The 105,927-nt window shown below is 61.0% G+C and overlaps 3 protein-coding genes across 7 annotated transcripts; all 3 read left to right on the top strand.

The window, feature by feature from the left end:
• The first annotated feature begins 18,106 nt into the window (after nucleotides 1-18,106).
• Nucleotides 18,107-30,649, top strand: TMEM9 (transmembrane protein 9). 3 transcript variants are annotated; one of them, XM_061383749.1, is made up of 6 exons: nucleotides 18,107-18,460; nucleotides 18,970-19,073; nucleotides 20,076-20,167; nucleotides 23,805-23,913; nucleotides 24,794-24,925; nucleotides 29,856-30,649. In XM_061383749.1, exons 1-6 carry the CDS (start codon nucleotides 18,388-18,390, stop codon nucleotides 30,000-30,002), a joined length of 657 nt encoding a protein of 218 aa, XP_061239733.1. In that variant the 5' UTR covers nucleotides 18,107-18,387; the 3' UTR covers nucleotides 30,003-30,649. The 3 variants fall into 3 exon arrangements, with proteins under 3 accessions (XP_061239733.1, XP_061239735.1, XP_061239736.1); XM_061383751.1 differs by lacking the exon at nucleotides 18,107-18,460 and adding an exon at nucleotides 18,484-18,546; XM_061383752.1 differs by lacking the exon at nucleotides 18,107-18,460 and adding an exon at nucleotides 18,525-18,542.
• A 15,334-nt stretch (nucleotides 30,650-45,983) lies between these two features.
• Nucleotides 45,984-46,866, top strand: ASCL5 (achaete-scute family bHLH transcription factor 5). Its single transcript, XM_061383748.1, has one exon. The coding sequence runs from the start codon at nucleotides 46,197-46,199 to the stop codon at nucleotides 46,737-46,739; it is 543 nt and encodes a 180-aa protein (XP_061239732.1). The 5' UTR covers nucleotides 45,984-46,196; the 3' UTR covers nucleotides 46,740-46,866.
• A 1,149-nt stretch (nucleotides 46,867-48,015) lies between these two features.
• Nucleotides 48,016-104,196, top strand: CACNA1S (calcium voltage-gated channel subunit alpha1 S). 3 transcript variants are annotated; one of them, XM_061383745.1, is made up of 44 exons: nucleotides 48,016-48,261; nucleotides 49,669-49,774; nucleotides 62,743-62,882; nucleotides 64,984-65,126; nucleotides 65,261-65,413; nucleotides 65,794-65,999; nucleotides 67,157-67,260; nucleotides 69,308-69,453; nucleotides 69,871-69,952; nucleotides 71,682-71,842; nucleotides 73,578-73,803; nucleotides 74,482-74,689; nucleotides 74,862-74,982; nucleotides 75,290-75,404; nucleotides 75,773-75,866; nucleotides 76,437-76,506; nucleotides 77,035-77,167; nucleotides 77,744-77,873; nucleotides 78,420-78,479; nucleotides 79,925-80,031; nucleotides 80,402-80,489; nucleotides 80,737-80,844; nucleotides 82,676-82,728; nucleotides 82,910-83,056; nucleotides 83,451-83,652; nucleotides 83,977-84,135; nucleotides 85,499-85,609; nucleotides 86,112-86,195; nucleotides 91,209-91,265; nucleotides 92,077-92,205; nucleotides 92,637-92,702; nucleotides 93,325-93,416; nucleotides 93,968-94,127; nucleotides 95,384-95,511; nucleotides 96,475-96,571; nucleotides 97,280-97,382; nucleotides 98,163-98,264; nucleotides 98,447-98,571; nucleotides 100,230-100,358; nucleotides 100,965-101,215; nucleotides 102,394-102,479; nucleotides 103,167-103,258; nucleotides 103,432-103,572; nucleotides 103,677-104,196. In XM_061383745.1, the coding sequence occupies exons 1-44, from the start codon at nucleotides 48,110-48,112 to the stop codon at nucleotides 103,926-103,928; spliced, it is 5,619 nt and encodes a 1,872-aa protein (XP_061239729.1). In that variant the 5' UTR covers nucleotides 48,016-48,109; the 3' UTR covers nucleotides 103,929-104,196. The 3 variants fall into 3 exon arrangements, with proteins under 3 accessions (XP_061239729.1, XP_061239730.1, XP_061239731.1); XM_061383746.1 differs by lacking the exon at nucleotides 91,209-91,265; XM_061383747.1 differs by lacking the exons at nucleotides 102,394-102,479; nucleotides 103,167-103,258; nucleotides 103,432-103,572; nucleotides 103,677-104,196 and adding an exon at nucleotides 101,576-101,855.
• The last annotated feature ends 1,731 nt before the right edge of the window (nucleotides 104,197-105,927 follow it).

The following is a 105,927-nucleotide window of genomic DNA, read 5'->3' as shown; positions in this document are numbered from 1 at the left end:
GGGTTACATCAGGGGTCGGTTCCCCTGGACCGAGCTCCCCGGCAGAAGCGTAAGCCTCTACCATCCATCGATGGAGCCCAGCTCAGCCACACTTGGTGAAGGATGGTGAGCCACGGCTGCACCGCGTGTCCCTGACCCCATGCCCTCCTGCCCACCCAGCCACCCCGCCCCAGAGGACTGACGGTGGGGCGGGACTGCAGCCGCAGCCCAAGGGCCTGGAGGGGCCGTGCTGAGGCCAGGGGCAGGGAGGGTGGGAGCAGGAAGCCTGTGGAACGGCGAGGGAAGGGCCCGCGAGGAGGGATAAACAGGCCTCTGCAGATAACTGGCGAGGACTTTCCCGGCGGTTCAGAGGTTAGGAATCTGCGCTTCCACTACAGGAGTCACAGGTTCCATCCCTGGTCGGGGACTAAGATCCCACGTGCCGTGTGGTGCAGTGCAGCCAAAAAGAAAAAGAAGGAAAGCAACAAGATGAGTATGGCTGACCGGACGTTGGCTCTAGGGCAGCCCACCAGCCACGTGGCTCAGGGGACAGGGAGGGGGCTGCCTGCACCCCTAATGGAGGAGCCGGCCGTGCGCCCCGCTGGGCCCCGAGGACACGCGCGCCAGGAGACTCGGCCTTCTGACGGAGGGCCCTGTCTGGGCCCGATCTGCAGAGAAGAGTCTCACACTGGCCGGCAAACCCACCCGAAGACCCCGGCGGCCTTGAGCCCTGTTTGGATGTCACTTAATCCTCCCTGAGGGGGGTCACTTTCTTTCTGTCAAGTACCATTCTTCAAAGCCCGCTAAGGCCCTCCTCTGCCAGAATCCTTCCCCGGTTCGTTCCTCTTCACCCACACTGCCCCCCATCCTCCCGTCCCAGCTGGTGCCATTCCCACACCAGGCCGCCCTCCTGCGAGCAGTCCCCTCTGTCCTCTGAGCCCCCCGAGGAGAGGTGGCGCCAGCGTCTCCCTCTGGCCGTGCCCACCGCCCCATCCTGGGTGCCGCCCGGGAGTTACTCAGCCTTGGGAGCTGCGCCAGGAGATGGGAGCCTTCAGGCAGAAACCTGAGCGGATGCAGCCGATCACCTGTTCGCAAATGACCGTGAGGAGAGGGGAGGGTCGGGCCTGGCGGGCGGGATGGTGGCCGTGGCCGGCCCGGCGTCCTTCCCACGTGACCTACGGGCGGTGCCCGTGACGGCCGGAGGTTTAATGGGTCTCAGCGCTGGTGTTTAATGAGCCAGCCAGGCTGTTAATTGCTTTGTCAGCTTTTCTGCCAGGGCCACTCTCTGGCGAGGACAGGAGGTGAGAGGCTGCAGAGCGGCCTGGAGTCGTGAGGGCAGGTGTCTGTGCGGCCAGGGAGGCCCCGAGGGCAGTCAGGCTCCTGCCTCCAGGGTCCCCGAGGCGAGGAGCAGAGCAGAGGCCAGGAGTAGGAAGAGCTGATGTCTTTGTCTGAGATCTATTTTTGCCATTTTGCTCATCACCAAGGCCTGGCTGAGTTGGCAGGCAGGCTCATCCCAGTTGCGGTGCCCCCCCCCCCCCGCCACCCAAAGGTCATCCCATCAAAGACACAGAACCCTGAAATCAAAAGAGGCAGCCACTCCCCAGTCGCAGGCCAGTTTAGTGGGGCTGTGACCCCGGGGGCCCTGGGGCTGTGACAGTGGCCGTGCTCTCTGGCCCCAATGAAGAGCTGACAGACGCCATCAGACAGACTCACTTAGAGGTGAGGAGAGGTGGGCATGAAGGAGAGAAGCCTTGAGAACAGGGGGACCCTCCCCATCTGCCCCTCCCCCCACCACGTGGAGCCATGCAGCCTCTCTGGTCCTCAGCCCTGGCGGGTGGTCCTGGGCCAGCATGGAGCAGCGCCACCCCTGCAGGGACCATGACAGGGGAGGGGGCCAGGGACACAGCAGGAGCTGGACAGGGGGCGGGGAGGGTGGACTGTGACTTCAATTCAAATCCCCATGGGTTTTTGACCTGATTTTCTTTAACTTGCCTCCCAGGCTACCCAACTCTACAACACCCGTGTCGGCCCCTCCTGTCCACTGGGGACATGGGTTAGCCTGAGGCTGATTCTTGGGAGACAGCTACTGTGCCCAGTGGGGTACTTCAGTGCCCCTGGACTATAAGCCTGGCCTCTGTGCCCCAGCCGAGAGGTGGGGGCTGAGGGTAAGCAGCAGCAATGCAAAATCCTGACCCAGATACAACCAGAGCTGCTAACAACCAGGTGAGCTTAGAAACCCCTCTTTAACAAGAAGACCCCTCCAACCACTCAGAGGTAATGTTCACTCTCTGGATGGTTCCTTCACAGACACAGATGCCAAGTGTGACTCCATGCTGGATCTGTCTCTGTGACTTTCATTTCAGTCAGTCAGTCGTGTCCAACTCTTTGCAACCCCGTGGACTGCAGCACGCCAGGCTTCCCTGTCCATCACCAACTCCTGGAGCTTGCTCAGACTCATGTCCATCGAGTCAGTGATGCCATGCAGCCATCTCATCCTCTGTCGTCCCCTTCTCCTCCCACCTTCAGTCTTTCCCAGCATCAGGGTCTTTTCCAATGAGTCAGCTCTTCACATCAGGTGACCAAAGTACTGGAGCTTCAGCTTCAGCATCAGTCCTTCCAGTGAACGCTCAGGACCGGTCTCCTTCAGGATGGACTGGGTGGCTCTCCTTGCAGTCCAAGGGACTCTCAAGAGTCTTCTCCAACACTGCTTTCTTTATGGTCCAACCCTCACATCCATACATGACTACTGGAAAAACCATAGCTTTGACTAGATGGACCTTTGTTGGCAAAGTGATGTCTCTGCTTTTTAAGATGCTGTCTAGGTTGGTCATAGCTTTTCTTCCAAGGAGCAAGCATCTTTTAATTTCACGGCTGCAGTCACCATCTGCAGTGATTTTGGAGCCCAAGAAAATAGTCTGTCACTGTTTCCATTGTTTCCCCATTTGCCATGTTTCTATTTGCCATGAAGTGGTGGGACAGGAGGCCATGATCTTCATTTTTTGAATGTTGAGCTTTAAGCCAGCTTTTTCACTCTCCTCTTTCATCAAGAGGCTCTTTAGTTCCTCTTCACTTTCTGCCATAAGGGTGGTGTCACGTGCGTAAATTTATCCCAGCAATCTTGACTCCAGCTTGTGCTTCATCCAGCCTGGCGTTCTGCATGATGTCCTCTGCCTAGAAGTTAAATAAGCACATAAGTTAAAATCTGTGACTTTAACCTTTGTGTTTCATTGCTTTTGTTATTATAATAATACATAATGACCTGCCTGGGGAGCCCTGGCCCTCTGTTGAGGAGATTAACACACCCCCTTTCTGATGTTGGCCATTCCTGGAGATATTTGAAAGATAATGGCCTTTCTTTCCTCACCTCCTCCCCGTCTCTGTTCTATAAAAGAAACTGGCATCCAAACCCCAACAAGATGGTTAATCTGAGACATTATTTGGCCATCTTCTCAGTCAGATCACTTTCTGACTAAAGTCATATTCCTTGCCTCAACACCTCATCTCTGTTAACTGGCCTGTCATGGCACAAGCAGCTGGAGCTTGGACTCGGTAACACTACCGCAAGCACACTCAACACCCCACAGATGCACACCATGAACACACTAACCACACACACCACAAACACCCCACAAGCATGTGTCACAAACACACCACACACACACACCACGAACACAGCGACTTCCTGCTTGTGATGGTGTCAGCTACAATGGGCACTTGCCAAGAGCACTCGCCGGTGACTGAACAGCAGCAGCATTTGCCATCTGCCTCTGTGGAGGCTGAACACGCATTGCCGAAGCTGCTGACCTCAAGAGCCCCTGAGGGAGTTCAGGGTAGGGTGAGGCACTCTGTGCTCCAGGGAATCCAGTGGGACAGGTCTCTACATAGTTAGATGTTTTCAGGAACTGGTTTCCTGATCCTAATCCTTGTATGTCCTCATATCTAGAAAATCACTAAGTCCTTTCATGGTGACATCAGCTCCACGTGGCTAGCATAAATCCTTTTGTGAATTAAGAGCTTGATTGCACTGAGCACCCGCTTCACCACAATCGTGTCTGCTGGCCTTCCCCTGCCTCTCCAGAGCAGCCTCTCAGCGTGTCTGAGGTGCTGCCTCCCTGGCTCAGTCCTCATTTTGCCACAGATGAAGCTCACAACTCCCAAGTTGTGCATCTCTTCTAGTTGACAAAGGGAGACTGAGCGACGGGCAGTGAGAGGCACGAGCGAGACCAGACGTCTCGTTTCAGGGAAGGTGAGGACAGCATCGCCCCAGCCCCTGCTCCCCCTCCCCCCCACCCCGCCCCAGCGAAGGCCACTGACGGAAGGCACTGGCCTCTGTCCAGACAGCCCGGGCGTGTGTTCAGGTGTCAGCCCATGGAATCGAGCCGAAATGGAAAGACTGTCTCTATCACCACAGAAAGGACTGTGAACAGAGAAGGTGGGTGTCCCTGGAGAGAGAACTGAGCGGAGCCTTCTTGACAGAAGAGAAGCCATTTTTGTCCTGAGCCACTTTGCGACCTGAGCCTGGACACAATGTTTGTCCTTGAACAGATCTTAGAAACCAACAGTCTCAAGGAACAAATGAACAGCTGTTACCGGGCAGGAGCTGTGGGAACAGCAATGATAATACATCTGCTGTGAAGACTCCCGGTTCTGGGTCAATGGTGACGATCCGCTTGAAGCTTGGCCACCGGATAGACAGGGACACACGGGAGGAGGACATTGGCCTTTTCTGACCCTATGACTTCAATCAGCTAAAGGCTGGACTCTGTGGACCTCTGCCCCAATCGTATGCTGACTTCTCCCCTGCTCAAGCCCCTTCATGAACATACCTGTGCCCTTAGCTTAAACCCCCCGGAGTCCTGCTGCTGAGGAGACACCACTTTGGGAAAGATTCCAGTTTTCTCCTTGTTACAGAAGAAATAATAATAATAACCCTGCCTTCTGATCTTTGGCTTGGTTGCATCTTCTGGCTCAGCACTCATCAAGATGCAAACCCAGTTTTGGGGGTAACTGTTTACCCCAGATTGGAACTCGAGCCCATGTGCTGGGACTCAAACCCAGCCAAATGCCTGTTTGGGACTTAAACCCACATGGCTGGGACTCAAACCCAGCCAAACCCATGGTACCTGGTTTCAGGACCTAATGAAACTCAGGTTCTTGATGTCTCATTGCAGAAAGAATTCAATGAGAGACAAAGTGATAGGTAAGAAGCAGATTTATTCCAATTCAAAGAGCACACTCCACAGACAGAGTGTGGGCCGTGGCAGAGGGTGAATGCAGACCGGAAATTAGGCGAGGTTAGTTTTTATGGGCCGGGTAATTTCATATGCTAATGGGTGGGAGGATTATTCCAACTATTTTGGGAAGGGGTGGAGATTTCCAGGATCTGGGCCACCGCCCACTCCCTGGTCTTTGAACAGGCCTTGGAGCTGTCCTGGTGCCTCTGGGCATGTCATTTCACGTGCTGATTGAGGATCAAGGCCTAGCCTTGGCTGCCACCTTGGTCTCGTTTGGTTCTAACTGGTTCATGTCGTGTCCTTCTTTCAGAAGCTGTGCCCGGCCCCTGTCCCTCCTGTTACAGCAGGACCTCTCCCCCCTCCAGCTTCCTGGGCAGTTTAAAGAGGGTGTGGCACACACATTTATTCCCACAGTGAAAGAAAGTGAAACTGAAGTCGCTCAGTCGTGTCCGACTCTTTGCAACCCCTGGACTGTAGCCCACCAGGCTCCTCTGTCCATGGGATTCTCCAGGCAAGAATACTGGAGTGGGTTGCCACTTCCTTCTCCAGGGGATCTTCCCGACCCAGGGATGGAACCCAGGTCTCCTGCATTGCAGGCAGACGCTTTTAACTTCTGAGCCACCAGGGAAGCCCACAGTAGCTACGGGAAATCTCTGCCCGTGATGCGGGTGAGATCCATGCATTCATTGCATCAGTATTAGTCCAGCAGCTGCTGTGTGCTGGGAGAGAGCTGGGGTCCTGCCTCCAGCGTTTTCAGTCTGACTCACATTCTAACGGGAGATCCAGGAAAGCGTGTGATTATGAAGCAGGAGGGAAGGGGGCAGGGCTTAACTTCTGCAGTACAGAAACAGCCCGAGGACGCGATGTAAACGGATTCGACCCCGTGGGTCCAAGATGGCAGACAAGCCCACTTCCACTGGCCCTGGAGCCTCAGTGTCCACTCACTGTGACACAAGCCAAGTGACACACCCGGGTCAGCAGGTCTGTTCCGAGACTGACCGCCAAATACCGGAAAGGGAAAGTATGTTTGTGCTCAGTCACTTGTGTCCGACTCTTTGCAACCCCCTGAACTGGAGCCCGCCAGGATCCTCTCTCCATGGGATTCTCCAAGCAAGAATACTGGAGTGAGTGGGTGGTGGTCCAATTCCTGGAAATCCCACCCCTTCTGCAAAATATCTGGAATAATCCTCCCACTCATTAGTTTATGATATTACTCAGCCCATAAAAACTAACCACACCAGATTTCGGAGCCTCTCTCACCTTCTCAGACGCCCCACACCCTGTCTGTACAGTGAACTTCTCTCTAAATGAATCCACTTCTGACCTATCACTTTGTCTCTCATTGAATTCTTTCTGCCATGAGACAGCAAGAATCTGAGCTTCATGAAGTTCTGAGATCAGGTGTGTGATCTCCGTTAAAAGATCACAGGGTGAAGTCCCAATGTGAGGTTCACTTCAGTTTAGTCACTCAGTCGTGTCTGACTCTCTGCAGCCCCACGGACTGCAGCACTCCCTGTCCATCACCCACGCCCGGAGCTTACCCAAACTCATGTCCACTGAGTCGGTGATGCCATCCAACCATCTCATCTTCTGTCGTCCCCTTCTTCTCCTGCCTTCAGTCTTTCCCAGCATCAGGGTCTTTTCCAGTGAGTCAGTTCTTCGCATCAGGTGGCCAAAGTATGAGCTTCAGCATCAGCATCTGTCATTCCAATGGATATTCAGAATTGATTTCCTTTAGGATGAACTGGTTAGATCTCCTTACAGTCCAAGGGACTCTCAAGAGTCTTCTCCAACACCACAGTTCAAATGCATCAATTCTTTGGCACTCAGCTTTCTTTATGGTCCAACTCTTACATCCATACATGACTACTGGAAAAACCATAGCTTTGACTAGATGGACCTTTGTTGGCAAAGTAATGTCTCTGCTTTTTAATATGCTGTCTATGTTGGTCATAGCTTTTCTTCCAAGGAGTAAGCATCTTTTAATTTCATGGCTACAGTCACCATCTGCCGTGATTTTGGAGCCCAAGAAAGTAAAGTCTGTCACTGTTTCCATTGTTTCCCCATCTATTTGCCATTAAGTAATGGGACCAGATGCCATGATCTTAGTTTTCTGAATGTTGAGTTTTAAGCCAACTTTTTCACTCTCCTCTTTCACTTTTATCAACAGGCTCTTTAGTTCCTTTTCACTTTCTCCCATAAGAGTGATGTAATCTGCGTATCTGAGGTTATTGACATTTCTCTCAGCTATCTTGATTTCAGTTTGCACTTCATCCAGCCTGGCATTTTGCATGATGTACTCTTCATATAAGTTAAATAAGCAGGGTGACAGTATACAGCCTTGACACACTCCTTTCCCAATTTGGAACCAGTCTGTTGTTCCATGTCCAGTTCTAACTGTTGCTTCTTGACCTGCATACAGGTTTCTCAGGATACAGGTCAGGTGGTCCGGCATTCCCATCTCTTGGAGAGTTTTGCACAGTTTGTTGTGATCTACACAGTGAAAAGCTTTGGTGTAGTCAATAAAGCAGAAGTAGATGCTTTTCTGGAATTCTCTTGCTTTTTCAATGATCCAGTGGATGTTGGCAACTTGATTTTTGGTTCCTCTACCTTTTCTAAAACCAGCTTGAACATCTGGAAGTTCACGGTTCATGTACTGTTGAAGCCTGGCTTGGAGAATTTTGAGCATTATTTTGCTAGCGTGTGAAATGAGTGCAATTGTGCAGTAGTTTGAGCATTCTTTGGCATTGCCCTTCTTTGGGGTTGGAATGAAAACTGACCTTTTCCAGTCCTGTGGCCACTGCTGAGTTTTCCAAATTTGCTGGCGTATTGAGTGGAGCACTTTCACAGCATCAATTTTTAGGATTTGAAATAGCTCAACTGGAATTCCATCACCTCAACTAGCTTTGTTCGTAGTGATGCTTCCTAAGGCCCACTTGACTTCACATTCCAGGATGTCTGGCTCTAGGTCAGTGATCACACTATCGTGGTTATCTGGGTCATGAAGATCTTTTTTGTACAGTTTTTCTGTGTATTCTTGCCACCTCTTCTTAATATCTTCTGCTTCCGTTAGGTCCATACCATTTCTGTCCTTTATCGAGCCCATCTTTGCATGAAATGTTCCCTTGGTATCTCTAATTTTCTTGAAGAGATCTCTAGTCTTTCCCGTTCTATTGTTTTCCTCTATTTCTTTGCACTGATCACTGAGGAAGGCTTTCTTATCTCTCCTTGCTATTCTTTGGAACTCTGCATTCAAATGGGTATGTCTTTCCTTTTCTCCTTTGCCTTTTGCTTTCTTCTTTTCTCAGCTATTTGTAAGGCCTCCTCAGACAACCATTTTGCCTTTTTGCAGTTCTTTTTCTTGGGGATTGTCTTGATCACTGCCTCCTGTACAATGTCACGAACCTCTGTCCATAGTTCATCAGGCACTCTGTCTATCAGATCTAGCCCCTTAAATCTATTTCTCACTTCCACTGTATAATCATAAGGGATTTGATTTAGGTCACATCTGAATGGTCTAGTGATTTTCCCCACTTTCTTCAACTTAAGTCTGAATTTGGCAATAAGGAGTTCATGATCTGAGCCACAGTCAGCTCCCAGTCTTGTTTTGCTTCTCCATCTTTGGCTGCAAAGAATATAACCAGTCTGATTTCAGTATTGACCATCTGGTGATGTCCATTTGTAGAGTCTTCTCTTTTTTGTTGGAAGAAAGTGTTTGCTATGACCAGTATGTTCTCCTGGAAAAACTCTGTTAGCCTTTGACCTGCTTCATTTTGTACTCCAAGGCCAAATTTGCCTGTTACTCCAAGTATCTCTTGACTTCCTACTTTTGCATTCCAGTCCCCTATGAACATCTGTTTGGAGTGTTAGTTCTAGAAGGTCTTGTAGGTCTTCATAAAACTATTCAACTTTAGCTTCTTTAGAATTACTGGTTGGGGAGTAGACTTGGATTACTGTGATATTGAATGGTTTGCCTTGAAAACAAACCGAGATCATTCTGTCATTTTTGAGACTGCACCCAAGTACTGCATTTTGGACTCTTTTGTTGACTATGAGGGCTACTCCATTTCTTCTGAGGGATTCCTGCCCACAGTAGTAGATGCGATGGTCATCTGCGTTGCCTTCGCCCATTCCAGTATGAGAGGCAATGCAGGGGACATAGTTGCAAGTACAGTGAGGTTAGGGGACTTTTATTGACGATGCCAAGGCCTTTGACTGTGTGGGTCACAACAAACTGAGGAAAATTCTTCAAGAGATGGGAACACCAGACCACCTGACCTGCCTCTTGAGAAATCTGTATGCAGGTCAGGAAGCAACAGTTAGAACTGGACATGGAATAACAGACTGGTTCCAAATAGGAAAAGGAGTACGTCAAGGCTGTATATTGTCACCCTGTTTATTTAACTTCTATGCAGAGTACATCATGAGAAACGCTGGACTGCAGGAAGCACAAGCTGGAATCAAGATTGCCGGGAGAAATATCAATAACCTCAGATATGCAGATGACACCACCCTTATGGCAGAAAGTGAAGAAGAACTAAAGAGCCTCTCGATGAAAGTGAAAGAGGAGAGTGAAAAAGTGAGCTTAAAGCTCAACATTCAGAAAACAAAGATCACGGCATCTGGTCGCATCACTTCATGGCAAATAGATGGAGAAACTGTGGTAACAGTGGCTGACTTTATTTTTCGGTGCTCCAAAATCACTGCAGATGGTGACTGCACCCATGAAATTAAAAAACACTTCCTCCTTGGAAGAAAAATAATGACCAGCCTAGACAGCATATTGAAAGGCAGAGACATTACTTGGTCAACAAAGGTCCATCTAGTCAAGCCTATGGTTTTTCCAGCAGTCATGTATGGATGTGAGAGTTGGACTATAAAGAAAGCTAAGCGCTGAAGAATCGATGCATTTGAACTGTGGTGTTGGAGAAGACTCTTGAGAGTTTCTTGGACTGCAAGGAGATCCAATCAGTCCATCCTAAAGGAGGTCAGTCCTGAATGTTTATTGGAAGGACTGATATTGAAGCTGAAGCTCCAATACTTTGGCCACCTGATGCAAAGAGCTGACTCATTTGAAAAGACCCTGATGCTGGGAAAGATTGAAAGCAGGAGAAGAAGGGGACAACAGAGGATGAGATGGTTCAACGGCATCACCGACTTGATGGACATGAGTTTGAGTAAACTCCTGGAGTTGGTGATGGACATGGAGGCCTGGCGTGCTGCAGTCCATGGGGTTGTAAAGAATCAGACACGACTTGGTGACTGAACTGAACTGAACTGAAGGGGACTCTCAGTGTTCAGACGGAGCATGTGGGGTGACCCCAGCCCAGACTTTGGGTCAAGACAATCTGAGGAGCCTTCGTGGAGGAAGTGACAGGAGAAGCAGGGATTGGTGGGGGTTTAGTGGGCTGTAGCTTGCCAGGCTCCCGTGTCAATGGAGTTTCCCGAACAAGAGCACTGGGGTGGGTTGCCGTGTCCTTCTCCAGGAAATCTTCCCAACCCGGGGTTTGAACCCCGGTCTCCTGCACTGCAGGTGGATCCTTTACCAATTGAGCCACAAGGAAGAAGGTGGAGAAGAGTGCTCCAGGAGAGGGAACAGCATCGCAAGGGCCTCCGGGTAGAAAAGACAGAGATGCCCCAGAGGAAAAGAAGTAATTCTGGGAGGATTCCTCCAGCCCCTCCCGTCAAGGACAGGAAAGTCCTCACCAGCCACAGCCTCAGGAGCCCTGGCTTTGGGTTTTCTCCCAAGCCCAGCAGCAGCTGAGGGTGTCAGCCCATGATCAGGCAGGGGCCTCCTCCCTTAGGGCAAAGGTCATCTATGCAGGTCACGAGGGCTCCCCCCAGGGGTCAGAACCTTGGGGCCCCATTGCCGGCTGTTTCCAGGAGCAGCCCCAGTTCTGCTCGGTGCTCCCCAGAGGCCTCTGTCCCCTCAGGACCTCTGCTGGGGTGGGGGAGGCAGGCGCCTTGGGAGCTCAGGGTGTGCCTCTGTGCCCCGCCTGGGGCGGTGTGGGTAACCCTGGCCCCAGGCCGAATGTGGTGCAGTCTGTGTGTGTCCATAAGGTTTTACTGGAAACAGCCTCGCCCTTTCACTGACATGTCATCTACAGTTGATTCTCTGTTACAACAGAAGAGAGTGGCTTCCAGGGAGCTTGTATGGCCTGAAAAAGTAGCCTGCAGACCTCTGGACTCGGTGCACAGAATACTTCAAAGCCTCTAAGGACCCTCAGTAAATTCTTGGAGACCTGCCGCTCCCCACCCCTTCCCTGAAATCCCATCTCAGCAAAGCACTGGTCTCATGGCTTTGTCATGGCTGAGGCCTGCTGACCAGTTTCCTGAGGAATCTCCTACCAGGGAGATTTTCAAGAATAGCTCTTGGTGGACAGGGAGGAGGAGATGGGGACTTCTTAGTCCTTGGAGCGAGCTGAGACCAGATGGCCAAGGGGAACCGGGAGGGTCTCACGAAAACAGCAGCTGTGCGGGGCAGAGCGGCTGGAAACGAGAAGGGCCGGGTCACAGGGAGGCCAGGGCGGGAGCGGGCAGCAGGCTCGAGGCTCGGCCCCGGGACAGTGAAATGGAGACGCCTGTCAAGTGATCCTGCTCCCTGGCGGCCACCTTGTCCGTCAGCACCCCTAATCCCGCGGAGTTTGCACAGCCCTCTGCCGGCCCACGACGACAGCTGATGGCCTTCATCGCAAGGCCGGACCAGCCTGGGGACAGGGCGGAAAGGAAAGCCAGCGAGGCCGGGGAGCTAGGGCCTCTCTCGGGAGGGTGTGAGGCCGGCTGGATGGCCGTACCCGCGGCTGCAGGGCGGCCTCTAGGAGAGGACTGAGTCTGACCACCACCAGCGGGAGCCTCGCCCCAGGCCCATCCTCTCTGAGTGGCTGAAGCACAGTCCCTGGAGCCAGACAGCTGGGCGGGAAACCCAGCTCTGCCACTTCCTGCTCTGGGACTTTGATCAGATAATCTAACCTCTCTCCAGCTCCGTTTCCACACTTGCAAAATGAGGATGAAATAACACCTGCCTTGCAGGGTTATCGGGAATGGTAAGTGAGATGACATTTGAATAATATGTAGCAACGAGGCTGACGTGGGTACGGGGGTCCCGTCCAGTCAGTCAGCCCTTTCTCCTAATTTACACTCACTTGCTGTTCTAGCTCAAGCATCACAAGTAGCTGGCAAAAGAAGTGGCAGATACTTCCTCTGATTTAGACCTTAAGGGGCCCCGATGGCTCAGTGTTTGCTCTGGGGCACAGCCTAACTGTGATAGAACATTCTAGAACAGGACAGCTGGCCTTCCTACCCTCTCTGCTCTGAGCAATCCAGGACTCTGTGGGAAGGCTCGGCCCACTCCACCTGAACCCTGGAGGCACTTCCGACTTCCAGGATCCAGAGCCTTCTGACTCCGAGGCTGTGGAAAGAGAAGCAAGCTCTGACTGTGATACATCGTGAGCGCACTGACCCAGCTGGGGCCCCACCCCGCTGCCCCTGGCAGGGCAGAATCTGCCCCATGCTAAGGGGCTGCTTCTCTGCCCTCAGGGCTCTAACAGCTGCAGGGATCTCCCATCCAGCCAGCAGCTGAAGCCCCCAGAACCTCTCCCTCCCTCTCTCTTAGGTTTGGGGGCAAAACCTCTCAAATACGGACTCCCTTCTAAAGCAATCAGTAAGCACCTACTGCGTGCCAGCCACCATGTCAGGCGCTCTACTCAGGCCGGGGCATCCAGGGGGCTCATGCCGAGAGGGACACCCCAGTCGAAAAGTCACCACGTCTGGAGCACGTGTTCCCGCCGGCTTCCTGGGAAGGGTTTTCGGTTCGGGGTAACTGAAAGAGAAGGAGGCCCCTGTCTGAGCCAGCTGCCCTTGGCCGTGATTGATGGCCTCTATTAACAGCATGCTGTAAACTGATCGAGCGCGGGGGGGTCAAGAGCTCCCCCCTCGCTGAACCCCGACCAGGGAACACTCTTCACCCCCCCAGACTGCTGGCCCCAGCGTGAGGACAGCGTCAGAGAATGCTCCACCGTGCTGAACCGCTCCTGAAGCCGAAGCCAGTCCACTAGCCCCTGGGGAGAAAGGCTCAAACCCTGGAAGCCGACTTCTTGTGAGGGGCGGGGGGCAGGCTGGTCAGGGAGGACATTCCAGAGCGACCCTGGAATGTCCCTTGGGCAGGTCACATGCCCTGTCTGGCCTCGGCATCCTGGTGTGTCACAGGAGCCTCCTCCTCACTGGGACCTTTACAGCGTCTCCCTCCCTCAGCATCCCTGAGATAAGGCCTTCGAATCAGAAGCCCTGACCCAGGATGGCACCCCCACCTCCTCCCCTCCCCTGAAGAAGCAGGTAGCTGGGTGTCCTTCGAGTCAATACAGGCTTTGCAAAGGGAAGACAGCCGGCAAGCCAGAGGGGTGTGCGGGTCCCCCGCAGAGGACGCCTCTCTACTCCGGACAGACGGGCTTTAACTTTCCAGACTCAGTGGGGTCTCTCATCCTTACAAGGCAGTGAGATGCAACGGGCTTGCTTTCACCCATTGAACAGGTGGGAAAACTGAGTCCAGAGAGAGGCTGCAGTCTGGAGCGGGAGCAGCCTCCACCCCGAGGCTCAGTCCCATGGTGGCCCTCGTGCTGAACCGACCCCACCCCTGCCCCATCCCTCCAGCTATGAGAGGTACATAGGGTGGAGCGATGACGGTTAAAAGCGGTGGATGAGTGTCTCCGCGGACCCGCTGGAGCGGTGACCTCAGGGCTCAGAAAGTCAGGCTGGCGCCAGAGCCCTCAGCCAGCGCCCCTGCAGTGCCCTGCTGCTTCCTGCCCCACGTCTCTGCTTCCAGCTGCCCTCCTGGGTGGGCCGGGAGCTGGTGCTGGAGCCGGGACCCCCACTGAACCACGCCGGCCACCCCATGGCTCTAGGAAAGGGAGGAGACCTCCCCTCCCCCCCGTTTTCTCCCCCTCGTCTGCCAGACCCAGGCCTGGGGCCCAGCCAGGAAGGCCCAGGGCTGGGCAGCAGCTACAGGGCAGGCCCAGGGACCTGTCACATTTTTTGGGGGTTAATTACCACTGCTTGGAATCTGAGCTGCGCCGGTCTGGGCACAACAAGCCTTGTGGCCGGGTAGGGGCCCTCGGTCTTTCTCGGGTGACAGCTGCTGGCCCGGGACAGAACTGTCCTCATTCTGGGGGCACCACCTCCCCGGGGGACCCCAGCTGTCTGGTCGTGAGCAGGGCCTTGCAGGTGGAGGGTGGAGATCGAATCGTCGAGGTGTGAAGTGGCCCACGGGTGGCGCGGGGGCCACGCGAGGGTAGCGGGGGCCCAGGCCAGAAGGGCGTCCTGCGGGGCCGGCCAGCCCGTCCGGCCCCGGGCGCGGCACTTGCCCTTTGCGTCTGAAGGGGCAAGCATGTAACCTTTCCATTTTTGCACCGGCTTAGAGTCTCGGTGCCTAGCGCAGTGCTGGACGCTCGGCAGGCACCCGACACCTCTGTGGATGGCACGTCCACCCACCCACCTGTCCCCCAGGGGAGTCGTGTGCCCGGCGCTTCGGCACCCCCAGCCCCCGCCCCCCGGGGGTGAGGGCGTGTCACATGTGCTCCTGGTGGGAACCCAAGCGTCCAGGGGGTGCGTTTTCACTTCTAAAGATAAGCTAGAGCCGGCTGGGGAGATTCCTGAGGAGATGTGTCACATACTCGTTCTCTCAGCACCGAGGTGTCACCCTGAGACGAGAGAGGAGGGTGGCGTGGGCGGGGGCCCTGGCTGTCGCTTCCCCTCCCCGGGAGAGGCGGCCCATCCCCACTTGTCTGCGATTCCCCGTGCGCTGATTACTTCAGCCCAGGTTCGCTGTTCTGTCTCTGGAGGCCCACCCGCCCTGACGCTGTTGGTTGAGGAGTTTATCTTTCCTTCACTGCTTTTACACTTTTCTCAAAAATTGGTCACATATATTTGCATGGACCTATTCCTGGGTCTTCTGTTCTGTTTCATTGATCTATGCATCCATTCCTCCACCAACAGCACACAGTCTTGATTATTGGGTCTTTTAAAAAGGTTCCTGGTGTGTAGCAGATGCTTGAGAAATGGTCATTATCATTCATTGATTCATCAGGTATATATATATGTATAATCAGATATATATATATATATATATATAAACATCACTACGAATAGAATTGCTGATATTCTTTCTATTTCATTGGCAGGAAAATGTAGCTTATCCAGAGGCCAAAATTTTAGGAACCCGAGGTTCTCTGAGTCCTAGAAATGACTATCAAAAATGTCTCTGCATTTAAAGAACCAAAAAGTGTGCATGTAGAATTTAATTTACAGAAAAATGGATTCCAAATGGTAGAGTCCGACCTGCTGATACTCAGGAAAAGCACCCAGGAGTTACTGGAGCAGCATTTCCCAAAGTTATGTTCCTTGGTACATGAGTCTTTAAAGATGCTTCTCAAAAAAAAAAAAAAATTTATTGCCAAAATGTTGGGGAAATATTATACACAATTGTATGTATTTTTAAAGGGATTCATAATGTGTGTTATCACACTGAAGCATTCTAAAAAACCCTGCAGGAAAATCCATTTGTGCAATTTGCTTTAAACTAAGGTTTCCCAAGGAGCTTCCCAAGCCCCCTTGCCAATGCAGGAGACGTAAGAGACTCAGAAGATGTAAGAGACTCAGGTTCAATCCCTGGGTCGAGAAGATCCCCTGGAGGAGAAAATGGCCACCCACTCCAGTATTCTTGCTGGGAAAATCCAGGGACAGAGGAGTCGGGCGGGTTACAGTCCATAGGGTTGTGGAGTTGGAGACGACTGAAGTGACTGAGCACGCAAGTTTTCCCAAACTAATTTATTCATAGAAACCACGTTTCTCCACCCCCCACAGTGACATCTCATGATATTATTCCTGGGAACATATTTTGAAAAACACTGTCATAGGGGATTGCCAGAACGTCCACAGCACGTTAGGAGTCTGGGGCTTGGGTATGAGCAGTGTTCACAGTGCGATCTGAGGGCCCAGGGCATTCCTAAGGCTCTTCTGGGGAGATCAAACTGTTTTCCTAGCAATTCTAAGAGGGGATTTGCCTTGCTAACCCTCATTGCGCTGCAAGCGCACCGCGCTCTTTCCCAGAGGGCGGGTGACATGTGACCTCACAAGGGGCTGAGAGCAGCAGCACGTGTGTGAACCCAGCCGTCTCCCACTGAACCAGACGCGGAGAAGGTTTACCAAAAAGGGTCAAACAATGCCACTCTTCTCACTTGACTTTTTTCCTTTTGGAAAATGTAAGTTTTTAGAAAGCTGTTTATTGATTTTATTACTTTTGGCTGCGCTGGATCTCCGTTGCCGCGTGCAGGCTTTCTCCAGCTGCAGCCGGGGCTGCGCTCTGGACGTGCACGGGCTCTAGGTGCACAGGCTTCAGAGGCTGCAGCTCATGGCCTCAGCAGCTGCGGCGTAGGTTCAGCAGGTGTGGTGTGCAGGCTCCAGAGCTCAGGCTCAGTAGCTGCGGTGCATGGGCTGAGCTGCTCCACAGTATGTGGAATCTTCCTGGACCAGGGACCAGGAACCTGTGTCTCCTGGATTGGCAGGCGGATTCACAGCCACTGGACCACCAGAGAAGTCCTATTACTGTCACTTTAAAACAAATACTTGTGAAATTTGTTGTAATTTTAATGCTATAAATATTGATAGATATGACCATATACACAAAGGTTTTTGGGGTCCTCAATAATTTTGAAGAGTGTAAAGGGGATGTGAAAATGGGGAACACACTCCTGTATCCCTTACTGTACTTAGGCGTTTAAATCAACACTTCTGTTACCAGATGTGTGGGTTTCCACAAAGCAAGCAATTCCTCAATGCCCACTGGGTGTCTGATGCTAACTGGGATTAGTGCAGACTCACAGGCTCAGGACTCAGGCCCACAAGGTGGACTCATCTCCCCCAACTTCAAAGCCAGTAACGAGTCTTGGTGGTCCTTGTGCTTGAGTCATGGGTGTAGACAAGGTGTTTTTCCAGGGCCTAAACTGTCCCTCCTGCCCCCATATGACAGGCATTCTCTCTCTGCCCCAGCCTCCTCCCCAAAGCAGCCACTCTGACCTCCAGAATGAGCTGAGGTCTCCATTGAGAGAGCCCCCACTGTTCCAAGTGCTTTTCACAGGTAGACTCATTATACTGTGAAAGTAGGTCACTTTATGCACATTTAATGGATGTGGACACAGAGGCTCCCTAAAGGATAAGCCAAACACCCCAATTCCCGTAACTAGGAAGGGAAGAACTAGGATCGGGTGCCTCCCCAGGTCCTCCTGCTGGGAGGACTTAAAATTCTACCCAATCCCGGACACAGGGACCCTGCAGGTGCTGAGGATACAGGGAGGGACACCGATCAGCAGGAGGAACCAACACAAGCCCAACGACCCCCACAGGAAGCGCCCACCCTGTCCACAGTGCCCGCAGCAGGCTGGGGCGGACCACCTCAGGCCGCCTGGACCCAGCTGGCCCCATGCAGGCCACATAAGCACCCCCGCCCCTCAACCCCGGAATCCCAATACAGGGCCTGAAAGGGTCTTTGCATCCAAACAAAGCATTTCACAGACAAGGAAGCTGAGGCGGGGAGTGTCTTCCAGGTTCACACCACCACTTAGTGGCAGAGCAGGGCCAAAGCCCAGGCGTCTACACCGGGGGCGGCGTCCCAGACTGGGAGAAGTCCTCTCTTTCCTTTGCTGCTGGACCGAGCTCAACCCTGCCCCTCAGCGGCCCAGAAGTCCACCTCCCACCCTCGCCTCCCGCACACCCTGCCCCCGCCTGCGGGGTCCAGAACCCGCACAGGGCAGGGGACAAGGCTGGGAGCTGCGGGGGCGCACCCTTCACGGGTCCAGCCCCGCCTTGCCGCCCTGGTCCCTCCTCCTATGGGAGAAGGAAGGGGTGGGCCGCCTCTGCAGCAAAGATGCGACTCAAATACCATTTCCGGATTGTCATTGCGGAGACAGCCCTTGAATCTGCTTTTATTGTTGTCGTTGTTTATCAAGTCCTTTGTCTATAAATCGGCAAGACTGGACAGCCCAGGTCCTCTCCAGAACCCCGGCTTTTAAATACTGCAAGGGGGCGACCTCGGCGGTGGAATTCTGCTGCTGCAAGGAGGCCAGTCCCCTCCCGCTGCTCGTTCGCTTGGCCGACGCTCCCTTTTCCTGTTTGGTCAGGTTGAGAAATGCTTCCCTCTCCCTTGCGCGGAGCCTCGGCGCTCCGGCGGAGGCGGGCCTTGTTGCCTTGGAGACAGCCAGGTAGCGTTGAGCGGTCGCCCCGGCAGCCAATAGAAGAGTGGGGGCGGGGCCAGCCGGGTCTTGTGCCGCCGCGGCGGGGCTTGCAGGTTAGCAGGGGCGCGTTGGGGGAGGGGGCGCGGGGGTCCTGGGGTCCCGGATCCGCGGCCGGGTCGTGGGATCGGGGCTCGGAGACTCAGCGCCCCAGGGTCTCCTCCGCCCTGGGGGAGGAGCCGCGGGCGGCGATCGGGGAAGGCGGGGAGACGCGAGGCAGGGGTCGCCCGCCGGCCTCGTCCCGGAGACCCGAGGCCCTCCCTCCCTCCCAGGAGGCCCCGCCGCTGAGCCCGCCCAGTGGGCAGTGGGAGACCGAGGCCCGGGCGAGAGGGAAGCGCCTGAGCGGCCGGGCTTGGCAGGCCTAGGACCCCGGGCCCAGCCCCCGCCCTCTTCCCGTGCCGGAGCAGGCCGGTTTACTCCGGGGCCGAGGGTGCCGTGTGTTCATCCGCCCCTTCCCCGCCTGCGTATTTCTTTTCCAGGTGGGGGATCTTGCCGGCCCCGTGAAGGCCCGAGAAGCATGAAGCTCCTGTGTGTGGTGGCCGTGGTCGGAAGTCTGCTGGTTCCCCCAGCCCAAGCCAACAAGGTGCGGCGCCCATGCACAGCCAATCTTGCCCGCGCCCAGGCGTCTCGGAGGAGGGCGGAGGGGCTACTGCCCCAGCCCGGCCCCTCGGTGCCCTGCGGGCCGTGACGGGGCGGGGGCGTGCTCTCTCGGGCCTAGGCCGCAGGCCCCTGGGGCGGGGTGGTCTGCGAGGCCCACGTCTGGATCTGAAACGCGCAAGGTGGAGTTCCAGCCAGGGTCCTGTGCTTGGGCCAGCCGTCTAGGGGCTCCGTACCTTCCTTTGCTCTTGGACGCCTTTGGGCTGGTGCCATTAGCACCGCTGTACGGGGAGCTTCCAGTCGCCTAAGCAGCGGGTGTAACGTAAGCAGTGTGAGGTTTGTGCAGAGGCAGGTTTCTGGGTGGAGAGGCCCCACCTCTGAGCAGGGATTGGAGATCTCTTTCATTCTTAGGGGTAATGGCCCAGAGCTGGGTTTGAGTAGGTCTCTGGAATTTGAGATTGTGAAAATCACTGAGGCTTTTAATCTTGAGTCTGTGGTTTGCTTCCAGTTCCTCTGGGCAATTCCTAACTGGAATGAAAATTCTGTGTTGTTGTCTCTGACCTGTTCCAGAGTGGGAGAACTTCCAGAGGGTTTGCTAGTGTTTCCACTGCCACGTCCGCTTCCTGGGGTCCACCCCAGCCTTCCCCTTCCCTGATCCTTACCTAAGATGTTGGAGGGGTGGGGAGAAGAGGCGGGCCACTAAGCCTGCTGGACCCGGTACACACAGGCATGAGGCCCAGGGCAAGGGCTGCCGCCTTGCTTGCCCCTCCCCGAAGCCGTGAGTACCCTTTGCAGCCCCAGACAGTTTCTTGAGGACCCTGTGGTGTAGCAGCCTTCCTCCGGATGTCACTCCTGCTGAACTTGGGCCTGGGAGAAGGTCAGGAGCGTTCATGCGGTCACTTTATGGAAGAGGGAACTGAAGGTTGAGAGTCTTGCTAGAACTTGAAGCCAGCGGCCCTGCCCACCTGACCCTTGAATTCTCTTACAGAGTTCTGAAGATATCCGTTGTAAATGCATCTGTCCGCCGTACAGGAACATCAGCGGGCACATTTACAACCAGAATGTGTCACAGAAGGACTGGTAAGGCGTTGCCCAGGCTGGCCCTTGAGGTTGTGGGTGCCGACTGGGCCTTGTGGACCCCCAGAGGATAAGCTTGCTCCCCCATTTCCATGGAGAGCCTTACAAAAGAATATTTTGTCCCTGGTCACACATTTGATTGGAAATAAGATCCAGATGTCTTTAATTCTAGCTGAGGGGTTCCTGGTCCGAGGAGTGGGTCTTGCTTTGATTTGGTTGTTCACGCCTGCAGAATGGTAACATGTTGGGAGAGAGAGGTTTTAGGGTCACATACGGTGGGAGTTTTCTTGACGCTCTGTTAGCTGTGTTCTTTGGTGCCGGTGTCATAACCGCCTTGTGAGGCAGTGCTCCCACTATAACTGCAGAGACTGACGCTCAGAGAGCATGTCCATTCTGCTCCTGGAGTCTTGAATCCACTTCTGGATGCCTCACTTCAAAAAAGAGGGAAATAAGCATTCATTCAGAGAAAGGAGGCCTGCTTGTTGAAGGGAAGTTTGAACATGCTGTCCTGGGAAGAGTGGTTTAAGGAACTTAGTTGAAAGGAGAGGCCTTGGGGGCACAGGTGTCTGAAAGGGCGGGGGGTGGTGGTGTACTCTGGGGGGCTCCGTGTGCTGGGTCAGGACTGGGCTGGTGAGGCGAGCGCCAGGGGACCAGATTTCAGTGTGCTGTGAGGGGCCTCATCCAGGCTGTGTCAGGAGCTGGGGCGCCTCATCCTGAGGGCTCTGAGCACAGGGGCCTGGGATGGGGTACGCTCACATGGGGGGCGGCCCAGGACCCCCAAGGCGCTTTGAGAGAATGAAGAGTACCAGCACCCCCTCCCTTGAGATTTTTGGGTTCTTCTTGTTGTTCCCAGCTTTACTGAGATAAATCAGACATACAGCGTTGTGTGAGGTTTCGATGGATGGGGACTTGATACACACGTATTGTGGAGTGAGGTTAGATAACACCTCCGTTGCCTCGCAGGGTTACTGTCCGGGGCTGGGGGGTGGTAGATGGTTTAGGATCTACTCTCTTAGCAGCTCTCCTGTGTATATAATACAGTGTTGTTAACTGTAGTCACCACGCTGGACAGTTGATTCCCCCTGCCCCCCCACCGCAAAAGACTGGGATTCAGTGACTGCGGGGGGTTGGGGCACAGCAGCTGTGACACAGCCGTGGCCCAGAGAGCACGTGGGGGTGTGACCATCCCGCCCATCCTGAGTCCTCAGAGTGTGTGATCTTCTGAGAACCATTCTGGTCAGATGCAGACCCTAGATCCAGCCTGCCCTCCTTCAAACACAGCTCTGCCCCTTGTTCATTGGGAAACTGGTTACTTAATCCCTGGTTTATTCCGTTTCCTCATCTGTGAAGTGGTGGCAGTATTTTGAGTATTGAAGAGTGTGTGTGGGTGTACGCATGCTTGTGCGGTGCATGTCGAGTATAGCACTTAGAGCAGTCTCTGGCACGTGGTGAGTGCTGTATAAATGTTGGCTGATAGTAATGTATGTTGTGGCAGTTAGAGAAGAATTTCCAGACACAGAGTCTTGTAGAAAGGAGTGTTTGTTAAGAGCAAAGAGCAGAGATGATGTGGGCACTGCCAGTGTAGCGGGCCAGCCTTCTGACAGACCAGGGAGAGTCGATGCTTTCTGTGGGTTGTCATTGCTGTTAAGTCACTAAGTCGTGTCCAACTCTGTGACCCCATGGCGATAGCCCACTAGGCTCTTCTGTGCATGGGATTCTCCGGGCAAGAATACTGGAGTGAGTCGTCATTTTCTTCCCCAGGGAATCTTCCCAACCCAGGGATCAAACCCGAGTATCTTGCATTGTAGGCAGATTCTTCTTTGTCTGAGCCACCAGGGAAGTCCCTTTGTATCTTGTGGTTTTCATTCAAATGACATCAGGAATAAATGGATAGACTGTCCCAGTCTGACACCAGGTAATAAGGCTACACCCCTCAGGCCCTGGGGCGAGAGTAAGGCTTGAAAACGTAAATTCCCCTGGAGGACAGGGTCCTACCTGGACCTCTCGGGCTGCGGTTCATCTTTCTGAGAAGTCAGTGTTAGGGGGCTCCAGTTCCATGAAGGCTGGTGGGTGGAAACATGCTGGGACATTAGACCCCAGGGTTCTGGGACCCCGTGACCCTGGCCGTGGGCTGTCACGAGGGGAGGCATCGCAGGTTGCCTGGAGTCCCTTCAGGAGGAGTGGGGCCTGGCCCTGGGATCCTCGACCCTGGTGCCAGGGCCAGAGGAGCCCAGCCGTGTCCTCAGGCCTCCCACGGGCCCCTCCGCCGCGGGAGGACGCCTGTGCGCTCCCCTGGTTGAGCAGGTGAAGCCTGGGCGTCTGCGCTGTGCAGGTCTGTTCCTGTGTTGCCCGCGCTCTGCCATCTTGTGGGGGTTCCTGTCCCTGCAAGGGGCAGAGACCCCGAAACCTTCACCCTGAGGGTAGGGCAGTCCCGGAGAAGCAAATCACCGGAGAAGCTGGCTAGGGCGAGTCTTGCATATTTCTAAAAAGAGAACCTTTTTTCAAACAAGTCTGTTTTGGAAACACTGTGAAGCAGTCAGGACTGCCCTCCCTCCAGCCTCCGGCAGGAGGGCCCAGGGTGCCCCAGGGAGCATAGTTCAGCCTGCTCTGTCTGTGAGGACTCCGAGCCCCAGAGGAGTTACGCACATCAGCTGCAGGAAAGAGCCTTGAGCCAGCTTGCCCCTCTGTGACCCTCTCCCCTAAGGTGTCGTAACTGTTCCCCCTAAAGGGACATGTCACGGTTTCACCAGTTCTCTGGGGGAGAACACATCCCTTGTGGGGAACCCATAAATCCTACTGACCTGCCAGAGTGACCTCCCAGACCCAGGGAGGAGTCAGGCCTCGGGAGGCTGGCCTCTGAGATGAGAGGTCCCAGGGGTGATGACCCAGTGCCGGGAGTGGGCCTGACCCCGTCCGTCTGTCGGCCCCTCCCTCGGTGCTGCGTTGAGTTAGAGTAGGGAGCCACACGCCCAGCTCGAGAACTGGAGTCATCAGGGGTTTACGTAAAATCACACCACATACTGGACTTTTGAGGGCACAGAGGCAGTGGAGGACATGCCATCCCACACTGTTGGTGCCTCTGCCAGAAACCCAGCCCCAGCCTAAGGGGCCCTGGGCAGCTCAGGACAGGCTGATTGATTTCAAGGATTCAGGTCAGAGCTGGAAGGGCCTAGAGGGTCATCTGGCAGTACCCCTGCAGCTCCCCGGAAGGGTCAGGCCAGGACATGGTCAGGGTCAGGCCCGGGGCATGGTCATGTCGGCAGGGCCCCCGGCTGAGACAGCAGTGGGAGGGGGTAGGGAAGTGGGGTTCAGAGACCTGGAAGGAGGCCAAGTCACTGGTGGGCAGTTTGGTGAATTCATGGGTCAGTTGTGGCTCCTGGTCTGACCTGGCCAGAGGAGGGGCTAGTGGAGGCACTGTCTGCGGCAGGGACAGATCTTGGACCCTCGGGGCTGGAGGTGGGGGGCGGTGGAGTTTATGCCAGTGGGACCTTCACCCGGTGAGTCACAGAGGGCAAGGGCCCTGAGGCTGTGGGTTGGGAAAGGGGTCTGCCCACCCCAACCCATCAAAGACCCTGCCCTCCCTGGGGAACCCTCCCTCCCACGCTGCGCCTGGCCCCCCACAGCCCTCTGTCTGTTGCAGCAACTGCCTGCACGTGGTGGAGCCCATGCCAGTGCCGGGCCACGACGTGGAGGCCTACTGCCTGCTGTGCGAGTGCAAGTACGAGGAGCGGAGCACCACCACCATCAAGGTGCCTGGCCTGCCCCGCCCACCGCGCAGCCCCACCCACCAGCACAGGCCCCTGCCCCTCCACAGCTGTGGCCCCGCCCCTGCACAGCTGTGCCCTGACCTCCCAGCTTCTCGCTTCCTTCTGGATCCTCATCCCCATCCCCTTTCAGAGCGGCTCTCCCCTCTGACACCATTGTAGTTGCAGGGGGACCCGGGAGAGGGGCTGGAGACTCCTCCCCCTACTTTTCCCTTTTCCCCTTCCCTCCTGCCATTTGTTCAGCAGACACTTTCAGGGTTCCCGTTGTGCCCCGGGCACCATGCACCATACTGGGAGAGGAGGTAGCTGCCCTCTGGAGCCCCCAGTCTGGTTAAACTTCCAGAGCAACACCAAAGCTGCAGGCCTGGCAGGACGGGTCCCAGACGCCCCCTTTGATGCCCCTGAACCCTGTTCCAGTGGATCACTGGGTGAACTCAGCAGAGCTGGTGGGAGGCTGGGAGAGGCCTGGTCCCTGGCCCCTGCCTCTGCTCCAGGCAGGCTGTCTCCTCCCACTCCACCCCTACCGTGGTGAGCCAGGCTGTGCTTGCTGGTTTCCAGCATAAGCGTCTCCTGGTCCAGCCAGCCTTGAAGCGTATTTCTGCGTGTGCTGTGAAGCGTCTAGAAATAATAGTGTCAGGAAAGAGCCCTCAAGAATTTGGCAGCACTGCTGAGTCCTCATCGTCTGTCACCTTGGTGCTGCCAGAGGACGGGCGGTTCTCGTGGGGTCCCCTCCATCGAGGGCGTGGTCAGTGAAGGTGGGGCGCGTCGTCTCTCCACATCCGAGGTCTCCGGGCCCGTCTGCAGGCACCAGTGGAGGCCACACGGCCCGCAGTCCACGGGGCGGCTGGGTCTCTCCTGTGCACAGGTCATCATCGTCATCTACCTGTCGGTGGTGGGCGCCCTCCTGCTCTACATGGCCTTCCTGATGCTGGTGGACCCTCTGATCCGGAAGCCGGACGCCTACACCGAGCGGCTGCACAACGAGGAGGAGAGTGAGGTACGGGCCCTGCCGGCCCCCTGCCCCCCGCAGCCTCCGGGCCCCATTCACTCTTCTCCACTCAGCGTTCTCCCTTCTGCAGTGTTTCCTCAGGGAGGGCTGCCCTTTGCCCTCCCAGGCGCAGCGGGGCCGCCCTGAGCTCCACTGACCTGGCGTCAGGCAGCCTCAGCGCACTGGCAGAGGGGCAGTGAGCCCGCCGACACGTGGGCGCTCAGGCCTAGTGTCCGGCTGACAGTGGGCCTGGAGCGGGCGCCTGGAGAGTCAGCAGAGCCCAGGGGGACAGAGGAGGCCTGGCAGCTCTTTGTGGGCGTGAGGGCAGGTCATGCCGGGCGCAGGGCGCTGACGATGCCGGGGACTCCTGGCCCGTGCCCCTGGGGCACGCCCCTCGGGCCTGCACGGTCACACCTGTGCCCGAGACGTCACACCTGTGCCCGAGACGGGTGAGGGAGGAGCCCCAGCGCCTGCAGGGGGCGGAGCTCAGGACGCCTCAGGCCCTGGGGTCGGGCTGCCACAGGCTGCCCGCTGCTTCAGGAGATGCTCTTGCGTTCATGGGGCGGGGGCGGGTCAGGGACTGGGCCATGCATTCCCAGGGAGCTGTACCAGGGCCATCTGGTGGTAGAGGGTCTCACTGAGTCCGGGGAAAGTTGTTTAGCGTGAAAGAAAAGCAAGCCCAGGCTGAAGAAGATGCGTGAGAGCCTTCCTCCAGGGTGTTGCATGGAGCTCGGCCTCAGCCTGGTTTACATAAAACCAGGGCAGAAGGACCAGAGCCGGGAGGTTAGTGCCAGGTCGGAGAGCCTCCTCTTGCAGAGATGGGGTGAGCCGGGGCGGTGGGGCTCTGGTGAGGGGGTGAGTGGTCACTTGGGGCACCAGGCTTAGGCTGCCCCGCCACCGGCCTGGCCCCCTTGAGAGCGTCCCATGCAGTGTGTGCCCGGAGCAGGGAAGGGCAGGTCCCCACCCAAGAGGTCTGGGGCTGGGACCTCAGAGTGAGGTCCCGGCAGGGTGAGGTCCTGGCTGGGTGGGGCCCCGGCGGGTCCTTGGGCCTCCTGGCCCCTCCAGGGTGCGCGCCCCCGGCCTCCTGCTGACACGTGCTTAGCAAGGTGGAGCCGGGCCGGGAGGTGGCGGAGCTGGCAGTTGGGTGGTCCACGTCCAGGAGGAAGCCTTGAGCACCTACCTGGTGATTAATGTGCGGTAATAGCAGCTCTGCTGGGGAGGAGCCCGCGGCTGAGCACCAGGCGATTAGGGGGAGGCAGTAATTGCAGTCCTGGCCGGGGAGCGGCTGAGAGATGGGCGATGATTACACACCCCGCTGCCTCCCGGAATGCGTGCCTCGGGGCTGCAGGGCCCCAGGGGTGGGCGGCCCGCGCGGCTCTGTGTGCCCTGTCCCGGTGCCCCGGCCCTCCTGTCCCCTTTCTCTCCCTCTCACTGGCCCTGGGTGCTGCAGGTGCCCATGTGGGTGCACAGACCTCAGGCTGAGCCCAGTGGGGTTGCAGGATGGATGTTAGGAGATGGGCATGGGGGGGCTGGGTGCCTGGGGGGCTCCTGACAGGCAGGAGGTGGGGGCCTCCTTTTCTCTGGGTGTCAGTGGGCGAGGGCTTCCTGGCCGTGGGGCTCCGGGGCGGGGTGCTCGAGTGCTGAGGGCGCTGCGGCTGAGTGAGTGGGTACGGGGGTGTCGCCCGCTGTACATTGCACGTAGGCTCAGGGAGGAGGGCCTGCCAGGCTCAGGCTGTGTGTCCAGGTGACTGGGGTCTGAAGAGCACGCCCCTTGCAAGGATGGGGTCCCCCTGACGCTGGGAGCCAGCCTTCATCCCAAGAGGAAGAAAAGCCCTAGGTCTGAGCAACTCAGTGACCTTGGGGCGAAGGCTACCCGCCCCCACTCTGGGAGTCAGAGGTCAAAGGTGAGATGGGCGGGTCCATCACATCCCAGGATGGGTGCCCCTTGGTTGGGTGCCCCATTCCTGTAGCCGGGAGCTCCTGCCCTGGGGCTCAAGGATGAGCAGGAAGGGGAGGCCTTGCCCACTGCCTGCAGGAGATGAAAGCCTCGCTGCCTTTGAAGGCGCCGGCGAGCCTCGGTGGGCCCGGCGCGGGGCGCTGCCTCCCTGGGATTCCAGCGGCATCGGCAGTAATCCCTGGGCTCAGACGCCCTTTGAAAGGAGGAAGCCATCCTGTTTGCTGGGCAGAGATGGCAAACAGGGCCGCGTCACATGTGCAGTTTGGGCCCCTTTGAAGACAGGAGGGAGGGTTTCTGCACTTCGCAGCGTGGGCCTGAGCTCTGAGGGTCCCCTGAGATCGCAGCCCGCACGGGGGAGGGAGAGGGGCTTGTGGAGGACATGACCATGCTGACAGCTGGGGACCCCGGCCTCTGAGCAGCCCTCTGCTGGGCGGAGGGGAGCCCGAGACAGGCAGGGTGCTGGCCTGCTGAGCCCAGAGTGGCCAGGGCAGGGCCAGTGGGCTGTCAGCACCTCACGGCCTGGCCGCTGGGGATGCATCAGTGCTGGGGTTGTGGTCACGGGTGGAGCCTGCTCTGCACAGGCCGTCCTGGGGTTTAACCCGGTCAGTCCTGCAAGTCTGAGCTCCTGTCCCAGCGTAGCTGCTGCAGTGCCGTGTGGGCGACTCTATTGGCGTCTATGCAGCCTTGAGAAGGAGACCCAACCCACCGTGTTGGGTCGTGGGGCCCCAACACGAAGCAGCACCCTGACTGCTGGAGGGGAGGCCTGGCTGCGGGTGGTCACCGGGCACAGCGAGGCCAGAGACCCGGGGCCAGGGAGGCCAGCCCGAGGGCTTGAGTGCGGGGCTCAGGACGCACGGGTTCAAGTCTGCTGTGACCTTGGGCAGCAGGTGCTTGGCCTCCAGAGCCGCGGACGGGTCGGTCTCCGAGCCTGGGGAGGGTGCAGGTGACGCGCCACGGTGCATCGGGCACCCGGGATGCCCGTCCTGCCGCCCGCTTTCCTCCTGGTCAGTGGGGCTCCCCTCGTGTCCTCAGTGCTCAGATGCCCAGCTCTGGCGTGGTAGCACAAGTCCATCTGTCCTGCTCTGGGCATCTCTAGGACAGGTGTGGTGTCTCTAATTCCCACTATCCGACTGTTAGCAATGGAAGTGCAGAGCTGTTCAGCTGCAGCTCTCCCGCTGAGGAGCTGTTTATCAAGACTTAACGGGGATGTGCTGGCTTAATGCCCCGCTCTTGGCTCCCTCTGCCCCCCAAGGACGGGACAGGGGAGCACCTGGCTTGGGGATGGCCTGCCCCGGCTCCCAGAAGGGATGCGGGGATGGGCGGGCGAGCAGGGTGAGGGTCCCTGGGTCCCCGGAGCCGGTGTGGCTCGGTCCCCGGGGGCCCACCGCCTCTCATGGTGGCCTTCAGCAGCCCCTCATCTATACGTGCACACAGAGCCTGGTCCTGAGCCCGGAAGGAGGGACCTGAGAGGTGGCTGTCCCCGGCCCCTGCCTGGGGGCTCCCAGAGTGGGCCTCACGCTGACAGTTCCTGCTGTGAATTGAGCACTTGCAATCTGCCAGGGGCTGCTAACCACCATGCTCACTGTCTCTGAGAAGACATCCTGCAGCGCCGTCCGCGGTGGGGAGCAGGGTCAGAGGACGGTGGGGCTCGGCGCTGTGCTCCCCGTCAGAGCCCAGGTGCAGAGGCGGGTTTGAGTCCACGGCCGTGCTCCCACCCTGGACTGCCGGGAGCAGGAACACCGAGCTGCGGGCTGCAGCTCCGGCGGCCGGTGTGTAACCGCCGTACCGGACGCCGGTTAGGGTTGTGAGGCTGTGTGTGTGTGCGCGCGCGCGCACACACACCCGTGCTGGATCGCCCTGTGCGTGTGATTCCTGCCGACGGTTTAGTCGAGTTGAAGAAGACGGGCTTTATCAAGCTGGAGCTGGGGGAAGTAAGGTCGCTTGTTAGGGACACGCAGCTGCTGAGTGGCTGGGGGTGGAGAGCGTACCCCTCGGGGCCCAGGCCCAGAACCCAGGGGTCCTGAGACGCCGCCCACTCGGCCCTGTGGCCCCGGTCCTCACCCAGCCAGGCCGAGCGCCTTCCTCAGGGTCCAGGGCCGCGGGCTCGGGGGGCAGTGCCCGTCTCTGGCTCCCCTGGGGCTGGCCCACCAGCCTCACCCCTCCTGCTGGTGCTCGGCCTGCTATCCCCTCACCCCCACTCTCCACCCCCGCCCCCTGCCTGGCAGCTGCGTGGTGACAGAAGCCGTGCCAGCTCGGGGCATTAGCAGCAGAGTTGCATTTACTGGGCGGCTCTGGGCTTGGAGAGGTGTGCTAATCCCTTAAGAGATGTGTGGCAGGGGATGAGAGGCAGGCAGAGCTGGGGAGGAAATCCCCCGGGCTGTGGGCCTGGCCCTCAGCTCTAATTCCCCCAAAGATCAGCTCGGGTCCTGCAGGAAATGCGCGGGCCCTGGAGCCTCAGAGGCAGAGAGGTGGTAATTAGGGGACCACGCTGCTTTTGACGACAGCCACAGCGTGAGGGCGGCGGTGGGGGTGGGCTGGGGTGGGCGGAGGGGCTCCGGAGGGCATGCAGGGCGGGCCCCCAACGCCGCCTCTGCCGGACACTCTCCTTCCAGGAGTGGGCTGGGGTCCCGGCCCCGCAGAGCAGTCCCAGGGGTCTCCCTGCTGTCTCTGGCCAGCACGGCCTGGGTGTCCTGCAGCCTGGTCCCAGCCACGGGGCCACGTGCGTGCGTTTCCTCACACGACAAGCTGATTGAGCCTGTGCTGACCAGGCGGGCCTGAGGCTGTCTCTGTGCTCCCCTCGAGGGTCAGGGATGCTTGGGGTGCAGCTGGGCCTGGCCCGAGCCCTGCTTCCCGCAGCCCTCGCGCACCCCGCAGCCGTTGACCCATGCTGGCAGGGCCCTCAGGGAGGCCGGACTGGAGGGCTGCTCTCCCCGCACCCCTTCCGTGTCAGGCGTTTGAAACCCCCTGCTCTCCTTCCCCCAGGACGCGCGCTCTGCAGCGGCCGCCGCCGCCTTTGGGTCCCGGGCGAACACGGTCCTGGAGCGCGTGGAGGGCGCGCAGCAGCGGTGGAAGCTGCAGGTGCAGGAGCAGCGGAAGACCGTCTTCGACCGGCACAAGATGCTCAGCTAGGCGCGGCCCGGCCGCTCTCCCAGCTCTGTGCCGCCCTCCACGTCTCCCCCTTTAAAGCCCCGGGCAGCTTTCATTCTCTCCACCTTTTGAAATGTCACGCTCAGCTGGGCGATCCAGGAAGGGCGCTGCCTCCCCGCTCCGGTGGTCTCAGGGTGGAAGGGAGGGGACCACAGCCAGCCAGGGCCCCCCGACCCCAGCCCACGCACCACCCTCCCGGCTCCAGACTCTGGGGGCTGGGTCGTCGGCAGCTGCCTCCCAACCGGGTCCCCCAGCCCTCGGGACGGCCCTGCCGGGAGGGCTGGGTGCTCAGCCCACCGGTCCTCAGGGTCCCTGGTTGTGTTCCGGCTTCTCCCCCCGTACTCTTCTTGCGTTGACGAGGGTGGGCAGAGTGCAGGGCTGCTCACTCTGCCCGGGCCCCCGCTCCCACCTCAGGAAACCAGGCTGCCCCCCACCAACCCTGTCCCTGCCCCGCAGGCTGCAGTTGCTGAGCCACTGGTGGGACCACAGGACCCCGAGGCCACGCGGTAGCCCCTAGCCCCTGGGCCCCGGTCCTCAGATCGTCACTTGTCCCTGAGTTTCAGCGTCCCTGTGCATGGAGACGCTGTCCTTCGGTTACTCACTATCATTAAATTGTCTTTTTTTTCTCACTTTGGATTTCAAGAGATTCTGAGAGCTCAGTGTTTTACAGGCAGACCCAGGAGGGGCCCGAAGCAGGGGTGGCCGCTCCTCTTAGGCTCTGTCCCCTCAAGGAGCAGGGGTGGGCTGGCCCGGGCACTCTCCCGAGTTTGCGTTTCGTTCCTGAGTCTCCTGAGTGAACAGCCTCTGACGTCAGCACCTTACAGATGCCATTCTCAGTGCTCGCCGAGAAGCCACTATTCATCGTTCAGTCGCTAAGTCACTGTGACCCCGTGGACTGCAGCGCCCCAGGCTCCTCTGTCCACCACGTGTCCCCAAGTGAAAACCAGCTGGTGCTTGAGAGCGGGTCCTGCAGGGGAGGCTGCACTCCAGGAGAGGCTGCCAGCGCCCCCAGGGCTGAGGCACCACCGCGGGTCTGGGACGTGCCATGAGGGGCGTGTCCGGCAGAAACAGGATCTGGAGGCCCATGGGATCTGTTTGAATCCCCCCGTGGGGTCTGCCTGGGTCGGTGTGTTGAGTCTGGTGTGGAGCCCTGAGCTGGGGTCTTGGTGAGGTGGGCGTTCCCGTTGGCAGCGATTTGCCCAAGTTCAGAGCCAAGTGCAGGTACCGGGGGGTGGGGGTGGGGTGACGTGTCGATGAGGCTGGCACTGGAAGCCAGTGAGGGATGTTCAGAGGGGCGGGTTTGACCAGGATCCTGGGCCAGCAGGAGGCTCATGGTGGGTGAGCGGGAGGCATGCGCCCGCAGGTGGCCAGCGGAGGGCCTTGTCCTCAGTTGGCCTGGCACACGCTTGGCGCCGGCCAGGTCATGTGCTGCTTTGCGGGCCTCAGTGAGCCTGATAATTCTTCGACGACGGGGACACTCTCCGCAGGTTGGCAGACGGATGGGTCAGCTTATCAAGAATAACCTGTCCAGAAACTGGCGTCTCAGATTCCCAGATACCCTGTAACCCACCGTGGGGGGGCCTGGGTCCCCTGTGTCCCCTGTGTCCCTGAGTCTCAGTGGAGTCCTGCAAGTGCTCTGACCTGCCTGATGGTCTTAAAGGTTTGGTCTGTGGCAGGCAGCTGCTGTTGACTGTCAGGAAGCCCGATACGTGAAAAAATACGTAAATGTTTAGGAGTGCCTCTTCACTTCCCCTGGGGATTCGGCCAGCAGCCCAGCCCCTCCACGAACTTGGACTAAACACACAAACTGCTGTCAGACGCCCTCCCCGATGTGCCTTGGTGGCCTGTGCGTGACCCCAGAGCAGGGTCCCCGCAGCCAGCTTGCAGACGCCAGATGGAACTCTTCAGTTCGTCTGAGATGAGTTCTGGGGTTGTGTGCAGAAATCCTGTTTGTGTCCCATCAGACCGGCAGTTGTTGCCACTTGGGACAGACAGACGGGTTGGGTTTGGCCCTGGGGACCGAGCCTCGTGTGTGTGTGTGTGTGTGTGTGTGTGTGTGTGTGTGTGCGCGCGCGCATGCGCGAGCGCTCAGTCGCTGAGTCGTGTCCGACTCTTTGTGACCCCATGGACTGTAGTCAGCCAGGCCCCTCTGTCCATGAGATTCTCCAGGCCAGAATACTGGAGTGAGTTGCCATGCCCTTATCCAGGGGATCTTCCCGACCTAGGGACCAAACCCAGGTCTCCTGCATTGCAGGTGGATTCTTAACCTTTGGAGCCACCAGGGAAGCCCTTGAACACTGGAGAGCGTGGCCTGTCCCTTCTAAGGCAGATTCTTAGCCAGTACTACTGGTCAGTCATCCCATACAGGAGGGGGCGGGGGGAGGGGGTGGGCCCAGCCCGCTCCGGGGCCCCTACCTCCGCTCCTCACCCAGGTCAGCCCCAGCACCTTGGTTCTCTTGCTTCCTTGTCTCCATTCTTACCCTGAAGCCCCCACTGTGGGTGTTCAGCCTGGCCTGTGGCCCCGGGCAGCACAGTGCTTCTCACAGGACTGAGCAGGGCCCTCGGGTTCACGGTCCGCACCGTGTCTCCCAGCCCTCCAGGATGCTCTTAGCCCTTGGCGTTAATCCTGGGCCACCTTCCTGCTTCTTGCCCCCTCTCCCGCCCGGCAAGTCCTCCCCGACTGCTACCCCCACCTGCAAAGTCTCCTTCCTGCTTCTTGACTCCTTTGCTTTGATCCTGAAAGTGGCATGTCCCTCCTGTTCAAAGCCAGCCCAGCTGTCCCCTCTCCCTGGGACTTCCATCACCTCCACACTAGTCCTGCTTCCCGTCCCTTCCAGACTATCAACACGCACACGTCTCCTGCCTGAAAGACCCATCCGCGGGCTCCATGCTCACCTCTGACTGCAGGGGGTCCCCTCCCCATCCCCACTCACTCGCAACCCGAGCCCTCCGCAGGCCGGTGCGCTGGTGACCATCCCTGCGGGACCCTGGGCACGTCCCTGGCTCAGCGCTCCGGCCCCCTACTACTCTGTGAGGGGTCTTTCTCGCCAATACGGCAGTTTTCCGGGTGGTCCTGCTCAGGCTGCTCAGCTCCATCTACAGTTTAACGTCTGAGTTCTCTCCCTGACACTGTTCTCAGCTGTGCTTTTGTGGTCTGAATTCTAGAATGCCCATCTCTAGCCCAGACTAGACCCCCAGGTCCAGACCATCTGCCTGGCTTTCAGCTGGACCCTCCCTTCGGGGAGCACAGAGACTGTCAAAGTCGGCACGTCCGGAAAGTAAACTCATCCTCTCCCAGAAACGGGAGGCTCTTCAGTCCCTTCATCTGGGTGGGTGGCGCTCCCACTGGCTGAGATGCTAAGGCCGGAAACCCGCTACACTTCACAGCCCGTGGGATCCCAGTTCCCCGATAGGCCTTCAGGGAGCCTTCCTGGGGCCTGAATTCTTCACTGAGGCCCTTGTCTGCCTGCCTCCCTGGCCTTTAACCCCAGGTGGATTGGTGGGAGTTGCTGGTGGGGCCCCTGAGACCCTGGGAGGGGTGTTGATGGCCCCCAGACATGGGCTCATGGTGGGGGTGCCGCTGTAGGTGCCCAGATGGCCCTGTGCCCCAGCAGGCGGTGCTGGTAGGAGCTGGCTCCTTCCCCAGACTCCTGAGGGCCACTGCCCTGTCTGGGGGGCTGGAGAGCGTGCAGAGAGGGATGCCGGGATCTGGCTTCTCTGCCCATCCCTGAGGGCCTTTTCTCCGGTGCCAGGCAACTCCTGAGGGCCAGAGAGCTGGCAGGGTGGGTGGGCGGAGCCGGCCTAGAAGCAGGATGGACCTGGCTTCCTGACCCCGCTCAGCCCTTCCAGTCCCTCACGTCTGAGCCTGTCTCCTCCATAGTATCCCGCAGCCTGCAGCCTCATCAGATGAGGGGCAAGGATGAAAACCCCCAGAAGGCCAGGCCCTCCATCTAGAAACGTGGGCAGGGCGTTAGAAGTGGGTGCAGGCCCCAGCTCTGCCTCTCTCTACATGGCTGTGTAAGGAATACTGTGTGTGTAAAACACCTGGAACCACCCTGCACTCATGGCGTCCCTAAGACAGCATGCCCCCCCACCCAGCCAGGCACAGCCTGTGCCTGCCAGAGGGTCGTCCTCGCCAAGAGATCGGGGCCTAGGGCTCCAGACACCCTGGCCCGTTGCTGGCCCACCTGTGGGAGCTCTGAACTTCCCGGGGGCGGGGACGCTGCAGCCCTCCCCTGGGTGTGGAGCGAGTGGCTGCAGGCGGGCTGACCCGAGGGACTCCTGCATCCGGGCGGCACCGTGGGTGAGGCTCCCCCAGGCGTCAGGACCCTGGCCCGGCCCGCCGCCCCTTGTGTGTGACCAGCGCAGACGCACCCTCCAGACAGACGGGAGGACCCGGAGCCAGCCCCTGGTTCCCCGAGTGTCGCCGCTCGTGCAAGGCAACTCCAGGTCATGCCTGGGAGTCTAACGGTTATATGGTCATGTTAATAAATTAGGTCAAAACGTCGTCAGCACAAACTGCATGACTTTGTGAGTGTCAACGTGAAGGGTGTGTGAAAGGGGGCAGGTGGCCACGTGTAAGGGGAGTACCAGGGGCTCAGAAATTCCGGAAGGAGCGACGTGCAGCCCCGCCGGCTTGGGACCCCCGCACCAGTTGGCTTCCGGGCCGTCGTCGGCTCTGACACCTCTCGACTGCCGTCTCCCCGTTGGCCTAGTGGGTGACAGGGTACCGGGAGGACGTCTCGTCCAGCTCTGTTGGCTGGACGCGGCAGCGGGGCTCAGACCAGTCTCCGCACGGACCCTGACGCGGAAAGCCCGGGCTTCCCCAGTCGGGAGAGGGTTTGTCGTGTAGCGGCCAGGCCTGGTGGCACTGGGCCAGACTGCCTGGTCTGGGCCCAGCGATGACCCTCCCAGCTGCGTGGCCTGGGAAGATCTGTGTCTGTTTCCTCAGCTGGAAGGACGGGAAGAGGAACTCGTGTCACGGGTGGGTGTGTAAGTGCCTGGTGGGTGTGATTTGTGTCTACATCAAATGTGACATGTGTCTCCCCACTGCGGCTTCAGGGGTGCTGCAAGCCTGTCCGCAAGGAAGCAGCTTGGGGCTCAGCCTGGGGTGAGTGGCAAGGAGGGGCCGGAACACGGGGCTCCCCCCAGGGCAGTGGGCTCCATGTCAGGGCTGGGCTCTCAGACCCAAAGCCACAGCAGCCTGGCCTAGGCCACGTCTGTCCACTCTGGGTGCCAGCTTCCTCCACTGACCACCGAGGAGGACAGCCTGGGCGGCCTCCAAGAACCCCGCCAGCTTGGTGCCCGGGAGTCCTGGCAGGGTGCTAGGTGGTCCCCAGTCCTGGAGCTGCATCCCTGGAGGGGCCACTGTCCTAGCTCCCGGTCAGTCCCGGGGATGCCCAGTGACCACCCACCCAAACTGGTCTCGCTGCAGTCCCCCTGGAGACAGGGCCGTCTTCCCCTAAGCACAAGGACTTCCCCGCAGGAGGCCCTGCGTCCTCCCGGGTCCCCGGCCAGGCGCTCCCTGAGCCCCAGTCCATGGCCTCCTGCTGCACAGGTGCCCGGTTGAGAGGCTCTCCAGCCACGGGCCGGCTGCGTTGTCCCTCCCTCAGCCCTGGGTGGGCAGCCCTGGAGGACAGCGTCCCCACAGCCCTAGGCTCGGGCTGGGGCCGTGTGTGTGTGTCCCTGGGACGCAGGAGCCAATCATTGGAGGCGGGGCGGCCCCCTCTCCCCCAACCCGGGGCCCATCCCAGATCAGAGGCGCCCCCAGCCCGCCCCCCGCCCTCCCCTTCTGGGTGTGTCGCCGTTTGAAGCTTAGTCGAGTAGAGTGTACCTGGCTCCCGAGCCGGGCTGGGAGCCAGCCAGAGGCGGCCGAGGACGCAGCAGGGGCCGGCAGGCCCTTCCGGAGAACCAGTCCCCGTCCCGCAGCGGAGCCACTGAGCGGGGAGCAGCCCAGAAGGAACGGCCTCCTGGCACCCGGCCGGGCACGCTCAGCCACCTGCGGGGGGGGGGGCAGGCGCCCACGCCGAGGGCAACAGACGGGCCAGCCATGCAGCCGGGGGCATCACTGCCAGTGGGGTCCGTCCGTGGACTCACCCTGCGGGCCACTGCCTGCCGCCCGCCAGTCCCCCGAGACTGACGTGTGGACCTTCTGGGTGGAGATCATCCCGGGAGACGTCCTGGAAAGGAGCTGCAGGTGAGGGGTGAGGGCCGGGGGAGGCTGGGCCCAGGGCTGCAGACGGCGGTGCGGCAGGCTGGCGGGGTCTCATCACAGCCCTGTCTCTTAGGGGCTGAGGGACCACAGGCCGCCGGCTGGGCTGGCCTCCCCCATCACCTGTTAAATGGTACCTGCCTCGTCGCACTGTGGTGAGGGTCAGACGAGCCAAGAGGCCACGCGTGTCCAGCACAGAACAAGGGCGAGAGCAGCCCTCCTGTCGCGCTCCCCGTCCTGGCCTTCGTGCAAGCGCAGGCTTGCTTAAGCTCACGCGAGCTCTCCGAGCCTCGGTTTCCCCATCTGCAAAATGGGGATGAAGAGTCACCTCCAGGGGGTTGACTAGTTCCAAGCACGTGGCAGGTGCCCTGTGAGGGCCCCCTGTCCAGTCAGCTGAGGTCTGTCCCCACTCAACCCCCACGTTCCCTGCACTCAGGGCCTAGGCTTTTCACCCCGCTGCCGAAGGAAGCCTCTGCACAGAAAAGTTTCACATTTTCGGCCCAGGGCCTCTGCAGAGCTGCTCTGTGCGGACGTTAGACGGTGGATGTGGCCTGTGAGAGCACCTGTTTTGATCAGCCTGGGGCACTCGTGTGACCACACGCGCGGACACCCCTGGGGACCGGGAGAGGGGCCCGCCCTGCAGGAGGCGGCTGGCACGCGGCAGGCACGGGCCTTTTAGGGGAGCGAAGCACACAGGCAGTACAGGAACAGCAGGCTGGAGCGCCCCAGGGAGAGTGTCCCCAGAGGCACAGGCCCGAGGATTCAGGGAGGAGAAAGCAGAGGGCAGGAGAGGGCGGGGGCATTGTGGACACAGAGAGACCCAGACTGTCTGCAGGGGGGATGGGTGACCGGAGGTCGGGGGTGCCCCAGGAGGGGAGCTGCCCAGCTGAGAGGGGAGACGGGGAGGAGAGGGGAGACGGGGAGGAGAGGGGGCCGCGGGGCAGCAGACACAGGGCGTGCGGTCCGAGGGAGCAGTGGTTAAAGCGACCTCTGGAAGAGGGAGCTGAGTGCAGAGGAGTCCGTCCGGGTGGGTGTGCGGGCAGGCAGCAAGATGTTCCTCACAGGGCCCCCCAGGGCGCTGCCACCCCACAGCAGAGGGCCGGGTGGGCTCCAGGTCCTAGCTGGAAGGGACCGTAGAGGCTGTGGTTGTAATCACGTTTCGACCAGACGCAGAGAGCTCTGATACTCTCTAAACCGTGGAAACCTCCTGAGACAGACGGGAGGGTCCTGGGGCATCCTGAACCCACAGGAGAGGGACACGGGGGTGCTGCCAACCCACGTCCTCCCAGGGACTCGGGGTGAGGACCCTTCCTCATAGGGACGTGTGGATGGCCCGGCGGGGGGTGCATACGTGTGAGCAAGGGGAGTGCACTTCTTCCTGCAGACGCAGACCACCCAGGGGACGCGCGTGTGAGCAAGGGGAGTGAGCTCCCTGCAGACCCAGGCCACCTGGGGGCCACGTGTGACCCAGGGGAGTGTGCTTCTCCCTGCAGACCCAGGCCACGGCGCTGTGTTCCCAAAGGCCTGCGGCCTGGTGTCACCTCCCACTGACAGATACCCCGGATCCACGCGGCGGGGGGGACTTGGGAGATCTTGAACTTCTGTGGCCCCCGAAGGTTTTTTCTCACATGACCCCAGCCACCTAGAAGGGAGGCTCCCTTGTGCGGTGAAGGGAGCGGAACTTCCTCCGAGTCTGCAGCGGCTGGGGCCTTGGGCACCTGGGTTGGCGCAGGGCCGGGGCAGCAGCCCTGGTGGGAGATGGGCACGCTGCTGGCCTGGCAGGCAGCCCGCGGGGCTGGAGGCTTCCGTGCTGCCCCGCAGCTCGGGGCGACTGGTTGCAGGGTCAGACAGCAGCCCCCGCAGAATCTCCTGGTTTAGGCTTACGGAGCCTTTATGGCCCCTGGAGGTGATTTCCCTTCCTCTCTCTTCTCGCTGGTATCAGCCCTGACTAATCCCGAGTTCCCTGAGCCCCCTGGAGGGCAAGCCCTGGGCCAGCAGTAACCGCAGGGCCTCACGGGACGTGCAGTGGGCAGCAGTGTGCATCCCTCCGGCCGGCTGGACCCCGGGCGCCCACTGACCTTGTAGCCAGGGTCCCGCCTTTGCTTCCCTCTCCCAGCCCCCCGCCTGCACCCCCAGCCCCATCCACTCCCACGAGGCTTTGGGCGTCTCTGAGCTCTTGCTACCCACACCCTCTCTGGCGTCTGCAGAGGGACTGCTTTATCTTGGTGAGGCTTGTCACATTAGCACTTAGGGGGCTCCGGGCTACACGTCCAGACGTCCTGGCTCCTAAGCTGCAGCCCCTCCCCACCCCTGCTTTGTGTGCAACTTACAGCCGGGGGCAGGGCTTGGGGGTGGGGCTGCAGCACAGCCTCCTGAACCCCTTCCTTCTGCCTCTCAGGCTTCTCCTCTCCTCGGGCTGTTAAGAAACACTCACTCCTGGCAGCCTGAGGACGCCCGGCCAGCCCCAAGGTGTACTCCAGTTTCTCTCGGATGCCACGTTCAACATCCGTCAGCTGTGTGACCCTGGGAGAGTTACTTTACCTCTCCATGCCTCAGCTTTCCTATCTGTAAAGCAAGGGTGATGATCGTCCCTGCTTGGAGGATTCAGTGCCTGTGCACGCATGTGCATGTGTGTGCATGCGTGTGCCAGCATGTTCATGCACAGGCGTCACTGAGGAGAGCGCCTCACGCGGAGGACACCGCCCTGTGTCTTCACTTGCTCCTCACCTCCTTCGGCTCTCACCTCTCAGATGCTGTAGTGAGCGGTGTCTACTCAGGAGCCCCAGGCCTGCGGGTGGATCTCCGCTCTGCCCTGAGCCAGCTGTGTGACCCTGGGCAGCCGTGCAACCCTGGACAGCCGTGTGACCCTGGGCAGCATGCGACCTTGGGCAGCCGTGTGACCCTGGGCAGCCGTATGACCTCCTTGGGCCTCCACGTCCTCATCAGTAACGAGGGCCACGGGCCCCCCCAGGGCTGTAGGGAGCACGCTCAGAGCAGAAGTGAAATGCGAGGCATAGCCCTGCCCCGTCCACCCGCCCCCCTGGGCACAGCAGTCCAGGTGGTCCCCTGTGAGCGTCCCAGAAGGGGGTCAGGGGACTTTGGCGGGTGGATCCCCCTGGCGGGAGGTGCACGCCGAGTGCGTTCACCTTCTTCAGAGATGTGAGTGAACGCAGTTACCCTAGTCCTTCTGAGACCTGAGACAAGGGCCGGGCCCTTGTGTACAGAGTTTCCCCTCTGGACGATCCCCAGGACAGACGTGGCCCTGGGAGCCACTGGACGCAATGCTGGGCGGGGGTGGCACCTGCTGCCTCAGGCCCATCAGAGCCACATCCCAGGATCTTAGTGCTCCGGGGGTCCTCCCAGGGCCAGGCCGGCTGTTCTAGCAGTACCAGCTGCCAGGGATCCCTGGCACGGGACTCATGTACGGCTGAGGCGTCAGTGCCCCCATTCTGCAGGTGTGCAAACTGAGGCCTGTGCAGTGGCTCCCTCACCAGTCAGGCAGAGTCAGGACCCAGTCTGGGAGGTCCAGCCTGCAGCCTCGCCTTCCCCTTGTGGGGCTGCCACTCACCTGGGGCTCCTGGGCTGTAAGCCATTCCCGAGAGCCCGATTCTCCTCCTGGGGGCTGGGGGCAGCTGCCTTCCAAATCAGCCCCTGTGACTCTCCAGCACCATGAATGCCGGGTACAGTCAGGCAGTTGGGAAGGATGAGCCCCTCCGCCAGTGCTGGCCCCCACAAAATCCTGTAAAGATGAGGACTCTTCCCCCAAGAGTGCAGCGCCCCTGCGTGGCTAAGAAGGTCCTCAGGCCTCAGCCTGGACAGAGCCTGGTGAGCCAACCCGAGCACTCCCGCAGCCTCTCTGAGCTGCCAGCTCCTCCTCTGTGACAGGCTGAGGGCTCTGGGCCACAGAGAGCAGGGTGCCCCCCAGGCCAGCCTCGAAAGGGCCCTGCCCGCGGCCTTCCTTCTGCGCTCCCCTCCTGCTTCCAGAGTCCTGGCAAGGCGCCCACTCAGGGCTCTGCAAGGCTCCTCTCCAGAAGTGGCTGTATGCGGCAGCCTGGGGCAAAGCCACGACGAGGAGGATGGCGAGGGGGGCTCTGGGCTGGGGGGCTCACAAACAGCACTGCCTCGCTTGTTCATCACGCGCCAGCAGGGCACAGGGGTTCAAACCAGGCACCCGAGCCCTGCGGCTGCCCGGGGAACAGGGCGTCACTCTCTAGCAAGGGCGCTCCTGGGCTCGTGATCGCCAGGCCTGTTGCCCCTTCTCCTTGGTCAGATCCAGAGGATCTTGGAGATTCTGAAATGATCATTGTTGAGTTGAACCTGTTGAATATTGGGCTGAGAAGTGAGGTGATCCTCCTAGAAATAATTACCGGCTATCAGACAGACTCCTGAGGGAGACCGTGACTTTCTTATTTAAGAAAAGAAAAAGCATTTGCTTGTGCTGGAGATTTTAAGGTGAAATTCTCTGAAATGTATTCTACCCAATGTTAGGAGGCTTTAGAGGCCCACTGGGGGTTTCTGAGCTAAATGCAAGCAGCTCTCTGCACTGCGGGGCTTTCTCTGGGACGCATCTCCAGGACAGGATGAAGGGGCTCGGTTCTCAAAGTGTCTGACCGCGGAGCACTCTGGGGAAAGCTCTCAGCGGACACCTTCCCTGGAGGCAGGGGTGGGTGCAGCCCATGCATGCTGTCACTCCAAGTCCTTGGCTTCCTTACAGATTCTCCCAGTTCAGGGCACCAGGGGCAGGGGAGGCTCTGAAAGATTTCTTTGTGAAGGTGCCGACATGCCCCATCAAGCATGATGGGAACCCCCGAGAGGAAGGAGAGGCAAAGGGGTCAGAGAGCTCGCCCCCCGCCAAAGCCCACTTCCAGGCCCGCTCTGGGTCTGAAGTGACACATTCAGCCCGTTTCTGGCCTCAGTCCCCCCACTCTGGCTCCAGTCCTGGCGCAGACAGTGAGAGAGGCTGGAAAGGTGGAATTGTGTTATCTGCCCTGTAGATGGCCCAGCCTGCTCAAAGCTCCCAGCCCCTTGGCTTGATCATGATGGGCCATCCCTCCCCAGGGCTACCCATGACAACCAGCAAACATCTCTGCAGCAGGCACTGTGCGTATCAAAGATGAAGCGAAGATGAGTTCTTGCATTTACTGTTTACAGCCTGGGTCCGGGGGCCGTGTCAGGAGGGGCTCCAAGCAGAGGGCTCTCTAGTGGCCTCCAGGACACTAAGAAGGTCCTCACATATCACCCTGAACAGAGCCTGGTGAAGGCCCACTGGGGGTTTGAGAGGCCCACTCAGGGTCTCTGGGTTAAAGGCAAGCAGCTCTCCACTGCCGGTCTTTCTCTGGGACGCGTCTACAGGAAAGGATGAAGGGGCTCGTTTCTCAAAGTGTCTGACCGCGGAGCACTCTGGGGAAAGCCCTCAGCAGACACCTTCGCTGGAGGCAAAGCCCACGCATGCTGTCTCTCCAAGTCCTTGGCTTCCTTACAGGAAAGGAAGAGCACATGGCTGGGGGAAGGGGGTGGGGGGGCCAGGTGACCGTGGACACCTCGGAGGGGAGGACCCGGGTGGGCAGGCCATGCTCCGGAAGCCATCAACAAGGAGCTGAGATGTGCCGTGGGCAGAGGTGGGGGGGGTGGGTGGGCAGTGAGAGCCTCTGGCAGGATGCAGACAAGGAGCTAATGGGGGGGGGGGGGGCAAATGCACCTGATGCACAGTTGCGAGCAGCGAGGACGGGGGAAGGGAGCCCAGGAGACCCTGCTGGTGGCTGCCTGACCAGCGCCCAGGGCAAGGAGCCCTGCCTGCGAGGAGCCAGGTCCCTAGAAGGGTGGAGAGTGCCTCGTGGGTGGCTCCCACGAGGCAGCCACCGGTGCCTCGTGGGCGGGGACAGCCCCGCACACACTATTTCAGAAGCACACTTTTAGCTAGTAAGTTGATTCATACTGACACAATCTGCGGTTTTTTGGTTCAAAATCCAAAATATGTTTAATGACACATCTTTCCTGTATCTGTATGTAATGAACAGTTAACTGATGGGAACTGACCCACCCCCTCTGGGAGGTTAACGGAAAACCTCATGGCTCTTCTTGGAGATCCTCCCTTACTCTGAATTTTCCAAAAGCCCTGGGGACTCCGGTGGGGGGAGTCCTAGTGCATTCCTGACCTTGAATTTCAGCAAACTGCCGCTGCTATTGCTCCTCGCCGCCACACGGTGTCGCTGTTGACACTGGTTCTGCCCAGTCAGGGAGCAGAGGCCAAGCATTGGTTCCCAGCTGCGGGTCAGATCCCGCTGGGGTTCTGCGGATGAAGGAGGAGCCTGGTTCTGCAGTTCTTAAGCTCAGGCAGGGGCCTCCTCGCCGGGTTCCCGGGGATACGGCTCCAGGTACTTGACTCTGCCTGGCCCTCCCCTCCCACGGCCATCCTCCTTAAAGCATCTTCAAGGGGCATTAACTTCCCAGGACCACCCGGGGACCTCTGGCACCACTCTGACCTGGCAGGAGCTCAGCGCCCTCATCTGAACCTGAAGAACAGCTCCTCCAACAGGAAGCATAGGTTAGTAAGAGCCCCGTGTTAGGTCAGCACCGCCCTTCTGAACTTTTGATTCCAATGGGAAACTCTAGGAGAAATAGAGGGGGAGCCGGGGTGAGGGGAGACGGATAGGGGTTCACGAGATCACTGACTGTGGAACCTTGGGTAAGTAACTTCACCTGTATGAGCCTCAGCTTTCTTACCTCTAAACCGGATGAAATGAGCATCCCTGGTGGCTCAGTCAGTAAAGAATCTGCCTGCAATGCAGGAGACCTGAGTTACATCCCTGGGTGGGGAAGATCCCCTAGAGAAGAGAAAGGCAACCACTCCAGTATTCTTGCCTGGAGAATCCCATGGACAGAGGAGCCTGGAGGGCTACAGTCCATGAGGCCACAAGAGTGGGATGAACGAATTAGCGACTAAACCACCACCACCTCACAAGATGGAGAAGGCAATGGCACCCCACTCCAGTACTCTTGCCTGGAAAATCCCATGGATGGAGGAGCCTGGTGGGCTGCAGTCCATGGGGTCGCTAAGAGTCGGACACGACTGAGCGACTTCACTTTCATGCATTGGAGAAGGAAATGGCAACCACTCCAGTGTTCTTGCTTGGAGAATCCCAGGGACGGGGGAGCCTGGTGGGCTGCCGTCTATGGGGTCACACAGAGTCAGACACGACTGAAGTGACTTAGCAAAAAAACCTTACAAGAATGGTGTAGGAATAAACGTGATGTTTCACTTAAAGCACTTGGCAGGAAGCCATGCACATCAAGGGTAATAAATGACAGCTGTTATTGTTACTATTTCACTAAGTGTTTTGTGCACGGCTCCATCCCAGTTCCCAGGGCTAGAACAGACGCCCTCTTGAGGATAACCTACACCCTACGTCCTTCTGCTCCTCGCCAGGGTAGAGCATTCCACAGAGGAAAACACAGATCACAGATCACCTGCAGCCGCAGCCTCACCTGAGCTCACTGCCACGGTATCAGTTAGTCGGTCAGCAGCTCTTTGCGACCCCATGGACTGCAGCACACCAGGCCTCCCTGTTCATCACCAACTCCCAGAGTTTACCCAAACTCACGTCCATTGAGTCGGTGATGCCATCCAGCCATCTCATCCTCTGTTGTCCCCTTCTCCTCCTGCCCCCAATCCCTCCCAGCATCAGGGTCTTTTCCAGTGAGTCAGTTCTTTGCATCAGGTGGCCAAAGTATAGGAGCTTCAGCTTCAGCATCAGTCCTTCCAATGAATATTCATGACTGATTGGATCTCCTTGCAGTCCAAGGGACTCTCAAGAATCTTCTCCAACACCACAGTTCAAAAGCATCAATTTTTCGACGCTCAGCTTTCTTTATAGGTCTTTATAGCCACATTATCAGTCCTTGTCTAACAGGAAAGACAGACCTGGTTCAAGAAACACATGGTCAAGCTGTGAGGGTTCTTGCTTCAGTGACTATCTTATAAACAATGTAAACAGCATGTAAAGAAAGTGACCAGGTGCTGAACACCGAAGAGACACAAACACTCAGTTGTATTTATTCAAACTGTCATTAGATGTAAATAAATTTCTGACCTCTACCAAATTATATTCAAATAAATTGAATTTGAAGAGGCAGGGATCACCCGGGAGAGGACAGTCTGGGTCTCGTATTTTTCTAAAACAAGAGGACTGATTGCAAATAATTCTGAGCACCCCTTCCATGCCCGCACTGCAAGGGACTGAGGGGCACTACCTAAGAATGAGAGGAAGCCCTGCCCTCTGGCAGCTTACTGTCTGGCTGAGACTCAGAGCACACAGCCTCGAACACCCATGTCGGGGGCTGGAGAATTCACACAGTCAGCACAGGCAGGACTGGGAAGCAGAGGGGCCACGACTGGCTGGGTCTTTGTCAGCCAAGGGGTGAGGTCAGGAGCAGGCAGAGTGTCAGGGGAGACTGGTCCTGACGGAGTGAAGGGACCGTTTGGAAGAGATTGTCTGGAACCATCCCTTGAAGGAAACTTCCCTCCCAAGGGGGTCCCTTGGAGGCCATGGAGCGGGGAAGGGGTGTGTGGTCTTGTCCCGAAGCCTCACATACTCTTTCAAGAGCAGGTGCTTAGGGGACTGTTGACTCCCCAGTGCCCCTCTGCAGAGGGCGGAGCTAGCCGGGCCAAGCCTGGGAGCTGGAGGAGGGAGTGATGAGAAGGTGCAGGGACCTGTCGGGGGTCTGAGCCACGTCCCCGGCTGGGGACAGAGGCGGCCCTCTGTCACACAGAAGGCCTGGCTCTGCTTCTGGCCCCTGATGCGCCATAACTGCCCCCAGGGGTGGCGGGACCCTGAGGTCTCCAGTGGGGAGGGCACGATTGCAGAGCATGTGACGGGGCAGAGGGTACCGGCGGGGCACGCAGACACACAGGGAGAGGGCGGGTCAGTGACGACAGAGTGGGATCTGATAACCGTGGGTGGGGGTGCTGGGGAGGGGTTGGTAGCCCCTAAACGCAGCCCAGGCCAATCATTTCTAAAGCGACAGCGCCCGAAGTCTGGGAAAGGCTGTGTGTAACTCAGTCCCACGACCAGCCCAGCTTCCTGTCTCATCCACCTGGTCAGTTATTTAACAAGCACTTACCTGTGCAGACTGGACCGCCAGGCTCTGCGCACTCAGAGGCAGGAGGGACAAACCCAGGGGGCCGGAGCCCGCACACGCCCCCTTCTCCCCCTCCCCCCAGCTCCCCAACCCTCCCCCAGGCGGGGGCCCCGCAGGTGCGAGTGAGGAGATGTGCCCCTCACTCTCAACGGAGAGGACATCGCCGGGCACTTTTATAAGGCAGGCCCTGGAGGAGGTATCTTCGGGTGTATTTCTTTTCCTACTTGGTCCTCATACCGCGTTATTCTCCTGGGAAGGATGTTTTAAATCTCTCCCTACTGGAAACCGTGGCTCAGAGAGGTCACCCCAGCAAGAAGGGGAACGGGGGTCCAAACCCTGCTCCGCGAGTGTCTTCAGCAGCCCACTGCCTCCGCTCCTGATGCTTACAATTGCCTTGGAGGGTCGCGGGGGTGAGGGGGGACACAAAGGAGCCCCCAAAGAAAGCCCTTTTCTAACTGACATGTTCACTCTCCTCTTTAGAGACGGTTCCCCCGGAGCCTCTGCGGCGCGGCGCACTCTAAGCAGCAGGCCAGGGTCCCCGAAGGCGGCGAGGACCAAGAGCCCAGCGCGGGCCGCCGGAGCCACAGAGTCGCGCCCCTGGGAAGGCCCGCGCCCGGCCTGGGATCCCGCCTCTGCGCGGCCGCCCAGTCCGCCGCGATGGCGCGCCTTAGGGGGACCTCGGAGCCTCCCCCGAGAGCGGAAATAAGCGCTGACCAGTCCGTGCGCCCCGAGCCGCGGCCGGCGATGTGACTCGCCCCGCGCGCAGGGCGCGCAGACCCCGAGCCGGGGCGACTCGGGGCTCGCTCGGTCCGGCTCCGCGCGGCACCATGAACGACGACTTCTGCCGGGCGCTGGCGGCCCGCCGGCCCGCAGCGGCTCCCGAGTGCCTGCCGCTGGGCATCGGGCCCCCTCCGCGGCCGGCGCCCCCGGCCGGCGCCGAGCCCCTGGGCGCCGTGCCCTTCCTGCTCTACCCGGGCGCCGCCGGGCCGCCCTACTGCGACGCCTACGCGGCCGCCTTCCCGGGAGCGCCCTTCCCCGGCGCCCTGGGCGCCTGCGACTACCCCTTCGAGCCCGCCTTCATCCAGAAGCGCAATGAGCGCGAGCGCCAGCGCGTCCGCTGCGTCAACGAGGGCTACGCGCGGCTCCGCGGCCACCTGCCCGGCGCCCTGGCTGAGAAGCGGCTCAGTAAGGTGGAGACCCTGCGCGCCGCCATCCGCTACATCAAGCACCTGCAGGAGCTGCTGAGCGCCGCCCCCGACGGCGCCGCGCCCCGCGAGCCCCGGGCGGCGCCCTCCCTGGTGCCCGACTCGGCCGAGCCCTCCTGCGGCTCCTCCTCGCCCTTCTTCGAGTCGGAGGAGTGCAGCCACTGAGCAGGGTGGGGCTGCCCAGGCTCGGGAGGCTCCGGGTCCCCGGGGTTCCCGCCGTCCGACACTCCGGGGTCCGCCTCATCCTCCCTGCGCCAGCGCCACCCTGGCCCGGGCCCTTACAGCGGGCGGACACGGGGCACGAGTGAGGCCACCCCGGGGTCGGGCTCCGGCTTGGCCTCAGCCCCGCGCGGGAACAGGTCTAAGCCCAGGCTCCGGTGTGTACCGGGCCACTGCGGCCCTGATCCCTAACCCTGGGGCCCCAGGCGCAGCCCAGAAGGCAAGCCTGCTTTGATGGGCGGGCCTCGCCTGGACTCTCCAGGAGATGGCCTCAGACACCAGCGTCTCTTTGGGAGCTTGCCAGCCCGCCTCCCAGGGACACCCAGAGGGTGAGCTGCAGGCCAGGCAGCTTGCACCCAGCCCGGGGTGAGGGCGGCGGCGGGAGGACGTGTGGTCCCTGCTGCTCCCTGGCTTCCTTACAGGAGGACCCAAGGCTCCCAGCCCCCAGCCCGCAGTGTGGCCTCTTCCTTGCCCAGTTCAGGAGGGGACCTCTTCCCCTCATCCTGTGCTCTGTGGCATGCGGGCCGCATGGGTGTATGTGCTGTGTTCGCACCAAGGGGCTAAATAAAGATGCTGGGCTCTGTGGTTCCGGGTCATTGTCCACCTCTTTTCCCTGGCGACCCAGTCTCCTTCCACTCAGAGCACTTCCTGTGGGGTGTTCTGTTCGCTTATGCATTCAGCTGACGTTCACGCAGAGCTCAGTACCTGCCAGGGGCAGAGTCCCAGGGGCAGACACCTGGCCCTTGCACAGTTAGGGGCAGTGGGGTGGGGTGGGGAACACCCCGGGGCGTGGGGGTGAGATTGGAGGGTCTTGGGGGTGTGGGGGTGAGAGTGGGTCAAGATGGCAGGGAGGGCTGTGGATTCCTACTGAGCCGGGCCACCCAGCAGCTTTTCCAGACCGTGTCTTGGGGCGGGGAGGGGGACTCATCTTGAAACCCAGGAGCTGGTGTCGGTGGCCCCTCAGTAGGCTCAGTGAGGCTGGGGGCTCCAGATCACTTCCTGAGCTCTCCGTCCGCTACTCCAGCCTGGGCCCACATGTGACCCTCCCCCTGCCTCCTTGGGGACATACCGGGATGCCGCCGGCTGGGCCGGGGAGAGGTGACAGCTGCCTGGCTGTGGAGCCCAGGGCTGGCCAGTGGGGAGCCAGGGGAGGCTAATTTTACCCCCGGAGCAGGGAGAGTGATCCCGCCCCGCCCAGCTGGCTCAGCAAGGCAGGCGCCCCAGCTCAGCCGCCCAGTCCCGGAGGCGGGGGCGCTGGGACGCGGGGAGGAGAGGACAGCGGTAGGGGAGCAGGAAAGGCCGAGGCCGCGGGAGCCATGGAGCCGGCCCCGGCCCAGGACGAGGGCCTGCGGAGGAAGCAGGCCAAGAAGCCCATCCCGGAGGTCCTGCCCAGGCCGCCCCGGGCCTTGTTCTGCTTGACCCTCCAGAACCCCGTGCGGAAAGCCTGCATCAGCATCGTCGAGTGGAAGTATCCTTCAGGGGCCATGCGGAGGGGAGGAGGGGGCTCAGCGATCACAGGCTCTGGAGGCCGGGCACCGGGGCCCGGGGGTACAGCCGGGGGCCTTTGGGAAGGCAGCCCTGGCGCAGGCACAGGGGCTGGGGGCGAGGCGCAGGGCCCCGAGGCCGCCTCTGGAAGGTGCTGGAAGGCGTGGAGGCCCTGACATGGGACAGGGTGGCGGAAGCCGGCAGGCTGGCTGGGAGGCCGGTGGGGTGGGCACCGAGCTCTGTGTGGATATCAGGTCAGCTGGGCCGCACGTCCTGGGCACAGGGACGTGACCCCCTCCACGCTGGCATCAGCTCCGGGAGGAAGAATGATGAAAACACCCAGCTTGCTGGGCCAGGGGGAGATATGAGGGCAGAGGGAAGGCCGTTGTCATGGGGGTGCTGAGTGCGCCGGCTGCGAATATTTGGAATATTTCTGAGGGGCTTTGGAAGACCGGGCTCCTACCAGCTGGTGCCTAGAAGAAAGAGAGTGAAGGGGCTGCAGGGCGGGGAACCCGGAGCCGGGCACCCGGGCGGGGAACCCGGAGCCGGGCACCCGGTGGGGCCCGGCCTGCCCCACACTGCTCTGCCCACCCTGGGCCCCTGCCCACTCCGTCTGGGGAGCTGGGGGCCTCTCTTGCCTGTCTCCCGGTGCCTCTCCAGGTCTCTGCCCTGAGGCCACCTCGCCTCAAACCCGAGGAAGGTGGCTGGGAAGGGCACGGGGCCTTCCCGTGGGCTGTGGACACAGGGCGCACCCCCGCCGTCCACTCACGCACAGCTCCACTCCTCCACCTTCACCCCTCAGTCCCCACCACCCCCACCTCCCCTGGTGGCCTCCCCCAGGGCCCCTACTGCTCGCCAGCAAGTCCAGGGAGCCTGTGGGTGCCCTCTGGAGACTGGCTGGCTCGCCCCGTGCAGGGACACTGGGACCTGGGGGTGCAGCTGCCTCAGGGCAGTCTCCCCCGCTCAGGCCGCAGAGGCCAGGTTTCAGGGCGCATAGCCGCTCCCCGTCCCGCCCCGGGGGCCTCGCCCGGCTCGCACCAGCCCAGCCTCCCTGGATGCTCCTCCGAGGCCCCGAGGACTGTCTGACTGTAGCACCTTCGAGGGGACAGAGGGGTGGGGGGCCGGGCGAGGGGCGGGGATGTAGGGACTGAGATGGGACTCAAGACTCCCTGAGCGCTGGAACTGAGTGGCCCCAGACGGGAGCCAGTGCCTCGCGGTCCCTGGCGCCTCAGGCACCCCTGTTGGGGGAGGGTCCCCGCCCGCACCCCCGCCAGGAGCAGAAGTGCGATGTGGGCCCGTCCCTGGGCCTTGGTGTCCGCAGAGGCCCCCAGCGCACTCTCTGCTCCACCCGCAAGTCCCGCGCCTCACTCTCTCCTTAACTCCGCCCCAGACCCTTCGAGACCATCATCTTACTCACCATCTTTGCCAACTGCGTGGCCCTGGCCGTGTACCTGCCCATGCCGGAGGACGACAACAACAGACTGAACCTCGGCCTGGTAAGAGGGTGGTCCTTCCCCTGCCCGCCCGCTGCCCGGTGCGGGATGCTGGAGCTTCACCCCCCACCCCCCCAGGAGGATACAGACCCGTCCCCGAGACCTGCAGGGCGGGCTGAGCGGCTCTGAGCTCCGCAGGGAAACCTGGCTGGGCTGGATTCCGTCATAGCAGCAGCCAGCACTGAGAAGTACCCGCTGTGCCAGCTCCGTGCTAAGTGCTGAGGCGGTCCAAGCGCGGGCCGGAAAGGAATGTCCAGACTCGAGAGCATTTCAGAAGGGAATGAGTTTGCTAAGAACAAAGATCAGAGAAAACGGGGGCGCTGCGAGCTCAGCGGGCCGACCTCCTAACAGACCTGAGAGAGACAGTGCTTTCCTGGTTTAGGAGCCAATTTTTATAGCCTCAAGACAAAGAAAATTCCTGCTGGAAGGTTGCTGTTAGGTGATTGGTTAGGGTGGACTTCCCTAGATGGCACTAGGGGTAAAAAAATCCACCGCCAAAGCAGGAGGCGTAAGGGACACGGGTTCATTCCTGGGTTGGGAAGATCCCCTGGAGGAGGTCATGGCAGCCTGCTCTAGTATCTTGCCTGGAGAATCCCATGGACAGAGGAGCCTGGTGGGCTAGTCTGTGGAGCCACAAAGATACGACTGAATCAACTTAGCTCGCACGCATGCACGATTGGTTAGGGTGCTACAGGCTGAGCACGGGGCTCAGTGTTCTGGCCTAATTTTGAGTCAGGAAGCTTGTTAGTGATGATCAGGGGGCTTTGGCAAAGGTTACAAAGGGCCTCAGTCAGCTTTGGAGGTGACCTCGGCTCTGGCTCCACTCCTGTGGCCGTTGGGCTCACCGCTGAGCGCTGTGGGAGAGTGGCCGTGTCCTCCACACCACAGCCCCTAAGCCAGGCCCGTTTGACAGATGCAGAAACTGAGGCTTAGTGAGGCCAGGGGCTGAATGCTCATCTGCCTTCCCTGGGTGTGACTCGGAAGAAACGCGCTTCTGCGGAGCTTGCTTTTCCGGGGAGCTTGTGTCAGCACCACGCTCCCTTCGGCCCAGCACTCACAACACGTCCTCGGGCCAGGGAGTGCTGCAGCTGGAGGGGGTTTTCCAGGGTCAGGCTGTCCTGCTCCTCCCGCCTCAGCCTGTTTGTGATGAGAAAACTGAGGCTTGGAGACGATAAAAGACGGACTTACCTGAAAACCAGATCATAGTCAGATGCCCGACATTGCCCAAGCGCTTATTAGACGCCCAGTTCTGTGCTAAATGCAGGATTTTGCATTATTGTCTCTTTTACTCCCCCGTGAAGGCATTAGACCCATTGTGAGACAAGGAAGCTGAGACTCAGGGGGTCTGGGTACCCTGCCCAGGGTCCCCCCACGTGTCCGTCTTCCCAGAGAGTCTCAGACTCAGGCTCTGACTTTCAGACTTGCCGCCAATGCGGCAACAAGCCAGACGCCCCGGGAAAGCCCCTGGAGGCCGTGGCCCTGGGCATCTACCACCCAGGCTCCCGGGGGACAGGGCGGTGCACCCCCTCATTTCAGCAGACTTTTCGGGCACTAACTCTGCAGGGAGGGCAGGAGGAAGCTGGCTGCATGCTTCCAGGGCCTGGAAGGGCAGCGCTGTCTCTGCCTCTGCATGGCGCTGCTTTCCATGGGATCCATCTATCTTGGGTTGGGGAGAAGCTGGGAATCTAAGAGTGTGCTTGGCTATAACTGGAAAAATGCAGAGAGTGGGATCCGACGTGGTGAAGGCAGGTGTGAGGAGGCGCTCCTCGGAGCCCTGGGTCCTGGGATGGGTCCCTTCTCTACGCCCTGCGTCCACCCCGCCCTTCAGGGGTTCGTGTCTGGGGGTGTCAGTTCCATTTCAACTCCCTAAGAGGTTGACGGCTTTGGAAAGGCGCTCCATCCTCCAGAGAGCGTCAGAGATCTTAGCGGGCACATGGCTTTCCATCTTGAAACAAAGCAGCCCCCCAAGTCTAGAGGGTGCTGTGGGCTGAGTGACAGAGTCTGTAGAGACGAGGAGGACCCCCAGGCTGGACCACGCGGGAAGCCTTCCCAGACAGCCACCGCCACGGCGAGGGTCAGACCTGGACAGGCTGTCGCTCGTCCGTGAGGGACCCCGACTGTGATGGCCCGAGAGGGCGGGGACACTGACGGTCACACGGCCAGCTCCCCGCTGAGGCCTCCCGCCTCCCCTTGTCTGTTACATGTTCATCATCCCAAAAACCAGCGAGAGGGAAGTGAGGGTGGGCAGAGCAACGGGGAGGCATCAGAGGCCTTTTTCTCTTCTTCCCACAATTGGCTGCCTTACAAGAACCTGAGGAAGGCCTGAGAACTCCCGTCCCCCACCCCCAGCCATCCAGCAGAGCCACGGTTGGGAGAAGGGAGGCGTCCGGACCACCGTTCACTCTCTTGTTCATTTAACAAACATTTGTCGAGTGTCTGTTACGCCCCTGGCACCACGGGGGTTGGCCTTGTGAGCGAGTTCCCGTCTGCACAGACATCAGTCCAGTCCGTCAAACAAGCATTAAAAGGACAGGAGACGTGCAGGGTCGGGCGGGGGGCACGAGCATGCTGCCCTTGAGGGAAACCTGTGTGAACCATGGGGTCAGAGAGGCCCCAGAGGGTGGCAGGTCTGGCCTGGGCCGGGAGGGCAGAGCCGGAGTCCCGGAGTGTGGCCTGCTCGGGCGGGACCCGTGCTCGGGACGCCGCTCTGCAGTCATGGTGGCAGTGAATCTTTCACCATCTCGTCTCTGTGGTTTGTAAGCAGGGCCCAGCAGGTGCACGGGCTGGGAACTGCGGGCAGTGGCTTGCTCATGGTCCCGCCTTCTGCCACCTCCCCGCCTTCCCTGCCTCGAAGGACAGACTCTCAGCTCAGGCCCTGCCCGCTGGGGCCCTGGGCCCCTGGCAGGACCTGCCCGAGGTCCTGGGAGGGTCAGGTCTGTGCGCATGCGCCGTGTGGCGTGTCCGGACAGCTGTCCCCAGCCGGGGCTGCCTGTGCCACGGCCCGGTCAGCAATGCCCTGCACAGCCCCGCCCCCACCCCTCTGGCACTCAGCGTACCCCTGGGGGAGGCCTGTCCCCCTCAGGTGGGGGCAGTGGGCCTGTGTGCAGGGCAACACCCAGTTCCACCCCCGGCTCAGGCCGGGGCGCAGCCGGGTCATTGGGTAGGGGGTGCCTGGGCGGGTCTGCGCCCGCCAACATTAAACAGGCCGTAGCCCCCGACCAGGAGAGGCTGCCAGGGGGAGCGCAGTGGCAGGAAGGCGTCCCAGCACCTTCAATGGCGCTGGTCCTGGGCCAGGCCCGCACGCGCCCCGTCCCTGGGCATGCCGGTCCCGCAGCGGTCCAGAGGGGCACCAGAGCTGCAAGGACCCCCAGGCCTGCAGGGAGGGGGGCCACGCAGACATAGGGCGGGGGGCACGAGGTGGAGACGTGAGCTGGGGTCGGAGTGGCTCTCGGGCACCTTGGAGAGTGGGCTGGGGGTGGGGCAGCAGCACTGTGTGTGGTGAACAGAGGCCTTGGAGACCGTGGAGGGGGTTGGTTAGGAGGTGGGCTCCACGGACCCGGCGCCTGACGGGTGTGGGGCGGAGTGTGTGGGGGGGCGGGGCTTTCAGGGAGGGTGACGAGCAGGCAGTGGTTTTACAGGTGTTCCTGGGGGAGGGGACAGCCAGGGCCACCCCGGCCCTGCAGGTGCGGCCCGAGCCCTTAGGCCCTTGGACGTGCGGGTTGGAGCCCTGGACCACAGAGGCTCCGCCACTCTGGGTGACTGCAGGCCAGTGGGGGCGGGCCTCGTGTGGCCCCGGGCAGCTGGCCCCTCGCTCAGGAGGGGAGCCCTGACGCCTGCTCTGGGAACGAGCCCCCAACCCCAGGAGGCCGGGGCCCCTCCAGGAGCCACTCCGGCTCCACCCACCAGCTCTCACCCAGGCTGACGGGCTGAGCTGGAGACCCCCGTGACGCTTCGTCAGGGGGAAGCCCTGGGTCAGAGCAGCTGGGGAAGCCGAGGCCCAGAGACAGCCAGGAGGCCTGGGGAGACGCCGTGGCAGAGATCCATGAAGGCGGGATCGGTGCCCACGTCCCGGCCACCGTGACGGCGTCCCAGCCAGCAGGGGGGACGTGGGCCCTGCCTCAGCCAGGCTGGAGACACAGATGGTGGCTCAGAGAGGAAGCCCTGGGGCTGCAGCCGTGTGATCTCGGGTGAGTTGCTTTGCTTCTCTGCGCCCTCACCTGTAAAAGGGGTTAGCACCGTAAACTTCCGAGAAGGTCCTGCGTGAGTCAAGCCCTTGTAGGCTGTGCTACCTCGTCTATCGCACAGGAGCCTTTATCGTGCTGAGTCTCAGTACCCCTGTGGGGGCTTCCCAGCCACAGAGCCCCGGTCACAGGGGCCCTGGGTCGCTCTGGACTCAAAGGATACAACTCGTAGCGATGACCAAAGGATTATCTCAGACAAAATCTTCCTCTTCACCCCAACCACCATCTGTGTCCAACCTCTTTAACCCTTTTCCTCTCCTTCCAACTGACTTATCTGGACGGCTTTTCTGGCCTCCAACCCCTCCTTCAGCCGAACGCCATCATCACCATCTTCGTCTTGGTTGTCACCTGTTGGGCACCTGCCCTGTGCCGGGCACTGCTCTGACACACTCAGGGCCTCGTCCCCCTGAATGCCCGCCGGGGCCCCACAGGACAGCACAGTTCTATAGACGAGTAAACTGAGGCACAGTGCCCATCCAGTGGGCTCTACAGGCAAACCTGGACCCTTGACTGGGCACTGCGTGTGGCTCCCTCCTCATCAGAAGGGGACGCAGGAGGTCTCTGCTTCCCCGGGGAGTGGTCTTGGGTGGGGCTGGAGGAGGGGGCGTCCAGGACAACAGTTCCTGGCGCCTCCTCAGGACCCCTCTCTCTAGACTGTGGAGTTGCTGCCACGCAGGCCAGGGAGGGTGCTCAGAGATCCAGCCCCGCATCCACGACCCCCAGAGGGCAGGCAGGCTGCTTCATGTCTTCAGGACTGACCGGCACTGACTGTGCCAGGGTCCCCCAGCCTCATGCAGGCTGCGGACACCGGTCACACAGGGCCAGCGTGTGTCAGGGAAGCAGGAGGACGGAATAGACCCTGAGCCACCCTGGGGCCGGTGCAAGGGCAGGGGCGTGGAAGCCCAGCAAGGACCCAGGGCACCGGCCGCAGCCCAGGACCCCAGGAGGTCAGCTCTGCCGCTCTAAGGCTCACCTGCTCCGTGAAGCCTGAAGGGGCCCTGCCCCGGGGGGACTCCCGACTGAATTAATGAAAGGAAACCTTTGGGAGCGTCTCCATGCAGCCGGGGCCGGACCGAGGGGACCCACCTGTGGCAGTGGGCAGAGGGAGCAGCCCTGGGACAGGCTAGAGACACTGCTTTAGCTGCTTGTCTGTCACTGTGCCCGCAAGCAGAGAGTAAAGACATGACTCTGATTAAAACAGAGAAGGAACACAGGTCATAGGCTGACTCAACGCATAGCAACCGAGAAGCAGAGTACAGCTGGTTCAAAGAGAATTCGAGAAACAGAAATCTATGACCCTGGAGAAAAAATGACAGGCTAGGGTTGCTGGATGAGACACGCAGCGGGCCGGAGTCCTACAGGGCGCGTCCATCAGGGACGGTCTCTATCAGGCAGGACTCTGTGCTCCTACTGGGCAGCATCCTGAGAGTCGGAGGGACAGCCCCAGGCCAGTGGTTTCCAGGGTAGGAAGGGAGGGGCTCTCGGTAACAGTCTAGAGACTGGCGGGAACGTGCGTCCTGAGCGTGTGTGAGTGTGCGTCCTGGGCGTGTGTCTTGAGTGTGTGTCCTAAGCGTGTGTCCCGGGCACATATCCCAGGCGTGTGTCCCAAGTGTGTCCTGGGCATGTGTCCCAAGTGTGTCCCAGGCGTGTGTCCCAGGCGTGTGTCCTGAGCACGTGTAAGCGTGCATCCTGGGCATGTGTCCTGAGCATGTGTAAACATGCGTCCTAGGCATGTGTCCTGAGTGTGTGTCCTGGACGTGTGTCCTGAGCTTGTGTCCCAGGCGTGTGTCCCAAGTGTGTCCCAGGCGTGTGTCCCAGGCATGTGTCCTGAGCGTGCCGCTCACATCTACAAGGCAGAGGCCGGGGGTCTGCTCTGCCTCCCGCAGTGCACAGGACTGCCCCCTCCTGCCAACCCAGAGCCGCCCACCCGCAGGAGAGGTGCGGCGGAGGCCCCGGCAGACCGCTCAGCCAGGCCTGCTAGCTGAGGTTCCAGCAAGGGCCCGGTGCTGATTTCCGAGGTCTGGAGGGTTTGCTGACACTGGTCAGGCTGGCTTGGGGCGGCCAGGGGGCTGAGGGGCCGGCCCTTCCCGCCCCGCACCTGCCGGCTGGCCGGCCCCTGACATTCCTAGGCTCAGGTTGCCGTCTTTTTATAGGGTCCGGAATGCGCCCTCTGCCACTCGGCCCACCCCACCTCCCCAAGAAGTGGCCCACGCTGGCCTTGCCTGTCAGAGACCCCGGGCCAGCCAGGCACAGGGGTCCAAGCCCAGGCCACTGCTCAGGGGTCTGGCGAAATGCCTGCCCTCTCCTGCTGGGGGACTCAAATTCCCCACGCTCCTTTGCGTCCCCCTCAGCCCAGGTGCTGCATGGGCACCGAGAGGGTGGGTGGACAGAGTTGGAGCTGCCCTGCACACCTGGCCCAAGCTGGTCGGCCCCGGGGGACCCAGCGGAGCCCAGGCCTCAGGCAGCCGCAGCGCCTGCCACCTCTGCCCCGGTCTGGCTCGGACACAGCTCCCTGCAGTCTGTGAGCCCCAGCCGGGGGAGGGGGGTCCCCATCCTCCAGAACTGCCGGGGGAGCGCGTCTGTGCGGCCACACGGGGGTGGCTGAGGAGGTGGCTGTCGCCTCCCCTCTCTGTCCCCTCCCTGTGTTCCCAGCCCACCGCCAAGCCCTGAGGAACCCAGGCCTGGAGGGCAGAGGACGGGATCTGACGAGCCCCCCGGGGGTCCCGTGTGAATTTTCTCCCCTCCCAGCATGACGTGGTGGTTGAGGTCACGGGGCCTGGGTTCTCATCACGGCCCTGCCAGTCGGCTGCTGTGTGATCCTGGAGAAATTACTTAACCCCTCTGTGCTTTGGTTTCCTCATCCGTTCAGTGGGGGTAGGAGTGCTGCCCTTCCAGGCCCCTGTGAAGATGACGTGCGTGTGTGTGTGTGAATCTGTGTGCATGTGCGTACATGTGTGTACACGTGTTCACGCGCGTGCATGCATGTGTGCATGCACGTGTGAGTGTGCGCGTGCACGTGTGAGTGCGTGTGTGTGTGTGTGTGTGACTACACCAGGGCCTGGCGCGTGAGCTCAGTGAACCAGCGTGGCTGTCAGCTCGCCAGCCCAGGCCCCGTCTCCTTCCCACCACATGGGTGCCTCGCTTTCTTGCCCCACCAGGTGACCGGGCTCCCCCTGTGGCCCTCAGCCCTGCCACCCTCCTTTGGACACACTCCTGACCCCCCACCCAGCGTGGGCCCCACAGGAGCTGGCTCTCCTCCTGGGAAAGGAAGCAGAGGCCAAGGGGGTCGGGCTCAGGTCCCATCCATGCCGGGAGGGTGCGTCAGGATGAATGCAGCCACTGCTCTCCCGCCAGCGGGCCCTCCTCCCAGCCTGGAGGCTGAGGGGTCCTGCAGACACACCCCAGGGCCTGCATTCCCGAGCAGTGGTGCCTCAGGCCGCAGGCCAGCTCCCCGGGAGGCCTGGGGCTGAGCCAGGGCAGGCGGGCCGGGGCCTCGCCCCCTCGCCCCCACCTCCCTCACATCTGCGCAGGAAAAGCTGCAGAGTAGGGGTGCCCAAGAGGTGCCCCCTTTGCTCCCAGAAGCCGGCTCTGCCTGGGCCCTATCCCCACCCCTCCGGGATGGGAGAACTGGACCACGCTTGGTCTCCGCTCACTCACTCCATGGCCTGGCCCCGGTCTTAGGTAGTGCCTGGGAGTGCTGGCCGGCGGCCCCGTCCACCCTCGCGGCCACAGTGTTCTAGACACGTAGTTCCCCAGGCCGCTGTCAGCTGTCCCAGCGGGCAGTTCAGGAAGCAGGAGTCCTTGGCAGGGCTGCCCCCTGCTGTCTTGGGGGTCCCCTGGTGCCCTCAGACCCTGCCGCAGCTCAGGGTGCTGTGAGGAAGCAGGCCCTCAAACCTCCAAACCCTGGGCTGAGGCTCTGTTTTGCTGGGGAGACGGCCCCCCACTTCAAGCCCTCCCATACACCAGGGTGGGGGGCTTTAGGAGACAAACCTCCCGACCTGCCCCCTACGTCTCCCGGGGCAGCGGGCCCAGGGTCTGCTTGGGGAGCAGACCGGGGAGGAACCGGGGTGGGGAGCATCTTGGAGCGGCAGCACCCGGGGGTCTGCTCTGAGCGTGGCCATGAGACCCCACCGGCACCCCCTGCACACAGGCTCCTTCTCTCAGCCAAATCCGCTCCGGCCTGTTGACGCAGATGGTCCTAACAGTGAACTCTGACTGGAAAAGTGGAATGCTCCACGCCCACCCCCACAAGATTTGTGTCTGAATGGGTCACAGCGCCTGGGCAGTAAGTCAGGAGCCTCAGGCCTGGGGGTTGGGGAGGACCCGCCGCCTTCAGAACTGTGACTGGAGCTTCCTGGCTCCATCACCCTGTTCCGGACCAGCCGGCGGGGCCTTTCTGTGGGCCCTGCAGGGCCCGGAGCCCTCAAGGGGCCTCTGGTGTCAGGGATGCTGGGGTCCAGGCCTGCTGTCCTGAAGGTCCCAGTGTGGTCAGACAGGGGGACTGAGGCCCGCAGACCTCCGGAGGGAGGCCTGTCCTGCCCCCATCTCCCCACGGAGCCCAGGGCCTCGGGGCGTGGAGAGTCGGGCCAGGATGGCTGACTCTTGGAGACAGAGGCAGCAGCAGGATGGAGTGTGGCCTGAGCCCCGCTGCTCTCAGCCCAGGGCCTCGGAGGGTCTGGCTCCGCTGCCCCAGGAGCAGGTGCGTCAGGGTCACAGAGCAGGCCCACCTCCAGCCAACACTGGCCCTGGAGCCTCAGTGAGCGGCCTGTCTGTGGAGGGACGTTTGCTAGTTAAGGTCTTCCTTGCAGGGGTTTTTCTGGGGGCTCAGTGGTAAAGAATCTGCCTGCGATACCAGAAAGCCAGGTTAGACCCCTGGGTCAGAACGATGCCCTGGAGGAGGGCACGGCAGCCTGCTCCAGTGCTCCTGCCTGGAGAATCCCATGAACAGAGGAGCCTCGCGGGCTGCAGTCCAGGGGGTCGCACAGAGTCGGACGTGACTGGAGCGACTCAGCACGCGTTGCAGGTAGCTGGTCTCAGCTCCTGGTCAGACAGGCTCGTGATGCTCACTCGGGCAGTGCCAGGGCTCTGGGGTGGGCACTGTCTCCCTGCGTGGGTGTCAGACCCTGGAGTCCAGCGTCCCCTGTCAGAAACGGAGATGGCAAGGCCGCAGAGGCGTGTGGCATCAGAGATGGGATTTTCTGCTCTGTATTCATTCAGCAAATGTTCCTTGAGGCCCTACTGTGTGCCAGGCGGTCCCACGTGCTCCGGCATGGAGCTTTGCGGACGACCTGTGAGACCAGAGCTGTCTGTGGCTGGCGCGTCCTGTCCTCCATGGTCTGACGGGTGCTTCTCCCCCGCGGACCTCGTCGGCGCCCAGCTGTGCGGGCTGGCCCCGGGGCTCGCCGCATGGCTTCCACGAGCCTGCCTTGGCCTGTGACCCGCCTGCATGCCTGGGGGTTGTGCGTGTTGCTCTGATGGTTCCCAAAGGCCACTTCTGGAGCCTGCATGGTGCCCACCGCAGGTGGCGACCGATGCCCACAGACACCCACGCGGCCGCCGGTGCCGGACGCAGGGGACGAGGCAGCGGCTCCGGGCTATACAGTGAGGCGGGCGGACAGTCAGGAAGGACGAGACAGGGCGTGGCAAGCGGGGTCGGCTGCTGACAAACACCCCAAGTTTGGGATGAAGACAGCAGGGGGAGGGAAGGAGGGGTCCTGGGCCCTAGTGATAACGCTGGAGCTGGGGTCCCAGAGAGAGAAGGGTGCCGCCGTGGGGCTCTCTCGGAAGGACAGTCCCGGGAGGGCGACAGCAGGGGCAGAAGCCCTGAGGCCGGCGCCTTCAGCGGGGCTTCGGGGGAGCCTGAACCTGGTGGGGGTGGGGGTGGAGTCCCGCCATGAAACCTCCCCTTACCCCCCACCAGCAGAGACTCAGGGATGCCGCCTAAGGTGACCTTTGCCCGTTCCCCAATCCCATTGCTGATGGGGACCACTGCCTCTTCTGTCTGGCAGCAGAGAAACCACGGGCAGCCCCAAGCTTCAGGACCTCTCGTGTGGTCTCGGGGCTGCAGCTGGGGGAGGGGTGGTGAAGAGCGGCCCCGTGTTTGCGGGGATGGCGGGACACACGGGAAGAGCTCGCCCCGGGAGCTGAGGGCTGTTGGTGGGTGCGAGGTCTGCTGGGCTGAGGGGCCCGGGGACGCAGGCAGAGGGGCGGGGCGGCGGGAGATCCAGGGGCCTGGATGTCACATGGGGGGTGTCCGGGTGTATATGGGCCTGGGAGGCATGGGGGCACAGGTTGTGTGAGTTTGGGGGCAGGTGGATCAGAAAACGTTAGGGTGCAGAAAGGTTTGGACATGGTGGGTACTGGGGCCCAGGGCAGAGCAGTGGGAGGCATCCAGAAAGAGCCAGGTGGGAGTCCCACTCAGCACGTTGGTGCCATCGGCTGAGCTGGACCGTGTGGAGGAGCGGGATCTGCGGAGGGGCATTCAGGTCAGAGGCAGAACACACGGAGCCCAGCCCTGGCCACCCCTGGACACGACCACGGGCCACGGCTCTGTGACAACCAGCAGGGCTATGCAGGGGGACGCAGGCATGGCCGAAGGGAAGGAGGCGCGGGGGAGCAGGCCGCCAGAGAGCTCCGGGAAGGCTGGCCACCGGGCCTTCAGACGGCCTCCAGGGCGGTGCTTAGCGAGCAGCGGGGAGAGAGCCAGGGCCGGGGGCTGCGGTGACTCCACGTGACCCCGTTCCTGTGGCCAAGGAAGGGGCCCAGTCCCCTGCCTCGGCGGGATGCACGTGTACACAGGGTGCCCACGCAGAGTTCGGTAACTCCACACGCTTCAGGGTCGCGCCGGAGCTAACAGCGGAGGACCCTGAGTGACCTGTGGCCTCGACAAGCTCCCTGGTGGCCAAGCGGAAGCAGGATGGGCAGGGGCAGGTGCAGGCGCCCCCCTCCCCCCTCCGCCGCCCCAGTGTGTGGCCGGCTGCCTGGCCTGTGAGCTCTGCAGCTATTCTGGGCCCTGTTTTCCCTCCACTAAGCCCACTTCTGCCCCTGGGGCAGCAGCCGCTGGAGCGTTTAAATGCTGACTTGACTTCACTCACTGCTCCTTCTGCCCCCTCGGGCTGCCGGACTCCCAGCGGCCTGCCCTGCAAGGGACGGGAGCCCCATCCCCCTCAGCTCTGCTGTGCCGCCCCCACCCTCGCAGGGAGCCGTGGGACGGCCCCTGGACAGTGACCCAGGGCGATGGCCCCAGTTCCCGGTTGCCTTACTTAGCTCAAGCACAGGCCCCACACAAGCCCTTCAGTAGGATGGTGCAGCCTTGCATTCCAGTCCTACAGTGCGGTTTTCTGGAAGGAGAAAGCTTTGGGCTTACAAGCTGGTGGAAGAAATAAGGGGCCCGTTAAGGAAAGCAGGCTTAGCCTATATGTGCCTCAGTTTCCCCCTCTGGATAGAAGGGGAAACCGTGCTTTTAGGAAAATTCTCTAAATACTAAATGGGGAGGTGTCTGAGACCGGATCTGTGTGAACGAGCTGTTGGGGACCTTGCCTCCCAAGCCTACCCTCTTGGAAGTAAAGTGAATCCCTGTCTGGGTCGCCAGCTGGGGGCTCTGACGTAGCAACGGTGCTGACCTGGAGGGGGCGGGTGACCGTGGGGACACAGGTGTAGGCGGTGGGGCTCAGGCCTCCCTGGGGGTCGGCTCCGGAGGGTGCTCTCTGTGCTCCTGCGGCTGGTCGTGCAGGGCCGTCCAGGGGTCAAGCCTGTGGGGGGCGCGGGGCGGGGGCGGGCACAGAGCTCTGAAGCCTGGCTCAGAAGACAGTGGGGTCAGCCTGGAGCCCTGACAGGGTGAGCTGCTACTTTGGAAATAGCTGCCTCCTGGACCGGGGACAGGGAGGGGTGACTGGGGCAGCGTGGGGGTGGGGCGGGGTCTGGAGAGGCCTGGAGGAGCCCCCCTTCAGTCGGGGGCTGGGCGGTGGGGGCTGAGCCAGGAGCCTTAGCCTAGCCCCTGAACTGCGGGGCCCCCTCCACAGCAGTGAGCCCGCAATGCCCCCACCTGCATGACGGCGCTTGGGCTCCCAGGTGGTGCCTGTAGGCTTTGGATGTGGGCACGTGGGATGGGCGGAGGGATCACAGGAAGTGGACGAAAGGGAAGACTCTGACCGCCCGGAAGGCCCCTCCGGAACCCTAGTGAGTGCTCCCCAACCCTGCTCCCTTGAGTCCTCGGGATGAGGGAGAAGATGCCCACACAGGAGCCACCTGGGGCCTTCATCCGGGGCCTGTCCCGACTGTTCATCCATTCGTCCCGTTCTAGCCTGGAGGTGTAGAGTCATTTTTTGAAAAAAGAGGAACTTTCCTGGTGGTCTGGTGGTTGACTCTGCGCTTGCACTGCGAGGGTCGTCATCTTGGTGTCTGGTCCTTGAGCCAAGATTCCACAGGGCAGCGTGGCCAAAAATAAAAGAGCAAAAACCAGCGCCTCCCCCGCCTCCCCCGCCTCCCCGTAGTTTATATCTTAGTGAGTGAGGCAGGAAAGGAGCCAGATAGAAGCATGTGTGGCTTTTTCAGCTGGGGATACACTCAGAAGACAGAGTGGGAGGAGGAACAGAGGATGTCAGAGGCCGCCCAGTGCCTGGGGCGGCCCCCTGGGGAGGGGCCCTGCAGGAGGGAGGGACCCAGGTGGTAGGGTAGCCGGGGCAGGAGTCCCGAGGCGGCTGAGCCTGGTGCGACCCCCTCACCCCGCAGGAGAAGCTGGAATACTTCTTCCTCATCGTCTTCTCCATCGAGGCCGCCATGAAGATCATCGCCTACGGCTTCCTGTTCCACCAGGATGCCTACCTGCGCAGCGGCTGGAACGTGCTGGATTTCATCATCGTCTTCCTGGGGTGAGTGAGGCTGGGGTGCGGGGCTGAGCCGGGCGGGGACCCCAGGGCCCAGAGGCGGGTGCAGGGGTGAGTGGGGTGGGGCAGCGGGGGCACCAGCAAGTCACACCCTCCCCAGCCAGGCACCGCCAGCCTGCTTGCTCTCTGCACACACGGCTGGAAACGTGTGCCTGCTTTCAGGGCCCAGCAGTTTCTGGACGTTCATAAATTTCTCAGCCTTCGGTACCATCTCTCCACGGACCGGTGTGGAGCACGTGTCACTGGAGTTCACGAGAACGGACATTTGGTAACCTGTAGCAGTCTGCTTGGGCATCCCAAGTGGCGCTGGTGGTAAAGAACCCGCCTACCAATGCAGGAGACACGAGACGCACGTTCGGTCCCTGGGTCGGGAAGATCCCCTGGAGGAGGAGGACGTGACAAGCCGCTCCAGTATTCTTGCTGGAGAATCTCATGGACAGAGGAGCCTCGTGCACTCCTGGTGCACAGTCCGTGGGGTAACAAAGGGTCAGACACGACTGAAGCGACTGAGCACGCAGGAGGCACACGGGTCTGCTTGGGCCGCCATGACACGATGCCACAGACCGGGGGCCGATACCCCAAAATTTATGTTCTGACTGTTCTGGAGGCTGGAAGTCCAAGGTCAAGATGGTGCCAGGTTTCTCCTGAGGCCTCCCTTCTTGGCTTGCCGATGGCCACCTTCTTGCTGTATCCGCACGTGGTCCTTCCTCTATCCACACACACCCCTGTGGTGCATGCCCAGGTGGCATGTGCCCACGTTTCCTCTTGTACTAAGGGCACCAGTCAGACAGTTAGAGCCCACCCTAACAGCCTCCTTTTCACTTGAGTTGCTTCTTTACAGTCCTGTCTTCAAATACAGTCATATTCTGAGATCCCAGGAGTTAGGGTTTCAGCATATGAACTTGGAGTGGGGTGGGGGGGCATGGCTAAGCCCATGACATAAGATGTAGAGCCACTACCTAACTATAAGAGGGCTTCCCACTGGGCACGTACTGTTGTGAGAGCTGGACCGTAAAGAAGGCAGAACGCCAAAGAATTGATGCCTTTCAACAGTGGTGTTGGAGAAGACTCCTGAAGGTCTTGCTTGGGCAGCAAGGAGATCAAACCAGTCAATCTTAAAGGAGATCAACCCTGAATATTCACTGGAAGGACTGATGCTGAAGCTGAAGCTCCAGCATTTTGGTCATCTGATGCCAACAAACAACTCACTGGAAAAGTCCCTGATGCGGGGAAAGACCAAGGGTAGAAGGAAAAGAGTTCGTCAGAGGATGAGATGGTGGGACGGCATCACTGACTCGATGGACATGAGTCTGAGTAGGCTCCAGGGGATAGTGAAGGACAGGGAGCCTGGCGTGCTGCCGTCCGTGGGGTCACAAACAGTCAGACACGACTGAGCGACTGAACCAAACACAGAACTTACTCCAGAGGCTGCTGTCTTAACCACTAAGCTGCCCTTCAAGTCAGTAAAAACCATGGTGCTTACTTAGCAATTGTACAATACTGCTCTGGGCAGAACACGGAGAGGAGGGGGATACTATGAGTCAGCCTCTGCCCTGGACGGACTCCTGGCTGGAGGCCACGCTCCCGTGTGGTGTGGTCCAGGGGCAGCCGTCAACAGGATACAGAAGGGCTTGAGACGGACCTCAGAGTGACCTGAGAGCAGGAAGGAGGGTCCGGAGCTTTGTCAGCCAGGCAGCAGGAGGAATGCCCGCAGGAGAGCCAGCCCTGGGCTTTCTCCTCCGCATCCCCTAGGTGTGGGCAGCTGGAACCGCCCACCCACCCCAGGGTGCGCTCAGCCCCCAGGCCTGACACAGATGCTGTGACACCAGCAGTTCCACCCGCACCTTAAGGGCCAGAGTGGACATCACCGATGGGCCCAGTGTTCCTCTCACTGAGCCTGAACATGGCTGCGGGGTCTTTTCTAAAATTCCCCGGACAGACAGACATCACCAGAGCAGCCCCCGGTGTGGGGCCCCGTATCTGCCCCGCCCCGCCTCCCTACAGGTCCCCAGACGGGACAAGGGCCCCGACCCCGGGCAGAGGCCTAGCTGACCGCGGGCCCCGTCTCCCTCTTTTGTCGCCGCAGGGTCTTCACCGTGATCCTGGAGCAGGTCAACCTCATCCAGAGCAACACGGCCCCGATGAGCAGCAAAGGCGCGGGCCTGGACGTCAAGGCACTGCGGGCCTTCCGCGTGCTCCGCCCGCTCCGGCTGGTGTCCGGGGTGCCCAGTGGGTGGCGCAGCCCTGCCCCTCCCTCGGCCTGCTCCCTGCCCCCGTTCTGGGCCCCTTTGGGCTTGGTGTCCCGGGGAGGGCCTGGAAAGCGAGAGGGAGGCTGAGTCTCCGCCCCCCGCCCCGCCCCGCAGGCCTGCAGGTGGTCCTCAACTCCATCTTCAAGGCCATGCTGCCGCTCTTCCACATCGCCCTGCTGGTGCTCTTCATGGTCGTCATCTACGCCATCATCGGCCTCGAGCTCTTCAAGGGCAAGATGCACAAGACCTGCTACTTCATCGGCACGGGTGCGCTGGGGGGCTGGGCCTCAGGGCGGGGGCGGGCTCTGTCTCAGCGTCCCAGACGGAGCTCTCTCGAGTCCAGGCGGGAGGCCCTGCCCACACCTCCACCCCTGCCGCCTCCTTCTGCAAAGTGATCCACGGCGTGCCTCGCAGCCTCGGGTCTCTAGAAGCCTCGCCTCCAGGGAGGTCTGCCCGGAGCTGCTGCCCGCAGGCGCCGCTGTGCCTACCCATATTCGTGGATCCGTGTCTGGATCCTTACCCACGCCCCGGAGCCTCCCTGCGGTCTGCACCGCACGCTCCCGCTGGGCTGTCCTCCTTCCCAGTCCTGTTGAGACGCCCCCTCCTGTTCCCGCCTGGGGCTCACTGCTCTCGCCGCCCGCCCTCAGACATCGTGGCCACGGTGGAGAACGAGAAGCCGTCCCCCTGCGCCCGGACGGGCTCCGGCCGCCCCTGCACCATCAGCGGCAGCGAGTGCCGTGGCGGGTGGCCCGGCCCCAACCACGGCATCACGCACTTCGACAACTTCGGCTTCTCCATGCTCACCGTGTACCAGTGCATCACCATGGAGGGCTGGACCGACGTCCTCTACTGGGTGGGTCTGGGCCCGGGCCCGCCGGCTGTCGCCTCACCCGTGGGCTCGGCCGTTGGTGGGCCTGCCAGTCCTGGCCCCTGGAGGGCCCGCTGCTCCCCTCCCCTCCAGCATCCCAGGGGGAGGGTTGGGGTACCACCTGTGTCCGCAGCCCCAGGAGCAGTGAGGGTGGAAACCAGGAGCTTGGTGGCTTCTGTCTCAGCTCCTGCCTTGTCCCCAAGCCTGGCTGTGAGTGACTCGCCCCTCATGGCCAGGAATCTCAGATTTCCTGAGGGAGGAAGGGCCCTGCGAGTCTCTCTCCTCACTGCTGGGCAAGGCTGCTCTCCCATAAAAAGGTGATTGGATATCAGATCCCTCGTCTGTAGAATAAAAATACCCGCTCCACAATCGGGTAGTTAGATGGTTAGTGAGTCTGTTAACTGGGTCCCCAGTGTGTGGTCCTCCTGTTGAGAAGTTTCTTTATTTGGTGTTACTCAGAGCTATTTGATCCTCCAGCAATGGAAGGCATGATCCCATTTTCTGGATAAGGAAACTGAGGCTCAGAGAGGTTCGGTGACTTGGCCTCTGGTGGCTAGTGAGCGACACGGCCAAGACTGACCTCTAATCCCCCCGGATCCAACCCCGGAGCCTGGCCACGGGGTGACGCTGCCTATGGGGGACAGTCGTAGAGCTGTCAAATGCTTTGCATACGTAAAGCATTCGTGTGACTGGCTCTCGTGAGCTCAGATCATGGGAACCAGTTATGAAACGTCTCAGAGGACTGTCACACATGTTGTTTCGCCTGTGACCAGCCTATGAGGGGTGAGCTCACATCGTCAGTCCAGGAGGCACTGGGACAGGGCTCAGAGATGCCGGGGACTCATCGCAGCCACAGGTGGTTCCTGAAGGAGCCGGCCGAGTGCAGGCTGAGGCTCGGAGTGTTTCTACTTGGAGAAATCTTGGCTGGAAAGGAGGCTGGAGGCGGCCTGCAGGACGGGGTCCAGGCAGGGAGCCAGGTGGTTGGAGGGAGGCAGGGCTCTGTCCCACCGGCCAGGTAGCCATCAGCCAGGCCCCAGTGCTGCATCCTCAGGCTGGACCTGGGTGGCCAGGTGCCGCGAATGGGCAAGCTTTCGGAGGGCCTGGACCCGCACACCGGGGACTCACACCCGTGTCTGGACCAGGTGAATGATGCCATCGGGAACGAGTGGCCCTGGATCTACTTTGTCACCCTCATCCTGCTGGGCTCCTTCTTCATCCTCAACCTGGTGCTGGGCGTCCTGAGCGGGTGAGGGGCCAGAGGCAGCTGCCGGGGAGTGGAGGGGGAGAAGGAGGGGCGGGGAGGGAGAGAGGGAAGAGGGCAGGGGGTGTGACCCAGAGGCAGCTGGAGGGGGGGAGTGGAGGGGGAGAAGGAGGGGCGGGGAGGGAGAGAGGGAAGAGGGCAAGGGGGTGTGACTTAGAATGCCCATTCCTCCCCGGGTCCCCTTAGCCGGGAGCAGGCTCCCCACTAGCAAGGAAGAGGGAAGATGCAGGGAGAGCTCCCCTTTCTCCACCCCCTCCCTCCTCCTTGAGCCTTCTTCCATCCTCACTTCCTTCGGCCCCTCTGCGTGAAGCCCCCAAGATCCCGGCCTGCAGCCCCTGGAGGTGCAAGGTCTGAGGCTCAGCTCCAAGAATGGCCTCCGGGCTGAGTGTGCAGACTGGGGCAGGAGGCCCTGGTTTAAACCCTTGTGCTGCTGCTTGCTGGCTGTGTGACCTTTGCTAATTCCTTAACCCCTCTGTGCTTCAGGGGTCACCTCTGTCACAGAGGAATAACGTCAGGGCCTGCTTCACAGGCTGGCTGGGAGAACGCACGGGTCCATTCCTATAACAGACTTAGAGCAGAGGCCGGCACACCACGGGCACTGCATGCTCGTGGTCATGAAGTGGTCACAGCGCCGCCGTGACTCATCCCAGTAGGAAGCACTTGTCAGATCCCAGTGTTGCAAGTATCACTACCTTGAAACTATGATGGCTTTTAGAACTGAGGCTAGATATTGCAGTTCATGAATTACTAAAGAAGCATTTGTTCAGCTGCTAAGTCACGTCCAACTCTTTGTGACCCCACAGACTGCAGCAGGCCAGGCTTCCCTGCCTTTCACCAACTCCTGGACTCTTATATGTAATTTCAACACCATTTCTTTATGTCTCAACAACTACATTTTCATACCACTGGTTCCGTCGTCAGGCTCTGGTTTCCAAATGAAACACTTTACAACACTGCCCGAAATGGAGCATTTTCCCCATGGTTCTGAGGAGGGACCCACAGCTTTCACAGGAGCCCCGAACGGACCGGGACACAAGGTGGCCAAGAACCCCTCTTGGACCCTGCCCGGCAGTGTGAGGGTGCAGGTGGTGTGAGCAGACCCTCAGGCTGGCTGCCCCCCGCCCTGCCCGGAGCCTTCCCCACCCCTGGAGTCCCCCATCCCACTGCTGCACCCTGGTTTCTTCGAGGCCCAGGAGCCCCCACCCCGCCCCTGAAGCCTTAGGTCTGTAAGCAGAACTAAATCCGTCAGGCAGCCTACAGGGCCAGGGCTGCAGGGAAAACCAGTGATTCGAGGCAGCTCTCGGCCTTCCCCAGGCAGTACACTGACTAGGGCCAGAGCAGGAAGTCAGGCCAGACTTCACTGGGGCTCCTCACCAGCTGCAGGAGGCAGCAACAAGCCAGAGCCTCCTTCGCTGGTTCCTGGGGTGGGATGAACGTCCCGGTGTGCCCAGGGGCTGGGCCGCAGGTGGTGCCGAGGGGGTGTGCCCAGCCCTTGTGGTGTTGAGTATACGGGGCACGTGCAGTAACCTGCTGCTCCGTCTCCAGAAACGGCAGCAGGGGCGGTTTTTTTTTGTCTTTGTGTCTTTTGGCCCAGAGTTTGCCCCAGCTGCACATGCAGCAGGTATTTTTAGTCCCGTGTAGTTGCTTTGTATCTTGTTGCTGGAGGAGAGGTGTGTCCATGTGCAAGCAGTGTGCAAAAGGTCACAGGTCCCAGCCTGTCTCGGGAGAGTCCAGGCAGTTCTGTTAGGCAGTGGATGGTCATGCCACTAACCCCTGCCCAAGGTCACCCAAGACGAGGCAGGAGGAATGAGATGGGATGAGAAGGAACAATAGAGGGGGGCACGTGCGCCAAGCATCCTGGAGGGCGGGGCTGGGGGGAGTGCTGCCTTCGGCCCCGGAAGGTCCCCAGACCCCCGCGATACCCAGACCAGGAGGATGGGCATGTCCAGCCTCAGAAGGGGCTCAGTGACCCAAGAAACTCCATCCCTGCAACTGGTTCCTCCTCCTCCTCCTGCTCCCCGGCCCCCTGCAGGGAATTCACCAAGGAGCGGGAGAAGGCCAAGTCCAGGGGGACCTTCCAGAAGCTGCGGGAGAAGCAGCAGCTGGAGGAGGACCTCCGGGGCTACCTGAGCTGGATCACGCAGGGCGAGGTCATGGACGTGGATGACTTGAGAGAAGGTGGGAGCCATGGGCAACAGTCAGCACCCCATCCCAAGCTGCCCTCGCGCCGGCCCCCAATAAGGGCATCACCACGCCCTGCTCCCCCACAGCCCCAGGGCTCGATGAGCAGGACTGAGGGCCCCACTTTGCAGATGAGGAAGTATGGCCCCTAGAGGGCAAGCCTGGTGCCTGCAGGTGGAGGTGGCCAGGTGGGCCCAGGGCCCGTCCAGAGCACTGACTACCAAAGTACCTCGCGGCCCCCAGGAACCACCCTCCCGACGGTGCAGGCTCTCTGGCTCCTGGGAATCAGGACAGCGCTGAGGGAGGGGTCCAGGCCCACACAGGGCCGCTATCCCAGGTGTCCCTGGTCTGTGCCCTTTCCTGGTGCGTCCAGCCCAGAGGGGAGCCTGGCCACCTGTGCCTCTCTGTCCCCAGGGAAGCTGGCTCTGGATGAAGGCGGCTCCGACACGGAGAGCCTGTACGAAATCGCGGGCTTGAACAAAGTTATCCAGTTCATGTGAGTGTCTGCCCGGCTCCGGGTCCCCCCAGCCCCAGTCACCCACCGTGGGTGGCTTCTGGGTCACGTTCCCTGAGTGCGGGAGGAGGGCACTGAGCAGATGACCTATTTCCACATCACGTGAGGGAGACACTGGGAGCCGGTGGGGTAATTAGTCCTGGGAACCTCTGCTCCAGCAGGGGAGGCCGCAGGGTCGCAGGCCTCTGGGGCAGGGGGCTGGAGCCCTGGCGCCTTTGTCTCCAGAGGACCGTGAGTTTGTTTGATTGGCTGCTTCCAAATTCACACACAATTGTGACTTTGAGAGATCCAACAATAGAGAAATGCACCAAAGAAAAGATGGAGTCCTTGCTGCCCTTCAAAGAGGTAACCATGGAAACGGTTTGCATCCCTCCAAGGCTGCTTCTACGCATTCATCTCTCTGACACACACATGCACGCGTGTGCGCACACACACATACACACACGAGTTTTTTACATGACAGGGTTTCTCATGTTAACCACGGTCACTTCGGAACCAACAAAAGGACCCAACACACAGGAGGGCTTGCTGGATAAATGATATGATCCACCCATAAACTGGAAGCTGACATCCTAAATTTAGAATGATCTATTTAGGGCAAATTTATACACACAAAAACTTGTTTTAAAAAAAGACTTTCTTTTCTCGGAGCAGTTTCAGATTCACAGCAAAACTGAGCAGAAGGTGCAGAGACTGCCCACCTGCCCTCCCCTTGATCATGCCCGGGGCCCCTGCCATCAGCACCTCCACCAGATGGGCCGTTTGTCACAACTCAGGAACCTGCGTGGACAGCATCACCACCCCGAGTCCAGTTTATGCTGGGGCTCAGCCTGTGTCTGATGATGCACACCCACCATTATAATATCATGCGGAGTGTAGCTGCCCTAAAAAGCCTCTGCTTGTGCCTATTCACACCTCCACCTCCCATCCCTGGCAACCTACCACTGAGCTCACTATCTCCAAAGTCTTGCCTTTCCCAGAATGTCACAGTGTGCGATCTCAGGCGGGCTCTTTTTACTTAGTGACACGCAGTTAAGGTCCCTCTGCAGCTTTGCAAGGTGTGACAGCTCACACACACACCTTCTGGCAGTAGATCTTTGAACATAAACTATTCCACAGCATGAATATGTCATAGTCTAGTTAATCTGTCCAGTTTGGGGCAGTACAAACTGTGCCGAAGGGAACAGTTGTGTGTAAGAGTGAACGTCTTTGCCCGGTGGATTCCTAGAAAGACTTGCTGGGTCAGAGGGCATGGAGATGCTGAACCCCGGTAAACGCTGCACGAAGGCTGTGCCAGAGATGGAGGTGCCATTTCTGTGAACCCTCCCCAACACCAATATGACCAATTTGCTAAAGAATTGACTTTATGACCAGCGAAACAGGGCATCCCAGTGTGGCTTTACTTAAGATGGAAACGTATGGAGCCCTACTCTGGGCCTGGCACTGCGCTAAACTCAGCGCCTGTGTTGTCTCTAGTGACCCCCAAGGTCAGCATCGTGGCTGTTCTCCTCTGAAATGTGAAGATATTTGCTCTAGGAGGCAAGATTTGCCACCTGTCTCTGCAGCTCACATTCTTGTCTCCTCTGGTGTAGCTGGAGGAGGGAGTGGGTGGTCAGACTAAGTGTGACCAGAGCGGCCTGAAGGCAGCCCCGGGGGAGGTGGGGGCTCTGGTAACACAACCTTTTCCCCTCCCTCCGTGCCTGCTTCTCAGCCGACACTGGAGGCAGTGGAACCGTGTCTTCCGCTGGAAGTGCCACGATGTGGTGAAGTCCAGGGTCTTCTACTGGCTGGTCATCCTGATCGTCGCTCTCAACACACTGTCGATCGCCTCAGAGCACCACCACCAGCCTCTCTGGTTGACCCACCTGCAAGGTGAGACACGTGACTGGCGGCCAAAGCCAATGGTGCCTCAGGTTCTGTGAAGTCAGTTAGACGTTGACATCATTTTCTAGGAACTCTAGTGGTGGCTCTCTCTTCCTCGTGGCATTACCAGGGGAAATATTAATAACAGCAGCACACTGGGGACCCACCAGGTGCTTGCCAGGTGCCTGGGCAAATGATCACAGACACAGCTATTGGATGGACCGGTGAGCAGTGACTGAGCGCTTCACACATCCAAGTTCATTCGAGTTCTACTCCATACACAGCAGCCTCTCACCAAGTGTTTAGAGCATACACGCTCTATGTAAGGCCAAGTAAAGAATGCAGGGAACACAGAGAAGGAAGGTACCTCTCCCACCTTCAAGGAGCTTCCTGAGCCAAAGAAGAAGACAGATATTGATGAGTGATGTCAGGTCAAATAGGGAGGGCAACGATGGAGGGAAATGTAAGGGGAGGATTACAGAGGAGGGGAGGCTGGATGGGAGAAAGACACTCTGGTTAAAATGATGAAAAAGATAAAAGAAGGAAAACTGCTAGAACACTATCTTTTTGTGTGGGGAGGAGACAGGAAATAATGTTACAGATCAGATGCATGTATGCATTCATCCATCTATTCGTCTATCCACTCATCCATCAATCAATCCATGCATCTGTCCATCTGTTCATCCATCCATCTAACCATCCACCCATCCACACATCCATACATCCATCTAACCATCCATCCATCCACTCATTGCAGCCAACATTCTTGAGAACTCCTTAAATGTGTTAAGCATCGTTAATGCGTTGTCAATAACCAATGTAGACAAAATGTGAACACTATCCACCAAGAGGGGTCAGAGATGAATTTGAGGTCCCTGGTCTATGCAGATAAGTGAATGGCAGTGCCACTTGCTGAGATGGGGAAGACAGTCAGTGACCAGGTATTTTTTTGGGATGGGAGAAGACAGGCAGTCCCCATCAGCTTAATCTTGGGCATGTTGAGTTTGAGGTTCCTTTGAGACATCCCAGTGAGACGTTGAGGAGACAGACGCAAATTAGGTCTGGGAGCCAGTGGAAGGTCTGGGTTGAAAAGTCAGAGTCCGGAGTCACCAGCAGGCATGATAATCGAAGCTTGGCCTTAGAAGGCATCACCAGGCCCCCAGAGGACGGTGTGCACTCACGTGCTCAGCTCAAGTGCAGCACTCAGGGGGGGTGGGGGTGCCTCTGTAGAGGGGCACAGGAGAAGAGGGGCACAGGAGAAGAGGGCACAGGAGAAGAGGGCACAGGAGAAGCTGGAGGAATCCTAGGGGGGTGTGGTGTCCAGGAGGCAAGGGAAGCGAACATTTTAAAAGGCAAGAGGGGACTTCCCTGGCAGCCCAGTGCTTAGGACTCTGCCCTTACCCTTCAGGGGACATGGGTTCGCGACCCTTGGTTGCTGTGTTTCTGGGAGGTCAAGGAAATGGGGTCAAAATGCCTGCGGCTTGATTGCTGGAGTGAGGAGGGCGGGCCTGCCAAACGCGGTACAGTTTACCTTGTTAGAATCTAGGCTGTGTCCCTTCAGTGGGGAGGATTCACCAGGTTTTACTGGATCTGGAGGGCAGGGAGAGGAGGATGTCCTGGAAACGCCGCGGGGAGGGTGCCGGGTGTGGGGCCCTTGTGTCGCTGGAAGTGGAGGGTCACTGGGGGCCTGGCCCAGGCGGGATGCGCAGGGCAGTGGCGCTGAGCTGCGCGGGCCGCCCTGCAGACGTGGCCAACCGGGTGCTGCTGGCCCTGTTCACCGTGGAGATGCTGATGAAGATGTACGGGCTGGGCCTGCGCCAGTACTTCATGTCCATCTTCAACCGCTTCGACTGCTTCGTGGTGTGCAGCGGCCTCCTGGAGATCCTGCTGGTGGAGTCGGGTGCCATGTCGCCCCTGGGCATCTCGGTGCTGCGCTGCATCCGTCTGCTGAGGATCTTCAAGATCACCAAGTGAGCGGGGGCGTGGTCCCGGTGCCCCGCCCCTCCCCCCGCTCCTCCCTCCTGCCTCCCTGCCCCGCCCCTCTACCCTTCCAGCAGGGGCGTGGTCCCTCCCGCCCCGCGCCTGCCCCGCCCCGCCCCACCGACCACCCCCACACCTCCTGCCTGCCCCGCCCCTCCCGCCTTGCCCCGTCCCGCCCCTCCACCCTCCCAACTGGGGCGTTGTCCCGCCTATCCGCCTGCCCCGCCCCTCCCCTCCACCTTTCCATCAGGGGGCGTGGTCCCGCCGCCCCTCCCTCCTCCTCCCTGCCCCGCCCCTCGACCCTTCCCCCTTCCACCTCCATCTCTCCTGTTTACTTACCTCTCACCAGGCCGATTGAGGGGCATGGAAAAGAGAGAGGAAAGGGAAGAGACTGGGAGAGGGAGGAAGGAAAGGAAGGTGGAACAGGAGGAGGAGAAGGGGGTGGTGAGAAAGGATAGCCGAGAAGAGGGCGTGGAGTGGTCGCGGGCCCTGGGTGCAGGGGAGGGGTGGGCCTCACCCCCGTGGGGTTCAGAGTCTAGTGGTGGCCCCGGAAGTCAAACGGCCACCCTACTAAGGAGAACGAAATGACAAACCGGGATGGGAGCTCTGGATCCAGGCAGCCCGAGCCTGACCGGCCGCCCCACCTCAGCGCCTGTCCCGTCCTCCAGGTACTGGACGTCGCTGAGCAACCTGGTGGCGTCGCTGCTCAACTCCATCCGCTCCATCGCCTCGCTGCTGCTGCTGCTCTTCCTGTTCATCGTCATCTTCGCCCTGCTGGGCATGCAGCTCTTCGGGGGCAGGTACGACTTCGAGGACACCGAGGTGCGGCGTAGCAACTTCGACAGCTTCCCACAGGCCCTCATCAGCGTCTTCCAGGTAGGCCAGAGCCGCTTGCTGCCTGCCCTGCCAGGCGGGGCCTCGCCTCCTCTGACCCGCCCCCCGTCCCCTCCAGCCGTGGACGGTTTTGGGGCGACGTTGGAAGGGGGCTCTTGGACAACGTAGTCCCCAGGGAAGACTCTCACATCCCTCTGTTCCCCTCCCACCCCAGGTGCTGACAGGAGAGGACTGGAACTCCGTGATGTACAACGGGATCATGGCCTACGGCGGCCCATCCTACCCCGGGGTGCTCGTCTGCATTTACTTCATCATCCTGTTTGTTTGCGGCAACTGTATCCCCTGGGGCGCAGGGCTCAGAAGAGAGCCCGGAGTGGGGAAGGGCCGGGAGAGGGGCTGGGACTGGGGGTCCAGGTGCCCAGGCCCTCTGCAGGAAGGGGGGAGTGCCCAGGATCCAGGGCGGGGGAGGGGACACAGCAGGTGCCTTGTGGGGACAGCAGTAGGGCAGTTCCTTCCAGCAGGAGGTTAAGGGACCTCAGGGTGACTGGTGACAGCGGGGAGGAGTCAGTCCCAGAAAGCCCGAGCACCAGGGCAGGCAGGTCCTGCCGAGCCCAGCACCCCGGCTCCTTAGCGGCACCTCAGACATCCTGCTCAACGTCTTCCTGGCCATCGCTGTGGACAACCTGGCAGAGGCCGAGAGCCTGACTTCTGCCCAGAAGGCCAAGGCTGAAGAGCGGAGACGCAGGAAGATGTCCAAGTGAGTGGGTCACCCAGCAGGAGGGACCTGCGAGAGGGGCGGAGGGAGGGCGCCCCACACAGGAGAGCTGAGCCGTCCTGGACCAAACCGAACCCAGACAGTGCCACCACGGATGGCGCCACGGCCACCCCCCACCAGCTGGCAGGCCCTGGGGTGGCTGACACCGAGGCTGCCGGCGCTGCTCGCTCATCGTGGGGGGAGGACGCGCTTGGCCTGTGCTGCTCCTGCCCTCGTGTAGTGCCCCCGCCTCGAACCCTGGGTGGGGTCGGGGAGGGTGCCCTCAGGCTGAGCAGACCCCAGAAGGTGGAGGTTCTCTTCCATGGAGGAGCAGGGTCTCCACTTTGGGTTTGCTTGGTTTTCCAACTCAGGGGTCTCCCGGACAAGTCAGAGGAGGAGAAGGTGACGGTGGCCAAGAAGCTGGAGCAGAAACCCAAGGGGGAAGGCATCCCCACCACCGCCAAGGTGAGCCCGTCAGCCCATTGGGTGCTCTCAGGGGCTGCGGGGAGGGGCCTCTGAAAGTCCCCCTTTCGCCCATGCCTTAGGATGGGTGCTGTGGGAAGGGGGCTGTCTGCCTGGGCACCAGCCAGGTCAGGGCAGCTCCACTGCAGGGAAGCCTTTGCGCTGAGGGCGCACACACCCCAACCGAGGAAGCAGACTTCCTCTGTATCATGCCCGTTCCCCATCTGATACTCTGCTCCACGGAGCAGTGCAGACCAGCTTCTAGCCCTGCCGCTCTGTCCCGGCCTGGGGGCTGAGGAAGTAGAGTTCAGAGGGGCAGGGGGTGGGGGGGTCCTGGCCTGGGGACTCCTGTGTCTTCTGAGAACTAAGTGGGGGGTATGGTGCTCAGGCTCAGACAGGCGGGGGTCCCAGTGGCTTTCTGGGCCTGGCTTCCCCTTCTTGAGATGGGAATGACTGACCGTGACGGCAGCACCCCCAGGCCGCAGGGAGGCTCAGGTGAGCTCACACCTGCACGCCCTCCGGCCGGTGGGGACCACAGCTCTGCCTTTCATCTTGCTCTGTTCCTCTCTCCAGCTGAAGATCGACGAGTTTGAATCCAACGTCAACGAGGTGAAGGACCCCTACCCCTCAGCCGACTTCCCAGGTGAGGGTCCCGAGACTGAGGGCGGGGTGTGCAGGGGTGGCTCCTCATGCTGGCTGTTCCCCTCCCCGCACCCGAATGAGGGTTTGTGGAACCCGACTCCGGGAGAGAGAAGCTCAGAGTCCATTTATCTCAACGGGACTCCTGCCCTCAATGGCACGAGGTGGGAGCCTGCCTGGCAGGCAAGTCAGGGGCAGAGCCGGGCCCAGCACTGTGGTCGCTTGCAGAGCAGGGCCCCTTGCGCCCCCAGCCTGCGAGCCACCCCAGGGTGGTGCATCCAGCCCCGAGACAAGAGTTGCAGCAGCAAGACTCTGGGACCTTGCTCCTGGCCCCACTTCTGGAAGGTCCCGAGGCCGACAGCTCTCAGGCCAGCGTGCTGTGGGGAAGGGAGGTGCCCGGGTGGACCCTGCCGGCCCCCAACGCCGCGTGTCACTCCCTGGCTGCTGGGGGCTCACGGTTGGTTCAGAGCACAGGAGCCGAGGGAGTAGTGAAGCGTGGAAAGACACCCCAGCCTCTCTGCCCTCCCCACAGGGGACGACGAGGAAGACGAGCCCGAGGTCCCAATAAGCCCCCGGCCCCGTCCGCTGGCTGAGCTGCAGCTGAAGGAGAAGGCGGTGCCCATTCCAGAAGCCAGTGCCTTCTTCATCTTCAGCCCCACCAACAAGTGGGTGGCTCCTCGGCGGTGGGGCAGGGTGATGGTGGGGTCTCAGAGAAGGCTGCTTCCTGCTCCGAGAAGACCGCCTTCTCCCAACTCTCTGGGCCTACAGTTACACTGTGAGAAAGGCATTCCTTTAACTTCAGATCTCTTGCTCCATTTAAAGTGCCAGCATCCCCAGGAGACATATATTTTAAGCCTCATGCGTTACTTATACCCAAGTGTGACCAGATACGTTGGTTCCTTTCTGAGAGCAGAGTGGGGCTGTAGTTCTCACGGGCTTCAGTCTGACACCTTTAGATAACAGACCATAGTTCTCCTGGAGTTTCAGCGGTCAGCCTCAGCGCCTGAGGCTGGAGAGCAGCCTGCTCCGTGTTTTGATGGGAGCCATGGGATGGGCGGAGTGTTGGGGGAGGGCTTGTTGAGGGATGGGATGGGGCTGCGTAGCAACAGAACGGGGGCGGGGCCCGGCAAGTCCAGCAGAGGCCACCTGGATGCAGGCGGACCTTCTGCACTGACCAGGGCGGAGGCTGCTGAGGCCTGAAGGCCGCGTTCAGAGCCTCCTGACCCCCCGCTCGCCCACAGGATCCGCGTCCTGTGCCACCGCATTGTCAATGCCACCTGGTTCACTAACTTCATCCTGCTCTTCATCCTGCTCAGCAGTGCCGCCCTGGCCGCCGAGGACCCCCTCCGGGCTGAGTCCGTGAGGAACCAGGTGATGGCAGCCAACTCAGCGCCCCTCACTCCAGGCCTCAGGCACCCACACCTCACCCTGAGGCCCCCCGTTCAGCTGTATCCGCTATGAGGCCCCCGGCATCACAGTTGCTTAGAGTTTAAGTCCCCAGAGGGCCAAAGCTGCCGGACTCACTCCTTCTGGACAGTGTGGTCACAGCATGTGCCCTAGACAGGCTCTGGGTGCTGGGTTTTAGCAGTGATGATGGTAGGGATGGTGGTGGTCTTGATGGTGATGGTGGTGTGGTGATGGTGGTGGTGTTGGGGGGATGGTGGTGATGGGGTGCGGGTGGTCTTGATGGTGACAACGGTGTGATGGTGGTGACGGTGGTGGTGGGAGGGGGTGGTGGTGCTGGGGGATGGGGTGGGGGGGGGGGGGGGGGTGGGGGGTGGGGGGATGGTGTGGGGGATGGGGGTGGGGGGTGGTTTTGATGATGACAGCGGTGTGGTGACAGTGCTGATGCTGATGAAGGTAACGATGCCATCCCTGCTCTGCTCCTTCTCTCACTGACTCCTGCTCTGCCACCAGATCCTCGGGTATTTTGACATCGGGTTCACCTCTGTCTTCACTGTGGAGATTGTCCTCAAGGTGAGTGAAGGCCATGAGATGACACCCCGGGCCGGCTGGGGCCCCCACTTACACAGGCTGTGCTCCCTCGGGGGCTGGGTTGCAGGGAGGAGGGACAAGCCGGAAGGCGGCGGAGAGCAACAGGGACAGAGTCTCAGGACCCAGGGGACCGGGTGGTCTCAGCTCAGAGCTGGCATGAGCGGGCGAGCAGGCAGGTGGGTGCAGGCCTGGGGTACGGTCAGTGGGCAGCCCATGCGCCTCTCAGCAGAGCGCCCTGTGTGTCTGTGAAGCTTTGGGCACCTTCTTCCACCGTCCAGGCTCGGCTCGCCTAAGTGCAGACGGGGAGCAGTGATCTGTTCCCAGGCCTTTGTTGTCAGTGACTGAAAGGGCTCCCCCAGGGTCCCAGAGAAGTGGCTGTTGCCCTGGGCGGGGTTTCTGGCAGCTCCGCCCTCTCACGGCCCCCACCCCATGCCCCCCATCCATAGCACACCGCTGCCCTCCTGTTCTCACAGCGGACACACTGGGTCACACCATCATGGTGGGGGGTCTGGGGGCAGAGGTCTCCCATCTGTGACTGGGGCCCGGAGGGAAGTGGGGAGCCGTGCAAGGGGAGCAGGCCCAGAGCCGGCTGCAGTATGAAGGGAGGACAGTCCCTTCATTCAGGGGCCTGTTTATTGAAGGAATTGATCAGAGGGAAATGGTAGCTCCTTGGGGTCCAGGAGGACTTCTTGGAGGTGGTGACGTTAGAGTTAGGCCTTGAGATTGGACAGGACTTCATCAGAGAGAGAGTAGGGCACTCCAGGATGAAACAGTGACTGATGCATTGTACAGAGATGTTTGAGATGTGCTCAGAGAGGAGAAAGTGGACCATCTGGGCTGGGATACAGCACGTTTGGGGTGGGGGGTGGCGCCAGGCAAGGTCTTCAGTCTTGACGGGCTGTTGAGCCTGACCCAACCACTACTAGAACACTTTCCAGGGAGGAAGAGGAGGACGAAGAGGAGGGAGGAGGAGGAGGAGGAGGAGGAAGAGGAGGAGGGAGGAGGAGGAAGGGGAGGAGGGAGGAGGAGGAAGAGGAGGAGGGAAAGGAGGAGGGAGGAGGAGGAAGAGGAGGAAGGATAGGAAGGGGAATTGTATCTGTAGGGCAGAGGGCAGGGCTTCTATAACAAGGAGACCCTGGGTTCCCATGGCCTCGCTGCCCAAGAGAGGTCCCTGCGGTCCCAGAACCGGGCGCTGAGGATGGGGCTGTGCCCTGAGTGTCTCAGTGCCTAGAGTGTCCACAGGTGCCCCATTAGGGGCGTGTCCCCAGGCTCCACCCACTAGGGGGCGTGTGTCATCAGGCTCCACTCCCACCAGGGGGGAGTGTCCCCAGGCTCCACCCACCAGGGGCGTGTCCCCGGGCTCCGCCCCCAACCAGGGGGCATGTCCCAAGCCCCGCCCCGCCCCAGCATGCCGCCTCTCCCCCTAGATGACCACCTACGGGGCCTTCCTGCACAAGGGCTCCTTCTGCCGCAACTACTTCAACATCCTGGACCTGGTGGTGGTGGCCGTGTCCCTCATCTCCATGGGACTCGAGTGAGTGGGGCAGTGGCCCGTGTTGGTTGGTGGGCCCCGAGCTGCCTGGGGATGGCATTCAGGGTCCCTTGGTCTGGCACCACTTGGCCTGAGTGACAAGGTTCAGCAGGCAGAGTGTGTGTGGGAGACCAGGAGGGCATGTGGAGAGAGGGCAGTTGCCCCCAGCCCTGTGGGGAACATGGCCCTGGTGCCTGGGGAGCTCCTGTCTGACAGAGGAGAAGGTCTGTGGCCCACCCTGGAGGGAGGCAGCCCAGGGCGGGAGGCCCCTCTGTTCCGGGGTGGGACACACGCAGCCTCAGGGGGCGGCCAGGCAGACAGGCGAGAATGCAGAGAGCTGGGGGTGGGGGAAGGCTGAGCAGGCCGCCCCCAGGTCCAGCACCATCTCCGTGGTGAAGATCCTGAGGGTCCTGAGGGTGCTCCGACCGCTCCGGGCCATCAACAGAGCCAAAGGCCTGAAGGTGAGAGGGGCCCAGAGGGACCCTCGGGGGAGGGGACCCCAAGCCTGACTCCAGACTTGGCCCAGACAGCACTGGCTCAGCCCGCCCCCTTTGCACAGTGGGGATGGGGATGAGCCCGGGCAGCTCTGTCCCCATGAGCCCTTTCTGTCCTCAACAAGCTGGGAGGGAGCTAAGCTTGCACTCGAGGCCCCTGGGCTGGGCTGGGCGTGAGAAGGGGCAGGTGCCAACCAGGCTCCCACCCCTGCAGCACGTGGTACAGTGTGTGTTTGTGGCCATCCGCACCATCGGGAACATCGTCCTGGTCACCACCCTCCTGCAGTTCATGTTCGCCTGCATCGGCGTCCAGCTCTTCAAGGTGAGCCCCGCCGGCCCCCCGCCCAGTGCTGGCTGGCCCACGTCCCCTCCAAGCAAAGGGAGGCCAGCTGTGAGGGCGCGTGTCCTGAATGCACGGGTGTAAGGCATGCTGTCAGGAGCTTGAGTGCGGACCCTCAGGGGTGGCCCCCCGCTGTCCCGCTGGCCCTCTGGATCGAGGCCCCGGTCTGCCAGCCTAAGCAGCATCCTCCCTGCTGCCATCCCCTCCACCCTCGGGGACAGGGCCGGGCCTAACCCTCACCCACCGCGCCTCTGCAACCTGAGCGCCCACTGGTGTGTCCACCGGGAGCTTCTGCAGAGCGGGGGTGGGGATCTGCTGTGTCCCATCTGGGAGCTGCCCCCTCAGGTTCTCAGTTTTCTGGGAGAATTCAGCCAGTCACTCCCGTCTGGGACTCAGCCAGCCCTGCAGTCCCGCTTCTTTTCCAGATCTGATTGCTGGATGCCTCTGGCTTTTAGATCACATGCAGGACACAGACATGACCTCGAGGACAAATCCACATTCCTGACCTTCCAGGTCCTTCCAGAACCCTCTGCTCCCGCCCCCAAAGCACCATCTTTTCAATCGCGATTATATAACCTCAGTCATTCTTAGACATGCAATAGCTTCATCTCACAATCCTTCATTCATTTAACTAACATTTCGAGGGCAATTTCTTTGGGTCCAGGCCTCTGCTAGGGCTTGAGAGGGCCACGCTGCAAACCCCACCAGGTCGTCCCTGCGGGCAGGGGCAGGTTTTGGGGAGAGCTGTCAGGGTGGGGCTCCCAGAGGACGTTTAGGGGCCGAGTCCTGTGGGTTTCTGTCCTGGCACAGTGGGAGAGGTGTCTGGACTGACAGCTTAGTCTCAAAACAGTGCTCACAGCGGGCTGCATGCGGCCCATCCCCCCGCTCCAGCCAGGCTGCCCCGCCCTCCTGCCCAGCGTTGCCCTCTGCAACCTGGGGACCCTGGCACCCCTGAGGGCAGGGTCTCGATATGACCGACTCATTCTCACCTTGGCACCATCTAGGCTGCCGCATAGAAGCCCCCCAGACTCGCTCCCCAGGGAACGAGGAGCAGCTGCCCTTCCGCCCTCCACCCTCTCTGTGCCTTAGTCTCTTATCAACAGAGCCCCAGTTCCCGCCCTCCCACATACGTTCACCTTCTGCTCCGAGACATCAGGGGAGGTGGTGACGGGGTGTGTGGCCTTCAGCTTGTCCTGTGTCCCTGGCGGAGGCAGTTCCCTCTCCTGGCCTTCGAGGGACCCGCACCAGTATCTGTGGGTTCAAATTTAATTTAGCCACAGGCAGACTGGCAATCACCTCCTTTTGCCCAAATGAAACATTCCGTGGGCACCCAGTGTGTAAGGCAGATCAGAGAAGCTGCTCAGGCTGAAATCCGCAGAGGGGCTCACAGAGCCCAACCACTGAGCCCTGGGGGTGGGCGTGCTGGGACCCCTGCGCCATGTGGAGATAAGAGGTCTCATCCGTCCCAGCTGGGCTCTGTCCCGGGGCCTGAGCCAGGGGTGTGGGGGGCGGGGCAGCCTGGTCCTTGCTCTGTGACAGGGAGACCCAGCAGAGGGGGCAGGGGCTGTGCCCGTGCTTCCCTTCCCCAGGCTGGCCTGGGCACCAGCAGCGCCATCACGCAGGGGCCAGTGCCCAGCCTTGCCGCTATCTGCCCGGCGGGGAGCAGGGTGGGATGGACAGTCCTGGGCCCTGCCCCACGGCCAGGCCGCCCTGCAGAGGAAAACCCAGACCCTGCCCTCCTTCCTCCCTGCCACCCCATCTTTCCACCCTGTTTCCATGACAACCTGTCTCCCTCCTTCCCTCCGGGATACAGGGGAAGTTCTTCAGCTGCAATGACTTGTCCAAGATGACGGAGGAGGAGTGCAGGTGTGCAGGGGGGCCCTCCGCTGGAGAACTGGGGAACCTGAGCTCCTCGGGCTCACAGAGGCCCCTTCCTCGGGTGACTCTGGGGAGGGTCCCGGGTCCGGAGCACACTCACTGCCCAGGGCTGGGAGGACGTGGGGAGGGGGCCTGCGTGCAGTGTGGTGACCTGGCCCCCCGACCCCAGGGGCTACTACTATGTGTACAAAGATGGAGACCCCACACAGATAGAGGTGCGTCCCCGCCAGTGGGTGCACAACGCCTTCCACTTCGACAACGTGCTTTCGGCCATGATGTCCCTCTTCACCGTGTCCACCTTCGAGGGATGGCCTGAGTGAGTGAGCGGGGACCCTGGAGACACAGCCATGCCCGGGGGAGGCCCAGGAACCACCTGCTGGGCATGGCGGGGGCTCTCACGGCGTGTGTGTGGGACGGGGTGCTGGCGGCTCACTCCAGGGACAGCCTGACCCGGGTTGCGTGGGACGGGGCCTCCCTGGCCACAGGGGCACCCTTCTGAGCGACTGGGGGGACACGGCACCCCGTGCGGGACGGGAGGCAGGCCCCTTCCCTGACCTGCCACAGCCTTTCCGGGCAGGGTCCTAACTTCTCCCCTACGGGTGACTGTCCAGGTGGCCCCCCGCTGCCGGTGGGACGGAGCCCACCCTTCCTAGTCGGGCTCAGCCTCAGCCTAGCCTGCCCAGCCCACCACTGTCCTCTGCCCACCCCAGGCTGCTGTACAAGGCCATTGACTCTCATGAGGAGGACAAGGGCCCCGTGTACAACCACCGTGTGGAGATGGCCATTTTCTTCATCATCTACATCATCCTTATCGCCTTCTTCATGATGAACATCTTCGTGGGCTTTGTCATCGTCACCTTCCAGGAGCAGGGGGAGACTGAGTACAAGAACTGTGAGCTGGACAAGAACCAGGTGCTGGGCCCCCTGCAGCCGGCATGAGGCTCGGGCCAGGGAAAAGGGTCCTGGGGTGGGGGTGACCCACGACCCTCCTCCAGCCCATCTCCCACCCGAAGCAGCACTCAGTGGTCGGGTGGGGTCCCCTGTGGACCTGTCATGATACCCAGATCCCCTAGAAATGGGCATTGTCAGCTCCAGAGGAACCGCAGCCCTGGGGGAGACCCTTCCCTGAACAGCCGGCAGAGGCCACAGCTGCCTTTGGTCTGCTGAGGGCAGGACCATCCAGCCCGGGGCGGGGGCAGGGGCCCGGCGCTGACCTGCCTGACGCTGCCCTCTCAGCGCCAGTGCGTGCAGTACGCCCTGAAGGCCCGGCCCCTGAGGTGCTACATCCCCAAGAACCCCTACCAGTACCGGGTGTGGTACATCGTCACCTCCTCCTACTTCGAGTACCTGATGTTCGCCCTCATCATGCTCAACACCATCTGCCTGGGCATGCAGGTGAGGCCGCCGGGACCAGGGCTGGACGGCCCGCTCCATGCCAGCCATTGTGCTGAGGTGCCCTGTGGGGCAGAGAGGGGAGCGGGCCACAGGCCCGGGTGCCAGGCACGTGGCAGTGTATGAAGGCGGTGATTCAGGCGCACACGTGGCCGCAGCCACTCAGGGACGGGGCCGGCCACAAAGAGGGTGGGCCGTGTGGGAAGCCCGAAGTGCCCTCTCTGTGTTCCTTCTGCTGTCGCACATCTGGGTGGTGGAGGTGGTTGGAATGTTGGCTCCAGTCCCAAGAAAAGTGGGTTTAATGTTCACAGAACAGGCGTCTCTGCGGGGACGAGCACATTTGGTAGACAGGTCACAGTCAGCAGCGTCACTGCGTGCTCAGTCCCTCAGTCGTGTCCGACTCTTTGAGGACCCCGTGGACTGTAGCCCACCAGGCTCCTCTGTCCATGGGATTTCCCAGGCAAGAGTACTAGAGTGGGTTGCCATTTCCTTCTCCCATTTGCCTCCCAGGGGTCGAACCTGTGTCTCCTGCATTGGCAGGCGGGTTCTTTACTGCTGAGCCATCAGGGAAGCCCCTCAAGCAGCATGGTTATGAAGCCTTAATTATCTGATCCCTTATTCCAGTGAATCAATAGAATCGCACAGCAAGGCCCCTGGCCTAGGAGTCACACACACTCCCAAGGACCAGAGGCTGCCGGGCGGGGCAGGTCTGGAAAGGGAGTCCCGAGCTGGGGGTCCAGAGCGGAGGAGCCGGGCTCAACATGGGGGCCCGAGGCAGCAACAGGGGTCCGGCAGCCCAGCCAGGACAGGTGGGGCTGGGGTGGGGGCAGCTCCAGGGCCTCTGCTGCCTGGGAAGGTCTCAGTGAAGAAGTGGGCTTCTGTCAACTTTATTTTTAAGAGGGTGAGAGACTCCTGGGAAATGCTGGAGGACACAGATCTCAGGAGGGTCGTAGGGGAGACTCGAGGGGGCTGCGGGCACTGCTCCAGGCTGTCTCTGTGTCCCGGGGGGGCAGCCAGCAGGCACAGGTGACCGTGGGTGGTGGTGGTCGCCCCAGCCTAGAGCCAGGGGGCTTTCCTCCTGGTCCTGCACCCAGGCAGCTCCGGGGAGCTGGCCGCAGAACCTCCCCACTCCGGCCTCCCAGAACAGATGTGTGTGGGTAACCTGCTCATGGGACCCGGGCTGGGCCCCCCTCTCCTCCCTTCACAGTCCTTCCGGGGAGAGGGCATGGCCGTGAGGCCCAGTAGGATTCTGGACGTGGCCGGAGCAGGCTCCCGGTTCTCTGAGACTAAGGAAAGTGGGGCAGGGGCTGGGGAAGGAGGCGGGGCTCTGGGGGAGCCACCCAGCCCCTCCCTGTGCCCCCCGCAGCACTACAACCAGTCGGAGCAAATGAACCACATCTCTGACATCCTCAACGTAGCCTTCACCATCATCTTCACACTGGAGATGGTCCTCAAGCTCATGGCGTTCAAGGCCAGGGTGAGTCCTGGGCTCTGGGGAGAGCAAGCACGTGTGGCCAGGGGGCGACCTTCCCACAGAGCCCCCGTGGCCTCATCCTCCCTTGGGCACTCAGAGCCGGCCGGCCGCTCAGTTCTGGCCGCGGGAGTGGACAGTATGTGCCACTGCCCCTTTGGTCCCTGAGCGTGTGAGCGGCAGCCCCGGGGCCGGGGAGTGTCCGGGTCCCCAAGTCCACGCTCCCCCACCCCCACCCCGTCAGGTCTGCCCGCAAGCCCCAGCCTGGGTTTCAGGGGGTTGGGTGGGGGAAGACTTCCCTGTGTGGACAGGACCCCAATCCTGAGTCTCCTGGGCATGCTGCCTTCCCGTTGGAGCACTTTATGCTCTGGAGGTAAGGGAGCAGAGGAGGGGCCCTGGAGCAGCTCTGGAAAGTGGCATCATGCCCACTCCAGCAACTCTGCATCCCTCAGACAGGGACCGCCGAGCCCCTTCCTTCTGCAGCTCACCCTGGGACCCCCTCCCCCAGGGCTATTTTGGGGACCCCTGGAACGTGTTTGACTTTCTGATTGTCATCGGCAGCATCATCGACGTCATCCTCAGTGAGATCGACGTAAGTACCGGGCAGGCAGAGCCATCGCTGGGGTGGGGCTGAGGCCACAGACCCTGGTGGGGGACCCACTGGTGTGCAGCCCAGCACCCCAGACCACAGATCCTGCAGAGCACACACCTCAGAGTCCAGGCACAATGAAGGTGCCAGGCGGCCCACGGCAAGCACCACAGTGGACAGGAGACGTCCTTTCTGGGCGGGGTGGTCAGGGAAGGCTGCATGGAGGTGGCGCCATGTGAAGGGACCTTCAGGAAAGGGAGGTGGGGAGGGGACAAGCTGCACCGGCAGGGTGGCTGCAGGAGACAGATGAAGAAACAGAAGGTCCAGGGCGTGGAGAGCTCAGCTCGGTAGAAGCAGGCCAGCGTGCAGGGGTGGGGGAACCGCTGGAGAGGCAAGTGGGGGGCTCGAACCTTGTGTCGCCGGCAGTGGGGGGCCACTGGGGGCCTCTGAACAGGGCAGTGGAAGGATCAAAGCTGCACTTCTAAAAAGTGAATCTGGAGTGAGGGCAGGAGACGACTGAAAGCAGGTGCACAGTTAGGGAGGCGGTCGTCTCCCTTCAGATACTTTCCTAGTGCCCCATGTGGGCTACAGATACAGCAACGAGCCGGGGCACTGGGGGAGACAGGCAGTGAAAACCAACCCACCACGTGGCAGGTGTGCTAGTGAAGGGGTGGGAGGTGGCATCGGGTGGCCCCAGTTCAGTCCTGCAGGAGGCATGCGTGCGGGGTTGGGGGCAGAGCACGGCCCCTCAGTAGGGTGAGCTAGGAGGAGGTGGGCTAAGGGCCAGCGGGAGGCCTGGTGGCAGGGCTGGGGAGTGGGGAGCTGAGCTCAGAAACAGGGCAGGGGCTGGACCACGTCCTTTCTTCAGTTCAGTCACTCAGTCGTGTCCGATTCTTTGTGACCCCATGGACCGCAGCACGCCAGGCCTCCCTGTCCTTCACTGTCTCCCAGAGCTTACCCAAGTTCATGTCCATTGAGTCAGTGATGCCATCCAACCATCTCATCCTCTGTCGTCCCCTTCTTTTCCTGCCCCCAATCCCTCCCAGCATCAGAGTCTTTTCCAATGAGTCAGCTCTTCACATGAGGTGGCCAAAGTACTGGAATTTCAGCTTGAACATCAGTCTTTCCAGTGAACATCCAAGACTGATCTCCTTCAGAATGGACTGGTTGGATCTCCTTGAAGTCCAAGGGACTCTCAAGAGTCTTCTCCAACACCACAGTTCAAAAGCATCAATTCTTCAGCGCTCAGCCTTCCTCACAGTCCAACTCTCACATCCATACATGATCACTGGAAAAACCATAGCCTTGACTAGACGAACCTTTGTTGGCAAAGTAATGTCCCTGCTTTTGAATATGCTATCTAGATTGGTCATAACTTTCCTTCCAAGGAGCAAGCGTCTTTCAATTTCATGGCCACAGTTACCATCTGCAGTGATTTTGGAGCCCCAAAAAATAAAATCAGTCACTGTTTCCATTGTTTCCCCATCTATTTCCCATGAAGTGATGGGACTGGATGCCATGATCTTCATTTTTTGAATGTTGAGTTTTAAGCCAACTTTTTCACTCTCCTCTTTCACTTTCATCAAGAGGCTCTTTAGTTCCTCTTCACTTTCTGCCATAAGGGTGGTGTCATCTGCATATCTGAGGTTATTGATATTTCTCCCGGCAATCTTGATTCCAGCTTGTGCTTCATCCAGCCCGGCATTTCTCATGATGTACTCTGCATGTAAGTTAAATAAGCAGGGTGACAATATACAGCCTTGAGGGACTCCTTTCCTGATTTGGAACCAGTCTGTTGTTTTTTGTCTGGTTCTAACTGTTGTTTCTTGACCTGCACACAGATTTCTCAGGTAAGGTGGTTTGGTATTCCCATCTCTTGAAGAATTTTCCACAGTTTGTTAATTAGTCCTTTGTTAGAGTCCGAGATTTTGTTCTGGAGGGATGAGAGCCCCTGGAGGCACTTACACCTGGTCTGACTTTGGTTCTCAGAGGCCCTCTCTGGATGCTGCACTGCCAACAAGCTGCAGGGGACACTTGGGGTCACTCAGGGCAAGTGGTCAGGTTGTACTCTGATCACCCGATGAGGGGTGGCACGGGAGCTGTGGAGGGGACAGGTGACCAGCAGCTGGATCTGCTTGGAGCGTTGAGCTGACAGCATTTGTTGATGAACTTAATTTAGGGGGAGAGGAAAAGTAATCAACCATGACTGCAAGGATCTTGCCCAAGAAACTGAGCTTCCGTTTTCTGAGACGTGGAAACTCCGGGAGGAGTGGGGGTAGCACAGGAACCAAGAGTCCTATTTGGGGCGCGACAGCTCAGGATGCTTGCGGTGGCGACACGGAGCGGGCTTGGAGTCAGAGGCCTGGAGCACACAGGCTGGTCAGGCTGGAGCCCTAAGTTGGAGACTCCAGGAAGGAGCTGGCATTTAGAGTCGTGGGAGTGGGTGAGACAAGCGGCAGAGAGCAGGGCGTCTGGAGGGCGAAGGTCTGGGGGCTGGCCGGTGGTGCTCCTCCAGGAGGGACCCCTGCCCTACAGCCTCCCGGGGAAGGATGCCCATCAGGAGTCGGGAGTGGCAAGAGACAGAGCGGGCTGCGGGCCTGGACGGTTCTGTTTCCTACAAAGAGAAAGAGCCTCGAAGTTGGAGAGAGTGTGCAGCCAAGGAGAGTTTCTTTTGAAAATGGGAGAAATTAGAGCACATCCTGGGCTCAGGGGAGAATCAGCCTGTGGGGGATGGGGGGCGACTGCAGGAGCCACGTCTTTGGGCAGAAGCCCTGGGGTCCCCAGGGAGCGCTGGCTCTGGGAACCTGGTTCATCCCCTAGCAGGAAGGGGACGTGAGTCCGTGGCTGTGTGGACAGCGGGATGAGTTAAGTGCCGCCCGGGGCCACAGGAAGGAAAGCGTCAAGGACGTGGGTGGGGGTGAGGGTGGACATCTCCATGATTCTGCACTGGGGCTTGGGGTTCGGGAGCTGCCTTGCATGTGCGGTGGGTCATGCGTTGTTGGAAACACAGGCCAAGAAACACGGGTCCCTGCCCCCAGCGTGTGGCAGCCGCCCCATAAACAGAGGGAGGGGGCGGCTGGAGCGCAGGGGAGTGGAGGTTCCCATGGCATCCAGCCAGCAGGGCCTCCAGGCTGTGGCCAGGAAGCACCCAGGCCGTGGGCTGTGGGGGTGACAGACAGCAGGGCGGCCTCGCCAAGGACCTGAAGCTGGGGAGACTGCAGGTGAAGGTGGGTAGCCAGGGACAGGAAGGGCATCCCGGAACCCGAGGCTGGGATCACAAGGACGCGTCCCCCAGACCGCGCGCCTGCTGGCTGCGTCCCAGAGAGGCCTGGCCAGCCCCTGATGGGGACACGGGTGGCCGTGGGGCGCTTACTCCAGGAGTCCAGGAGAGGACCAGCCCCCAAGCCGGCGCACGCCCACGGCCCACCAGTGAGCACTGCAGCCCTGCCAGCCTAGGGCTGGCCCTTGTGGGTGGGTGGGGGCAGGGTGGGGGCCAGGGCAGGGGCCAAGGGCAAGTCTGGAGTCTGTAAGGGGAAGCCTGGCAGAGAGCGGCGCCTTCTGTGGTGAGGGCAGGCCTGGCCTGGGGTCCGCTTCACCCCACACGCAGGACAGACGGAACTCCGTCCATACGCACGCGGCTGGAGGGGGCGGGTTTGAGGCGGCAGACCAGGGTGCCCCGGGGCCTGTGTGCGCGTCTCCTTCACGCCCAGGCCCTGCTGGGAAGTAGCCCCCGCGGGCCCAGGGTTTGGGGCAGCACCTCTCACCGGCTCAGTCTCGGCCTGAATGACAGTCAGTCATCCAACGATGACTTCTTGGAGCTTGAGGTCCATGTGGGGGGTCGGGGACGTCGGGGTCAGGCAGAGCTCTTTCTTCCGTGCAGGAGGGACGAGAGTGTCGTTGGTCACCGTGGGATTTTTAGGGACAGCATATGTCCGTCACCAGGCCTGTTTGCCTAAAGTCATGATAAGACTTTGAATTAAAACGCTGACTCGTATCCCTGCCGTATAATCCAGAGAGCAGAGAGGGCGGCGCCGTCGGTTAGCACTTTCTGCCAGGAGGGCTCTGCTCTGTCCACGGTGGCAGCCGTGAGCCATGGGTACCTGCTGGTCGTGTGAAATATGGCCAGTGCAGCCAGGGACGTGAATACCTCGTCTGTGTTGTTTTCACCGTAATCCAGATGGCCGCGTGTGGCTGCAGGCACCCCGTGGCGGCACAGGTCTGGCACATGGCTTGTCATCCCTGGCTTCGTGCTAAATCACCTGGGTGCATTTACACCTGGAAGCCAGGCCCAGTCCCCAGGAGCTGACTTAATCGGCCGGATGGGGACCCAGCAAAGGTGCATATTTTTTTAAGTTCTCTGTGCGATTCTGATGTGCCGCCTGGGCTAAGAACCCATGGTCCAGGAGAAAGCTGCCCAGGGAACCAGTCTCCCAAATAATTAAAGATAAAACCATGATTCCCCATCCCAGGGCTCCAGAAACAGGGCTTCTCCGGAAATGTGGCCGCAGGGAGGAGCTCAGAGTAAACAGGAGGAAAGGCTGCCCCTACACAGCCCGGCCCGTCTAGGAGGCTGGCCCCTGAGACGGAAGCCTTGGTCCGGCTCCCAGGCAGGGGGTCTCAGACTCTCCCAGAGGGCCTTTGACCCTGGAGGGTGGGACCCCCGTGGGGGCCAGCACCCCTGGACTCTCCTGCGACCGTGAGCAGGGCTGTCCTCTGTGGCCTAACTCACAGCCCCAGCTCCACAGACCCCAGACACACAGGCTGCATCTGGGAGGCGAGGGGGTCTGCCCACATTCAGTCTTCCCTCCTCTTCCTGCTCCCTGGCCCCTGGCCTGTCGCCTCACCGCCTCACCGTCCCCACAGCTTCCTCCCCACACCAACCAACCGCCGCCGGGGGTCCTCACCCCCACCTCCCTGCTTTGTTCTCTCTGTAACCCTCTGTGGTCTGTCCTCTCTGAGGCCTCACCTCCCTCCCACCATGTCCCTCCTCTCTCCCCTCCCCCTCTCTCTCCACAGACTTTCCTGGCCTCCAGCGGGGGACTGTATTGCCTGGGTGGCGGCTGCGGGAACGTTGTAATTCCAGGCTGCATGAGCCTGCCCCGCTCGCCCACCAGCTCTGCCCTGCAGCTTGCATGCCTGGGCCTGGCCGCTGGACTGCATGGGGCAGACGCGCTCAGGGCCCCCTGCCCCGAGCAGGCCCCCGAGGGTCCGGTTGGGGGCGGGCGGAGACTCTGTGTCACCAGAGTGTGCATGGGTGTGGTGGGAAGTGGGGCTCTGTGCTGACGGGAGCATCCAGAGAGGACTGGATGGCAGAGAACCTCAGTGACAGGTCACCAGCACCAAGCTTGTGGGGACGCCAAAAGCCAGGCAGGGGCTCTCCCTGGCCATTCATCCGGTGTGTCAGGGGGGCACATGGGCAGAGGCCTTCCGGCTTGGGACAGCCACGTGCGGGGCAGGGTGGGCGTGGAGTGGCCATTGAATTGATGGCCACAGAGCAGCTGAGCTTCTGGGAGACTCTGCGCTGGGGGGGCACTGGGGAGGGGCGGGAGCGCTGCCGGGGTCCTCAGCTGAGTGGCAGCTTGGGGAGGAGATGACACGAGGCAGGACAGAGGGCAGGCGCCGGGCCTGGCCGCTGCCTCCCCTAGGACGGACGGAATCCCTGTCCGCCCAGCGCACTGCTTGGCGCCCCGCCCACCCCGCCTCCGGCTGAGCAAGCCCAGGGCCCTGGGCCCAGCGAGGGTCCGCGCGAGGTCCCAGCAGGCGCTGCGGGGTGGGCTGGAAGACCCCCACTGCGACACATCCCGCACACACTGCCCTCCCCGCCTGCCTGCCCTCACCCCGCCCGCCCCCGGCCCCAGACTGACCCTGGGGCTGCGCCCCGCAGGACCCCGACGAGAGCGCCCGCATCTCCAGCGCCTTCTTCCGCCTGTTCCGTGTCATGAGGCTGATCAAGCTGCTGAGCCGCGCGGAGGGCGTGCGCACGCTACTCTGGACTTTCATCAAGTCCTTCCAGGTGCGCAGCCCCGCCCACCCAGGGCCCCGCCTACCCCGGGATCCCCACTCATCCTGGGACCGCTCTCCTTGCACCCACCCCGGGACCCCGCCCACCCACGGGACTCCGCCCACCGCGGGACCACGCCCACCCTGTGACCACGCCCACAGGACCCCCGCCCATCGGGGACCACACCCACCCACGGGACCCCACCCCCGGGACCCCGCCTACCCATGTGACCTCCCCCACCCATGGGACTCTGTCCACCCCGGAAGCCCACCCACTCAGGGAACCCTCGCCCACCCACGAGACTGTATCCGCATGGGTTACGGGGACGTCAGGGCCACCCTGGGTGTGGCCCATGGGCCTCGGGTCCCCAGTGAGCTAAGGAAGGGCCCCGTACCGGGCGCGCGGTGGAGCCCTGCACCCTGAGCCTCCATCCTCGCCCGCAGGCCCTGCCCTACGTGGCTCTGCTCATCGTCATGCTCTTCTTCATCTACGCGGTCATCGGCATGCAGGTGAGGGGCCAGAGGGCCCCCAGGAAGCCGGCCGGCCTGCAGGCTGGCCTCTCACCAGCCTGCCTCCTGCATCCTGGCAGCCCGGGGCTTGGCCACAGCCCTAGAGGAGGAGGTGGTTCCCAGCTGGCCCAGCATCAGTCAGGAGGAGGCAGCCCAGGGGAACCTTGTGGGCAGATGGACAAGGGCGGAACTGGTCTCCAAAGCCCCTGTTGGAGGCTCTGGTGGTCTCAGCTACCCTCTCCTGAAGCACTCTGCTCTCTACATTGAGACCCTAAGTCAGCTCTTGGTTAGGAACAGTGTCCCCCTCCCAGATTAATTTGGCTTGAGGGGAAAAATTTCACCCAACCTTGGAAACATAAGTGAGCCTTGAACAGGCAGATTTGAACTTCGGGTGTCCATGTATCCGTGAATTTTTCAGGGAACTGTACTAGGGCTCCACGGGATTCATGGTTGGTTGAATCCGTGGATACAGGGCGGGGAGCTGACTGTAGACTTATACCCTGGCGTTGCTCAGGGGTCAGCTGTAGCCCGGTTTGTGTGACCTGAGGTGGAGGGTGTCGGGGGAGCTGGGGCCGGTGAGAGACCTGTCCAGGTCCACAGTCCAGCCTTTCGTGGCCTGCAGATGTTCGGGAAGATCGCCTTGGTGGACGGGACCCAGATCAACCGGAACAACAACTTCCAGACCTTCCCCCAGGCGGTGCTGCTGCTCTTCAGGCAGGAGGCCCCTGCCGCCCCTCCCCCAGGCTGTGGGAGGCCAGCTGGCTTCCTACACGTGGGCCCTGTGCGCACTCAGAAGGGCCAAGGCTTTGCTGTCCTTCTCGGATGCTCACCCTGGACAGCCTGCGCCCCCGTTTCAATCACTCTTGGACGAGTGGCCGCTGTCTCCATGGTGCTCTGGGGTCCTGCATGTTCCCCACACTCGCTGCACCGAGGCGGGAGGCAGAGGTCCAGTGTCCCTCGGAGGGAGGGTGGGGCCTTGACGACCTCTGACCCCACACTCCGGGGTCACCGCTCTGGCTGACCCACGGGTGACATGAGTCCTGGAGTGATTTTGCGCCTCCGTCCGGGAAGCCCCCTCTCCGTTTAGCCCCTGCCCAGGGCGCCCCACGATGGGTAGAGCAGGGGAGCCTGGATGCAGAGGGGCAGCCCGTGGACCCCAGGTCCTGAGGGGTGCCAACCTGCTCCCGAATGTCCTGCTCGCAGGGGGCTGGCGGCTCCCTCACCTGGGGCCCAGAGTGAGAGGTGCCCCAACCTGTGCCTTGCAGGTGCGCCACGGGGGAGGCGTGGCAGGAGATCCTGCTGGCCTGCAGCTACGGCCAGCTGTGTGACCCCGAGTCGGACTACGCCCCCGGGGAGGAGTACACCTGTGGCACGGACTTCGCCTACTACTACTTCCTCAGCTTCTACATGCTATGCGCCTTCCTGGTGAGGGCCTGCGGGCGGGCGGGATGCGCCGAGCCCGGGGGAGCCCGCGCCCCGCCCGGCCGCCTCTGCCCCTCCAGGGACGCAGCTCAGGGACACAGGAGACAGCCGGGGCTCCGGCTAGTGTCCCTGCTGTGGTCAGTCTGGCTGCGGCTTCTTTTCCTGCGTGCGAGGCTCAGGCTCCAGAGCTGTTGTTAAAAGGCTCTACCTTTTTGTTGTTGTCATTAGCAATTAGCAATCAAAAAATCAAAAGGGTTTACTGAGACTCTGCACTAAAACAGAGGCTTCTATTTTACTTCCTAAAATAGACAGCAAAGCCGCCTGCCCCTCCCTCTTCCCTTGGAAGAGAAGCTTGCCCTCTTTGCTAGGGGCTGAGAGTCTGGAAGCAGAGCCATCGCGGGGGCCTGCAGCAGAGCACAGATGGCTTTGCGGCTTCAGGGCGCCGTCCCTGCACACAGGAGGCAGAGAGCCCCGCAGTCCCGGACCCTCATTCTTTCTCTTTCCTATGTTTACTGAAACCCTTTGAGCATCTCATGTTCCCTGAGCTCAGGGCAAGGGACAGAAACGTGAATAGGACACTGTCCTGGCCCTGAAGACACCCGCTGGGTCAGGGGTTCGTGTGCAGCAAAGCTTGCATTTCAGAGGCGCCAGGTGACACAGGGCAGGCGAGGAGAGCGCATTTCAGAGGCACACCAGGTGACACAGGGCAGGCAAGGAGCGCGTAGGGCAGCGTTTGGGGACCAGCGTCCCGTGGGGGTCAGGCGAGAGGCTGAGGTTGGGACTTAAAGCATCAGTCCCTGGAGCCCGGGCAGAGGACACCTCCTGGACCCGAGCAGTGACACAGGCTGCTCGCGTGTGGGACGCAGTTGCCAGAGGGCTGGGAGGCAGGCCCCCTGGAGAAGCTGTGGACCCAGGCCCCGTGCACACCCAGGCCCCCTGGAGAAGCTGTGGACCCTGGCCCCATGGACACCCCCAGGCCCCGTGGACACCCTGGCCCCGTGGACACCCCCAGGCCCTGTGAATACACCCAGGCCCCCCAGACACCCCAAGGCCCTGTGGACACCCCCAGGCCCCGTGAACACACCCAGGCCCCCTGGACACCCCCAGGCCCCGTGAACACACCCAGGCCCCCCAGACACCCCAAGGCCCCGTGGACACACCCAGGTCCCCTGGACACCGCCAGGCCCCCTGGACACCCCCAGCCCATCACCGTGCCACCTGCCTTCCCGTGCAGGGACCCCTCTGCTCTCCTCCCACAGATCATCAACCTCTTTGTGGCCGTCATCATGGACAACTTTGACTACCTGACACGGGACTGGTCCATCCTGGGCCCTCATCACCTGGATGAGTTCAAGGCCATCTGGGCGGAGTACGACCCGGAGGCTACGTGAGTCCAGGCTGCCGGCCCTGTGCTGGCCCGTCCCTCCCCGGCCCCCTCGCATTCTAGGCCCCGCCTGGCGTCCGACAGCGAGCCACCCTCCAGTCCAGCAGGAAGGAGCAGGCTTTCCCTCCCTTTGTTACCCAAGGGCCCAGAGCAGAGAAGAGAAGTCTCTCAGGGTTGGGAGGGAACCCACAGCCCCCGGGGCAGAAGCCCCCTGGTCGTCCCTGGGAGATGGCTATCCAGCTTCGCTTGGACACTTCGAGGAGCAGAGAGCTTACTACCTCCCCAGGCATTCTAGGCCCCACTGCTCAGAATGTGGTCACTAACCAAGCAGCTGAGCTGGATGAAAGTGCAGGCCCCGGCCTCACCCTACACCGACGGAGGCAGAATCTATACTGGGGTAACCTGGCCTCCGGGGCCTTCGAGTGCACTTGAACTCTGGGGAGCCGGGCTGCCTTACGTTCTTTGTAAGAAGGTCGCCTGCTCACGGTTGACGACTTTCCCAGGTGTCAGGCACTGTGCCAACCAGGACACACGTTAGCTAACCCCGTGGCAGCACCTGCAGGCTCTACCCGCCTCTGCGAGTGGGCTCTCACCCGCCTTGATGCACACCCTCTACTTCTATTAATACAGCCCAGAGCCCCCAGACAGTCTGACTAAAGCCCAAGGAAGGCTCCCCCTGGGAAAAATGAGGTCTGGGTCCCAGCCCTGGAGATCCCGCATCTGAGGGGACACTGGCCTCTTCTTACCTGCCCCCCGCCCCCGCCAACAGAGAGCCCATTCTGTGCGCTGGGCAGCAGTGAGTTCGAACACTGTTCCTTCTTCAGAAAGGAAACCCAGCTTCCCAACTCCCCACACAGGGCTGGAAGTCAGGGGGCGTCCCTGTCTCCTGGCTCCCTCCCCTGGGCCCTTCTCCTGGCAGGGAGGGAGGTGGGGGTGCCTGGGGCACAGGTCTGGTGACCCCCGCAGGGGCAGGATCAAGCACCTGGACGTGGTGACCCTGCTGAGGAGGATCCAGCCCCCGCTGGGCTTCGGGAAGTTCTGCCCCCACCGGGTAGCGTGTAAGGTAACCAGCACTGCCAGCGAGGGGTGGGCACCCCCCTCCCACCTTCACCGACCCCCACCCCCGGAGGAGGAGGCAGGGGCCCTGGGGCGGGGTGAGTGGGTGAGTCACTTTAGAGCAGTTGTCCCCTGGGTGCGCACATCCCTGCCTGGGAACTAAATCTCAGCAGCGTCCCCAGCTCACGTTTCACCCCCTCAGGGAGGGCACCATGGGCACCCTGCACCCCAGCCCCATGCCCCACCCCTCATGATCAGTTTTCCCCAGCCCCTCCCCCATGTCAGACTCCCCCAGCCCCTCCCCTTCATGATCAGTCTCCCCAGCCCCTCCCCCCATGGTCAGTCTCCCCCAGCCCCTCCCCTTCATGATCAGTCTCCCCAGCCCCTCCCCTCATGGTCAGTCTCCCCCAGCCCCTCCCCTCATGGTCAGTCTCCCCAGCCCCTCCCCTCATGGTCAGTCTCCCTCAGCCCCTCCCCTCATGGTCAGTCTCCCCAGCCCCTCCCCTCATGGTCAGTCTCCCCCAGCCCCTCCCCCATGGTCAGTCTCCCCAGCCCCTCCCCTCATGGTCAGTCTCCCCAGCCCCTCCCCCATGGTCAGTCTCCCCAGCCCCTCCCCCCATGGTCAGTCTCCCCCAGTCCCGTCCCCCTGCCCCCACCCGGTGAGGAAGAGCACTGCCCAGGGGCCCCGCCCGCAGTGAGCCCCGTCTCCGCACAGCGGCTGGTGGGCATGAACATGCCCCTCAACAGCGACGGCACGGTCACCTTCAACGCCACGCTCTTCGCCCTGGTGCGCACAGCTCTGAAGATCAAGACGGAAGGTGTGGGCGGCCCCTCCCCGGGGGCCGGGCTTTCCCGCAGGTCCTGCCAGGCCCTCTGAGCTGAAGGTCGGGGCTCGGGAGTCTTGGGGAGAAGCAGAGGGGAGACCCAGGCCGAGGCCACGTTAGGGCTCAGCGGGCGCCCCCAGGATCTGTAGGGCAGAGTCATCCAGCCTCTGTCCTCACACAGCCAGCTCTGATGGAGGTGGGGCGGGAGGAGGCAGTGTTAGTGTGAGAGGCGTGGGCCTGGGGGGCCTTTAGGCACGAACTTTGGGGCAGGGCTTCCTGTCCGGAAGACAGACAGGGTGGGGGGCGGTGAGGGGGCCTCACTCTCATGGGGACCCAGCTGGGTCGGAGCCACCCCAAAGGGGACCATGGCAGGCAGCAGGCAGCGGCAGGGAAGGCTTCCTCGGAAGGCAAGGAGAGGGAAGCGGGGGGTGGGGGGGACCAGGGGTCGGGGGGGGGGGGGCCAAGGCGGAGCGCCTGGAGGGCTGCCTGGAGGAAGTGGAACAGACCAAGTGTGCGGGGGACTGATGACTGTCCTGGGACGGTAGGGAGTACAGGAGGGGACAGCCTCTGCAGTCAGCCACTCTGGGTGCTGGAAGCCAGGCCTTCTGGGGCAAACGTGACCTGAGGCTGGGCTGCCCCAGGGGCACAGCAATCGTTCCCCCCCAGCAAAGTCTGCCCAGGGCAGCAGCCACCACAGGGAAAAGCCAGCCACCATCTGCTGAGCGAGAGGTGGCCCTGTCAAGTGCTGCTGACCCGGCCTGTCCATTGCCCCAGGTAACTTCGAGCAGGCCAACGAGGAGCTGCGAGCCATCATCAAGAAGGTCTGGAAGAGGACCAGCATGAAGCTCCTGGACCAGGTCATCCCTCCCATAGGAGGTGGGTGCGCCCTGGGGGCCCAGAGGAGCCCAGGGGCATCGGAGCATGGCCTGGCCCTCTATAGCTTTGGGCAGACCCCATGGGGTCAGGCCAGCTGGAGGAGGGGAGCCAGGGGCCAGTCCTCTGGCCACACGCTGACCCCAGCCTCAGACGCCCACTGGCTGTGGTCGGCCCCTCTGCAGATGACGAGGTGACGGTGGGGAAGTTCTACGCCACGTTCCTCATCCAGGAGCACTTCCGGAAGTTCATGAGGCGCCAGGAGGAGTATTATGGGTACCGGCCCAAGAAGGACACCGTGCAGATCCAGGTAAGCCCACCCCGAGCCCCGGGGGCTCCGCTGCCGAGCTGGTCTCTGGACTCTAGCTCCCTCTCTGTCTTTGGGGGCCGGCAGGGAAGGCAGACGGGGCGGGAGGAGCCGGGACTCATGGGGGTGAGATGACGGCCCTGGATGGGAGATGCTTCAAGCTCAAGGGAAGAACCCAGAGCCTTTCCGTCCCTGGGATGATACGACCCAGAGCCATGGGTCCTACCCCCTGAACACAAGGGAGAGATTGGGCTAGGTGACAGCGGTGGTCTCCAAAGACGGCAGATTTCCTAGGGGAATGAAGGGGCTTGAAATGACCCATTGGGTATCCAAATATATGTAGAATTTTGTGTTATCTTGCCCGTTTTTCTTCTTATAATTTTTATTTTATTTACTCTTTGGCTGTGCTGGGTCTTCACTGCTTCGCGGGCTCTCCTCTAGCTGTGGCGAGCGGGGGCTACGCTTAGCCCACGGGCTTCTCACTGCAGTGGCTTCCCTTGGTGTGCAGCGCGGGCTCCAGGGCACTCAGGCTTAGGAGTTCCAGTGCGTGGGTTCAGCAGTTGTGGCTCCAAGGCTCCAGAGCACAGACTCAGTGGTGGTGGTGCCACTGAGCTGCTCCACGGCACGTGAGATCTTCCCAGACCAGGGGTCAAACCCGTGCCTCCTGCACTGGCAGGTGGACTCTTGACCACAAGCCACCAGGGAAGCCTTGTCTGTTTTCAATTTCAGTGTTTTAAGTATAGTGCACATAATGGATAAATTTAAAAAACATTCACACAATTGGGCTGTGTGTTCAAAATTTTATTTCAATTTTTACTGTGAAACAATCTCAGAGTTTTAAAAATAGCATGCGCAATATAAAAGTCTTTTTTTTTTCCTGAACCATTTGAGAGTCGTGCCCAGTGTTCAGCCCTGAGCCGGTCAGTGTGTGTTTCCTGAAAACAAGGGCATGTTCCTCCGTGAGCCTTCTGCATAACCGTGACGCAGCCGCCAAGATCAGGAAACGGATGCGTTAGTCCTGTGGAATCCTTAGACCCCATGCATATTTCCCCAGTGGTCCCAATAGTGTCCTTCATGGCAAAGGACTGGACCCAGAATCACGTGTTGTGTTTAGCTGTGCGATCTCTTTAGTCTTTAGCTCCTCAAGTCTTTCCCTGACGCGACCTTGACACTTGGAAGCTTCTAGCCAGCACAGCCCTCAGTCTGGGTTTGTAGGACGTTCCCTCACGACAGATCGAGGGCTTGCCTCCTGGACAGGAATGTCCCAGCAGTGATGCTGGGTTCTCTTTGCAAACTGTCGGGTGACACCAACCTTGATTTGTTCTATTGCTGATGGTATGAACTCCGATCAGCTCACAATGTGGCATTAATGGCACGTGCAATCAAAAGAGGTCATGTGTGTGAAGACCGTGGGCAGTGAGAGGGTTTTCCAACCTGGAGGCCTGGGCGGGGATGAAGCCCCTGTGAGGGCGAAAGAAGACACCTTGAGAGCCGTTAGGGCTTGGATGATCCCAGAGGCTGGAGGAGGAGCCCCGGGGCAAGAATGAACAGGCCTGGGCTTTCAGGGAAGCCCTGGTTGCCGGGATTAGGAGAGAGTGAGGGAAGCAGTCTATCCTTCCCTCCTGGCCTGGAGGGCCCCTGAGTCCCTTCTCCGTCCCCAGGCTGGACTGAGGACCATCGAGGAAGAGGCAGCCCCTGAGATCCGCCGCACCATCTCGGGAGACCTGACGGCCGAAGAGGAGCTGGAGAGAGCCATGGTGGAGGCCGCGATGGAGGAAGGGATCTTCCGGGTGAGCAAGGCCGTGGCCCCCCAGTGTGTGTGCTCCAGGAAGGAGGCTGGGAGCCCCGCCACATATGCGGGGCTGGGGACACCCGCTGCCCGCGGCTCCCGGGACGCCCCCCACCAGTGACCCTCCTGCCTCAGGTGCCCTGTCCTTCCTTCTAGCCTCTCCCAACCTCCCCCTCCTCCCCTGCCCGAGTCCGAGGCAGCTCCACCCATCAGACGCCCACCTGCTTCGCCGGAGGGTCTCTCAGGACCACGTCGCCGAAGTTTCTTGGGTTATTCATAGGAACGGGGGCCCAGAGAGACCCTCCGAGATGTGCAGAGCCACTCTCAAAGTGACTTGAGGAGGCGGGACTAGAGCCCTTCCTCCAGGCGCCTGGCTCCGGGCTTCCCACTGCCCACATTCCTGTCCGAATATCTGGTACCCTACAGTTCTTAGGGGTGTCTTGTCCACCCCCCAAACTGAGGCCACCCTGAGGATGCTAGTCCCTTGTCTGACCTCAGCCTCGACCGCTCCCCTCTGGCCTTGTTCCCGCCACCGGCCAGCGTCCGGCGGGTGGGCCCTTGGCTCCCAGCCCCTGTTCTCAGTCCTCCCCTCTCCTCCTCACCCCAGAGGACCGGCGGCCTGTTTGGCCAGGTGGACAGCTTCCTGGAAAGGACCAACTCGTTGGCCCCGCACATGGCCAACCAGAGACCCCTCCAGTTTACTGAAATTGAGATGGAGGAGATGGAATCGCCCGTCTTCCTGGAGGACTTCCCTCAACGTCCGAGTACCCACCCCCTTGCTCGTGCCAACACCAACAATGCCAACGCCAACGTTGCCAGTGGCAACGGCAACCATGGCAACAGCCCAGCATTTCCCAGGTAGTGGCAGCAGCTAGCAGCCCGGGATGTTGGGGCTGGAGTAGGACCGGGTAGACGTGGCTGGTGGGCTCCGGGCCTTTGTGGGGCACTCCCTGGGGCCCAGCCTTTGCCCTGCTGCGAGACTGGCCTGGACGGCAGAGACTGATGTGGCCAGCAGGGGGCAGCCTCGGGTCGGCCTCAGTCAGCACCCTGTGGCTTTTCTTCCACTGTCTTGACTGGTCCGGAGAAGGACCTGTTTGGTTTAGGAGAGGCACACCTGAGCAATTAAGGTTCAGTCGTTGGATCTGGGCTCCAGTGGTTCCCCTCTCGCCAGCCCTGCGCTGCTGCTAAGTCACTTCAGTCATGTCCGACTCTGTGCAGCCCCATAGATAGCAGACCACCAGGCTCCCCATCCCTGGGATTCTCCAGGCAAGAACACTGGAGTGGGTTGCCATTTTCTTCTTCAGTACGTGAAATTGAAGTCGCCCAGCCATGTCTGACTCTAAGCAACCCATGGACTGCAGCCCACCAGGCTCCTCCATCCATGGGATTTTCCAGGCAAGAGTACTGGAGTGGGGTGCCATTGCCTTCTCCAAGCTGCAGACTGAATATAATCTGTGATCGAGTGCCAGGGATCGAGGGATGAACAGAGAGGGCCTTGGCCATCGTAGTGTGGGCTGGGCTCCACGCAGACCTTCTGTTCCAGACCCGAGGCCTGGGCTGGGGTGTCCTTGGCCTGGAGAGTCTGGGTCCCTCACCCTCGGGAACGGGTACGACAGGGCAGAGGTCAGGGGAGCGGCTGCTTCCCAGGCCAGGCTGCTTGCACCGCGCTCCAGCCAGAGGGCCCCTGAATTAAGTCCACACGCCTAGGAGGGCGCCTGCACCACGGGGCAGTGTAATGCTGGGCGCTGTGGACGTGCAGATCCGGGCCTGTGCCCAGACCTGTGCAGTCTTGTCGGGGGTATGTGCCATGGAGTCCAGCTATGGCCAAATGACCTCAGAGAGTGGGTCCTGAGAAGACAAAGGGCCTGGGACCCAACTAGCTAGGGACACTGAGGGAGCTGCCAAAAACGAGGACTCGGGGGTCAAGGCCACTCTACAGCAACGGGCCCAGGACCGAGGGAAAGGCTGTGGGGCCCAGGAAGGCCGGGATGGGGCAGCCAGCAGCCCGCGGCTCACTGGCCACACTCCCGTTTCAGTGTCCACTACGAAGGGGAGCTCGCAGGGGAGACAGAGACGCCTGCCACCAGAGGAGGACTCTTCGGCCAGCCCCGGGGGGCCCTGGGTCAGTTTCTCCTGTGCCCCTGAGGGGCTGACCTTCTCCCAGAGAGGCCTGGGGAGCCTGCTGTCGGGTTGGGGAACCCGGCCAGGAGGTGGGAGCCCGTGGTGACGGGGACCAGCTCGTCACCCAGGCAGAGGAAGGGGCCACACAGGGGCCAGAGTGAAGGCGGCGGGGTGGGGGTCTGCACTGTGAAAGGGCTCTCCCCGGGCACGCCCCTCCCCAGCCAAAGGACAGCCCCTGGACATCCCGGCAGCTCAGCTCTGCCCTTCAGCAGCTGACCTGGCGGCTGCCCAGTGGGTCCTAGACTGCCGCGCGGGACAGGAGAGAACCAAGGAAGCTGCAGTTCATAGGGGATGAGGGTGCTCGGCGTGTTTTCTGACCCTGACACACTCACACACTCATGTACACCCATACACACATATCTCGCATGTTCACCCATGCACACTCACACAAAGATCAGCTTGGCCAAAGCTGGTCAGGGTCTGGCGTTGATCCCCTCCCAAGCCCACAAGGACAGAGACCAGGGCAAATGGGGGTGGAGCGGAGGGGGCGGGGGGTAGTCCTGCCCAGCCTGGGGTAGGTGGACCTCTAGGACCCTGAGGGCGTCAGGGTGGGGCTGGCTGGCCGAGGGGAGCTCTGTGGACCCAAGGCCCCCAGGAGGACTGAGCCCTGGGCCCACTCTGCCCACAGGGCCCCACGGCAAGTCCCGAGTGGAGTGGCCGCAGGGACAGCTGCCCCGGAGAAGGACGCCCAGGGCCCAGGCCCCCGCTGCCTCCTGCCAGGTAACAGGCCAGAGAGGACAGGAAGCAGGCTCCAGGCAGAGAGGGGGTGGCAGTGACTCAGCAGAAGGGACGGGACCCCTGTCCTCCCCGACCTGGGATCTTGGCTGGGCCTTCCCCGTCCCCATGGGCTCTGGCCTCCCTGAGGGGTCTATGCCTCGGTGCTCTCCAAACAGCACGCGGGAGCAGAGTCCCAGGTGCCCGAGGAGCAGAGCCCCACCCCAGGGTCCCTGCCCGGGGAGGCGCCGCCCGGCAGTAGGACAGAGGACGGAACCCCTGGGGGTCCAGCTCCAGCCATGGCCCTGCTGATCCGCGAGGTGAGGGTGCTGCGTCTGGGGTGGCCCTGCTACGGCTTGCGGTGGAGAGGGTGGGGGGTGGGCCACCACCTCGGGACCACCCACCCGGCCTGCTCTCCATGCAGGCTCTGGTTCGAGGGGGCCTGGACAGCTTGGCGGCGGATGCTAACTTCATCATGGCCACGGGCCAGGCGCTGGCGGAGGCCTGCCGGATGGAACCGCGGGAAGTGGAGGTGGCAGCCGCAGAGCTTCTGCAGGGACGCGAGGCCCTGGAGGGCGTGCCTGGTGCCCGAGGGTGCCCAGGCCTCGGGTCCTCCCTGGGCAGCCTCGACCTGCATGAGGGCTCCCAGGAGACCCTGATTCCCCGCAGGCCATGAAGGCCTCGGCGTCTGTGTGGGCCCAGGCTGGCGAGACCGAGGGTGGGGGAGCTGAAGCGGGAGAGTTAGCCCGGCTCGGCAGCCTGGATGGACAGAGGGGTGGGCTGGGGCAGGCAAGGGGGTCAGGAAACGCGTCCAAGGTCAGCGGGCAGAAGGTGAAGTCACTCTCCTCACCAGCAAGCCGCGTGAGTGGACAGAGCTTCTGTGTCGTTCAGAGGCCTGGTCAGTGCTGGCAGGACATTAAAGTCTCCAGGCCTGCGACAGGGCACTGCTTGTCTCCTTCTGGGGGCCCTTCTATACCTCCCCCAGCCCTGCTCCCACGGAGGGGCCTCTGGATGGTCCTCCTGCAGGGGCGGAGGGGCCTCTGAGGATGGCGTGGAGCTTCCGGGCGTCCAGGCCCTCACAGCTGCCCTTCCCCGCAGCTCGACCGGAATCCACTGCCTGCCCACCCCTCAGAGCCTCAGGGGGCCCCGCTCTCGGCCTAAGGGAGCAAGGCCGTGGCATCCACCTCCTCGCTCTCCCTCGTTTCCTCCCCTGTCACGTGCTCCCTCTCGCGGCTTCCCGGTGACCTCCCCCAGGCCGCCCATCTCTCAGGGGAGGGCGTCCTCAGGGTGCTGGGTCCTCTCTCCTTCCTGCAGGGTCAGCCCACTCTCTAGACATCATCTTCCTCATTTAGTGCCGAGCACCCGCGTCCCCAGTGGTCCTCCCCGCCCCTGGTCCCGGCCCCGCCCCCCGTGGTCGGCCCCGCCCCACCCCGGCCCCGCCCCCAGGTCCAGGCCCTGCCCCCGTGGCCTGGTCCCACCTCTCCTAAACCCCGCTCCGTGTCCTGCTCCTCGGCTCTGAGGATGTCCTGCTTGAGCCGAAAGCCCATCATGTCCAGAGCCGACCTCCTCACCCCTCCCTGCAGCCTGTGACCTGGGGCCCCACTCTCTCAGAATCTGAGACGGACCCTCCCCCGCCCTGCCCCATGGAACCCTGTCCTTCTGTTTCTCGGCCCGTCCCCTCCTACGGTGGCTCCCCCGACACTTGGTCCTCCTTTCAGACCTCACCTACTGCCACAGCCTCCCAACGGCCTCTCAACTTCTTGCCGGCCCCCCAGCCTGACCCTGATCCTTCTAAATGGAGAAAGCTGCCGACTCAGCCCTTCGCTTAAACCCCCTGAAGCCTCCAAAGCCTCAGCATAGGGTGCACAACCCTGGCCCTGGACCCAGCCGCAGCCCTCGGGCCTGTCTACCCGCCCTCCAGCCCCTGCAGCCCAGCCGGGGATAGCTGCCTGCCTTTTAGCGAACCCTGAGCCCAGCAGACCCCTAGCCTGTAGTCAGCTTTGCTATTACTTCCTGCAGAAAGCACCTCCCAAATACCCCCAAAGGCTTGGTGGCCCCACGACACGTGTTCCCATCGCAGCAGGTCACCACTGTGACATGATTTCACACCAGCCCGAGGCCTTCCCTGGTGGCTCAGCTGGTAAAGAATCTGCCCGCAATACAGGAGACCTGGGTTCAGTCCCTGGGTTGGGAAGATCCTCTGGAGAAGTGAATGGCTACCCACTCCAGTATTCTGGCCTGAAGAATTCCATGGACAGAGGAGCCTGGCAGGTACAGTCCATGGGGTCCCAAAGAGTCGGACATGACTGAAGCAACTAAAGCTTTCACTTTCAGCTGAGGCCAGGTTGGACCAAGGCAGGAGCAGGTCCCCCAGGCTTATCCCGAACCCCAGAGCTGAGTGCTCTTCTACACAGTGCCCAAGCGCTGTCAAATAAACGCAGGGAAATGCTGACCAGTGTGGCCTCTGCCCTGGCCGGTGCCCCACCGCCCGTAACCTGGGGTCACCGCCCAGGGCTGCAGCCTTGCGCCCTCTGTCCAGGACCCGGGGAGGGGGCGGGGGCACGGGCCTCCCGAGGCGAGGGCTGCCTCCCTGGCTCCACCGTCACGGAGAGGACTCACACTTCTCCCCTGCCTCCTCCGGGGGAGAGAGAAGATAGTCCACCTGCAGCCTGGCT

Source organism: Bos javanicus, chromosome 16, assembly GCF_032452875.1.
Source record: "Bos javanicus breed banteng chromosome 16, ARS-OSU_banteng_1.0, whole genome shotgun sequence".
NCBI lineage: Eukaryota > Metazoa > Chordata > Mammalia > Artiodactyla > Bovidae > Bos > Bos javanicus.
This window is presented reverse-complemented; position numbering and strand designations above follow the sequence as displayed.

Excerpts from the sequence above, each read along its gene's own strand:
- CACNA1S (XM_061383745.1), top strand. The coding sequence starts at position 48,110 with ATGGAGCCGGCCCCGGCCCAGGACGAGGGCCTGCGGAGGAAGCAGGCC. Across the intron at positions 74,983-75,289 it reads CCTGTTTGTTTGCGGCAACT|ACATCCTGCTCAACGTCTTC; the intron begins GTATCCCCTGGG and ends GCGGCACCTCAG. Across the intron at positions 85,610-86,111 it reads TCATGGCGTTCAAGGCCAGG|GGCTATTTTGGGGACCCCTG; the intron begins GTGAGTCCTGGG and ends CCCCTCCCCCAG.
- ASCL5 (XM_061383748.1), top strand. The coding sequence starts at position 46,197 with ATGAACGACGACTTCTGCCGGGCGCTGGCGGCCCGCCGGCCCGCAGCG.
- TMEM9 (XM_061383749.1), top strand. The coding sequence starts at position 18,388 with ATGCTTCCCTCTCCCTTGCGCGGAGCCTCGGCGCTCCGGCGGAGGCGG. Across the intron at positions 19,074-20,075 it reads CCCCAGCCCAAGCCAACAAG|AGTTCTGAAGATATCCGTTG; the intron begins GTGCGGCGCCCA and ends ATTCTCTTACAG. Across the intron at positions 24,926-29,855 it reads ACAACGAGGAGGAGAGTGAG|GACGCGCGCTCTGCAGCGGC; the intron begins GTACGGGCCCTG and ends TCCTTCCCCCAG.